General features: G+C 37.3%; 1 protein-coding gene across 1 annotated transcript; it reads right to left on the minus strand.

Annotated features, from left to right (window-relative positions):
* Positions 1-3,384: 3,384 nt before the first annotated feature.
* LOC128655422 (organic solute transporter subunit alpha-like) lies at positions 3,385-87,736 on the minus strand. Its single transcript, XM_053709055.1, has 8 exons — positions 87,645-87,736; positions 81,797-81,951; positions 81,416-81,489; positions 76,049-76,207; positions 73,185-73,296; positions 62,530-62,676; positions 5,494-5,599; positions 3,385-3,515 (listed from the first exon to the last, which is right to left on the minus strand). The coding sequence occupies exons 1-8, from the start codon at positions 87,709-87,711 to the stop codon at positions 3,400-3,402; spliced, it is 936 nt and encodes a 311-aa protein (XP_053565030.1). The 5' UTR covers positions 87,712-87,736; the 3' UTR covers positions 3,385-3,399.
* Between the last annotated feature and the right edge of the window lie 56,443 nt (positions 87,737-144,179).

The raw sequence follows: 144,179 nt of genomic DNA on the forward strand, positions 1-144,179 counted from the left end.
TTTTATTGCTATCTCTTCTGTTCGGAGAGTTTTGGAACTCTCTGCTTTGCAGTGTGATTCACCTTACCTTATCTTTCATGTGGATAAGGTGGTTCTTTGTACTAAATTGGGGTTTCTTCCTAAAGTGGTTTCGTATAGAAATATTAATCAGGAAATTGTTGTTCCTTCTCTCTGTCCCAATCATTCCCATAAAGAACGTCTGCTGCACAACTTGGATGTTGTGCGTGCTCTAAAATTCTACCTACAGGCGACTAGGGATTTTTGCCAGTCTTCTGCCCTGTTTGTCTTTTTCTCAGGAAAACGTAAGGGTCAGAAGGGTACTTCTACTTCTCTTTCCCTCTGGTTGAGAAGTATGATTCGTTTTGCTTATGAGACTGCTGGACAGCAGCCTCCTGAGAGAATTACAACTCTTTCCACTAGGGCTGTATTTTCTTCTTGGGCTTTCAAAGATAAAGCTTCTGTGGAACAACTTTGCAAGGCTGCAACTTGGTCCTCTCTGCATACTTTTTCCAAATTTGATACTTTTGCCTCGGCTGAGGCCTCTTTTGGGAGAAAGGTTCTTAAAGCAGTGGTGCCTTCTGTTTAGGACTGCCTGTCTTGTTCTCCCGCCCTGTTCATTCTGTGTCCTGTAGCTTGGGTAAATTTATGCTTACCTGATAAATGTATTTATTTCCGGATATGGAGAATCCACGGCCCCACCCTTTAAGACATTTATTTTTTACTAAACCTCAGGCACCTCTAGACCTTTGTGTAATTTATCAGGTAAGCATACACTTTGTTTTTCTTTTCCTTATTGTGACATTACTTATGTTGCTGGATGTTAGCTCCATAATCCATACTATGGAACTAGGCGAAGGTCTTCTACCTTACTCTCAGAGTCAGGAAACTACCAGCAGGGAGACCTACCTGAAGGAATTAATCTGGTTCCATAAACAGCACTTAACTTATAGTGATTAAGGTCATTTCAAGTAAGAAGAAGTAGTCTATGTGTGATAATTATATGAAGTCCAATATACAGTATAGCACTGTCCTATCCTCGCTCTAGTAAAAAGAACCTTATTCCTGAATTAATTTCAGTTGTAAAGATTATGTAGGATTTTTATATATTTTTTTTTAATCTGTGTTTTTTTTTTTTTGCAGACTAATACTTATTTAACGCTCCCTCTCTTGCGCTAACTTTGCTAGAAGTAAGGTTTTTGTGTGTCGGGTAGCGCTCGTATTAAAAGTTGAAAGTAAAATGTTTTCGCTTACGCACTAACCTGATGCATGTAAAAAGTCGAGCTTTGAATATCGTGATTGCATTAACATATTCCCCATAGAAGTCAATAGAGCAAAAAAAGGGGAAAAAGACCCTAACACTCTACTCGCGCGCAAACCTGACCGCATATTCTCTCAAGTGCGCTAACCTAACATGAAAATATTAATATTTCACATTCCAATTTTCTTCACATAGCAGAATATGCTCTGTTTATTAATAAATACATATTTTTACATATATTTGATGGTATTTCTGTACAATATATATCTATACCTATAATTTGTATATATATATATATATATATATATATATATATATATGATTATACATAGGTATAGATATATAAAATATATATATATGAATATCTATTTATTAAATACATGGAACATATTCTGCTATGTGCAGAACATTGGAATGTGAAATATTTACAGTAAATACACTATAACACTTTATTAAATATAAATATTGCATAAATATGATTTTTCATGTTTTCATCTACTTAACTGCTAAGGGCTCCAATGCATATATATATATATATATATATATATATATATATATATATATATATATATATATATATATATATGTATGTACATATGTATTTATGTGTTTATTTGTGTATATATGTCTGTAAATACATATATGCACATATAAATACACATGTACACATAAATATAAATACATATCCATCTTTAGACATGTATATGTAGCTATCTCTGTTAAATCTCTTTGCCTGCCTTTTTTTTTTCTAACATCTGAGACCTCATATTTTTGAGCACTTATAACTTTTTAATGCAATTTTTTTAAAATTAAGCAGAGCTCTGAGGCCGCAGTGTCATAAATTGTGATTATGCTGAAGCGTTTGTGTTTACTTTCAACTTGTAATACTAGCTCTACACGCACGCAAACACCCGCAATAAACCAATTTTTGCTTGTGCATAACTGCTAGCGTGCCACTCGTAACCTTGCCCCTAATGGTTTAATATTTTGTTGTTGTAGATACTAGTTTATATTAGTTACGTTTGCTTTTGCCAATAAAACACTATGTAAACCTGGTAGGGTTTTTTACATTTTGGAAGATCCATTAAAAATAGCAAACATCGGATTAAAGGGACAGTCTAGGCCAAAAAAAACTTTCATGATTCAGATAGAGCATGTCATTTTAAACAATTTTCCAATTTACTTTTATCACCAATTTTGCTTTGTTCTCTTGGTATTCTTAGTTGAAAGCTTAACCTAGGAGGTTCATATGCTAATTTCTTAGACCTTGAAGGCCACCTCTTTTCAGAATGCATTTTAACAGTTTTTCATCACTAGAAGGTGTTAGTTCATGTATTTCATATAGATAACACTGTGCTCGTGCAGGTGAAGTTATCTGGGAGCAGGCACTGATTGGCTAAACTGCAATTCTGTCAAAAGAACTGAAATAAAGGGGTAGTTTGCAGAGGCTTAGATACAAGATAATCACAGAGGTTAAAAGTATATTAATATAACTGTGTTGGTTATGCAAAACTGGGGAAAGGGTAATAAAGGGATTATCTATCTTTTAAAACAATAAAAATTCTGGTGTAGACTGTCCCTTTAAGTTTTATGACACTTCACTTTTCAAAAGATTTTCAAATACTGCATCTAAATGCACATTGCTCTGTTCCATTTAGCTGTAAACAATATAATAGCTCCTTCTCCATTTAGATTTTTTTATTAAACTATTTTGGCACAAAAATACAGTCAAGTGGAACAAATATTAAAAAAATTGCAAAGGTTTATTGAACAGTATTTGTTTTGCAGGATTTCTACAGAGGTATAGGTTAGACGTAGGTCTGGAAGCTAAACTCAGCTGTTGGTTTAAGGAGACCTCGAAAACAATATCTGCCCAAGCCTTTTCCTGGTAGTCAGACAATATTAATAGATTTATGAAGGGTGCTGAAGAGATTCTTGTGTATTTTGTCCTTCATTTTTTTTATTACTTGACTTTCTTTTTCCTTCATTTTACCCTGACAAAATACTTCAAGGCACCATGTTGTGTTACTTCCCTTGAAATGTGCCCTTTGACCAGATTATTTTTCTATGCCATACAGTTGATTTACATTGTTCTGAAAAACATCCCTGGCAGCACTTTAGGAGGAGCTAATCATCATTGCTTACACAGGCACTGGCTTAAAGACGTAACCTGCCTCATCGTCCCTTCTCCTGTAAGCAAGCCTGGACACAATAGTCAGGATAAAGGTCTCTATGATCAGCAAATGGTTGTTCATCACTGCAAGTAGAAACAAAGTTCAGTGTGAAAGAATGGAAAGAAGGGCAATATGGTACTGTAAAAAACTTAAAGGGACACTGAAACCAAATTTTTTCTTTTGTGATTCAGATAGAGCATGACATTTTAAGCAACTTTCTAATTTACTCCTATTATCAAATTTTCTTCATTCTCTTGGTATCTTTATTTGAAATGCAAGAATGTAAGTTTAGATGCCGGCCCATATTTGGTGAACAACCTGGGTTGTTCTTGCTGATTGGTGGATAAATTCATCCACCAATAAAAAAGTGCTGTCCAGAGTTCTGAACCCAAAAAAAAATCTTAGATACCTTCTTTTTCAAATAAAGATAGCAAGAGAACGAAGAAAACTTGATAATAGGAGTAAATTAGAAAGTTGCTTAAAACTGCATGTTCAGTGTCCCTTTAAAGGGATATTTAACCCATATTTTTTCTTTCATGATTCAGATAGGGCATGCAATTTTAAGAAACTTTCTAATTTACGCCTTCTATAATTTTTTCTTCATTCTCTTGCTATCTTTATGTGAAAAAGCCGGAATCTAAGCTTAGGAGCCAGATCATTTTTGGTTCAGCACCCTGGGTATGGCTTGCTAATTGTTGCTACATTTCAAATGAGAAGTAGATTTTTTTTATGATAAATTATTAATTTTGCTTCCTTTTCCTGCCTCCTGTATCATGTGACAGCCATCAGCCAATCACAGACTCCTATATGTACCATATAAACTTTTAAACATGCTCAGTAGGAACTTCTGTTTCAAAAATTAACATAATTTGATAATGGAAGTACATTTGAAAGTTATTTTTGTTTATTTTTGTTTTTTGCTTTTTTTATTTAATTTTTTTTAATTTAAAAGCTTTATCTAAAATTTTGACTTTAATGTTCCTTTAATAAATACATATTATTAAATAAATTAGTTCTACTCTAATCTAAGTTGTATCACTTTATAATTACACAGTACCTTTAAAAATAAATTTAAGTTCAGTGATTAACTGGTATCACGTTTTAATGTGTTTCAATTAAATTAGACTTAAATTTGTTAATGTACATTAGTATGTTTCATTCAGTATAACCCCAGCAAAGGCGTTAAACACATAGGGATTGATCACAATTCTATAGACAAACGTATCAAGTGACATGGACTTTAATGATGGTTTTCTGCCAATAGATATATTTTTCTAAGAGGAGCGATGCATTACCGCTGGGAGCTAGCTGAACTCATTTAGTGAGCCAATAATTTGAGGCATATGTGTGTAGCCGCCAATATCACCAGCTAGCTCCCAGCAGTGCTTTCTGGTGATGAGCCTATAAAATATATATTAAATAAAATATACCTGGATAACAAAGTAAATTTGAGAACAGAATACAATTAAAAAGTCTCTTAAAATTTCAAGCTCTGTCTGAATTGTGAATCTTTAACTTTGACTTTCATGTCCCTACAATAAGTTTATAACAATCAGTAAAAATAATTGGTGAAAATGAAGAAATAAAGATTAAACACATAAATATAAACACTATATACAATCTACACATAAATATAAACACTATATACAATCTACACATAAATATAAACACTATATGCAAGCTAAGGTAGATTTGTGGATTAAAAAGTCCACAGAATAAAATAATGTCCTTTCTTCTTTCATTTAGCAGTTTAAATCAATTTAATTGCTGCAACAGATTAGGTCCAATATACATTTTTCACATTTGGATTTCTACAGACCTGTTGAAGCAATATTTAACTTGTTTACAATACATTCTTAATTGTGTGGACTTTTTTATTGTGAAAAATCTGCATCTGTGGTATCTATCTTCTTTATTGGAGATGAGCTAAATTTCTAATCTTGTTCAGTCTATTAACCCACTTGCAAGTCCCGCCCCTTACACATACAATTTCTAATTCTAAAGTATTGATTTCAATGTGGTGCATCAAACAGCATAAGCTAGAAATGTTCTTAAACTTACTCTGCGATCTAGCTTTGGCTGCGTATGGTGGAACACATGGTGTTTGTCCAGTATTGGCCAATATACTGAAGACAGAGTGTTGCACTGTGGTCAAGATTAGTAAGAGCTGTAAAAAAAAAAGTAATAATAAAACTGTTTTTTTTTCAACAAGGGCACAGCAACACCTCTTATTAATTCTATCATTTGTTTAACAACATAAACAATCTGACATGTGTTTAAATTAAAGGGACATTGTTTATACCTGGAAAATTGTGAAGACAAAAGGTCACACTTTTTTTTTTTTTTTAATAATTTTTATTGAGGTTTTTTGTCAAAATAAACATTTGGTAATTATCAATATGCAATAAAAAAGAAATCAGAAGAGTATTACAAAGTAAGCTGCAAACATATGACAAATAGGTAAACCAAATGATTGAAAGACAAGTACTTTTTCACATTATACAGTAAACACCAAGGTAGCTGAAGACCTACTACATGAACCAAACAGTCACTTTCAGGCTATATGGGGTTACTGTAAATAGAACAAAGAGTGAATGAACATAAATTGGAAAGAGCCACTCATGGACCCCTATTGAAAAACCTCATTTTTTGTTTTCTAGGATAATATAATGTCAAGCTCCCTTACTGGTAAATGGGTTTATGTTGAAACATTGGAACACCTCCATAAAATTAGCTAACAGCTGAGTTAAAATAGCATGCGTAGGTGACACATATTAGCGATCAGACCTGCTGATCTAGACAGGGCATATAAACGCATTCCTATTGAGTTATGAAGGGTTAGATACTAAGGGAGCATTTAAGAGCTGTGATACAGGAGCGGTATAGACGAGATAAACCGCCTTGTTAGTCCCCCTAAAATAGGGGATACATTATTGTAGGGAGGGGGGGGAGGAGGTGGTGTTTTTCATGTTTTCAGAATTATCTCACCATTTAGGAGCATTAAAACGAAATAAAATGCACTTAGAACTATCTTCACTATATAAAACATGAACAGGGAGAGTTTAAACACGCAATAGTAAGCTAAGCAAATACAATATAAGGAGATATGCTACATTATATATGCTAGTAATGTAATAGCTATACCTGAAACTATGTAGCAGGGCATATTAAGAAATGTGATGGGAAAGGAGGAGTTAAATTTAAATGAGCGGAATCAAGGACAAGGATTCCCATTCTATCTGACATTAGCAAGTAGGACCAGTCGTGATAAGTATATACAGTGTTAGGCCAGGTTTGATATATACCCCATTATCTACGGGAAATACTGTCCCTAAAGTAACAGGTGGGAGTCTACAGTTACATTGCAGTCATGTATGCCAAGTTAGAGATAGACTTCCCAGTTGCTGCTTTTCACTTTAAGTGTAGGAGTAGGGACTCAGGAAAAGGTATACAGGATTGCTCATATTGCATAAAATATTAGCATTAATGAGTCAAGCATGCAGTAATAGGCCAAGTAACAGAGACACAGAGGGTAGTGAAATAATGTTTAGCCTCTCAATAAGATGGCTATATTTAAGCTATAGAACATATTACGCTGGAAATTGTTAGAAAGTGTAAGCTGCCCAACCTTCCTATACATATATGTTATTTTTAGGGTCTTAAAGATCCTGTTAGACTCTAGTAAGAGATGCCTACCTCTTGATATAATTAGGGAGCTGCAAGTTTAATTGTAATGCCTTCCTCACTTACCAATATAGCTATATATGAGTGTCTACAGCAATTGAATCCTCTACTAACAAGTTAAAATGCCTACCTAGTTATAAAAAGATAAAAATAACTCCAGCATTTTAGGCATGATGATCAATTAGGCATTCTAGTATAAACAGAGAGTAAGATTTAGGTTTTTCCACACACTTAGAAACCTTGTTGTCAAGACACGGGCCCTATGCCCAAACAACAAGCAAAACACTCAACTTTCCCTCAATTATCTATATAACATTTTACAATGCCTATTGTATTAAGTGAGGAATCTGAGTTAAGAGGACCTAAGCTGAAAGACAGTCTAATAAGGCATACCAATGGGCTGTAGGTATGTATATATGTAGGCATCAAACATGTAAAATATATCATGAACATCAACAACGTAAAACAGGATTAACATAAGGCTAATAAACAGATTTTAAGATGAGAGAAGCAAAATTTGTCAGTGAGACATTTAACAAGCGTATAGCGATCTAAACTTATGTCCCAATGTACAATCAGCTGGATAGAAATCGCTTAGTATGGGCAGCTTAGTCAATACCCTGCTTGTCTCTAGCTTACCCTAAGACAAATTTCCGCAGAAGGTTATACAATACAGTAGAATGGACCAGAGACAAGGAGGCAATTATGCTTTTAATCACTTAGCCAATACCCATTTTAAGGCCTCTCTGTGCCCAAGTTGTTAGGCGTCCATGACCCCCTGTATCTCTCTGTGACCAGAAGGAATGATGCAGGTAACACTGTCTCCTTGTGAGAGAAAACTGTTGCGATGCTGTCCGCATACTTAGGCTCACTAGAGAAATACTATGAGTGATAGGGTGGCAGTTAGTGCTAATGGCGTCAAGGCCCTTTATACTTGCTTGGAATCTCAGACTTTCTTTCTCAGCCAAGACGTCCATGCGGGTAAGATCCTCAGTTATGAGGTGCTGTATGGCCGCGTTGGTAACTGAGGGCTCAGAATTGATCTCCTCTGCCTCACGGAAGATCTCGGATGTAGCTGATGCAAAGCTTGTGGGGAAAGCCGGGCCCCCAGAGCTTCCCTCCAGGTAGTGTTCGCCTCGTCTGGGCTCGAAAAAATCGCTGTCTGGGTTTTGCACAACTCCGCCGACTCAACATCTCCAGCAAGAGCGGCAGCTAGCTTATTGTGGTGTCGGATTAGGAGTTTGTTAAGCTCCACAAGTAACTGGCAGGTATCGGCCATAATAGCTGCTTGTTTACAAAAGTGGTAAGATGGCCGCCGTCTTTAGAAAGGCAGAGTAGGTTTATTAAAGGGACACTCAATCAAAATTAAACTTTCATTGTTCAGATAGAGCATGCCATTTTAAACAACTTTCCAGTTTACTTCCATTAACAAATTGTGCACATTCTTTTTATATTTAAACGTTTTGAGTCACCAGCTCCTACTGAGCATGTGCAAGAATAAGTGTGTATGCATTTGTGAATGGCTGATGGCTGTCACATGGTACGTGTATGCAATTGTGAATGGCTGATGGCTGTCACATGGTACAGGGGGAGTGTAAAAAGACATAACTTTTAAAATTGTCAGAAAAAAATCTACTACTCATTTGAGGTTCAGACTAAGTGCTATTGCATTGTCTTGTTATCTTGCATTTGTTGATTATGCAAATCTACTGTGTTGACTGGTCCTTTAAGTTTGAACCACATCCGGCAGTGAAATTACAGAGGTAAGCGACCTCCAAACAGCAATTAAAAGATTGTAGAAAGCGACTCACAATAGCAAAGGTTCCCTTTGTATACCAAAACAAGCGGTTTTAGATGCCGCGTGGTTAGGGGTAACAGTCATGGCCGCTATCTATGAGCTGTATTCAAGCTCCTAGACTCACTTTTAAGTTGTTGCGCTGACAGGGAGATGCGATCCTCTCATTGTTCTGTAGTCAGGTAATTAACCCATAGCTTCTCAAACCTTAATTTACACTTTGATTGCTATTCTGGTGTAGTTTTTGTGCATTTAGAGCCGGAGCTCCATAATCATGCGACTGCTCCTCTAGGCTGCTGGCTCCACCCCCAAAAGGTCACACTTTAATACCAGAGGAAAAGAGATTTAATTTCCACCTATGGAAAGTAATTCAGCTTTTGTAAAGACTTCCAATACATTTCAATACAGACATAAAGAAAAAAAGACATATAAGTGAAACTTATTTAAGTGATTTCATTAAAGGGACAGTCAAGTCAAAAATAAACTTTCATGATTCAGATAGGGCATGCAATTTTAAACAACTTTCCAATTTACTGTTATCATCAAATGTGCTTTGTTCTTTTGGTATTCTTATTTGAAAGCTAAACCTAGAAAGGCTCATATCTATGATCATTTCTAAGCCCTTGAAGGCCGCCTCTTATCACATGCTTTTCACAACAGAGGAGAGCTAGTTCATGTGAGCAATATAGATAACACTGTGATCACGCCCGTAAGCTTGTGGCAGACACTGCACTAATTGGCTAAAATGCAAGTCAATAGATAATAAATAAAATGTCATGTGATCAGGGGGCTGTCAGAAGATGCTTAGATACAAATTAAAGGGATAGTCTACACCAGAATATTTATTGTTTTAAAAGATAGATAATCCCTTTATTACCCATTCCCTAGTTTTGCATAACCAACACAGTTATATTAATATACTTTTTACCTCTGTGATTATCTTGTATCTAAGCCTCTGCAAACTACCCCTTATTTCAGTTCTTTTGACAGACTTGCAATTTAACCAATCAGAGCCTGGCTCCTAGGAACTCCACATTCATGAGCACAGTGTTATCTATATGAAACACATGAAGTAACACCCTCTTGTGGTGAAAAACTGTGATAATGCCCTGAGCTAAGAGGCGGCCTTCAAGGGCTTAGAAATTAGCATATAAACCTCCTAGATTTAGCTTTCAACTAAGAATACCAAGAGAACAAAGCAAAATTGGTGATCTTTTTAAACAATAAAAATTCAGGTGTAGACTGTCCCTTTAAGTGATGATTAGCACATGATTGTTTGGGTTCATTTTTTCAGATAGAGCAACTTTCAAAATTACTCCTATTATTATTTTTTCTTCTTTCTCTTGTTATCTTTATTTAAAAAGCAAGAATTTAAAGCTTAGGAGCCGGCCCATTTTAGGTTCAGCACCCTGGATAGCGCTTACTTATTGGTGACTTCATTCAGCCAACCAATAAGCAAGTGTAACCCAGGTTCTGAACCAAAAATGTTCCGGCTCCTAAGCTTTACATTCCTGCTTTTGAAATAAAGATAGCAAGAGAAAGAAGAAAAAATAATAATAGGAGTAATTTTGAAAGTTCCTTAAAATTGCTGCTCTTATCTGAATGATGAAACAACAACAAAATTGGATTTAGTATCCCTTTAATTTATTGGCGTTTATAACTTCAGTATCTAACCCCTACATACACAAAAAAAAGGTGAATTTGATACATATCTTTTTTTTTTTTTTTATTTAACACAGAAAAAAATGTGAATCAGATTACATGTCTGCAAAAGGAGGTACCCTATGCCCACAGTCTGTGAGATGGTCTGACCCCCTATTACTGTATATAGTGACACTGTTTAACCTACCAGTACTGTATATAGTGAGTTAGTGACACTGTAATCTGCCGGTGAGATGGCTGGCCTGACCCTACCCACCCCAGTACTTTATAGAGTGACCACAGAAGTCTGTGACATGGTCCAGCCCCCCGTACTGTATATAGTGGTACTGTATAGTGACACTGTTTACACCCGCCAGCCATGCTGGTTCCACAAACATACACACATGCACACACACATGCATAAATACACACACAGTCACATACATACTGTACATACATACACACATACACACACACACCAATGGGTAAAACAGAAACACTAACCCCAGTAGTCAGAGACACTAGTGAGGCATCATGTCACACTCACATGATATCAGTGCAGGCAGTGGCAGGTCAACGTTTTTTTTTATTGGGGGTGGGTTTAAATTTTTTTTTTTTAAGCTGGGCCCCCACCCTCAGGGTCCCAGTCGCAGTTGGGACCTCTGCACCCCCTGTAGTTTTGTCCCTGAATATATGTATCCCAAATGACTCTCATTTGAATAAAAGCAGGTTATTTTTTATGCTTATTACTAGTTGATACGCCTGCCCAGAGGGAAGTCTATGAGTTTTAAATACAACCCCCCAAGCTACAAAAAAATAAAAAATAGAAATACAGAAAAAAATAATCACATTATCCAAAATAAAAAAATTAAAACTAATCCCTAGGAAAATAAAAAAAGCCCCCCAAAATAAAGCCCCCCTAATCTAATGTTAAACTACAAATAGCCCTTAAAATGGCTTTTTTTGTAGGGTATTGCCCTAAGTTTAACAGCTCTTTTACATTAAAAATAAACTAAGTCCCCCCTAACAGTAAAAACCCCCCAAAATAAAAAAACCTAAAACTAATAAACCTAATCTACCCATTGCCCTGTAAAGGGCATTTGTATGAAAATTGCCCTTAAAAGGGCCTTCAGCTCTTTTTCACTGCCTTTAAAAGGGCATTCAGCTCTTTTGAGATTTGACCCGCCAGAAAAAAATAATCACATTATCCAAAATAAAAAAATTAAAACTAATCCCTAGGAAAATAAAAAAAGCCCCCCTAATCTAATGTTAAACTACAAATAGCCCTTAAAATGGCTTTTTTTGTAGGGTATTGCCCTAAGTTTAACAGCTCTTTTACATTAAAAATAAACTAAGTCCCCCCTAACAGTAAAAACCCCCCAAAATAAAAAAACCTAAAACTAATAAACCTAATCTACCCATTGCCCTGTAAAGGGCATTTGTATGAAAATTGCCCTTAAAAGGGCCTTCAGCTCTTTTTCACTGCCTTTAAAAGGGCATTCAGCTCTTTTGAGATTTGCCCCAAAAAAACCCTAGTCTAAAAAAACAAAACCCCCAAAAGATTTTTAAAAAAAACTAACACTAAAGCCCCAAATAGGTACTCACGGTTTCAGAAGTCCGGCGGAGAAGGTCTTTTTCCAGGCGGGTCCATCATCTTCATCCACAGCAAAGGCGGTCCGGAGCGGTCTTCCCAGATGTGGCGATTCTCGGTGGTGGTGGCGTTCCTCGACAGCGGCGGTCCTCGGTGACATGGAGGCTCCTCTTCATCCGATGTCTGTGGTATACTGAATATTGAATGCAAGGTACCGCAATCAATTTGGGGTACCTTGCATTCCTATTGGCTGAATTTTTCAAAACAGCCAATAGGATTAGAACTACTGAAATCCTATTGGCTGTTCAAATCAGCCTATAAGATTTCAGTAGCTCTCATCCTACTGGCTGTTTTTGAAAATTTCAGCCAATAGGAATTCAAGGTACCCCAATAAATATGGGGTACCTTGAATTCTTTCTTCAGTGTGTGGTGGACAATCACATGAAGAGGAACCTCTACGCCTTCACTGAGGACTGCCGCCAAGGAGGAGCGCCACCGATGACTGCCCCAGAGGATCGCCACTTCTGGGAAGACCGTTCCCGACCTCCGCTCCGTACCACCTTCGCTGTGGATGAAGATGATGGACCTGCCTGGAAGAAGACCTTCTCCGCCGGACTTCTGAAACTGTGAGTACCAATTTTGGGATTTAGTGTTAGGTTTTATTAAAAAAAAATGTATATATATTTTATAACTTAGGTTTTTTGGGGGGACTTTGAAAAAGAGCTGAATGCCCTTTTAAGGTCAATGCCCATACAAATGCCTTTTTCAGGGCAATGGGTAGATAAGGTTTATAAATGTTAGGTTTATTTTATTTTGGGGGGGTTTGGTGGGTGGGGGTTTTTACTGTTAGGGGGGACTTTGTTTATTTTTATTGTAAAAGAGCTGTTTAACTTAGGGCAATGCCCTACAAGAAGCCCTTTTAAGAGCTATTGGTAGTTTAGCATTAGATTAAGGGGTGTTTTTATTTGGGGGGGGACTTTTTAATTTTCATAGGGACTAGATTTAATTTTTTTATTTGGATTATTTTTTATTATTTTTTATTTTTTGTAATGTTAGCCTTTTTTATTTTTTTGTAATTAGATAATCTAATCTGTAATTTTATTTGTATTTTTTATTGTAATGTAGTTTAATTTTTATTGTATATTAAGGGGTTACTTTAGGGGGTGTTAGGTTATGCTAGGGGGCATAGTCATTAAATTAGTTTTTTACATTGTGGGGGTTGGTGGTATAGGAGTTAGTTGGTAAATTAGGTTTAATGCGTTGTGGGGGGTTGGCGGTTTAGGGGTTAATAGATGTATTAGGTAGTTTGCGATGTTGGAGTTTGCGGATTTTGGGATTAATAATTTTATTAGGTAGTTGTTGTTTTTTTACTTAAAGGGCCATAATACCCAAATGTTTAAACACTTGAAAGTGATGCAGCATAGCTGTAAAAAAATGACTAGAAAATATCTCCTGAACATCTCTATGTAAAAAAGAAAGATTTTTTACCTCAAAAGTTCCTCAGTAGCCACCTCCCATTGTAAAGGATTTCTAAGCAGCATTTTAGTGTGTGTGTCCTAGGACAGCTGAAAGGATGAGCCTCGTGAACTCTCATATTATTTCACCAATCAGGTAAAGGAAGCTTACTATGAAATCTCATGAGAGTTAAGTCAAATCTCATGAGATCACAGTAAGAGTTCATGACCTCAGCACTGCTGATGCTGATTGGCTGCTGTTCATTTCTTCATTTTTTTTTATTTTTACCTGCAGCTGGGAGAAGCTGAGTATAACTTTTTACACAGAACTTACTCTGCTGAGCTGAGGAGATTGTGAGGTAAAATATCTTCCTTTTTTATATAGAGATGCTCAGGTGATATTTTCCTGTCAGCTTTTTACAGTTATACTGCATCAGTTTCAAGTGATTTAGCATATGAGTATTATGTCCCTTTAATACTTCATGCGGGCGGTTAGTTTATTTTTTTCTTAATACTTTACTTCGTACGGGCAGTTAGTTTTTTTTTTAAACACTTATTGCGGCGCTTAGGGTTTTTTTTTTAATACTTATTGCGGGCGGTAATTTTTTTTTTAATACTTATTGCATGCGGTTAGGTGTTTTTTCATACTTATTGCGGGCATTTTTTTTTTTTTTTTTTTGTAATGCTCTGTTTGCCTTTGCTGCATCCCGGTGGATTCCGAAAATGGCAGGGTGGTGAAAGAATCCCCATCCACCTGCGGTGGATTCTTTCACCACACTGCCATTTTCGGAATTCACCTGGTGAATTCTTTTGGCTGCGCACGCAGCCAACATTCCTTTGAGGATGTGTGTGCAACTGCTGATGGCGACGAACATTACAAAAGCAATTATAGTATAGATAATAATACTAGTCCTAAACGCCGTGTCTATGGGCCAAAATCCCCATCCACTTGGATCCCCTCTCCCTTCCTACTTTCCCTTCCCTGCCACTCTCAACTTTTTTTTTTCTCTGTAGTACAGCGGTCTAGCCCCCGTGCCCCCCCTCGCGCCCCCTGCTCTCGTCCCCTCCCCTCGCGCCCCCCCCCCTGATCCTCACTGACTGATCCTTCCTTATGGGCAGGCATGTTTGTCCTTGCGCAGTCTCTACTGCGCATGACTGCATCAGACAAACATACTTGGCCTTTTATAAAATAGGATGATGAAATTTGTATAACCATTGCACAACTGTCTGTATATATATTTTTTTTTTACAATATTTTGCCATAAGGAATTTCATACTGTTGCTCGTACTAAAAAAACGACTTACTTTTATGGGAAAGGAGCTTGCTAGGAGCCCTATTAATTAACCATAAACAGGGGTCAACTGGTAGAAGAATTTCAAGCATCTTTGGTGTCTCATCAGCTACATTTTCCCACATATTTCGAATAACAGCACACTGCAGAATATATATGTGACATGTCCATGGGAATGTCCGCATCTCCAGCACTTATCACCGCAGTTTTAAAATATTTTTTTTAATTCTAGTGGACGAGATACCATCTCTGTATTTTTTCTGATTTAGTTCTATTAATCTACCAGATACCGCCACCTTAGAGATGTGTGAAAAAACTTGGTTCGCTTCTGCACATCACCTATGGAAAGTTGCTTCTTTTACTGTATGAGCAATCAGTGAACTATTTGCCTAAGGAGGTAGTGACTGCCAGTACCATCAATAGCTTTAAATAGGGTAAGGCCTGTGTTACATTGACTGGTGTTTTATGCTATACGTGCCTTTGGCAGTTTGTTTGTTTTATATAAAAAACAGGGGTCAAATAATATTTGTCAAGTTTAAACTTGATGCATTTGTATTTCAAACTCTACTGATTTGACACCTAGGGTGCTGAATATTTTTGTGAGGTGGATAGTCACACTCCAAATAAGTGAAAAATAATAATTTTAATATAGAAAGAAATAAGCACTTTAAAGGGATATGAAACCCAAATTTTTTATTTCAGATAGACCATACAATTTTAAACAACTTTCCAATTTACTTACATTAGCAAATTTTCTTCATTTTTTTGATATTCTTTGTTGAAGAAGCAGTAATGCACAAATAAGAGTTAGCAGTATACATTGGGTGAACCAATGACAAGCGTCATATATGTGCAGCCACCAATCAGCGGCTAGTTACCAGTAGTGTATTGCTGCTCCTGAGCCTAATAGGTATTATTTTCAACAAAGGATACCAAGAGAATGAAGCTAATTTGATAACAGAAGTACATTGGAAAGTTGTTTACAAATGTATGCTCTATCTGAATCATGAAATAAACATGCTGGATTTAATGTCCCTTTAAAGGGCCATTATAGTTGAAAAAAATGACATGCTCTAAATGTTTAAACCCGCAGAGCACTGCTGGTCCGGCTATACTACCACTTATCCAGTAAACAGTTATAGTGACACAGCTAGTGTGTGCGACTAGGGCTGCTTTGTGATGTTAGAAGCAGGCTGAGATATCACAGTGACTTAGCTTACTAATACCCGCAGCAGCATGCTAGATCTATCTCCCCCTCACAGATGCTTCAAGTTCCACTGCACCACACCGTTATTCAGATCTCAGCCTACCCTTCAGTTTGATTACAGGAATCTAGAATAGCCTCACAACTCTGTAGTATAAAAGTTTAATGAAAACACTAATAAAAAATACAATCCATTTTAAACTGAGCACTGTGCGATGCTCTGTAATTTGTTGTTGTGTGGTACCAATGAGCCAGTGTGATCTCTCAGCCTGTATCTAACACCACAATGGAGTGCTGCTACTTTTGTTCCTGGTGATTGTTCTGTAAAAATAAACTTTCTTTCTTTCCTAAGATATGGTGAGTCCACGGAATCAATTACTAGTGGGAATATCACTCCTGGCCAGCAGGAGGAGGCAAAGAGCACTACAGCAAAGCTGCTTTATATGTCACTTCAATTACCCATAATCCCCAGTCATTCTCTTTGCCTGTGGTGCAGGTGGAGGTGAAGTTTTGGTGTCTGAGCTACAATCAAGATTTTTTTTATTTTAAAAACAGAGTAGGTTTGCTCTGATCTTTCTAAAGGGTCTAGCCTTATCCCATGTCAGTCTCTTCAGTAGGGCAGTGGTGGTTTTTGAGCAATTGGGAACATGTGGGGTACAATCCTCACTGCGTTTTCCCAAAACATTTTGCTGCTCTATTTAGATAACCTGAGTAAGTTTACTCAGTCTTTTTGTATTTCCACAGGTCCATGTGAGGGATGGCATCCTCTCAAACCAGGTGAGCTGTCCTACTGCCGGACAGATAAATATTAAGGTAAGTGCCAGTTTTATTTTTCTATGTAAACAGGGAAAAATTTGGCACTTATTCAGCTGAAACGCTGAAGGGGACGTTTTTTATTATTCCTGTCAGGGTGCAGGTTTTTATGGCAGTTTTTGCAGGCACTGTTAGTGTGAGGAGTTATTTATTTTATTGATGGCTCAGTGAGGATCCGTTCTTAGTAATGGATTATGTACTTTTATTGGGGGTTTAAATGTTTGTTTTTAAGCCTGTTTTCAAGAAAATAGTTTTTTTTTTTTTTTTAAATTGCTTTTTTGTCAGCTGTAGGCCTGCTACTTTTAGGGAGGTTCTAATTCTTTGATGTCAGAGCTTTTTTGGCACTTTTCTTTACTTCCTGTAAGAGTGAGGTGCACATATTTCAGATAGCTCTGCTGTTTAGAAGGCTTCTTGCTGTTTTTGCTTCTCTGGAATCTGGATTTTATTACAAGACCAGAGACATCATTCACATAAAGAGTTAAAATAAAACAGAGAAAAAAAAGCCTACATAACTAGCTAATGATAATGCTAGGTTGGAGACTAGGGTAAAAATGGACCAATCAGAAGAACCATATTGACCATAAATGGACCAATGTGCACCCCATCTTCCTCTTTCTTTTGCTGCTCAGCAACAAAATAAGTGTGCATTTTGTTCTCTGTGATATAATTATATTAAAATGCATTGTTATTTGATTTATTGTATTCATCATTATTATCTCATTATTATCTAATTATTGTCTCTTATTTTTTCCTGTTCTCCTTTTTATATACATTACTGTTAATTTTTCTCTCTCTTATTTTTGTTTTTTCCCCCTCATTTCGTTTTTTCATTTCGGTGGTTACCTCTTTTAGACAATCCCCAGTGCTTTTTTCTTCCGTTCAGCAGTTTTTGTTTATTATACCACTCCGTTTTCCCTCCTACTCGCCTGGCATCTTTGCGGCTCCATTTTCCTTTCTGGTTACGATGACTGCCGCCATTTTGTGGGCGTTCGTTTGTAACGTCACAGCCCGCCCTCTTATTCACCTCAGAAAGCCTCAGTGACTTTCGGCGCCTCCTCCTTCATCGTGTGAAGTAATCATTTTGGTTACTTTTTAGTTCTTCTGTTATTCACGTATAAAAATTGTTTCACAGCCATTGATTTTGTTTCTTCTTTTTATTGCAGGTATTTTCTGCCCTCCGGTGGTTATCTTTACACACTGTTTAACACACTTTGTTCTGTCAGAGAAATTTACTGTATAAATTACATTTAATTTGTATCTGTTATTTTATTGTTTCAATATTTTATTGTTGTTTAAGTATATTTTGCCCTTCAAGTCTTTCACTTTATTTTAGTATATATATATATATATATATATATATTTATATATATATATATATATATATATATATATATATATATATATATATATATATATATACAGGTAGCCCTCGATTTACGCCGGGGTTAGGTTCCAGAAGGAATGGTTGTAAATTGAAACCGTTGTAAATTGAAACCCAGTTTATAATGTAAGTCAATGGGAAGCGAGGGAGTTAGGTTCCAGGCCCCTCTCAAAATTGGCATAAGTAACACCTAATACATTATTTTTAAAGCTTTGAAATGAAGTCTTTAAATGCTAAACAGCATTATAAACCTAATAAAATAATCACACAACACAGAATATATAATTAAACTAAGTTAAATGAACAAAAACATTTGCTAAACAGCATTATAAACCTAATAAAATAATCACACAACACAGACTTTACTTGCATTTTTCTGCAAACCGTTTTTTTCTATGCATTCCAATCTGGACTGATTTATAGACAGGAAGATCTTGTTCCTTTGCAAGCTGCTCGATAGCTCAGGTCTGGTTAAACTGATTAATTTGCTTGACTTGCATATCTTTGCTGCAACACAAGCGGACAGCTCCACCTACTGGTTATTTTAATCAATGCACTGCTTCTCAATGCTTTTCAATAGCAGTCACATGACTGGAAAAAAAGGTTGTTATTCTGAAACGGTGGAAATTGAACCATTATAAACCGAGGGTCACCTGTATATATATATATTTTTTTTATATATATATTTTTTTTTTTTTGTAAAATGTCACAGATAATTCTGCTAATAACCCCCTGACTGAACAATCTGTTCAGAAAATGATTGATAACTCTTTAGGCAAATTAATGTTCCACATGATATCTTTAATGGCAAAATCCTCTGCTAAAAAAGCAATTAAAAGAAAAGCACCTTCTAGCGCTGTGAAAGCAAGTAAAAAACTTGTTTCTAAATCAAAACATTTGTTTTCAGAAACCAATATTCCTTGCGGCAAAGGAAGTAAAACATCCGCAAAACGACCTCTTACTCCCAAGGGGCATAAAAAGGGAGTTTTAAAACAAAAACCAAGAGTTATTTCTAAAGAAGAGGTTTCAGATTACTCTACCTCTTTTAATTCTGACAATTTCTCTGAGGACTCAGATAATTCTACTTCTAATAATTATGAATCAGATTCCTCCTCTGATTCTCAACCAAAATGCAAAAAATGTAAGAAACATTCTAAAATATCAAAACTTATGGATGAGGATGAAGGTAATTTTGCAGATGCCTTAGGTAATCCTCGCTTTAATGCAGATACTTTGCATCACCCTCGGTCTGAGTGGTTTCCCCCCATGGAAATTGCAACTTTTTGTGGATTTCCTATTTAAGAAAACCCTTAAGAAAAGGTCTAGAAATAATATGAGGGCTGAATGCCCTAGGCCATTACTCCCCAAAAACAGTAACGTTACCCCTGACATTGATCCAAAAATTCTTAAGTTTATTGGATCTCCTGGGTATAAAATAAAGAAAGGTTTAGATAAAGCCTGGATAAATTGTTAAGATAAACTTCTTGATAATATTGGCACAATTACTAAACTTTTGGAATTATCTGTAGAAGCAGTTTTAAAGGAATTCTCTATGGATCCATCTCTTGTTAGAGAATGGGTCCAACGTATTTTATCCTTTGTTGGAAACACCAATAAATGAATTACATTCTGACAAAGATGGCTTACTTTTTGGGGATGCCTTTTTGAAAGACTTGAACCTATATGCAAACACTTTCTCAACTCTTAATAAAGTCAAAACATCCATGAGAAAAATTATTTACTCTCAGAATTTCTCTGACAGGGCCGTTAAAGGAAGAGGTTGCTTTCCCTCCCGTACCTCACATTTATCCAGACCTCACATTCAACAAAACTATACTCCTCAATTCCATTCTCCCAGATATGTTAATGAAGCCAACACCTCATACAGCTTTTCCCCGTCACATGCCAGACCATGGTATCAAAGAGGACAATGCATCAGAACACAATCATGCCCTCCTGCAGGTAAAATGTCCTATGTTCCTCCTTCTCCTTCTTTCCCACTAAAAGTTGGAGGAAGAATAGCCCTGTTTGCTCACAACTGGAACCTAATAACTTTAGATCCTTGGATTTTGCAAACAGTTCAGGGAGTCCGAATAGATTTCATATCTCCTCCTGTTCAAATTTCACTTCCAAATCCTATCCATTTCTCTCAAAAAGACAGAGTTCTGGTTCAAAAAGAAATAGAAAATTTGTATCTAAAAGAAGCTATTTCTCACAATTTAGATCCTCATCTGGCCAGTTCAGACCTGTTATAGATTTGAGATCCCTAAATTCTTATGTTGTTTACAATCACTTCAAACTGGAAGGTATTCATCTTCTAAGAAACTGTCTTTTAGACAACGACTGGCTTGTTGTCAGGTTAGATCTTTCAGATGCTTATCTCACTTTTCCTATAGCTCCGGAACATTGGAAATATCTAACTTTTTCCTGGGAAGACAACATTTGTAATTTAACTTGTCTCCCTTTTGGCCTGTCCTCTGCCCCATGGATATTTACAAAACTTCTCAAACCCGTAGTCTCTTTTCTGAGAATTATTATTTATGTATTATTTATTTGGACGACATTCTTCTGATGAATCAGAATTTTCTCTCTCTCCAATCTCAATTAAACATGACTATAAATCTCTTGGAAAATTTGGGTTTTCTTATAAACAAAGAGAAATAATTTCTGATTCCTTCAAAATCTCTAGTTTTTCTCTGATTCCTAATAGATACATCGAAAGCCACTTTAAGTTTGCCTTTAACCAAGATAAAGAATATCAAGAAAGAAATTTCCGAAACTCTAACCAATTTGTCTCAGTCAGACAGATAGCCAGAATAGTTGGGTTACTTTCATCCTCTATTCAGGCTATCTTTCCTGCCCCTCTTCATTATCGCGAACTCCAAAGATTAAAAATCTCTTATCTTCATAAAGGTTTTTCATACTCTCATATCATTCCGTTATCTTTGGAAACCAAGGAGAAACTTTCATGGTGGCTTTCTCACATGGAAGCTTGGAATGGGAGAGCTATTTTTGGGAAGACTCCAGACTTAATTTTAGAGTCTGATGCAAGTCTATCAGGTTGGGGAGCTCGTTGCGGTCCGTCCATTACCGGAGGGAAGTGGTCCGCAGAAGAAAAGGATTTGCATATAAACTGTTTGGAACTTTTGGCCGGATCCTTTGGGGTAAAAAACTTTGTAAAATCTCTAGCTCCTGCTTCCATTCTTCTCCGGATGGACAATATCTTGGCAGTCAGATATCTCAATCGATTGGGTGGCACAAAATCGAGGAGTCTGTCCAATATAACCAAGGATTTTATTCATCTTTGTCTAGACAGGAATATCTCTATCAAGGCAAAATATATTCCAGGTCTTTCCAACTCAGCTGCAGACTGGGGTTCTCATTTTCTCAGGGACTCCAGCGATTGGAGAATTCACAGGAGAATTTTCCTTTCAATTCAATCTCTTCTTGGTCCTTTTTCTTTAGACATTTTTGCTTCTCGTCTCAATCGCCAACTCCCTCTTTACTTCAGTTGGCGCCCAGATCCAGATGCATTGGCAATAGATGCCTTTCTTCAACCCTGGCCGAATGAAGGAGCTTATGCTCTCCCTCCTTTTTCTCTGATAGCTCGGACGATTTCTGTGGTCCACAGGAATCTTCTATCTCTATCTCTAATAACTCCCCTTTGGCCAACTCAAGCTTGGTATCCTTCTCTTCTTGAAATGTCCTTCAGACCTCCTCTCCTCCTTCCTGTTCTTCCAGACCTCCTCCTAGACCCCAAAGGCAATCCGCACAACCTCATTCTCAACCAATCCCTCAGGATGATAATTTGGTCGATTACAGGGAACTCAGAAATCTCCATGAACTTTCAGACTCAGCTAAAGCTCTCATGTGGGAATCATGGGCTCCTGGAACCCACAAATCTTACCTTTCCGCATTGACCAGATAGTCTAGCTGGTACATGCCTACGAGTCTGGATCCCTTTTCAGCCCCTTTAACTCAAATTCTTAATTATCTTTCTCATCTCTTTGACCTTGGTCTAGCTTATCAGACTATTAATCTATCTAGATTTGCTATTTCTGCTAGACATGACTTTATTACTAACCTAAATCATAACCATAAAATAAAAGGGGAAACCAAACGTGGACTCCTTGCTCAGTGTGCTTAGAGGAATATGGCTACACCTCACTGATGAGGCCCAATAAAGGCTGAAACAATCATCTGGGGTTGCTGTATTCCTTGTTCAGAGAGGATTGCCTGGTATTTCCGCGCTGGACTGACCGTAATAGGCGGGATCAGACTGATATACTACAGGAAAGTTCTTCTCTGTGAAAAGCATTACTGGGCTAAAAGAAGCTGCACCCAGGTGGTAAATCACCATAGAACAGGCTAACAATGGTATTGAGCCAGTTGTTCGTTCCTGTGAGTGTGCGTCTATCTATGTGTATTTAGTCTCTCTATGGGAATAAGGGGAAACCAGACGTGGACTCCTTGCTCAGTCTGCTTAGAGGAATATGGCTACACCTCACTGACGAGGCCCAATGAAGGCTGAAACGATCATCTGGGGTTGCTGTGTTCCTTGTTCAGAGAGGAATTGCCTGGTATTTTGGTGCTGGACTGACCGTAATAGGCGGGATCAGACTGATATACTACAGGAAAGTTCTTCTCTGTGAAAAGCATTACTGGGCTAAAAGAAGCTGCACCCAGGTGGTAAATCGCCATAGAACAGGCTAACAATAGTATTGAGCCAGTTGTTCGTTCCTGTGAGTGTGCGTCTCTCTATGTGTATTTAGTCTCCCTATGGGAAAAAGGGGAAACCAGACGTGGACTCCTTGCTCAGTGTGCTTAGAGGAATATGGCTACACCTCACTGACGAGGCCCAATGAAGGCTGAAACGATCGTCTGGGGTTGCTGTGTTCCTTGTTCAGAGAGGAATTGCCTGGTAAATCGTCATAGAACAGGCTAACAATAGTATTGAGCCAGTTGTTCGTTCTTGTGAGTGTGCGTCTCTCTATGTGTATTTATTAATAACCTGCCTGTTGGGAAGGATCCTTTAGTTTGTCGTCTTCTCAAAACTATTACGTTTAAAAGGCCTTCTACTCCTAAACATAATTCCTTTTGGGATGTAGATTTAATTTTTTCCCACTTTAAATTGTGGCAATCTAAATACTCTCTATCCTTAAAACAGATTTCAGCTAAATTGGCTACCCTTCTTCGTCTTATCTCCTTTTGCAGGGTTTCTGACGTTTGGGCTCTTGATTTCAATTCTAAATCTTTTTCTTCTGAAGGTGTCACTTTTCTAATTTCTCATAGAACTAAAACTTTATCATCTTCTATCTTTTATCCCTATTTTCCAGCTGAACCTTCTCTCTGTGTTGTGTCCTGTCTTAAAGTTTATGAGTCTAAAACTTCATCCTTTAGAGATTCTACGAACAATCAACTCTTGATGTCCTTTTTTCCTCCTCATGCTCCTGTCTCTCCTTCTTCTATTGCGAGGTGGATTAAATGGGTTATGTCTGAGGCTGGAATTGATCTTTCATTCACAGCTCATTCAGTTAGATGATCAGCCGCTTCAAAAGCCCTTTTAAAATCTTTCTTATATAATAGGGGGCGCCCTAAATGATAACGATATATCAAACCTAGTGAGGTGTGTAGTGAACAATAGATAAATTAAATTAATAATTTAAATCAGAGGTTATACTAAATATCACACATAAATAAAAACAATAGGTAATGTTTCGATAATACCAAAAATACAAATAAAAAGTCTCTGAGGAGTAGATATAGAGGGTGGTCTTTGGGCAGCAATCTGTAGAGAACCCGGCCTGGATCCTATAGGGATGATCTACAATAAAGAAAGAGACAGATGCGCCACATGGCCCAATATTGTTTGTTCAACACAATAATTATGGTCTAGTCGTGCTAGTATAAACTCACAATTTGGAAAGCACTTCAGTTAGTGCAATAGAAGCAGTCTGGGATCAATCACAGTCACCCAGCAGACCGACCTCTAGGGTAGATAGGATTAATCTGTAGTGGAAATATAAAGAGACACAGGGGTGCCTATATGGCCTAGTACAGTTTGGTCCCAAGATATATTACTCTATTTAGGTAATATACTCACAATTGGTAAAGCATCTCCAGTGATGCAAATCAGGCAGGATGGGGTCAATACAGTCACCCAACAGACTATGACAGGGTTCCCTCAGGAGGCAAACAGCAAAGGTCCCAATGAAGGCCAAGGTTTGGTCCAAATAATGCACAGGAGCAAGTGTTTTTATATAAAAAGTAATATTTACTATATAAAAACAAGTAAAAACAAGCGACGCGTTTCTCAGCACACAGGCTGTTTCATCAGGCTTACAACATATAACTAAAACACTTGCTACTTATAGCCAAACTATGTATCAGCTTTAATTGGACACACCTGTTAGGGGGGTGGCATGAAGAAATTTCTTTTTAGATTACCCTATCAGCATTCGCTATAGTGGATGACAAGTGTAACTCACATTATAGATCATAACATTGTAGTGGATGATATATACCAACAATAGTATTTGTTTGTTTATTTAGTTTCCCCACTATGTATTCTCATATATGTTTATCCATCCAAAAAATCCTGTTAGGCACCACTGACAAGTGAACTCATATGCGTGATATAGTTGTACAAATTCCCCGTATTAATGTCTCTGCAGTATTAGAAATGCATTAGCTTACTTGAGATTAGTATTAATATATACTCGCCTTACTTGAAGTTGATATTGTTATATCGTGTGGCGATGTGTCGATAGAGAGTAAACTTTCATATTGGCATTTCCTACGGCGTTCTCTACTTGTTACTGCGCATGCGTGTGATGTCATCTGTCAGTCTCTGTCTTACAGATGCGCATGCGTGTATCCCATAAGTATCGTAGCGATATTCTGATGCTGATCAATTTATTTAGAGGGGTTCTGATACTAAAAATATATCATGGTGTGCTGGGATAGTTGTTAGGATATACCAATATTATTTACCAACTTTCCTGTGAATAGAGTTAGGGCAAAATCCCATTACGGTTATAGATATTATCTTCCTCGTCACAGACTAACTATCTATGTTCTCAATCTGAAGATACCTTTTCCGCAACATTAGTGTAATAGTGATAACTGTGTAATGATGAATAAAATGGAGATAATTTGATAAACTCCTAATCTATGTTGTATTATCGGAACTAGTTATCAACAGAAGTTATAGATATTCATAAAGCATAAGATAATCTTTCAGTGTAGTCTTACAACCAATTTCCGTAAACTAAATATAGTGTGTCTAATATATAGATAGATTGGGATAAATGTATATAATATGTCTATCTAAAGTGTCTTATGTGTTGTTATATGTAAACTATATCAACATCAGCCCAGTCATAATAATGACATCTCCCAATAAGGACTTCTATGTTCGCGCGTGTCTATTTATATGGGAATATATATATTACATTATCATCAAACTAAATGGACAAGTGCAATATTGTAGTGATTAGGTGGGATACGCGAGTATGACTAATGTAAGAGAAACCATTATTGGCTAAATTACAGCCCCATACAGTGTATATTGTGACTATTAATGCGACAAATATTTGTATGTGGTATAATCTACATATGTACACCCTAATTATGTGTAGATAAATTCTAGATGATTTATAAGTGTATATGTGACTGTCTATATATGTGACTAATATGATGATACATAGTATAATTATTATAATAACCGTATATATATATATATATATATATATGCCTTAGAGGATTGTGTTAGTGTGTGTTAGTGTGTTATATACCTAATCTAATTGATGGTATATTAATAGAAACACCATTAGTGTCAAAGGCCTATCATATCCTTTGTATGTATTTTATAAAGGAGTATGTGAAGGTGGGAGGGTATGTGTGATATTTGGAGAAGTGAGTAAAAATATATATAGACTTGCATCATTATGATAGAGATATGGATATATAATTTACATCATTTAAGATAGAGGTATAGATCTATAACCCCATTTTCGTGATGACAGACAGTGGTAAGATAATATAACTATATGCCTAACCTAAGAGCCCTCAAATCACTCTTTAAACCAATATAATGAGTGCTGAAGAGGAGAGCAGAAATTGGATAAGTATAGCCAATCAGATGTCAAAAGCGGCTAAATCCACACATTCATTGAGACCGTCTGGTACCAGGGTGTGAAGTTTGTGTATCCAGTAGGTCTCCCTACGACGCAAGTTGAGAAAAGCATTATTACTGTTTCGAGATATTTGCTCAATAGGTAGTATTGACAGCGTTTTTGTGCTTCCTTTATGTGCAAAGGCACAATGTCTTGACAGACTATGTTTGAGGTAATTCCTCTTAATGTTGTAAGTGTGTTCACTCCAACGTTTCTTTATAGCACGACTAGTGCGTCCTACATATTGGGCTCCACATGAACAGTTTACTAAATAGATCACATAGGTCGACTCACAGGATAACCTCTTGCTGATTTTAAACTCTTCTCCTGTTTGATTAGAGGAGAAAGTATTGGTACCTCTTTTAATGACTCTGCACATGTTGCATTTTCTCTTCAAACATTTGTACACTCCAGTTGGGGGAACAAAATTGCCCAGGAAGGTCCTTTTTTGGCATGGTCTATGATCCGAACAAATGACCCTATCCCTTACAATTTTGCTAGGGGCCAGTCTGTTCTTCAGAGTCGGCGCTCTTCTATATACAATCCTTGGTTTAGATGGGATTAGTTTTTTAAGGTGTGGATCATCGCCAATAATGGGCCAATGTTTTAATATGATTTTTTGGATCTCACGATAGTTACTATTGTATCCAGTAATGAATAATGGTGTTTTATTGTAATTTTCAATTGTTTGTTCTTTTTTAGTCTTTTTTTGGGTCTTATCGGATGTTAAATAAGTGTTCCTGTCATCCTGTAAGGCTCTAATATATCCTTTTTGGATCAAGTCCAAAGGATATCCCTTTTCCAAAAATCTATCCTTCAAAACTAGAGATTGTTTCTTATAACTTTCGATAGTACTACAGTTGCGTCTTATTCGCCTAAACTGTCCGTAGGGCACATTTTTCTTCCAGCTGATATAGTGGTTACTGTTGAAATTTAAGAAACTATTGCAATCAACTTTTTTGAAAAAAGTTTCAGATATAATTGTCCCACTCGTAGAAAAGGATAGAGATAGGTCCAAAAATTCAATAGTGTTGGATTGAATATTGGAGGTGAATTCCAGATCAAATTCATTGATGTTAAGTGAGGAGGTAAAGATAGTGGCCTCCTCTGCAGTGCCCCTAAACAGAATCAGGAGGTCATCTATATACCGGCCATAGAACACCAGACTCGCACCCATAGTAGACCCATATATGTGGGTCTCCTCAAATTTGCCCATATATAAATTGGCAAAACTGGGTGCGAATCTGGTGCCCATGGCCGTACCTTTTACCTGGAGGTAGTAAGATCCCTGATAAAGAAAATAATTATGGTGTAATATAAAATAGATAATTTCACTGATGAATTGCTGTTGTCTCAATGGCATATAAATATCGGTTGCCAAGTAGGATTGAATAACCGACAATCCTTTGTCGTGTGGGATATTAGAATAGAGCGAGCTCACATCGCTGGTAATCCACCACAGTTCATCATCAGTTTTTTTGATGTCCAACCTATTTAATTTGTTGAGGAGATCTGTGGAATCCCTAATGAAAGAGGGTAGATTGATTACGTGTTTCTGTAAGAAAGAATCTATATAAGCTGAAAGATGGTCAGTCAGGCTGTCAATGCCTGCCACAATCGGACGACCGGGGGGAAGAGATATATTTTTGTGAATCTTAGGCAAATGGTAGTAGAATGCCACATTAGGGTTTTTAGGATAGAGATATTCCTTTTCTTTTTTGGATATAATGCCCTCATCAAATCCTTCTTTGAGTAATGAATAGAGTTGTTTCTGATAGATGGGGGTAGGGTCTTTAGCTAGTAATTTATAATAGCTATCATCTTTTAAGATCCTATCGGCCTCTAGAATATAATCTGACCTGTTTTGAAGAACAATGCCCCCTCCTTTGTCCGCCTGGCGTATTACAATGTTCTTATTTGCACTGAGTGATTCAAGGGCTTGACGTTCGCCTGGACTTAAATTATGCCTATATTTAGCTTTTTTTGTAAGTTTTTCAAAATCCTTTAATACCATCGATTGAAAAATACTGATGTGTGAATTTTTCACACGGGGAGGATTAAAATTAGATTTGGGCTTAAAGTCAGTTTGGATATATTTATCATTAAGTTGTTGCAATAGTGTGTCTGGTTCAAATGTAATGATACCATCTTTTAGATGTTTATCCATGGAGTTCCCCCCGGTCGTCCGATTGTGGCAGGCATTGACAGCCTGACTGACCATCTTTCAGCTTATATAGATTCTTTCTTACAGAAACACGTAATCAATCTATCCTCTTTCATTAGGGATTCCACAGATCTCCTCAACAAATTAAATAGGTTGGACATCAAAAAAACTGATGATGAACTGTGGTGGATTACCAGCGATGTGAGCTCGCTCTATTCTAATATCCCACACGACAAAGGATTGTCGGTTATTCAATCCTACCTGGCAACCGATATTTATATGCCATTGAGACAACAGCAATTCATCAGTGAAATTATCTATTTTATATTACACCATAATTATTTTCTTTATCAGGGATCTTACTACCTCCAGGTAAAAGGTACGGCCATGGGCACCAGATTCGCACCCAGTTTTGCCAATTTATATATGGGCAAATTTGAGGAGACCCACATATATGGGTCTACTATGGGTGCGAGTCTGGTGTTCTATGGCCGGTATATAGATGACCTCCTGATTCTGTTTAGGGGCACTGCAGAGGAGGCCACTATCTTTACCTCCTCACTTAACATCAATGAATTTGATCTGGAATTCACCTCCAATATTCAATCCAACACTATTGAATTTTTGGACCTATCTCTATCCTTTTCTACGAGTGGGACAATTATATCTGAAACTTTTTTCAAAAAAGTTGATTGCAATAGTTTCTTAAATTTCAACAGTAACCACTATATCAGCTGGAAGAAAAATGTGCCCTACGGACAGTTTAGGCGAATAAGACGCAACTGTAGTACTATCGAAAGTTATAAGAAACAATCTCTAGTTTTGAAGGATAGATTTTTGGAAAAGGGATATCCTTTGGACTTGATCCAAAAAGGATATATTAGAGCCTTACAGGATGACAGGAACACTTATTTAACATCCGATAAGACCCAAAAAAAGACTAAAAAAGAACAAACAATTGAAAATTACAATAAAACACCATTATTCATTACTGGATACAATAGTAACTATCGTGAGATCCAAAAAATCATATTAAAACATTGGCCCATTATTGGCGATGATCCACACCTTAAAAAACTAATCCCATCTAAACCAAGGATTGTATATAGAAGAGCGCCGACTCTGAAGAACAGACTGGCCCCTAGCAAAATTGTAAGGGATAGGGTCATTTGTTCGGATCATAGACCATGCCAAAAAAGGACCTTCCTGGGCAATTTTGTTCCCCCAACTGGAGTGTACAAATGTTTGAAGAGAAAATGCAACATGTGCAGAGTCATTAAAAGAGGTACCAATACTTTCTCCTCTAATCAAACAGGAGAAGAGTTTAAAATCAGCAAGAGGTTATCCTGTGAGTCGACCTATGTGATCTATTTAGTAAACTGTTCATGTGGAGCCCAATATGTAGGACGCACTAGTCGTGCTATAAAGAAACGTTGGAGTGAACACACTTACAACATTAAGAGGAATTACCTCAAACATAGTCTGTCAAGACATTGTGCCTTTGCACATAAAGGAAGCACAAAAACGCTGTCAATACTACCTATTGAGCAAATATCTCGAAACAGTAATAATGCCTTTCTCAACTTGCGTCGTAGGGAGACCTACTGGATACACAAACTTCACACCCTGGTACCAGACGGTCTCAATGAATGTGTGGATTTAGCCGCTTTTGACATCTGATTGGCTATACTTATCCAATTTCTGCTCTCCTCTTCAGCACTCATTATATTGGTTTAATGAGTGATTTGAGGGCTCTTAGGTTAGGCATATAGTTATATTATCTTACCACTGTCTGTCATCACGAAAATGGGGTTATAGATCTATACCTCTATCTTAAATGATGTAAATTATATATCCATATCTCTATCATAATGATGCAAGTCTATATATATTTTTACTCACTTCTCCAAATATCACACATACCCTCCCACCTTCACATACTCCTTTATAAAATACATACAAAGGATATGATAGGCCTTTGACACTAATGGTGTTTCTATTAATATACCATCAATTAGATTAGGTATATAACACACTAACACACACTAACACAATCCTCTAAGGCATATATATATATATACGGTTATTATAATAATTATACTATGTATCATCATATTAGTCACATATATAGACAGTCACATATACACTTATAAATCATCTAGAATTTATCTACACATAATTAGGGTGTACATATGTAGATTATACCACATACAAATATTTGTCGCATTAATAGTCACAATATACACTGTATGGGGCTGTAATTTAGCCAATAATGGTTTCTCTGACATTAGTCATACTCGCGTATCCCACCTAATCACTACAATATTGCACTTGTCCATTTAGTTTGATGATAATGTAATATATATATTCCCATATAAATAGACACGCGCGAACATAGAAGTCCTTATTGGGAGATGTCATTATTATGACTGGGCTGATGTTGATATAGTTTACATATAACAACACATAAGACACTTTAGATAGACATATTATATACATTTATCCCAATCTATCTATATATTAGACACACTATATTTAGTTTACGGAAATTGGTTGTAAGACTACACTGAAAGATTATCTTATGCTTTATGAATATCTATAACTTCTGTTGATAACTAGTTCCGATAATACAACATAGATTAGGAGTTTATCAAATTATCTCCATTTTATTCATCATTACACAGTTATCACTATTACACTAATGTTGCGGAAAAGGTATCTTCAGATTGAGAACATAGATAGTTAGTCTGTGACGAGGAAGATAATATCTATAACCGTAATGGGATTTTGCCCTAACTCTATTCACAGGAAAGTTGGTAAATAATATTGGTATATCCTAACAACTATCCCAGCACACCATGATATATTTTTAGTATCAGAACCCCTCTAAATAAATTGATCAGCATCAGAATATCGCTACGATACTTAGGGGATACACGCATGCGCATCTGTAAGACAGAGACTGACAGATGACATCACACGCATGCGCAGTAACAAGTAGAGAACGCCGTAGGAAATGCCAATATGAAAGTTTACTCTCTATCGACACATCGCCACACGATATAACAATATCAACTTCAAGTAAGGCGAGTATATATTAATACTAATCTCAAGTAAGCTAATGCATTTCTAATACTGCAGAGACATTAATACGGGGAATTTGTACAACTATATCACGCATATGAGTTCACTTGTCAGTGGTGCCTAACAGGATTTTTTGGATGGATAAACATATATGAGAATACATAGTGGGGAAACTAAATAAACAAACAAATACTATTGTTGGTATATATCATCCACTACAATGTTATGATCTATAATGTGAGTTACACTTGTCATCCACTATAGCGAATGCTGATAGGGTAATCTAAAAAGAAATTTCTTCATGCCACCCCCCTAACAGGTGTGTCCAATTAAAGCTGATACATAGTTTGGCTATAAGTAGCAAGTGTTTTAGTTATATGTTGTAAGCCTGATGAAACAGCCTGTGTGCTGAGAAACGCGTCGCTTGTTTTTACTTGTTTTTATATAGTAAATATTACTTTTTTATAAAAACACTTGCTCCTGTGCATTATTTGGACCAAACCTTGGCCTTCATTGGGACCTTTGCTGTTTGCCTCCTGAGGGAACCCTGTCATAGTCTGTTGGGTGACTGTATTGACCCCATCCTGCCTGATTTGCATCACTGGAGATGCTTTACCAATTGTGAGTATATTACCTAAATAGAGTAATATATCTTGGGACCAAACTGTACTAGGCCATATAGGCACCCCTGTGTCTCTTTATATTTCCACTACAGATTAATCCTATCTACCCTAGAGGTCGGTCTGCTGGGTGACTGGGATTGATCCCAGACTGCTTCTATTGCACTAACTGAAGTGCTTTCCAAATTGTGAGTTTATACTAGCACGACTAGACCATAATTATTGTGTTGAACAAACAATATTGGGCCATGTGGCGCATCTGTCTCTTTCTTTATTGTAGATCATCCCTATAGGATCCAGGCCGGGTTCTCTACAGATTGCTGCCCAAAGACCAACCTCTATATCTACTCCTCAGAGACTTTTTATTTGTATTTTTGGTATTATCGAAACATTACCTATTGTTTTTATTTATGTGTGATATTTAGTATAACCTCTGATTTAAATTATTAATTTAATTTATCTATTGTTCACTACACACCTCACTAGGTTTGATATATCGTTATCATTTAGGGCGCCCCCTATTATATAAGAATCCTTTTCAAACACACCTAGGTGTGTTTAAGCTTTTTGGCCATCTAGGGGTAGTCGACCTTATTAATCATGTTATCTGCTCTAGAAAGATCCAATAAAAGGATTAATACTAATAGTTTGGGCACCACTGAACACCACACTGAGAATGTATCTGATCCCTCCATGTACACTTTATTTACTAAACTAGAGAACTCACTTAAGTCTGAACATAGGCATTGGTGGGATTTTGAGACACTACAAAAATATAAAAACAAAAAATTGATACCCAGAGGTTTTAGAGTTTTTAAAAACTGCTCTTTCAAAGACAACAACGTTATTCTTAAGGAATGGGAAGATGCCCTCAGTGTTTGTGCTAATACTTTTATAGACATATTGATTAAACATAGAAAACAAATGTATAATGAAGTCGGTATAGAAATAGATAAAATACAACAGAATCTAGAAAAATTCGTTAACCACACTGAATTTGAGGGTTTAAGAAAATCAGCATATGACCGAGCTGATGAGTACCAGAGTGAAATAGTTAAGAGGAAAAATAAAAAATTAATAAGAGATGAGGGCGATTATGCCAAAGGGGAAATATACACCTATAATCGGAATAATGGGAGAAATATTAACAACTCCTATAATCCCATTAAAAATACATCTAGCTTCACTCCTAGAAGACATGATGTTAATACTAGACTGACCCAGAATCAAGGTGACAGATACCCAGATTCGTACATGAATAGACAACATAAACACAGAGACTCAAGACATAACATGGTAAGGGAGAATTTATATCACTATCCTGACAACCAATTTAAGAATTATGAACAATCTTACCCACAGGGAAACTATAGACAACATCAGCCCCATAGTGATACCCACTCTTACCATGACAACTATCGCGAAAACAAACACCAACATTACCAACAAAATAACTCCTATCCAGATAAATCTTGGGATAAACCAAATCAATACAACAAAACACATAAACAGAATGATGGTTTTTACTATAGACCCAATGATAACATGGGATACTTATCTCATAGATCTAGAGATCATAACTACACTGGTAGACCATGTAATACTACTGTTGACACACATAAAGAAACACCTCCAATACAAGAAAGAGTTTCTACTAATGATCATAGGCTCCCTGATACTTCAAACCACTTTAGACCTATGAATAGATCATTTGAATCAACAAATAGATTTCAGCCTCTCAATTCTGATAATATCCAATCTCCCATTAATCCTACTACCTCTTATACTAATGAACAGAATAGGACTCCTTTTTTAGAGATGGGCCCAGACCACCGTGTAGAACACTGGTCCATGTCCCCCCGGCCACCTCGACAAAAAAGAATCCACACAAACGAGGAAACAGAGGAAAATCCTCAACCGCCAAAAAGGAAAAACTATTAAAATACAAAAAGGGAATATTCAATTTGTCAGACCACATATTATCTGACGATGAAATCAGAGTATTGGGTAGAGGTCTATCCTTTAGCCCCACTAATGGCCCTAATATGTTTCAATTGTTTGTGGATACAAACAGCTTCACTAGGAAACTTTCACTACAGAAATACTTCGCAGAGAAACGTCTGAAAAATACTGACTGTATACCCATTGTTTTGAACTCCATGGATAAACATTTAAAAGATGGTATCATTACATTTGAACCAGACACACTATTGCAACAACTTAATGATAAATATATCCAAACTGACTTTAAGCCCAAATCTAATTTTAATCCTCCCCGTGTGAAAAATTCACACATCAGTATTTTTCAATCGATGGTATTAAAGGATTTTGAAAAACTTACAAAAAAAGCTAAATATAGGCATAATTTAAGTCCAGGCGAACGTCAAGCCCTTGAATCACTCAGTGCAAATAAGAACATTGTAATACGCCAGGCGGACAAAGGAGGGGGCATTGTTCTTCAAAACAGGTCAGATTATATTCTAGAGGCCGATAGGATCTTAAAAGATGATAGCTATTATAAATTACTAGCTAAAGACCCTACCCCCATCTATCAGAAACAACTCTATTCATTACTCAAAGAAGGATTTGATGAGGGCATTATATCCAAAAAAGAAAAGGAATATCTCTATCCTAAAAACCCTAATGTGGCATTCTACTACCATTTGCCTAAGATTCACAAAAATATATCTCTTCCCCCCGGTCGTCCGATTGTGGCAGGCATTGACAGCCTGACTGACCATCTTTCAGCTTATATAGATTCTTTCTTACAGAAACACGTAATCAATCTACCCTCTTTCATTAGGGATTCCACAGATCTCCTCAACAAATTAAATAGGTTGGACATCAAAAAAACTGATGATGAACTGTGGTGGATTAACAGCGATGTGAGCTCGCTCTATTCTAATATCCCACACGACAAAGGATTGTCGGTTATTCAATCCTACCTGGCAACCGATATTTATATGCCATTGAGAAAACAGCAATTCATCAGTGAAATTATCTATTTTATATTACACCATAATTATTTTCTTTATCAGGGATCTTACTACCTCCAGGTAAAAGGTACGGCCATGGGCACCAGATTCGCACCCAGTTTTGCCAATTTATATATGGGCAAATTTGAGGAGACCCACATATATGGGTCTACTATGGGTGCGAGTCTGGTGTTCTATGGCCGGTATATAGATGACCTCCTGATTCTGTTTAGGGGCACTGCAGAGGAGGCCACTATCTTTACCTCCTCACTTAACATCAATGAATTTGATCTGGAATTCACCTCCAATATTCAATCCAACACTATTGAATTTTTGGACCTATCTCTATCCTTTTCTACGAGTGGGACAATTATATCTGAAACTTTTTTCAAAAAAGTTGTTTGCAATAGTTTCTTAAATTTCAACAGTAACCACTATATCAGCTGGAAGAAAAATGTGCCCTACGGACAGTTTAGGCGAATAAGACGCAACTGTAGTACTATCGAAAGTTATAAGAAACAATCTCTAGTTTTGAAGGATAGATTTTTGGAAAAGGGATATCCTTTGGACTTGATCCAAAAAGGATATATTAGAGCCTTACAGGATGACAGGAACACTTATTTAACATCCGATAAGACCCAAAAAAAGACTAAAAAAGAACAAACAATTGAAAATTACAATAAAACACCATTATTCATTACTGGATACAATAGTAACTATCGTGAGATCCAAAAAATCATATTAAAACATTGGCCCATTATTGGCGATGATCCACACCTTAAAAAACTAATCCCATCTAAACCAAGGATTGTATATAGAAGAGCGCCGACTCTGAAGAACAGACTGGCCCCTAGCAAAATTGTAAGGGATAGGGTCATTTGTTCGGATCATAGACCATGCCAAAAAAGGACCTTCCTGGGCAATTTTGTTCCCCCAACTGGAGTGTACAAATGTTTGAAGAGAAAATGCAACATGTGCAGAGTCATTAAAAGAGGTACCAATACTTTCTCCTCTAATCAAACAGGAGAAGAGTTTAAAATCAGCAAGAGGTTATCCTGTGAGTCGACCTATGTGATCTAATTAGTAAACTGTTCATGTGGAGCCCAATATGTAGGACGCACTAGTCGTGCTATAAAGAAACGTTGGAGTGAACACACTTACAACATTAAGAGGAATTACCTCAAACATAGTCTGTCAAGACATTGTGCCTTTGCACATAAAGGAAGCACAAAAACACTGTCAATACTACCTATTGAGCAAATATCTCGAAACAGTAATAATGCCTTTCTCAACTTGCGTCGTAGGGAGACCTACTGGATACACAAACTTCACACCCTGGTACCAGACGGTCTCAATGAATGTGTGGATTTAGCCGCTTTTGACATCTGATTGGCTATACTTATCCAATTTCTGCTCTCCTCTTCAGCACTCATTATATTGGTTTAATGAGTGATTTGAGGGCTCTTAGGTTAGGCATATAGTTATATTATCTTACCACTGTCTGTCATCACGAAAATGGGGTTATAGATCTATACCTCTATCTTAAATGATGTAAATTATATATCCATATCTCTATCATAATGATGCAAGTCTATATATATTTTTACTCACTTCTCCAAATATCACACATACCCTCCCACCTTCACATACTCCTTTATAAAATACATACAAAGGATATGATAGGCCTTTGACACTAATGGTGTTTCTATTAATATACCATCAATTAGATTAGGTATATAACACACTAACACACACTAACACAATCCTCTAAGGCATATATATATATATACGGTTATTATAATAATTATACTATGTATCATCATATTAGTCACATATATAGACAGTCACATATACACTTATAAATCATCTAGAATTTATCTACACATAATTAGGGTGTACATATGTAGATTATACCACATACAAATATTTGTCGCATTAATAGTCACAATATACACTGTATGGGGCTGTAATTTAGCCAATAATGGTTTCTCTGACATTAGTCATACTCGCGTATCCCACCTAATCACTACAATATTGCACTTGTCCATTTAGTTTGATGATAATGTAATATATATATTCCCATATAAATAGACACGCGCGAACATAGAAGTCCTTATTGGGAGATGTCATTATTATGACTGGGCTGATGTTGATATAGTTTACATATAACAACACATAAGACACTTTAGATAGACATATTATATACATTTATCCCAATCTATCTATATATTAGACACACTATATTTAGTTTACGGAAATTGGTTGTAAGACTACACTGAAAGATTATCTTATGCTTTATGAATATCTATAACTTCTGTTGATAACTAGTTCCGATAATACAACATAGATTAGGAGTTTATCAAATTATCTCCATTTTATTCATCATTACACAGTTATCACTATTACACTAATGTTGCGGAAAAGGTATCTTCAGATTGAGAACATAGATAGTTAGTCTGTGACGAGGAAGATAATATCTATAACCGTAATGGGATTTTGCCCTAACTCTATTCACAGGAAAGTTGGTAAATAATATTGGTATATCCTAACAACTATCCCAGCACACCATGATATATTTTTAGTATCAGAACCCCTCTAAATAAATTGATCAGCATCAGAATATCGCTACGATACTTAGGGGATACACGCATGCGCATCTGTAAGACAGAGACTGACAGATGACATCACACGCATGCGCAGTAACAAGTAGAGAACGCCGTAGGAAATGCCAATATGAAAGTTTACTCTCTATCGACACATCGCCACACGATATAACAATATCAACTTCAAGTAAGGCGAGTATATATTAATACTAATCTCAAGTAAGCTAATGCATTTCTAATACTGCAGAGACATTAATACGGGGAATTTGTACAACTATATCACGCATATGAGTTCACTTGTCAGTGGTGCCTAACAGGATTTTTTGGATGGATAAACATATATGAGAATACATAGTGGGGAAACTAAATAAACAAACAAATACTATTGTTGGTATATATCATCCACTACAATGTTATGATCTATAATGTGAGTTACACTTGTCATCCACTATAGCGAATGCTGATAGGGTAATCTAAAAAGAAATTTCTTCATGCCACCCCCCTAACAGGTGTGTCCAATTAAAGCTGATACATAGTTTGGCTATAAGTAGCAAGTGTTTTAGTTATATGTTGTAAGCCTGATGAAACAGCCTGTGTGCTGAGAAACGCGTCGCTTGTTTTTACTTGTTTTTATATAGTAAATATTACTTTTTTATAAAAACACTTGCTCCTGTGCATTATTTGGACCAAACCTTGGCCTTCATTGGGACCTTTGCTGTTTGCCTCCTGAGGGAACCCTGTCATAGTCTGTTGGGTGACTGTATTGACCCCATCCTGCCTGATTTGCATCACTGGAGATGCTTTACCAATTGTGAGTATATTACCTAAATAGAGTAATATATCTTGGGACCAAACTGTACTAGGCCATATAGGCACCCCTGTGTCTCTTTATATTTCCACTACAGATTAATCCTATCTACCCTAGAGGTCGGTCTGCTGGGTGACTGTGATTGATCCCAGACTGCTCCTTTTAAAATCTGCTCCTTTGCAATAAATTCTGAAGGCTGCAGACTGGTCCTCTGATTCTACTTTCAAACATTTTTACTTTAAACCCATTCAACACGCCTCTCTAAATATTTTTCAATGAATGCTTTAAACTTGCAAAATATGAAGTCTCTGGTCTTGTAATAAAATCCTGATTATCCTAGTTTTATGAAGGAATAATCTAGATTTTATTAAAGACACAGAGACGGATATTTTCCCACCTCTACTTTCTGTCTTCTTCCCAACCCATAATTTTATTTGTTATGCTAATGTTTTATATTTTATTTTAGTTACCAACTACTCAAACATCACTAACTAAAGCTAGATTTGTCCCTACAATCAAATCCTCTGCTACGTCATGGAAACAAAGATGGATCTTCGGATTATTGTCCTCATTTCCTGAGTGCTCTTCGAGTTAAAATTATCTCAAACTTTTTCAAGTTTTTTGGTTCTGTTTTGTTCTATGTTTGTTAATTGGACTGTTGGGACTTTTCTGTTTCTACGGTAGATTCTTTGTTATGAGCATCAAGCAAGAAAGAGGAAGATGGGGTGCACATTGGTCCGTTTATGGTCAATATGGTTCTTCTGACTGGTCCATTTTTACCCTAGTCTCCAACCTAGCATTCTCATTGGCTAGTTATGTAGGCTCTTTTTTCTCTGTTTTATTTTAACTCTTTATGTGAATGATGTACTTTTAAGGCTGCACACGAATAGTAAAAGAAAGTAATGCAAAATATTCGTCTTTGTGTCTTTAATAAAATCTAGATTATTCCTTCACAAAGCTAGGATAATTCGGAATTCTAAACGGGATTGTTTTTTTCCTCAGTTTGCTGTGGGTTGCAGGACAGGTAGGGCACCTCAGTAATTCTGCTGAGGTGTAGTGTTGCCTTGGGTATGTTTTCCTTGATTTGGTAAATTTAAAAGGAACCTTTATTTATGAACTTTTTTTGTTCTGTATTGTATCCTTTGTTAAAAGATAAAATAAAAAAATAGACGGCGAGATTATGAGTTGTGCGTTAAGGTAAAAAAGCAGCGTTGAGGTCCTAATGCTTCTTTTTTATGCCCGCTGGTATTACAAGTCTTGAAGGTTTAGGGTCACAGCACACTTCTTTGGCCTTACCGCAAAACGACTTACGTAAACTTCGTAAAGTCTTTTTTCTATGGGACTTCCATAGCGCCGGTATTACGAGTCTGTCCTGGGAGGCCAAAAAGTGAGCAGTACACCCTACCCGGTCAAGAGTCCTAACTCATTTAAAAGTCAGTAGTTAAGAGTTCTATGGTACAATGCGTAACATAAAACTCATAACTAAAGTGCTAAAAAGTACACTAACACCCATAAACTACCTATTAACCCCTAAACCGAGGCCCTCCCGCATCGCAAACACTATAATACAATTTTTAACCCCTAATCTGCCGCTCCGGACACCACCGCCACCTACATTATATTTATGAACCCCTAATCTGCTGCCCCCGACATCGCTGACACCTACATTATATTTATTAACCCCTAATCTGCCGCCCCCAATGTCGCCATCACCTACCTACACTTATTAACCCCTAATCTGACGCCCCCAACATCATCGCCACTATAATAAACATATTAACCCCTAAACCGCCGCACTCCCGCCTTGCAAACATTAGTTAAATATTATTAACCCCTAATCTGCTGTCCCTAACATCACCGCCACCTACCTATATTTATTAACCCTAAATCTGCCACCCCCAATGTCGCCGCCACTATACTAAATGTATTAACCCCTAAACCTAAGTCTAACCCTAACCCTAACACCCCCTAATTGAAATATAATTAAAATAAATCTAAATAAAATTTCTATAATTAACTACATTATTCCTATTTAAAACTAAATGCTTACCTATAAAATAAACCCTAAGCTAGATACAATATAACTAATAGTTACATTGTAGCTAGCTTATGGTTTATTTAATTTTACAGGCAAGTTTGTATTTATTTTAACTAGGTACAATAGTTATTATATAGTTATTAACTATATAATAACTACCTAGCTAAAATAAATACAAAAGTACCTGTAAAATAAAACCTAACCTAAGTTACAATAACACCTAACACTACACTATAATTAAATACATTAACTAAATTAAATACAATTAAACAAATTAAATTAAATTAGCTAAAGTACAAAAAAAACCCACTAAATTACAGAAAATAATAAACAAATTACAGATATTTAAACTAATTACACCTAATCTAATAGCCCTATCAAAATAAAAAAGCCCCCCCAAAATAAAAAAAACCCTAGCCTAAACTAAACTATCAATAGCTCTTAAAAGGGCCTATTGCGGGGCATTGCCCCAAAGTAATCAGCTCTTTTACCTGTAAAAAAAAAAATACAAACAACTCCCCCAACAGTAAAACCCACCACCCACACAAACAACCCCCCAAATTAAATACTATCTAAAAAAAACCTAAGCTCCCCATTGCCCTGAAAAGGGCATTTGGATAGGCATTGCCCTTAAAAGGACAGTTAGCTCTTTTGCAGGCCCAAAGCCTAACCTAAAAATAAAACCCACCCAATACACCCTTAAAAAAACCTAACACTAACCCCCTGAAGATCGACTTACAGTTCTGAAGACCGGACATCCATCCTCAAGAAAGCGGCAGAAGTCTTCATCCAACAGGGCCAAGTGGTCCTCCAGATGGGCAGAAGTCTTCATCCAGACGGCATCTTCTATCTTCATCCATCCGACGCGGAGCGGATCCATCTTCAAGACAACCGACGCAGAGTATCCTCTTCATCCAAATGACTGATTGGATCAGCCAATAGCATTGAAGTTCAATGCTATTTGCTGATTGCATCAGCCAATAGGATTTTTTCTACCTTAATTCCGATTGGCCAATCAGAATCTAAGGGACGCCATCTTGGATGACGTCACTTAAAGGTACCTTCATTCAGTAAGATGACTCCGGGTGAAGAGGATGCTCCGCGTCGGATGACTTGAAGATGGACCCGCTCCGCGTCAGATGAAGATAGAAGATGCCGTCTGGATGAAGACTTCTGCCCGTCTGGAGGACCACTTCGCCTGGCTTGGATGAAGACTTCTCCTGGCTTTGTTGAGGACTTTGGCCCGGTTGGATGAAGACTTCTGCCGCTTCCTTGACGATGGATGTCCTGTCTTCAGAACTGTAAGTTGATCTTCAGGGGGTTAGTGTTAGGTTTTTTTTTAAGTGTGTATTGGGTGGGTTTTATTTTTAGGTTAGGGTTTGGGCCTGTAAAAGAGCTAACTGCCCTTTTAAGAGCAATGCCCATCCAAATGCCCTTTTCAGGGCAATGGGGCGCTTAGGTTTTTTTAGATAGTATTTTATTTGGGGGGTTGTTTGTGTGGGTGGTGGGTTTTACTGTTGGGGGGGTTGTTTGTATTTTTTTTTACAGATATAAGAGCTGATTACTTTGGGGCAATGCCCCGCAAAAGGCCCTTTTATTTATTAACTATTGTACCTAGTTAAAATAAATACAAACTTGCCTGTAAACTAAAAATAAACCCTAAGATAGCTACAATGTAACTATTAGTTATATTGTAGCTAGTTTAGGGTTTATTTTATAGGTAAGTATTTAGTTTTAAATAGGAATAATGTAGTTAATTATAGTAATTTTATTTAGATTTATTTTATTTATATTTAAGTTAGGGGGTGTTAGGGTTAGGGTTAGACTTAGGTTTAGGGGTTAATACATTTAGTATAGTGGCAGCGACGTTGGGGGCGGCAGATTAGGGGTTAATAAGTGTAGTCAGGTGGCGGCGACATTGGGGCGGCAGATTAGGGGTTAATAAATATAATGTAAGTGGCGGCGATGTTGGGGGCAGCAGAGTAGGGGTTCATAAGTATAATGTAGGTGGTGGCGGTGTCCGGAGCGGCAGATTAGGGGTTAATAAATATAATGCAGGTGTTGGCGATGTCAGGGGCGGCAGATTAGGGGTCAATAAGTGTAAGATTAGGGGTGTTTAGACTCGAGGTTCATGTTAGGGTGTTAGGTGTAGACATAAAATGTGTTTCCCCTCAGCAATCAATGGGGCTGCGTTACTGAGTTTTACGCTGCTTTTTTGCAGGTGTTAGACTTTTTCTCAGCCGGCTCTCCCCGTTGATTCCTATGGGGAAATCGTGCACGAGCACGTACGACCAGCTCACCGCTGACTTAAGCAGCGCTGGTATTGGAGTGCGGTAATGAGCAAAACTTTGCTCAATGCTCGCTTCTTGCCTTTTAACGCCGGGTTTGTAAAAACCCGTAATACCAGCACTGTAGGTAAGTGAGTGGTGATGGAAAACTGCTCGTTAGCACCGCATAGCCTCTAACGCAAAACTCGTAATCTAGCCGAGATTTTTTTGTTTGCTTCTTTTTTGTGTATTATGGATCAAGAGGCTGTGCAGGATGTTACCTGTAGCTTATGTTGCCCAGGTGAAACCCCCAGTACCTTTTTGTTCTTCATGTATTGAAAGAACTTTAGCTTATAGAAATAGACTTTTTGACCCCAAGCCATCATTAGCTAAGGCGGATGCAGTTCAGGATCCTCCTGTTTCAGATGTGCCGTAGCTGTCTCCTAAAGCGTCCCAATCCTATTCATCTGCACATGCAGTGCCCTGCGTTTCCTCTCATGCTCTGCCTGGGGTTACTTTGCAAGATATTGCTGCCCAGGTATCATCTGAGGTATCTGAGGCATTGTCGGCTTTTCCCATGCTGCAGGGAAAACGCAAAAGGAAATTTAAGAAACAGTAACTAAGGTTTCTGATCCTGAAGTGGTTAATCAAAGTATTTCCTCTCAGAAGTCTGAGGATGAAGATTCTGCAGGTGCATCTGAGGGTGAAATCTCGGATTCAGGCAGTATAATTCCTTCTCCTGATGCTGAAGTTGTGTCCTTCAGATTTAAGCTGGAACACCTCACTTGTTACTTAAGGAGGTTGTGGCTACCTTGGATGACTCTCATTGTTAACCCTTAGAAGTCTAGTAAGCTGAACAAGTATTTTGATGTTCCCTCTACGGTGGAGGTATTTCCTGTTCCAGACCGTGCTTCTGAGATTATTGCACGGGAGTGGGAGAGACCTTATATTCTATCTCCTATTTTTAAGAAAATGTTTCCTATAGCTGACTATTAAAGAGCCATGGCAAACAGTTCCTAAGGTGGAAGGAGCTATTTCCATTTTGGCTAAGAGGACCACTATGAGGATAGTTGTTCCTTTAAGGATCCAATGGATAAGAAATTGGAGGCATTATTAAAGAAAATGTAGGTTCACCAAGTTTTTCAATGGCAGCCTGTGGTGTGTATTGCTACTGTTACGAGCGCTGAAGCTTACTGGTTTGATGCCTTGTCTGATTCTATTCAGACAGATACTCCTCTTGAGGAGATCCAGGACAGGATTAAGGCTCTTAAGTTAGCCAATTCCTTTATTACGAATGCTTCCTTACAGGTCATTAAACTGGGAGCAAAAATGTCTGGTTTTGCGGTTCTAGCTTGCAGAGCCCTTTGTTTAAAATCCTTGTCTGCGGATGTTTCTTCTAAAGCTAAGTTATTAGCTATTCCCTACAAGGGTAAGACCTTGTTTGGGCCTGGTTTGATTAAATTATTTCAGCTATCACAGGAGGAAAGGGATATTTTCTTCCTCAGGATAAGAAGTATAAGCAGAAAGGGCGTCAGAGTAATTTTCATTCCTTTCGTAACTTTAGAGGTAAACCCTCTGCTTCCTCTTCCAAGCAGGAACTATCCAAGTCTTCCTAGAAGTCTGGTCAGTCTTGGAACTAGGGGAAACAGTCTAAGAAACCTACGGCTGACTCCAAGTGAGCATGAAGGGTCGGCCCCGATCCAGGAATGGATCTAGCAGGGGGCAGGCTTTCTCAATTTGCTAAGGCTTGGATATGAGATTTCCCAGACCTGTGGGATGTAAAAATTGTATCTCAGGGGTACAAGATAGATTTCAAGACGTTTCCTCCCAGAGGCAGGTTTCTTCTCTCAAGATTATCTGTAGACCAGATAAAAAGAGATGAGTTCTTAAATTGTATCAAGGATCCTTTTTCCCTGGGAATTAAAGTTCCAGTTCCTGTGCAGGAACAGGGTCTGGGATTTTATTAAAATCTGTAAATGGTTCCCAAGAAAGAGGGGAATTTCAGACCATTTTTAGACCTAATGTGTTTAAACAAGTTCCTCAGAGTACAGTCCTTCAAGATGGAGACTATACGTTCCATTCTTCCTTTGGTTCAAGAGGGTCAGTTTATGTCAACCATAGACTTAAAGGATGGGTACCTTCATGTTCCCATTTCACCGGGATCATCACAAGTTTCTAAGGTTTGCTTTCTTAGACAATCATTTTCAGTTTGTGGCTTTTCCATTCGGCCTTGCCACAGCTCCCAGAATTTTCTCAAAGGGCTCCCACGGTTGGAAGGTAAATCTGGGAAAGAGTTCTCTGATTCCAGCCACAAGAGTAGTGTTTTTAGGGACCATAATAAACTCCCTACTAATGAAGATATTTCTGACAGAGGTCAGAAAAACAAAGATCTTTGGCTCTTGTCTTGTCCTTCAGTCTTCTCCTCGGTCGTCTGTGTATATATGTATGGAGGTAATTGGTCTGATGGTAGCTACCATGGACATCATTCCATTTGCTTAGCTCCATCTCAGACCTCTGCAGTTATGCATGTTAAGGCAATGGAACGGGGACTATGCGGATCTGTCCCCGCAAATAATTCTGGATCAGGCGACAAGGGACTCTGTTCTGTGGTGGTTGTCTCAGGAACACCTCTCCCAGGGAGCTTGCTTTCGCAGACCTTCCTGGGTGATCATGACCACGGATGCCAGCCTTCTGGGTTGGGGAGCAATTTGGGAGTCATTGAAGACTCAGGGTCTTTGGACTTTTGAGGAGTCAGTTCTCCTTATAAACATTCTAGAACTGAGAGCGATTTTCTATGCTCTACTGGCCTGGCCTCAGTTAGCCTTAGCCCGGTTTATCAGGTTCCAGTCGGACAACAGAACATTGGTGGCGTACATCAACCACCAGGGGGGAACTCAGAGTTCTTTGGCCATGACATAGGTGGCCCGCATAATCCAGTGGGCAGAGTCTCACAACTGTTGTCTTTCTGTGATCCACATCCCAGGAGTGGACAATTGGGAGGCGGATTTTCTGAGCCGACAGACCTTTTATCTGGGGGAATGGGAACTCTATCCGTAAGTATTTTCCAGTTTAATCCTCAATTGGGGGCAGCCAGAACTGGATCTCATGGCTTCTCTGCTGAATACCAAGTATCTGAGGTATGGCTTGAGGTCAAGGAATCCACAGGCTTTCTTGATACATGCTCTGGCGGTCTCTTGGAATATGTCTAGCTTACATATTTCCGACGTTCGCTCACTGTCATTGCTCGGATCAAGCAGGAGAGGGCGTTGGTGATTCTCATAGTGCCGGCGTGGGCTCGCAGGATCTGGTATGCAGATCTAGTGGAAATGTCGTCTCTACCTTCCTCTGAGGAAGGACCTTCTACTTCAGGGTCCTTTTCTTCATCCAAATCTCATTTCTCTGAAGCTGACTGCTTGGAGATTGAACGCTTGATTTTATCTAAGTGTGGGTTTTCAGAGTCGGTCATTGAGACCATGATTCTGTATTGGTGTGAATCCAGAGGATACTCTTGGAGTAGAGTCAGGATTCCTAAGATTTTGTCTTTTCTCCAGGAGGGTCTGGAGAAGGGTTTGTCAGCAAGTACTCTGTAAGGTCAGATTTCTGCGTTGTCTATTTTATTGCATAAGCATTTGGCGGATGCGCCAGACGTGCATTCTTTTTGTCAGGCCTTGGTTAGGATCAGGCATGTGTTTAAGCTCATTACTCCTCCCTGGTGTCTTAACCTTGTTCTTAGAGTTTTACAGCAGGCTCCATTTGAACCTATGCATTCCTTAGATATTAAGATGTTATCTTGGAAGGTTTTGTTTCTTGTTGCTATTTCTTCTGCTCGGAGAGTTTCGGAACTCTCGGCTCTGCAGTTTGATTCTCCTTATCTTATTTTTCATTCTGATAAGGTGGTCCTACCTAAGGTTGTTTCTAACAAAAATATTAATCAGGAGATTGTGGTTCCTTTTTTTTTTTTTTTTTTTTTAAAAAGAGCTTTTTTGAATAACAAAAATACAAGCATGATGAAGCCATACAGCACTTATGGAAAATACATAGGAAAATCCAATCTTGTTAGAGGCTAAAGAAGTCATACACTTCATTTTGATATATACCCCCGTTCCAAGAACTAAGCTGGAGTGGTTCCTTTTTTGTGTCCTAATCCTTCTTCTCCTAAGGAGCGTTTGTTGCACAACCTAGATGTTGTGCGTACTTTGAAGTTTTATCTTCTGGCGAATAAGGACTTTCGTCAGTCTTCTGCTTTGTTTGTTTGTTTGTTTGTTTGTTTGTTTGTTTTTCTGGGAAGCGCAAGGATCAGAAAGCTACTGCTACTTCTCTTTCTCTTTGGCTAAGGAGTTTAATTTGTTTGGCCTATGAGACTGCTGGACAGCAACCTCCTGAGAGAATCACTGCTCATTCCACAAGGGCTGTTTCTTCTTCCTGGGCATTAAAAAATGAAGCATCTGTGGAACAGATTTGCAAGGCTGCAACTTGGTCCTCTTTGCATAATTTTTCAAAGTTTTATAAATTTGATACTTTTGCCTCGGCTGAGGCCTCTTTAGGAAGAAGGGTTCTTCAGGCAGTGGTGCCTTCTGTTTAGGTCTACCTGTCTTGTCCCTCCCTTATCATCTGTGTCCTCTAGCTTGGGTATTGTTTCCCACTAGTAATTGATGATTCCGTGGACTCATCACCATATCTTAGGAAAGAAAACATAATTTATGCTTACCTGATAAATATATCCACGGCCCACCTTTTATTTAAGACAGTTATTTTTTCTAAAAACCTCAGGCACCTCTACACTTTTGTGTTATCTTCTTTTTCCATTTTTCCTTCGGCCGAATGACTGGGGATTATGGGTAAGAGAAGTGACATATATAGCAGCTTTGCTGTAGTGCTCTTTGCCTCCTCCTGCTGGCCAGGAGTGATATTCCCACTAGTAATTGATGATTCCGTGGACTCACCATATCCAGAAAGAAAGAAATTTTGTTCAGGTAAGCATAAATTATGTTTCTATTGCATTGATACCCACAAGGAGGAGCCTCCTCTGTTTGTTTACACACACACACACACACACACACACACATATATATATATATATATATATATATATATATATATATATATATATATATATATATATATATATATAAATGAATTACACTTAAAAAAGGAAGAGTAAGTAAATGTTCAGTAATATACACCTTAGTCTACCTAACCCTTTACAATAAAACCAAAATAGATCCAAACAATACCAAGCAGATATAAATGCAAATACTATTACAGCTGTAAACCCCACATGCTAGCATGTCCCCTAGCCGGCATAAATACAGTCATATAGTTAAAAGTCCGGGCACTTTAGTGTTCAGTAACACACTCCGGTAACCATCTAGATATGGCTTGTCAGCAGGTGCTCATTCCGGGACAGTTGATACGGCAGGTTGTTAGAACAAAACGTCCATCACCTCTATAGCGGGTTAGCTGTTTGTAATACTCCTGGCATCCCACAAACACACTGCAAGACTTTAAACCACTCAGCTTACCCTTTCACCGTAGTCCTTGATTCTGGTACCACTTGGGCTTCCACTTTTATTTATTGACTTACATGTTGGTAGCTGATGCGGTGCTTCACTTGCGTCTCCTGTGTTAGGGGGGCCTACTTGATCTGCATTCAGAACCGCTTGGCAGCAATAGTGTCTTCCTTCTGAAAGTAAACTTCCAACATGACACTATTGCTGCCAAGCGGTTCTGAATGCGGATCAAGTAGGCCCCCCTAACACAGGAGTCACAAGTGAAGCACCGCATCATCCACCAGCACGTAAGTCTATAAAGGAAAGTGGAAGCCGAAGTGGTACTGGAATCAAGGACTACAGCGAAAGGGTAACCTGAGCGGTTTAAAGTCTTGCAGTGTGTTTGTGGGATGCCAGGAGTATTACAAACAGCTAACCCGCTATAGAGGTGATGGACGTTTTGTGTAATTCATTTCAATTTTGGGACTGTAGCACCTATATCATAATTAATCCACACTTCCTGACCGGGCTGTACCCTAATATTTAGAATTTGACTTTACATATATATAGTGTATGTATGTATATATATATATATATATATATAAATATATATATATATATAAATATATATATATATATTTATATATACACTCACACATACACCTGTTGTGAGCCCTTTCCAGTCAAATACCTGGCTGTCATATACCATATCTCTTTTAAAACACTTTTTAAACATTTTATTTTAATAATAAACATATTGTAATTTTAAAATGTATAAATATGAGTGTAATGCTTTATTTTAATATATTATATTACATGTGCTTTAATGTTCTTTTTATTGTAACTCTAACACTTTACTTTAGGTCTCCGGTCATACTTACTTTTTAGTGAGCGCAACACATTTGAGTGATATTTAGCATGGCTGTGTTATGCATTAAAAGTATAGGGCATGTTAAAAGAATGTCAGCCTTGCTAAATATTCTCTGCTAATTCTTTTTAATCATACAGTTCTTTACCTGATTGTACGCTTTTCATAGTGCTGGCTCACAATATTGATAGAGCACCCTGCACTATCAAAAGTGCTCCACTTGTAATCTGGGCCTTTATGGGGAGTTTATATTTAGGTTTAATGTCCCTTTAAGATACATGAAGTAAAGTAAAGTATTTTTTGAAAAATATGTTTCGTACCCATAAAAGGGTGACAGACATTTTCTTTACTGCAACATTTAAAATGTATCAAATTAATTTTAAGAAAATAACACTTTTATTAACATATATACAAACAAACAAGTTACCATAATATGGATCATTAAGGAAATGGGTATAGGACTTCCATTCCTAATTGGTCGTGATATAAATGATCCAACAGATAATTTAAAAACAAACGCCTAGATTTAGAGTTCTGCGTTAGCCGTCAAAAGCAGCGTTAAGGGCTCCTAACACTGCTTTTTACCGCCCGCTGATATTTAGAGTCAGCCAGGAAAGGGTCTAACGCTCACTTTCCAGCCGCGACTTTTCCATACCGCAGATCCCCTTACGCCAATTGCGTATCCTATCTTTTCAATGGGATCTTCCTAACGCTGGTAATTAGAGTCTTGGCTGAAGTGAATGGTAGAGCCTCTACCGACAAGACTCCAGCCGCAGAAAAAAGTCAGTAGTTAAGAGCTATATGGGCTAACGCCGGTTTATAAAGCTCTTAACTACTGTGCTCTAAAGTACACTAACACCCATAAACTACCTATGTACCCCTAAACCGAGGTCCCCCACATCGCCGCCACTCTAATAAAATTTTTTAACCCCTAATCTGCCAACCGCACACCGCCGCCACCTACATTATCCCTATGTACCCCTAATCTGCTGCCCCTAACATCGCCGACACCTACATAATATTTATTAACCCCTAATCTGCCCCCCCAACGTCGCCGCTACCTTACCTACACTTATTAACCCCTAATCTGCTGACCGGACCTCACCGTCACTATAATAAATGTATTAACCCCTAAACCGCCGCACTCCTGCCTCAAAAACCCTATAATAAATAGTATTAACCCCTAATCTGCCCTCCCTAACATCGTCGACACCTAACTTCAAGTATTAACCACTAATCTGCCGACCGGACCTCGCCGCTACTCTAATAAATGTATTAACCCCTAAAGCTAAGTCTAACCCTAACCCTAACACCCCCCTAAGTTAAATATAATTTTTTTTTTTTTTTCCAATATATCTTTTTATTGTTTTCAAACAAATTTAAGAAAAAGAAATAGAAATATGTCTTATATAGTATACAAATGCATCATTAGGCAGATATTAACAGCAAATACATTTAGATCAGGAGTGACACTTAGAATCACAGTACTTGCTAACATCGCAGATAGCTACCAGCTATAGCAGTTTTCCAGACTGGATCAACAGAAAACGTTACAGAAACAATAAGATAATGGACAGTTGGCCATTTAATTTAAATCAAAGCATGTATGTTGGATTCATGCACCCTGCTCCCAAAGGAATATCACATCAGCAATAAAATTTTGCTTACCTATGTACGTATAATGTATTTTTTCAAGTTCAAGTACATGTATCACTTCTTTAACCCACATTCCGTATGTTGGTATTTCTGCTTTTTTCCAAAACCTTGGTATCAGGCGCCTAGCGCAATTAAGCATGACATGTAGTAATTTTTTCCGATACAAACAAGCTACAACTGGGAAGTTATTTAATAGGATCAAGCTAGGGGAAAGATCCAAGGACACACCTAGTATCTTGCTAACTTGTGCGTTTATACTGTGCCAGTATGGCTTAATATGAGGGCACTTCCACCATATATGAGAGAGCGTTCCAACTCCACCACAGTGTCTCCAACACAGGGAAGAGGAGTTGGGAAAAATACTATGTAGCCTATGTGGGGTAAGGTACCACCTGGAAAGCAACTTAAAATTTGTTTCTACCAAAGTTAATGATAGGGACGACTTTTTAGTTTCAATAAAAATACGGTCCCATTGTGCATCTGTCAACGTTATATCCAGCTCCCTCTCCCACTTAGTGATATATGCAGGCCTCTTGATGGGAAAGGATCCGCCTAGTAGCTTATAAATTATAAAGATATGTGCTTTAGCCATGGAGGGGGTTATACATAAAGTTTCAAATGGGGTTAGTGCCCTGGTTAAATTCACTCTGTGTGGACTAGTATAAATGGCGTGTCTAGCCTGCAGGTATGGGAACCATAAGTTGAACGGAGAACCTAGTAATTGGCCTACCTCTGCCTGCGGGCGCATCAGGCCATTATGTATCAGCATGTGTGTTGGTACATTGGAGGGAACTCCTGCAATACGCGGTGTCCGAATGGTATGGGTTTGTAGTAGTAGGGGATTATTGAGCAGTGGAGTAAGAGGAGATATTGGCGTTGATATCAGTCTATTCTCTACCAGGGATTTGTCCCATGTACGCAACGTGGCAATTGTATAGTAATTACTCCCTATGTCGGGGGACCTCGATTTATGTGGGATCCAACACTGTTCTCCCAAGTCCAGCCTCCCCGCTAAAAAGGATTCTATCTGCACCCAGGGTTTGCTCGTCAGCGAATGTTTCCAAGCAACTATTCGTGCCAGGTGAGTCGCTTTATAGTAGTTAACCAGATTAGGGGATCCAAGACCCCCATCTACCCTATTAAGAAACAATGTGTCTCTGTTTACTCTGGGTCTTTTATGTGACCAAATAAATCGGTCAAATTTTCTCTGTTGTTTCAGCAGGTATTGTATGGGGAGATCTAGGGGAAGGACTTGAAATAAGTAAAGGAATTTGGGAAGGATATTCATTTTTAATGCATTAATGCGTCCCATCCATGAAAGATGGCCTTGTTTATGCCAGGTCTCCAATGACTTATCTGTTTCTATTTGAAGGGGGACATAGTTAAGATTGAATAATTCTGTATGAGTAGGAGAGATATCAATTCCTAAATATTTAATTTTCAAAGTTATCTGAAAAGAGGTGTGGGTGTTAATGTAGTGTGTGTCTTCTGCATTTAAGTGTACTGGGAGTATCATCGATTTTTCCATATTAATTGAAAAGTTAGAGACTCTTCTATACTCCTCCAGCTCTTCAAGGAGGGCTGATAGGGACGTACAGGGGGAGCTCAGTGTGAATATGATATCATCCGCATATAGCAGACACTTCTGATGGAGCTCTCCAAAAGTGACACCCTGTATAAGAGGGTTACTCCTTATCCTGGCGGCGAGCATCTCCACCACTAGGGCGAACAACAAAGGCGAAAGGGGGCATCCCTGCCGTGTGCCGTTATTTATAATAATCTTTTGTGAAAGGGTGTTGTTCGCGTTAACATATGCCGAGGGGTTGCTATATAGGGCTTTAATACGTGAGATCATTACTTGGGAAAATCCAAACCTTGACAGAGCGGACCAGAGAAAATCCCAGTCCACCCTGTCAAAGGCCTTCTCGGCATCTGTGGAGAGTAGGACTAGGGGTGAGTTAGAATTTGCAGCAGAGAATAGGGTATGTAAAACTCGGATGGTGTTCTCCTTAGCCTCCCTACCAGGGATAAAGCCGACCTGGTCAGCATGTACTAGGGACGGTAAATATTTACTAATTCTCGTGGCCAATAGCTTAGCATATAATTTGATGTCTACATTTATTAGGGATATAGGGCGGTAATTAGTAACCTTATCTGGGGGTTTGCCTGGTTTAGGGATTACTGAGATTGTAGCTTCCAGGAGCGTAGATGGGAGATGCGTACATTGGTCAAAGGAATTATACATTTCTAGCAAATGGGGACCCAGAAGGGATTTGAAAAAGTGGTAATATTTGGGAGTAAAGCCGTCGGGGCCAGGGGCTTTCCCCTGTGGGAGGTCTCTTATGGCTAACAGGACCTCCTGTATTGAAAATTGCGTGTCTAATGCTTCTCTATCTGAGTCTGATAATGTTGGAAGCAGGGCCTGTTCCAAGTATGTATTTATACTATTGTGCTTATTTTCCAAGTGTGTGTTCGGAAGATTGTATAGTGAGGTATAGTATGCTGCAAATTGATTAACAATTGCTGCGTTATCAGAGTGGGTAACATCTTTGGAATCTGTGATTTTAGATATGTAGGTTTTATATCTCTTCTTCTTCAAAGATCTCGCCAATAAACACCCCGATTTGTTGTTTTCAACAAAAAACTTTGATTTGGATGTAAGCGCCCTCATATGTGCATTCTTAATTAAGTAATGATTTAAGTCTTCCCTAGCCTGTTGTGATTTCTGCAGTAATAGTGATGATCTGGGGTTACTCTTTAACGCACTTTCGCAGGTCTTAAATTCAGATGAAAGAGAATCAAACATAGCTGATCGTTGCTTACGTTGTCTGTGCGTGTGGCCCATAATCACCCCCCTTATGTAACATTTATATGCTTCCCAATTGTTGATGGCTGAGGTAGCTGTGGAGTTATTAAATGAGAAGAATTCTGTGGTTTTTTTCAGGCCAGATCTGTGGTTATCAAGGGGTCTAATAAAATGTGGTCGTTTAGCTTCCAACAGTGTTGGTGTCGTGGTTTAGTGGACCACAAAAACGTGGAACAGACCATGATATGGTCTGACCAGGAAATGTGATGAAGCCTCGAGTCTATAAGCGAGGTGAGCATCCGCTGTTCACAAAAAATATAATCAAGACGAGTATAGGAGCGCTGGGGATTTGAGAAAAAAGTGAAGTCCCTGGTATTTGGGTGAGTGGTTCTCCAAGTGTCAAAGAGAGGGAGAGTGCTTATTGCTTTCCAAATGGATCTGATCTGGGAGTTCCTAATATAAGACCTGCCCAAAGATGTGTCTAACATGGGGTTAACAGGGAAATTTAGGTCTCCACTGAGGAATATTGGGCCTTTCGAGATGTCTATAGTCTGGTTAATCACTGTGCGAAAGAAGGAGGGCTTGGGGCAATTGGGAGCATATACGTTAACTAGAGTGATAAGCCTGCCAAAGTACAACCCCGTTATAATTAAAAAGCGACCCTCCTTGTCTAAATGTTTGTTTAATAACTCAAAGGAGGAACCTTTCCTAAATGATATACAGACTCCATTATGCCTTGTCGGGCCTGAACATAAAAAATGCTGGTCATAGTAGAGCCTTGAGAGGGTGGGTTCAGTAGATTTTTTTAAATGGGTCTCTTGTATCATAATAATATCGATGTTCTTTTTGTAAAAATCGTGAAAGGCTATGGAGCGCTTCTGTGGGGAGAGAAAACCCTTAACATTCTGTGTGGAGAGCTTGAACTGGCTAGGCTGGGGGTGATCTGACATAATATTATAACTTTTAGTATTTTAACAGCAAGTAACCTTAGCGGTCTAATACGATGTGTTATATCCTGTAAACTGAAAAAACAATTCAACAAGTAAAAAGCAACAAACAAAAATGAAATACTTTTAAACAGTAATCTTAACCAAATAACAATAGTAGTTGAGAATTTCCTGACGTGTAGAAAGGAAAAGAAGGAAAATCGAAAGGGAGAAGATGAAGGAAGGGTGAATCTTTACAGGTAGGTTGTGTAAAGAAAGAGAGAGGTTAAAGTAAGGTAAGAACTAGAGAAAAAAGGAGGAAAAATGTGGCCCGACAGGGCCCCCTCGGCTAACCAGGGGCAGCTAGGCCGAGGCCCAAAGATACTTTAAACAGTATATAATAGCATTTTTAGAGAGCGTCTTTCATTTGTGACTGAGAATGATCTGTAGCACACAAAGTCAGTATGAGTGGGCAGACATGTGGACCCATATACTCACGACCTCCAATGATCAGGTTCAGTTGGTTATACTTTCTGCGAGAGCCTCTTTGCTAGTAATGTCAATACAGGGCTTTTTAAGACGCTGTTTGCTGATGATTTCAGACCAGAGTCTTCTCTGTGGCTTTGGCGGGGGCGCAGTAAGTTTTGATGATTGAGGCAGTGTGGTCTCAGGAGCCGGGATGTCCAGAAGTTGGCAAAAGTCAGCAATTTCTCCTGTAGTAGAGCATTCATACCGCCTTCCATTCTTGATAATTTGTATTGATACAGGAAAACCCCATCTGTAAGGAATTTTGAGAGATCGTAGGTGGGTAGTGAAGTGAGCGAATTCCTTCCTGAGTAGTAGTGTTCTAGTAGAGAGATCTTGATAAATTTGAATTTTCGCGCCCATATATGAGAAAGTGGGCTCAGTACGTGCCATCTGGAATATTTTCTCTCTGTCTCTATAACTTGAAAAGCACACAATAATGTCCCTTGGGGGCTGATTGTCACTGGGTTTGGGCCGTAGAGATCTGTGGGCCCTCTCAATTGGTATTAAGTCTATTACTCTTTGATTGGAAATAGCCAGGGATTGGAATAAATTTTGTAGATGTTCTGTTATGTCTTCACTCTTTACTGATTCGGGGACTAGATCCGCTATCTGTGACTGCTGATCTTCCATGGTGTGTGACATGCCCGAGATTTCTTTGATAATCTCTTCTCTGTTTCCTTCTAAGGTTTCCACCCAATGACCCAGCTCATTAATATCTTTTTTCAGCTCAGCGCACTCAGTTTTGATGCAGGATTTAACCTGATTAATAAGAGCTTCCATAGCCTTTAGTGTGACTGGGCCGTCTTCTGGTTGCAGATGTGAGCCAGAGGGAGATTCTGGTGTATGCATAGTATCGGGATTATCTGATATTTCATCGTCTTCGCTATCTATCTGAGGTTGGTCTGTCTTCTTCTTTTTATTCTCTGTGCTTTTAAAAAAGGCATTGACAGAGCCAGGCCCCATGCTGGATTTTAACCATGCAGGGATGTCTTAATATGTATGGTTGGTTAACAAAATAGATTGTCCTTGCAGCAGAATGCGTAAAAAATAATGGAGGGTATATAAGTGGTGGTAATCTCTGTGTGAGAGAGGCTTTTCAGTGTACAGCAGGATGTCTCACAGCTTTTTCAATTGCCCCTTTATTTCAGTGATATACTTGCTGAAGAAGATGCCTGGGGCCTTATACACTTAATCCCTGCTTATGGCATAGTGTGTCAGATGCGCGTTATTGTGGCTGTTAAAATCATGCCCCACGCTTCATATTAATATAGCCTCTTACCGGACTTCTGGCTAACTTGTGCAGTGCTCATAGGGCCTCCGTTTTTAGGCAGATGATTGCTCTTATCCGCTGTCGGCTGTGATGCGTCACGCCGCCCCAAACTTTAGGTCCCGGCTTCAGACGCGGCCTACGCCGCGGTAGTATTAGCGGCCTCCTCCCTTTATATAACGTCTCCGGGAATGCAGTTAAAGGGCCCCCGGACCCTCCTCAAATATTCAGAGGTCGATTTCAGGCATCCCTGACTGTTTTATGTGAGCTAAGAGAGAGCCCCGCCGACGCCACTTCAGGAGCTCTAGTTAGGTGCTGCCATTCAGCACGCCCGCACGCTCCGCCTCCGTTAAATATAATTTTTATCTAACGAAATAAATTATTTCTTATTAAAAAAATTAATCCTATTTAAAGCTAAATACTTACCTGTAAAATAAACCCTAATATAGCTAGAATATAAATAATAATTACATTGTAGCTATTTTAGGATTTATATTTATTTTACAGGCAACTTTGTATTTATTTTAACTAGGTACAATAGCTATTAAATAGTTATTTACTATTTAATAGCTACCTAGTTAAAATAATTACAAAATTACCTGTAAAATAAATCCTAACCTAAGTTACAATTAAACCTAACACTACACTATAAATAAATTAATTAACTAAACTACCTACAATTACCTACAATTAAATCAACTAAACTAAATTACAAAAACAAACAAACACTAAATTACAAAAAAAAAAGATTACAAGAATTTTAAACTAATTACACCTACTCTAAGCCCCCTAATAAAATAACAAATCCCCCCAAAATAAAAAAATGCCCTACCCTATTCTAAAATAAAAAGTTAACAGCTCTATTACCTTACCAGCCCTTAAAAGGGCTTTTTGGGGGGCATGCCCCAAAGAAATCAGCTCTTTTGCCTGTAAAAAAAACCATACAATACCCCCCCAACATTACAACCCACCACCCACATACCCCTATTCTAACCCACCCAAACGCCCCTTAAAAAACCTAACACTAAGCCCCTGAAGATCTTCCTACCTTGTCTTCACCCAGCCGGGTACCATCCGATTCGTCCAGAAGAGGGTCCGAAGTCTTCATCCTATCCGGCCAGAAGAGGTCCTCCAGAGGGTCCGAAGTCTTCATCCTATCCGGCCAGAAGAGGTCCTCCAGAGGGTCCGAAGTCTTCATCCAGGCGCATCTTCTATCTTCTTCCATCCGGAGTGGAGCGGGTCCATCTTGAAGCAGCCGGCGCGGATCCATCCTCTTCTTCCGATGTCCTAAAACCGAATGAAGGTTCCTTTAAATTACGTCATCCAAGATGGCGTCCCTCGAATTCCGATTGGCTATCAGCCAATCGGAATTAAGGTAGGAAAAATCTTATTGGCTGATTGAATCAGCCAATCAGATTCATGTTCAATCGGATTGGCTGATCCAATCAGCCAATCAGATTGAGCTCGCATTCTATTGGCTGTTCTGATTAGGTTTTTTAAGGGGGGTTTGGGTGGGTTAGATTAGGGGTATGTGGGTGGTGGTTTGTAATGTTGGGGGGGGTATTGTATGTTTTTTTTTACAGGCAAAAGAGCTGATTTCTTTGGGGCATGCCCCGCAAAAAGCCCTTTTAAGGGCTGGTAAGGTAATAGAGCTGTTAACTTTTTATTTTAGAATAGGGTAGGGCATTTTTTTATTTTGGGGGGCTTTGTTATTTTTTTAGGGGGCTTAGAGTAGGTGTAATTAGTTTAAAATTCTTGTAATCTTTTTTTTTTTTTGTAATTTAGTGTGGTTTTTTTTGTAATTTAGTTTAGTTGATTTAATTGTAGGTAATTGTAGGTAGTTTAGTTAATTAATTTATTGATAGTGTAGTGTTAGGTTTAATTGTAACTTAGGTTAGGATTTATTTTACAGGTAATTTTGTAATTATTTTAACTAGGTAGCTATTAAATAGTAAATAACTATTTAATAGCTATTGTACCTAGTTAAAATAAATACAAAGTTGCCTATAAAATAAATATAAATCCTAAAATAGCTACAATGTAATTATTATTTATATTGTAGCTATATTAGGGTTTATTTTACAGGTAAGTATTTAGCTTTAAATAGGATTAATTTTTTTAATAAGAAATAATTTATTTCGTTAGATAAAAATTATATTTATCTTAGGGGGGTGTAAGGGTTAGGGTTAGACTTAGCTTTAGGGGTTAATACATTTATTAGAGTAGCGGCGAGGTCCGGTCGGCAGATTAGGGGTTAATACTTGAAGTTAGGTGTCGCAGATGTTAGGGAGGGCATGTCCCCCCTAAAACACTTCGAACATCCTAAAACAGGCAAACAATACAAATTAATTGACTTCATTAGCTGCAGAACAAAGAGAGTCATATATGTAGCCATGTGTAAATGCCCCCTGATTTATGTGGGTGAAACATCTAGGGAACTACGTACAAGAGTACTTGAACACATGGGAGATATAAATGGAATCGCAATGTACCAGTGGCTAAACATATGAACACAGTACATAAAGACAATAAATACCAAGTGTATTTCTTTGCAATCGAACAACTAAAATTAAAGGGTAGAAAGGGGGACATTAATAAAATGCTTCTGCAAAAAGAATGCAGATGGATACATGAATTACAGTAAGCATCCCCAAAAAGTTTGACTGAAGCAATCTCTTAAAAGAGTTTCCTTTAAAGTCATCATCGGTTATAACCCAAGTCTATAACATTTGTACGTCAACTGTGGACATTATACAGTATCATTTGCAATTATAATCCTAAGATATTCTTTCTATCACTACTGTATATTGTATTCTACCATTCATTTGGGAACGCGAAAGATATCTCCCTGAGTATATAGATATTAGTCACATGCTAATTTAAGTTCATATGTACTAACCTCTTAAGTTTATACAGAGTATGATAACAATATAAGTAGAATGACTTATGTTTGGAGTACATTAAAATCCTTGAAATATGAATTCAGTTTCTATGAGAATCTTGAGAAATTGCAATATAGGATTAACTCAATAGGCTTTCTACATATCTGATCAATTAATGAACAGGATTACAAAATACATATATAAAAATATACTTGGGGGAAAGAGCATGGAAAATAATTTGCATAAGGGATGCGTGGTAGATATGAAATAAATCTGAATGAGTTTTTGCAAACCAGTGATAAGGTCCGGGAGATAATACGGTCAGTACAAATTTTCTGATAGTGACTCCATAAAGGGTTAATGTTTTCTTACTTTGCATGAGTGAAAATGTCTAAAAACAATATGATCAGTATAAACGTTCTGAAAGTGACGCACTATGGATTATTGTTTCTGCCTATTTTGCATGAGTTACTGTCTTGCTAATGTTAGTAACAAACAGATAGTACCCAATAAAAACAATTTAAGAAGATTTGTCATTGACCATAAACCTGTGGATATTAATATGTAAATGCCTTACATTATTTGAATACCAATTCACAAACGTGATCGCCATAATTTGTATGCGGTTTAGCACTTCCGTATACACATGCCATTACCATGGCAACTGGAGACTATATCAGGCGGACTGAATGGCTGGGACGTCCCTATGCCCTGACAAAGTTACGCACAAGTTACGAAACGTGTTGGTGGGCGTGGTCTGCATGAGGGTTCCTTTAATGTGGGAGCTACGGCTTGCTTCTTAGCTACAATTTGAGCTTAATCCTTCCCTGGGGGGTTGTTTCTCATATAATGGACACATTGTTGTGATACCCTAAATGGACACGTTATTGTGATACCCTACTCCTATACATACATACAAGAAAGGTCCTGAGCATTTCCCCCTTACTTAGGTTGTTAAACAGTTTTTATACATTGCGATACATTGTTTCTTAAATATATCTATCTAGCAAGCCATTGAGTGAATTTAGACAGGGATTATTTCCCACACAGTTACGCCCTGTATTAGACGAATACACATAAAGAGGATTGTGATAATACTGTGTATGTGTGAATGGTGTGAAAAGTCATAGGGAAGCAGCTAGAAATCGGCTGACTGGGTTCAATTCCAGCAGTGCGCAGGCAGGAGGACGCCTTTGAGCGCATAGCTTATTTGCTCTGCTTGATTGCTTACACCACATACATCTTCTCTTTTCACCACTCTCTCACATGTTTAGGACCCTACCCAGGCCACCTAGCCCCTTTTTAGCCTCTTTGTTTTTAAATTATCTGTTGGATTATTTATATTACGACCAATTAGGAATGGAAGTCCTATACCCATTTCCTTAATGATCCATATTATGGTAACTTGTTCGTTTGTATATATGTTAATAAAAGTGTTATTTCTTAAAATGAATTTGATATATTACAGTGCCTAATTCAGCACTTGGCTTTAATGCCATAAATCCTCTAACTATCCTTAACCTCATTAACATTTAAAATGTAGAAACACAATAGCTGACTAAGACTGACAAACAGTTGTGTGGGTCTTGAACTGAGCCCTTGGTTCAGAAATAACACAAGAATACAAGTAGCTTAGAGACTGAAGTAATCACCGGAAGCAGGAACTTTATTGGGAGGGGCTGCACAGGTTATAGGGATGCTAAACCGCATTTTTTATCTTTAATGATTCAGATAGAGCAGGCAATTTTAATAAACTTTCTAATTTTCTCCTATTATCAATTTTTCTTCATTCTCTTGCTATCTTTATTTAAAAAGCTGGAATGTAAAGCTTAGGAGCTGGCCCATTTTTGGTTCAGAACCTAGGTTATGCTTGCTTATTGGTGGCTTAATGTAGCCACCAATAAACAAGCTCTATCCAGGGTGCTGAACCTAAAATGGGCCGGCTCCTAAGCTTTATATTCCTGCTTTCTAAATAAAGATAGCAAGAGAATGAAGAAAAAATGATAATATGAGTAAATTAGAAAGTTGCTTAAAATTGCATGTACTTCAGTTGTGATTAGAAGCATTTTTGCCATATCCCTTTAAATAGGAGTAGTAATGAAGTAGGTGTAAGTGAACAGAAATGTACTTGTAGTTGATATGTAGTTTACATAGGAAAGGCAATCTGTGCAGATGCAGTAGTTCACAGAGGAGAGAAGAATGGGCGTGCTAAAAACATGTGCTGAATTGTATGTTGTATGTATGTAAGGTGTTTGCCTATATTTATAAAAAGGTGTTTGCCTATATTTATAAAAAGGTGTTTGCCTATATGTCACACTGAAACTAAAACCACCCCAACCCCCGGGAGATTTACTTTGTGTGTGACATCCCTAATGACATCACACATGCTATCAATTAAATCATCATGCAGATACCACATTTCATGGCATAACATAATAATGCTATAACTGCTGATATCAAACATAACCAATGGTAAAATAATAATAATGTTAAATGTTTTATGAATATGAAATGTGTTAGGTACAGTGTTCCAAGCCTGATGAAGGGCATGAGTTAGCCCGAAACGTTGCTGTATTTTGGACCTGTGTTCTGATAATAATGGTAATTTTTAAACACAAGAAGCTGGTGGACTTTGTCTGTTTATACATTGGATTTGGGCTTTGTTATCCTCCTCCATTTGCTTCACTGATACCTGTGCTTTGTCCACACCTGCATTTGAGAGTTCCAAGCCTGGCAGATGCACACAGTGTTCCAGTGCAACATATGGATTGGTGGACACATCTGTATTCTGCTCCTGACCTTCTCATGGTCAGCAATGCATTGTGTCTTAGTGCATTACAAAATATCTGTTTAACCCCTTTGTACAGGTTAAACTCATAGTGAAAATGGGCGTTAATTTAACATTGAAATGTTCTAACAGAGTCCATTTAAGTCTGTCTGCTTTGCCTATATTGGTTGATGTTTTTATTGTTCTCAGATTTTGCCTATAGGAAAAGGACTACAGGGCATTGCTGCTCCCATTTAGCTCTTGAGAATCAGTAGAAAATAAAACAGACTATGATATTTTGATATTTAAATTCTTACCTGGAAAATAGCAAATTTAGTCCCCATGTTCTGCTCGGCCAGCTGAGCTTTTGCTTGACGGAAAAGTATTCCAATAGGCCAAAGAGCAATGATGGTGGAGAAACCAAGACTTGTATTCATCCAAAGGGCAATACTCTGAGAGGAGAGCTGAACAGCAAAGCAGATAACAGATACCGTCAGCACTTAGTTATATACTTGGGCCTAGTCTGCATTGATGTGGTAAATTGGTGCTAAAAACATTTATCTCTATTAATGTCCATGGAGATTTTTATGTTACCACCAGTTTCCACCTCAATGGAAACTAGGCCTTATTTGGTAAATAATTAGATACTGCTGGCTTTGGAAATAGTATTGGAAGTATTTAAATACTCTTTGAAGCTATTTTATTAAAGAAATTGACATTAGTATTTAGCAAAATCACATATCTATATTTTATACATTTAGAAAGAACGTTATTAAAGGAATTTTAGTTTCATGTTATATAATTATTGCAGTCTTTTTCATAGAAGCAACTAATGTTGTAACTTCTGTACTGATAGGTAGGCCCCAAAATCAAGACTAACATTCTTGCTAAAAACGTAATATTTTTAATTTAACATTTAGAGCAATGGTATTACATCAGTTATTAGTCCATATGGCAACAGTTAAAGGGACATGAAACCCAACATATTCCAATTTATTTCTGTTTATTTATATTTTCACATTTTCTTTGTTCTTTTAGTGTCTTTTGTTGAAAAGCATGTAGGTAGTCTTAAGAGCGTGCCTGTGTATGCAGCATGATGTGGTAGTTGTTTTGTAAGAATGCTTCAACAATATTATACATTTGCAAGAGCACTGGATGGCAGCAGTGTTTGCTCCCATATAGCTCTCCAGACACATGCACGCAACCTACCTTGGTATTCTAAGCAAATAGAGCCAAAAATAAGAATTTGTGGCTCAGAGAAAAGAATGCATTTGTTTAGCACTTCCAATCCCCTGTATGTGATATGATACCATGAATTGGACGGAAGTAAGAGTGGGGTGGCGTATCACTAAAATTAAAATCTAACTTTTATTTCAACACTTAAAAACACCAACTGTTGCATACAATTTAAAAACACAAATTGGCATAGAACTTCTTGGGATTGAGATTGGACTAAACAAGTAATTATACACTTGTGAGGGAGTCCACAATTGAGACAGTATTAGTGTATTGATGCTCAGATACCTAGTTGTAATTATCTCTAGATATTGGATATATATATATCTCTCCTTATCAATCGAGCAAATGTTTTACTGTATCTGGCTATATATATACATGTATTAATAGCACCTATATTCGTCTCTTGTAGAGGATTCTATGCCATCTAATTACCTTGTTTAGTATAAATACCAAGATAAAAGAATATTTGATAGTAGGTTTTATTAACACGAGAGTAGAATTTTTATATATTGTTACTCTGTAAATTTATGATAGATTGGGGTATATTATACAGATGTATTGCTCATTCTTATCTATATCTTGAGATTATGATATTAAAGAATGATAATGACTGAAATCAATTGCAAAAGTAATAAGCAATATTTAATGTAGAATAATAATAGTGGCTAAACACATATTACTATCTTACTCAGAAATGCAGAGCAGTATAAGTCTTAATTATAAGAGAGCTATTATTTAGTGTCTCTTGTCATTGATTACAATAATTCAAAGCCACTATTGAAAATTGTATACACTATATGTTTGTGTAGGTATTTTATACTCTAAGTGCTGTAGAAAGTAATGAGAGGGATGACTTATTTCTAAAGTCTTAATTACAAGACAGCTATTGTTTAGTGTTTCTTGTCATTGATCCCAGTATTCTAAAGCAATTGTCGAAAAATGTATACACTTTATGCTTGTATAGGTATTTTGTACTCTGAGTACTGTGGAGAGTACTAAGAGGGATGACTTATTTCTGAAGCACTGCTGGTATTGCGAGTAATTTTATTACAATTATTAGGAGTAATTTGAAATTATATTAGTTGATACATAAAAGAGTAATCTCAATATACCAAGGTAATATGTTTAGCTCAATTCATGTTCTGCTGCTTTTTCTGCATGTCTTATGATTAAGTATAGATATTTATTATGTGTTTTTTGGATCGCAGTCTGCAATAATATTGAATATTAGTTTCGCTTCTTTTAAGTAAAGGTTGATATTGAGGTGACTGTTGGTTTTCACCTGAGTAAATATCTTAACTTAGAGTTCCTTTCAATTTCAGTAACTATGTTTTTAAATGAATATATATAAAAATGGTAGTTCTTATTTTTTACAATGATCTTGACAATCTATACTGTTTGTTGAGTTGGTGTTATTTGTATATATATCCAATAGTTTAAGCAATATGTTTTTTTATCTTTGGATAAAGTGTTAGTTTGATATGCAATCTAAAAGCTGTTACGATTGGCTTTTATTCTTAGATATTACTGCTGACTTTGTTTTAGCGTAAAAGTCTTATGTATCAGAATCTTAACAACTTTACTAAAATGGTCTCCTTCTTGTTAAGGTTCACTTAAATTCTCAGGAACTATAGGTAAATACATTAACAAAAGAGACCATATATGTCTGGGTCTCAGTATATTAAATATAATGTATAGCGCCTGAGATAAATTGAAATTAGCTTGTGTTCTTAGTCAGTAATACTAAAGGACTGATATATTGTAGCGCAACAAACATATAAATCTTGATCTTACTCGCTTATATCAAATGTACTGAAATATAAATTAATCCAACGATAGTGATACTTAGGTTATAAACACTGTTTTGTTTGGTTCTAAAAACCCCAACCATAAATTTACAATATACTGCTGTATTGGCTGCTGAAACAGCATTGACTTCTTACTCCCCGAATTCTTAGTTAATTCCCAATCTCAATTCTTTCATTTATTTTAAATTAATATTCGTATTGAGTAATCTGAGTTCTATGTTATTTTGCAACTTAAAAACACATATTAGGTTGAAATAGACATGTCAACCTTGCCCTAACATGTTTCGCCGTTTACAATACCGGCTTTTTCAAAGGGTGACGCGCGCAAGCGTCTTCGGCAATTTATTAACTTGGCTCCACCCTTACATCGGTTGGTCACCAATCAGAATCCTTAGGTCATTGACTGACGGATATTTGAATCTCGTCATGCGCAAATTAATAGCTAGCTGGCTTCATGTTGTTTAAGTTTCTTCTTGTGATTATTATAATTTCTGGCACGCTTAATAGATGCTTATGATATGATTACATCAAAGCATAAGCCATTTCTCTCTATCTGACGGATGTCATTGTAATGAGTATGGCTGTTATCTTAGGTACATGCCGTGCTTTTTTGTTGGGAACGTATCATCAGTTCATCTAGTTTCTACTTATTATCATTTTTCATTATGCATTTTGATTATAATTATGATGAGATATGATCAATAATTATAATACAAATTATGTACATTCTTGTGCTTGATAAATCCTTATAAATTAAGGTGTCATCTGTCATTATATACCACATCAAGATTCATGCTGTTGTATAAAAAGCTGCTGTTTTACTATGTGAAGCTGTTATTAATAGTGTTTACAGTACACTTTTATTGAGCATGTCCGCTGAATTCGTCTCAATTTCTATTTATTTATATATTTCAATATATGTCACAAATAATAAAATTACTACTGTAGTGAGTATTGTGGGGAATTTTTAGTGAAGATTTTAACTATGTGACATATCGTGCAGTGATTTCTAGTGCTAGTGTCAAGAACGTTATTAGTTGGTGAACTACTTGGTAGTGATATTGAGAGGGAAGTTAGTGCTGGGCATAGTTGGTTATCATAACTGCTTGTTTAATACAACAGGACAGTTTTGGAAACGATCCTTGGAAATAAAATCTATGTTTTATCTCTATATCTAACATTACATATAATGTTGGGGTGCTAGTATCTGGAAGATTAGTTTATATGAATTACTAAAACGTAAAGCCATGTTACTCTTGGACTTTTGTGGGAAATGAAAAATAAGAACATATATTAAATTCAAAAGGTGGAAAAAAAAGGGGGGGGGCTAAAATTAGCTCTTAAATGTAGATAATACTGTGATTTTGGGATTTGCTATATTCTATAAGTGAACTAAAGTGATATTGGGAAATTCTAAAATTAGAAGATTTATGTGAATAAGGCTCAAATAAATTAAAGAATTTTTCTAAGTCGAGTAAAAGGAAAAATTAGATAGGAGCGAAAACCACTGGTGTATTGAAAGTGAATGATGTGAGACATGTGAAGAGAGTGAGTGAGTTACATTTGTTTTTTTAAAAAGATTCAAAGGGAGGTAGTGAACAAATATGTTTAATTGGATTTATTGTGATAAGTGAATTTAAAATACTTGAGTTTAAAAGAAACTGAATTTGTCATAATTAACACTCAATTATTTTACAAAACAATTCTTGATATTCTGAATAAGATTTATTGCTACAACATTATAGCATGAATCTATAAGGGAAAAAGGACACTTAGTTTCTATTTATCTGAGAATTTTTAGATACAAAGTTTATATAACAGTTTATGTAGTTTTTGTTTTATTTTTGTAATTATAAGAACATGGAGTAATTGTTTTGTTCATTTAAACCTTTTGGATGAACACAATCCATAAGGTATATCCATTTGGTTTCTATTTTTTGGAGGGCCTTCTCTAGGTCTCCTCCTCTTAATCCTAAGGATATCTTTTGGACGCCATAGCATTCCAATTCAGAGGTTTTACAGTGATGATGTTTTAGAAAGTGAGATGCTACAGACGTTAATTTTTTATCTTTTTCAACGTCTTTAGGAGCATTACGAATATTCCGAAGATGTTCCATGACTCTTGTGTGTAGCTTTCTGGTAGTCATGCCTATATAAGTATAGGGACATTTGCATTGGAGGGCATATATAAGTCCCACAGTATTGCAACTTATATATGTTTTAATTTGATGAGATTTGCCGAATCTGTCTACAATAGTTTTTTTCTTTTTCATCATATGGGAGCAGGTTGAACAGCTTCCACAAGGGAACGAGCCTTTCTCAGGGGTTCTGATTGATTTGGTTTTCTTAGTGTAATGACTATGACTTATTCTTTCTTTTAAATTTTTTGATCTTCTATAGCTGATTTCTGCTCTCTGTCCAATTATACTTTTTAGAATTGGATCTGCTTGCAATATATGCCAGTTGTTTTGGATAATTTTGATTACTTCCTGTGATTGATCATTATATGTAAGGACTAATCTTGTTTTATTATCCTGTTTTTTTGCGCGAACCTTCAATAGGTCAGATCTGGGTGTATTCTGAGCTCTTTTTTTAGCTTTTAGGATAGATCTTCTGCTGTATCCTCTTGCTTTCAACCTATTTTCCAGTTCAGCAGATCAAAAAATTTAAAAAAAATTTAAAAAAAAAAAAAAAAAAAAAAATTTAAAAGAAAGAATAAGTCATAGTCATTACACTAAGAAAACCAAATCAATCAGAACCCCTGAGAAAGGCTCGTTCCCTTGTGGAAGCTGTTCAACCTGCTCCCATATGATGAAAAAGAAAAAAACTATTGTAGACAGATTCGGCAAATCTCATCAAATTAAAACATATATAAGTTGCAATACTGTGGGACTTATATATGCCCTCCAATGCAAATGTCCCTATACTTATATAGGCATGACTACCAGAAAGCTACACACAAGAGTCATGGAACATCTTCGGAATATTCGTAATGCTCCTAAAGACGTTGAAAAAGATAAAAAATTAACGTCTGTAGCATCTCACTTTCTAAAACATCATCACTGTAAAACCTCTGAATTGGAATGCTATGGCGTCCAAAAGATATCCTTAGGATTAAGAGGAGGAGACCTAGAGAAGGCCCTCCAAAAAATAGAAACCAAATGGATATACCTTATGGATTGTGTTCATCCAAAAGGTTTAAATGAACAAAACAATTACTCCATGTTCTTATAATTACAAAAATAAAACAAAAACTACATAAACTGTTATATAAACTTTGTATCTAAAAATTCTCAGATAAATAGAAACTAAGTGTCCTTTTTCCCTTATAGATTCATGCTATAATGTTGTAGCAATAAATCTTATTCAGAATATCAAGAATTGTTTTGTAAAATAATTGAGTGTTAATTATGACAAATTCAGTTTCTTTTAAACTCAAGTATTTTAAATTCACTTATCACAATAAATCCAATTAAACATATTTGTTCACTACCTCCCTTTGAATCTTTTTAAAAAAACAAATGTAACTCACTCACTCTCTTCACATGTCTCACATCATTCACTTTCAATACACCAGTGGTTTTCGCTCCTATCTAATTTTTCCTTTTACTCGACTTAGAAAAATTCTTTAATTTATTTGAGCCTTATTCACATAAATCTTCTAATTTTAGAATTTCCCAATATCACTTTAGTTCACTTATAGAATATAGCAAATCCCAAAATCACAGTATTATCTACATTTAAGAGCTAATTTTAGCCCCCCCCCCCCTTTTTTTTCCACCTTTTGAATTTAATATATGTTCTTATTTTTCATTTCCCACAAAAGTCCAAGAGTAACATGGCTTTACGTTTTAGTAATTCATATAAACTAATCTTCCAGATACTAGCACCCCAACATTATATGTAATGTTAGATATAGAGATAAAACATAGATTTTATTTCCAAGGATCGTTTCCAAAACTGTCCTGTTGTATTAAACAAGCAGTTATGATAACCAACTATGCCCAGCACTAACTTCCCTCTCAATATCACTACCAAGTAGTTCACCAACTAATAACGTTCTTGACACTAGCACTAGAAATCACTGCACGATATGTCACATAGTTAAAATCTTCACTAAAAATTCCCCACAATACTCACTACAGTAGTAATTTTATTATTTGTGACATATATTGAAATATATAAATAAATAGAAATTGAGACAAATTCAGCGAACATGCTCAATAAAAGTGTACTGTAAACACTATTAATAACAGCTTCACATAGTAAAACAGCAGCTTTTTATACAACAGCATGAATCTTGATGTGGTATATAATGACAGATGACACCTTAATTTATAAGGATTTATCAAGCACAAGAATGTACATAATTTGTATTCTAATTATTGATCATATCTCATCATAATTATAATCAAAATGCATAATGAAAAATGATAATAAGTAGAAACTAGATGAACTGATGATACGTTCCCAACAAAAAAGCACGGCATGTACCTAAGATAACAGCCATACTCATTACAATGACATCCGTCAGATAGAGAGAAATGGCTTATGCTTTGATGTAATCATATCATAAGCATCTATTAAGCGTGCCAGAAATTATAATAATCACAAGAAGAAACTTAAACAACATGAAGCCAGCTAGCTATTAATTTGCGCATGACGAGATTCAAATATCCGTCAGTCAATGACCTAAGGATTCTGATTGGTGACCAACCGATGTAAGGGTGGAGCCAAGTTAATAAATTGCCGAAGACGCTTGCGCGCGTCACCCTTTGAAAAAGCCGGTATTGTAAACGGCGAAACATGTTAGGGCAAGGTTGACATGTCTATTTCAACCTAATATGTGTTTTTAAGTTGCAAAATAACATAGAACTCAGATTACTCAATACGAATATTAATTTAAAATAAATGAAAGAATTGAGATTGGGAATTAACTAAGAATTCGGGGAGTAAGAAGTCAATGCTGTTTCAGCAGCCAATACAGCAGTATATTGTAAATTTATGGTTGGGGTTTTTAGAACCAAACAAAACAGTGTTTATAACCTAAGTATCACTATCGTTGGATTAATTTATATTTCAGTACATTTGATATAAGCGAGTAAGATCAAGATTTATATGTTTGTTGCGCTACAATATATCAGTCCTTTAGTATTACTGACTAAGAACACAAGCTAATTTCAATTTATCTCAGGCGCTATACATTATATTTAATATACTGAGACCCAGACATATATGGTCTCTTTTGTTAATGTATTTACCTATAGTTCCTGAGAATTTAAGTGAACCTTAACAAGAAGGAGACCATTTTAGTAAAGTTGTTAAGATTCTGATACATAAGACTTTTACGCTAAAACAAAGTCAGCAGTAATATCTAAGAATAAAAGCCAATCGTAACAGCTTTTAGATTGCATATCAAACTAACACTTTATCCAAAGATAAAAAAACATATTGCTTAAACTATTGGATATATATACAAATAACACCAACTCAACAAACAGTATAGATTGTCAAGATCATTGTAAAAAATAAGAACTACCATTTTTATATATATTCATTTAAAAACATAGTTACTGAAATTGAAAGGAACTCTAAGTTAAGATATTTACTCAGGTGAAAACCAACAGTCACCTCAATATCAACCTTTACTTAAAAGAAGCGAAACTAATATTCAATATTATTGCAGACTGCGATCCAAAAAACACATAATAAATATCTATACTTAATCATAAGACATGCAGAAAAAGCAGCAGAACATGAATTGAGCTAAACATATTACCTTGGTATATTGAGATTACTCTTTTATGTATCAACTAATATAATTTCAAATTACTCCTAATAATTGTAATAAAATTACTCGCAATACCAGCAGTGCTTCAGAAATAAGTCATCCCTCTTAGTACTCTCCACAGTACTCAGAGTACAAAATACCTATACAAGCATAAAGTGTATACATTTTTCGACAATTGCTTTAGAATACTGGGATCAATGACAAGAAACACTAAACAATAGCTGTCTTGTAATTAAGACTTTAGAAATAAGTCATCCCTCTCATTACTTTCTACAGCACTTAGAGTATAAAATACCTACACAAACATATAGTGTATACAATTTTCAATAGTGGCTTTGAATTATTGTAATCAATGACAAGAGACACTAAATAATAGCTCTCTTATAATTAAGACTTATACTGCTCTGCATTTCTGAGTAAGATAGTAATATGTGTTTAGCCACTATTATTATTCTACATTAAATATTGCTTATTACTTTTGCAATTGATTTCAGTCATTATCATTCTTTAATATCATAATCTCAAGATATAGATAAGAATGAGCAATACATCTGTATAATATACCCCAATCTATCATAAATTTACAGAGTAACAATATATAAAAATTCTACTCTCGTGTTAATAAAACCTACTATCAAATATTCTTTTATCTTGGTATTTATACTAAACAAGGTAATTAGATGGCATAGAATCCTCTACAAGAGACGAATATAGGTGCTATTAATACATGTATATATATAGCCAGATACAGTAAAACATTTGCTCGATTGATAAGGAGAGATATATATATATCCAATATCTAGAGATAATTACAACTAGGTATCTGAGCATCAATACACTAATACTGTCTCAATTGTGGACTCCCTCACAAGTGTATAATTACTTGTTTAGTCCAATCTCAATCCCAAGAAGTTCTATGCCAATTTGTGTTTTTAAATTGTATGCAACAGTTGGTGTTTTTAAGTGTTGAAATAAAAGTTAGATTTTAATTTTAGTGATACGCCACCCCACTCTTACTTCCGTCCAATTCATGGTATCATATCACATACAGGGGATTGGAAGTGCTAAACAAATGCATTCTTTTCTCTGAGCCACAAATTCTTATTTTTGGCTCTATTTGCTTTGAATCGTTGATTCTTGCATAAGCACTCCAGCCGATATCCACTCATAAATTGATAGTGGGTACCCATTGGCATTCCCCATTTATTTGTGTAGTGCGGTTGCAACTCTTTGTTTTCTACCTTGGTATTCTGTTCAATAAAGAATACAATGAGAACAAAGCAACATTGATAATAGAAGTAGATTGGACACTTGTCTTTAAAATTGTATACTCTATCTGAATCACAAAAGAGAAAACAAATGGTTTCATGTCCTTTTAATAGATGAGACCAGAAAGTATATTTAATATTTGCGGATAAGTGTATCATACATGTAACGTTACATTCACAGCATTATGGTATTCATACACATATGGTGATGGTCACAAGCAAACATATAGCTCCCGAGCCTACCTAGGTATGCTTTTTAACAAAGGATACCAAAATAATGGAGCAAATGAGATAATAGAAGTAAATTGGAAAGTTGTTTAACTCGTTAATGACCACAACGTACCTTGTAAGTCGCTGGTCGTTAAGGGATTGTCTGGGTATAATAGCGTGGGTGTTTGCGGCAAGTGGCAAGCAGCAAGACCTCCCTATTAGACCCTCCATCCCTCCTGCAGGCTCGCTAAAATAGTAAGGGCATGTCACTGGTCATTAAGGGGTTAAAATTGTATGTTGTATCTGAATCATAAAAAAAAACATTTTGGGTTTCATGTCCCTTTAAGCTACCTTTTGTGGTTCAAGTTTTATGAATACAGCTTAACAACTCAGCCACCTAAATTCAAAGATGCTACTTTTGTACTAGCCTGCTTTATTTACAGATGCCCCCATCCCCTCATTTTTGTATAAACATCAAATAAGTCAGACCTACTCACCCCAGTTCAATTTCTACTCACCCAGGACTAGTGGGCGAGTGAAAATGTTGTGCCCGATAGATAGATAGATAGATAGATAGATAGATAGATAGATAGATATAGATTTGTGCAAAATAATCACATTAAAGCTTATAAAAATATAAACATAAGAAATCTCACATCTTCTGAATTATAACTCCCATCTGCCCAGAGAATCAAGCCAATGATATTGAAGAGGGGTTTCAGGAAAGCAATCTGGAACACACATATGATGAAGACATTCACTTTCCTCCTGTAAGGTGAACAATACAGTTTTAATTACCAAATAGCAATTCAAGTTCAATTTCTATTATTGTATTTACTTTCTTAGAAAAACTTTCATAAAGTCAAAATTAAACTTTCATGAATCAGATAGAGCATGCAATTTTAGGAGGCTTGTCAATGTACTTCTATTATCAAATTTGATCTTATTATCCTTTGTTGAAAAGCATATCTAGTTAGGATATTAAGTATCAATGCACAACTAGGAACTAGCTAGTGAATGGTGGCTACACACTTATATTCCTCTCGTCATTGACTTATATTGGCTCAGATGCGTTCAGCTAGTTCCCAGTAATTGCAGCTCTGGAGCTGGCTTTAAAAGGACAGTAAACTCAGATTTCATTCTCATAAAATATTTTATTATGCATAATTAAAAAACAAAACTTTGGAACGCACTTTCATTATTTATTTTGCTTACTTTTACTGTAATTTAGCACATACAAAAAAAGTACTGACTCCACTCTGTCGCAGATAGGCCGTAGAGCATTTCCTGGAATACAGAACCCTGACACTACATGCTGCATAGTGATTTATTGATATGCAGGAGTTCACTGACATCTCTCCATAACTGGCCACAGCAAAGGAAGTAAGATACACAACATTCAAAACACTTTTCAAGGGGTGTGTCCAAGCCAGCGAATCAGTGCATATTTTTCTAACAAAATGACAGTCTTAAAGGGACAGTTTACTCAAAAAATTTCTCCCCTTTAATTTGTTCCCAATGATCCACTTTACCTGCTGAAGTGTATTAAATTGTTTACAAGTAGATCCTTTACCCTTATATTGGCATTTGAAAAAGTTGATTTAGCATGTGGTATCCCCACCTATTCTGAAAGTTTGTGGCCGCAGGTCCCAGCTATAGATAAGCTTTGTAAACACAGCCAGCAGAAGAAATTATACTCCCAGTAGGATATAGCAGAGATAAGGTAATAAAATGTTGATTTTCCATTGTTCTCTCCAAGTACTGGTGATTGTTTTATGGACAGATATAAGATTAAGAAACATGTTTATGTACACAATGTGATACAGTAATGAGATCTGATTATACCCACAAGCTCAACCCATTTTATTAGGTTGTGGCTTCAAAACACAAAATCAGAGCTTTAATATTCACAAATAAACCTTAAAAAGCTAATTTTCATAGATTTTTTACTCCGCAGTTGGTAAAAAAAGCAATTGTAAACACATTAAGGGAAAACTATTTTACAGTATACTGTCCCTTTAAATGCTTTTTAAACATTCCTTTTGTATGTAGATCACTTGCAATGCAGTGAATAATCTCTGGTGCAAAAATAAAAATGTTACTTTAATGTACCTTTACTTACAGTATGTTTTCTTACTCACATAGTAATAAGCAAACGATAGTGCAATAATAACGCATTAAAGCATTTTTGTTTTGCTCTTTTATGTCTCTAAGAGTGATTACAGAAGAATAAACAGTAACAATGTGAGGTAAATAAACTTCACATAGACCTGCTGCAATCTGATTACAGTATGTGGTGTCTCAGAATGTATTTGTCAGGGAAGCTTCATACAAAATACTTTATTACTTTTTATACATTTTAGTTTTTTGTTTTGCAGTTGGACTCCTTAGGATTTACTGAAATTACAAACGGATACCAATAACTTACTTGTCTGCTCCATAAATATTATGCAGTTTGTTGCAGTAACGGTTTTTATCTTCTCTTTCTGAAATAGTTTTTTACAGTATGATGATAATTCTTATTGTATTGCACAACTTGTCTTGTGTGGTATTTTTATGATGCATTTTCAGTACAGAAGTTTTTGTTTTGTAGTTCCAGAATAATAACAATTAAAGACACGTATATATTTTTCGGATGAAATAAACTGTTGCAGTTAGCACTGCTATCACACTCCATGGGGCCGAATTATAATTGTGCAAGCGGACATGATCCGATATTGTGGATCATGTCTGCTGCACATCGATAAATGCCAACAGCATAGACGCTCTCAGCATTTATCATTGCACCAGCAGTTCTTGTGAACTGCTGGTGCAATACCGCCCCCTGCAGATTCGCAGCCAATCGACCGCTAGCAGGAGGTATTCGATTGGGTTGATTTCTGGTGATGTCTGTCCGGCGCCTCAGGGCAGGCGGACAGGTTATGGAGCAGTGGTCTTTAGACCGCTGCTTCATAACTTGTGTTTCCGGCGAGCCTGCAGGCTTGCCAGATACACGGGGCAGCAAGCTCCATACAGAGCTTGATAAATATGCCCCCATGTGTCTGCTTTTTTAAGTTAATACATCACTCATGTTAAAGTTATAATTTTATCTCTAAATATCTTGTCATTTGATATTCTGTGTGAAACTTCATTCATTTAATTAATCTTGCACATGGTTTACAAACATAAATGACTTTTCAGTCAATCAAAGGTTAAATCACTGACTGATTCACAAACTAAAGGCTTCATCACTGCATGAATTTATTTTTCCATCCTCTCACTCATGCACACTCATTTTCCTTTTCCAAAATCATCTAACATCCTGTCCCCTCTCCCTCGTCCATTTGTCTCTCCTCGTTATCTTACTTCCAGTACCACTGTCCTCTCACTCCTGAACCTTACATTTTGCACCCCCATCCTCTCTCCCTGGCACCCTCCGTTCCCTGACCCCCATCTAATCTTTTTTTGGGCACTGAGCATTAGGATTAGGTTTGGTATAAAACTGTAAGACATTTCTTTTCATTCATTTATACAATCTCACTTTGTCAGCTTGATGTGGGGCAGACAGGGACAGCAGCAGCAGCAAGGTCCAGTGTTGATGTTTAACTCTGTGTTCTCCATCTTCTTGACCAGTGCGTCCTTACCTCCATAACCTTCAATAATCACCATCAGTATTAGGTAGAAACAAACTGCAAAGTACCTGGGAGAGACATAAAAATAAGGGTAGTATGAAAATATTCTCTTTAAAGTAAACTTGTTATACATATCCAGTTAACAATAAAATTAGAATATGTATATGAAACACAATTTTGTAGCAACTGCTATTTAGTTTTTAACAATGTATATATTTAACCCCAAACCATATTATTATTTATGGTATATTATTTAGGTCTCAGATTCTCCACATCCTACCAAGGAGCGCCCAAACCCCCTTATGTTCCCATTCCCTGCCAAGGAGCGGCCAAGCCCCTCTGAACACCCAGACCCCACCCAAGAGCACCCAATTCCCTGGACACTCATACACTGCCCAGGTGCTCCCAAATCCCAACCACAGGATTATTTTTACTATGGTCCTTGACCATCAAGGATTTCCTTATAACTCCTTTACTTGCCCATCAGACTGCCCAGACTCCTCCATGAGTCACCTGGCTCAGAAATGAACACCACTGTAACCAATACTACCAAATAGTAACAGTTATGACACTTTAATGCAGTGTACTATAATTAATAGCTATATAATTACAACTTTGGCTAATCTCAAGATGCTACATTTGTATGCAGCTAGATTTAAATTACTCAAAACACAAAGGCCTAGTTTCCATTGAGATGGTAAATTGTGGAAATTGGTAATATTTTTTTTTATCTCCATTAAAGTCTATGGATATTTTTTTATGTTACCACCAGTTTCCACACGTAACCACCTCAATACTGTTGTAATCTGTGTAAACTAGTGGTAACAACAAGTATCAACATTAATGGGACAGCATATTCAAAAATTCTCAATTTTTAAAAAGATAGATAATGTCTTTACTACACATTTCCCAGCTTTGCATAACCAACATTGTTGTATTAATATATTTTATAACTGCCTCTAAGCCACTACAGACCTCCTCTTATCTCAGTGCATTTTTATAGCTTTTCACAGCAAGACATTGCTAGTTCATGTGTGCCATATAGATAACATTTCTATTCATGAGTCAGTACTAATTGGCTAAAATACAAGTCTTTAAATAGCACTGAGCTAAGAGAGCAGGCTTAGATACAAGGTAATTAGAGAGGTAAAGAGTACATTAACCCTTTGAGTGCTAACAACGGCATGGCGCTGTCGCTAAGTTTCACCCTCAGGTGCTAACGGCGGCTCCATGACATCGCAAGGACTCACTAACCTTGAGGGGGGCCTGAGGGCCCTCATCTCCCTCCACCCTTCCAATCTTGCCCTCATATTGAAGAGCAGGCTCAGGGCTTCACACGGAGCATGATGATGTCATCACACATTGACGCGATGACGTCATCACACATTGACGCAATAATGTCATCACACAACTTTATTTACAACTGTCACTTAACAGTTATGGAGAGATTGGGGCATGCTGCTTAGATGCCCATATTTTGGGCATCTAAGCAGCTGCAGACCCCCCAAGACACACCATTGAAAAGGTAATCGCCTCACCTTTCCAATGGTATACATATTTAAAGTGTAGTAAAAAAAAAAAAGTTAAAAATAAATACATTAAAAAATAATTTTAAAAAATGATAAGGGGGTCTCTAAAGGCATATAAATAAAGATCAAAATTGCCTAGAGACCCCCAAAATAGATTTCCCTAACATAAATGAGTCCAATCAATTTAAGTATATTAGCTAAATGATTACAAAAGTAACCGGAGTGATCACCTAGCTAAGAAAAATGACATTCTCTTACTATATGGATACCAATATAATATTTGTAATCAGATGAACACCTGGATCATGTGATAACAAATTAATCAATTTTAGAGAGATGCTTTTATTAACAGGCTTGCCAGAAACACAGGCCCTCAAGCTCCTCCCTGTATACAAGGTATACAGTTTTGGAAAGTACATTCCTTGGTGCGCCAAATAAGGGGCTGCATGTATTGCTAGCACAAATTTGGAGTGCGTAAGACATAAATGAACATGTCAAGTTGCTTAGAAAAAAATATTTTCTCAGCAAAGCACCATATGCCATGAATATTTGTGCAATCCACTTTTGTGCTAGAAGTACATATAGCCCCTCATTTGATGCGTCAGAAGGTGTACTTTCTACAAATGGGTACTTTATGTATCCTAATTTAACTTCCCAGGTGGCTAAAGCTGTTTAACTGCAGATATAGCAACCTTGATTATTTAGCTGTAGCCACCTGGGAATTTAAGATACAGTATACAAGGTACACAGTTTTGGAAAGTACACTCGTTGGCGCATAAAATGAGGGGCTGCATGTATTGCTAGCACAAATTTGGAGTGCGTAAGATATAAATGAAGATGTCGCTTTTATTCGCTTATTTGTTACACACTACAGATTTGTGATAGAAATACAAATAAGACTTTATTTGATGCAGCTGGGGGTATAGTTTCTAAAAAATATATAGTTTTGTTGTCATATCTTAACTTCAAAGGCAGCTGAAGCTGTTTAATTGCTGGCAACAATACTGTACATTCAATTTAAAGATGCTTTTTGTTAAGGTCTATCAAATTGACACGTCGGCAATAAAACAGTGACATGTTTTCAATTTTTGCTTATTTTAGACAGGTTACATGCTGCAAATATTTAGCAACACGGGTTTTGATGATAGAGTTAAGAAAAATAAAATTACAAACTAATTTTTATTAAATGTGGAGTAAAAAAATACACTTTTTTTCATATTTTATGCTTTATTTTAAAAAACCTGTTGAGACATACACATATAATAATGGTATATTTGGAATCTGCTAGGTCTGCTGAAAAATACAATATATAGTTTGTATAGTTTATTCAAACAAACTTTACTTCTAAAAGTGTTTAAATGTGAACTGCAAGAAAAAGCTCAAACCCAGCTTAGCACACAGGTGGGAAATGGCTTAGCAGCCAAAGGATATAACCGAGTTGGTTATACAAAACTGTAGAATGGGTAATAAAGGTATTTTTATTTATCTTTTTAAACAATAAAAATGTTGGAGTAGACTGTCCCTTTAAAGGCTTAGTTTCTATTGAGGTGGTAAAGTTTGGAAACTGATGGTAACATAAAAAATATCTAAAGATTTTAATAGAGCTAAATGTTTTTACCACCAATTCCAAATTAATGGAAACTAGGGCCTAGTTTCTATTGAGGTGGTACATTTTGGAAACCGGTTGTAAGATAAAAATTCTCCATAGACTTTAATAGATATAAATGTGTTTATCACCAGTTTCCAAAAGGAATCAAGTACTTTCCATTGAGGTGCTAAAGTTTGGCAACTGTTGGTAAAAACATTTATCTTCATTAAAGTCTATGGAGATGTTTTATGTTATCACCACTGTATCACCTCAATGGCAGCTTGGGCCTAGTTTCCATTAATGTGGTAATGTTTGGAAACTGGTGGTATTTTTTTTTTATCTCCATTAAAGTCTATGGGGCAGTTTTATGTTACCACCAGTTTCCAAAATTTACCACCTCAATGGAAACTAAGCCTAGTAGGCAAAGATTATTTTATCATCAGTTTCTACATTTTACCACATCAATGGAAACTAGGCCTAGGTTTCCTGATTCTTTGCAGCTTCTTTGCTCTCCAAGGATATAGATGTTTGTAATTAGTCTAAAGATACACAAGGTGATAATACATTTTTTATGTATTTATGGCAGGAATTAATCATTAACTACTCAGTTTGTGTAAAATATATATAAAAGATGTGGATGCAGGGGGTTTGTTGGGGCATCAGATTTCTCAATGCCTAGCGCAGCCCTAAACCTAAATACTCACCTGACACAAACACACACGCACATTCACACTTACATGCACACACACAGACATGCACACACATACACATTCACACAGACATGCACACACATACACACAGACATACACATACATACACATTCAAACATACATGCACACACATAAACATTCACACTTACATGTACACACACAGACATACACACACATACACATTCACAGACATGCACACACATACACACAGACATACACATTCAAACATACATGCACACACATAAACATTCACACTTACATGTACACACACAGACATGCACACACATACACATTCACATAGACATGCATACACATACACACAGACATACACATTCAAACATACATGCACACACACACATACACATACATACACACACACACATACACACACATACACACACATACACACACACACATACACATGCATACACACACACACATACACATACATACACACACACACATACACACACATACACACACATACACACACACACATACACATGCATACACACACACACATACACATACATACACACACACACATACACACACATACACACACACACATACACATACATACACACACACACATACACACACATACACACACATACACACACACACATACACATGCATACACACACACACATACACATACATGCACACACACACATACACACACATACACACACACACATACACACACATACACACACATACACACACACACATACACATGCATACACACACACACATACACATACATACACACACACACATACACACACATACACACACATACACACACACACATACACATGCATACACACACACACATACACATACATACACACACACACATACACACACATACACACACACACATACACATACATACACACACACACACACACACACATACACACACACACACACACACATACACATGCATACACACACACACATACACATACATGCACACACACACATACACATACATACACACACATACACACACATACACACACATACACACACATACACATACATACACACACATACACACACATACACATACATACACACACATACACACACACACACACACATACACACACATACACACACATACACACACACACATACACATGCACACACACACACATAGACATACATACACACACACACATACTGTACATATGTAAACATGGTACAAATGCCAGTCTGCACTTCTGCATAGGATTCTATCATTACTAAGGATCAAGGCAAATGTTATATGTGGCAGAAATTTATGGACACATTAAAAAAAAAAAAAAAACTATTATGTCCATGAAGAGTTTTGTTTTTGTTAGTAGCAGAAATCTAACCCTGAGTGTACCACATATCCTCTGGAGTCAACTTTTTCATTATTATATAACATTTACTGACAATTCAACTGCTACTCACGTGCTGATGCCAACATCCACAAACATGGCTGAACGTGGGATCCACAGACTGAAACAGGTAAAGACTGAAATGACCTAAAAAATACATCACTCTGAGTTATGTTATCATAAAATAAATCGCTACAGTCAGTTTTCTACAATTGACTACCAAGTAGGCTGACCATATTGCCGCTTTAAGAAGGAACACATATGAAAAATACATATGTGAGAGTTCTTATACAAAACCATTCTTTTAAACAGCCCTGAAAACAGCCCTGACATATGTATTTTTCATATGTGTCCCTTTTTAAAGCGGCAATATGGTCAGCCTACTACCAAGTAATGGACTTGCTTTTAGTGTTTGTAATGACTCTCTGAGATAACTGATTATTTTCCCACTTACCGTGGGTGCAGAACTGCTCCACAGATATGTTTTTCTCTTAGCTTGACAGCGTACTTTTTTGGTGATGTAAAAAGCATCTTCCAAGAAAATTACCACAGAGAATAAGGTGAGGAAGGTCAAAATACCAAAAACACAGAGTTGTATTGTGCCCAATTCTGGAATCAGAAAGCAAAGCTTAGAAAACAGGATGATAAATGATATCCATGTGTTATAAATACAATTGTTAGTGAAACACATTATATGAGGAGTTGCTGAAAGAAATAACTATTTAAAGGCACATGACATGTCTTTAAATATTTAAGAGAATAAATTTGTGTCTCTAGTGGGACAAATGGCACGTAAAATAAATAATACTTCATTAATTAATTAGTAGATGTTTGCGTTTGACAAATATTAGTGGCCCCATTGTGGGGGGGGGGGGGGATTAAATTATATAAACATAATATAAGTATTAAAGGGGCATGAAACTGAAAAATATTTCTGTCATGATTCAGAAAGAGCATGCTATTTTAAACATCTTTCCAATTTACTTCTACTATCAAATTTGCTTAATTTTCTTGTATCATTTGCTGAAGGAGCAGTAATGCACTACTGAGAGCTAGGTGAACATATCTAATGAGCGAATCACAAGAGAAAAAATGTGTGCAGGCACCAATCACCAGCTAGCACCCAGTAGTGTAGGATATGTACATATTCTTTTTCAACAACAGATACCAAGAGAACAAAGTACATTAGAAAATAGAAGTGAACTTAAAAGTGTCTTACAGTGATGGTAAACTCTGTGTCCAATCTTGCTGTTAACTAAATCTATGAGTCCCATGGACCTCACATACCAGTTTTTGCTTTATAAAGTGTTTGAGAAATATTTAACAATTTTACCTTTTATGTTTGACATGATTGCAAGCTTTTATGTTTGACATGATTGTGAGCCCCCTCTAAGTGCTATATTATGAGTGGAGTGCAATATTGTGCTTATGCGAGCACGATATGTGCGCTTCCCTCAGTAATACCAGCGCATGCAATTTGAACGATGCTGGGAAGCCAAGCACTCACGAGATCATGCTTCCGTAGGCTTCATTGGGAGCCTCGTTCTGATGCAGATAGACATGGCAATGATTTGTAGCGAAAAGCTAGTAATGGCTGGTTATTTAACGTGCACTCATAAATGGGCAAATTTGCCCCTTTACTGGCGCACATTAAAATAGCGCTCCATTTGTAATCGGGCCCTAAATGTATTCAAAATATGCTAATTTTTCAATAAGGGGTCGATTGCTCACTCACTCATAATGATCACTTTGCTCTGAAAACCAATTAACATTGAATCTCGTGATTCAATGTTCACTTGGCATATGTCACTGACAGCCTTGTGCATGCACTGTTTGTAAACGTGCAGAGGCTTTTGGGAACGTGCAGAGGCTTTCGCGCATAGAGTGTGTGGGACAGCAATATACGTTACTTCAGTGGGGCGAAGCAAACAAGCATTTTATGTATATGCAGAGTGGAAATAAACAATTCAATATATGCAGTGTTTACCATCACTTTAAAATGTCATGCTCTATCAGATTTATGCACGTTCATGTTAAAGACCTGAAGCTGAGTTTCCTGCTATCAGCCAGGAATAACTGGTCAGGGGAGGAAGGTGAAGTGTAGTTTTCTTGCTCTATTGAAATGGTTAATGCATTTTATGAATTTTACATTGTGAGACTTTAATGTCCAGAATTTACTGAAGTCCATAGCCAATATAGTTTATGTCCATAAAACAGAAAGAGAATATTCAGGTGCCCACTTAAAAGTGGTGGTGGGAAGGTTTAAACTAATCTTTACCTACAGGGAGTGCAGAATTATTAGGCAAGTTGTATTTTTGAGGATTAATTTTATTATTGAACAACAACCATGTTCTCAATGAACCCAAAAAACTCATTAATATCAAAGCTGAATAGTTTTGGAAGTAGTTTTTAGTTTGTTTTTAGTTATAGCTATTTTAGGGGGATATCTGTGTGTGCAGGTGACTATTACTGTGCATAATTATTAGGCAACTTAACAAAAAACAAATATATACCCATTTCAATTATTTATTTTTACCAGTGAAACCAATATAACATCTCAACATTCACAAATATACATTTCTGACATTCAAAAACAAAACAAAAACAAATCAGTGACCAATATAGCCACCTTTCTTTGCAAGGACACTCAAAAGCCTGCCATCCATGGATTCTGTCAGTGTTTTGATCTGTTCACCATCAACATTGCGTGCAGCAGCAACCTCCCAGACACTGTTCAGAGAGGTGTACTGTTTTCCCTCCTTGTAAATCTCACATTTGATGATGGACCACAGGTTCTCAATGGGGTTCAGATCAGGTGAACAAGGAGGCCATGTCATTAGATTTTCTTCTTTTATACCCTTTCTTGCCAGCCACGCTGTGGAGTACTTGGACGCGTGTGATGGAGCATTGTCCTGCATGAAAATCATGTTTTTCTTGAAGGATGCAGACTTCTTCCTGTACCACTGCTTGAAGAAGGTGTCTTCCAGAAACTGGCAGTAGGACTGGGAGTTGAGCTTGACTCCATCCTCAACCCGAAAAGGCCCCACAAGCTCATCTTTGATGATACCAGCCCAAACCAGTACTCCACCTCCACCTTGCTGGCGTCTGAGTCGGACTGGAGCTCTCTGCCCTTTACCAATCTAGCCACGGGCCCATCCATCTGGCCCATTAAGACTCACTCTCATTTCATCAGTCCATAAAACCTTAGAAAAATCAGTCTTGAGATATTTCTTGGCCCAGTCTTGACGTTTCAGCTTGTGTGTCTTGTTCAGTGGTGGTCGTCTTTCAGCCTTTCTTACCTTGGCCATGTCTCTGAGTATTGCACACCTTGTGCTTTTGGGCACTCCAGTGATGTTGCAGCTCTGAAATATGGCCAAACTGGTGGCAAGTGGCATCTTGGCAGCTGCACGCTTGACTTTTCTCAGTTCATGGGCAGTTATTTTGCGCCTTGGTTTTTCCACACGCTTCTTGCGACCCTGTTGACTATTTTGAATGAAACGCTTGATTGTTCGATGATCACGCTTCAGAAGCTTTGCAATTTTACGAGTGCTGCATCCTTCTGCAAGATATCTCACTATTTTTGACATTTCTGAGCCTGTCAAGTCCTTCTTTTGACCCATTTTGCCAAAGGAAAGGAAGTTGCCTAATAATTATGCACACCTGATATAGGGTGTTGATGTCATTAGACCACACCCCTTCTCATTACAGAGATGCACATCACCTAATATGCTTAATTGGTAGTAGGCTTTCGAGCCTATACAGCTTGGAGTAAGACAACATGCATAAAGAGGATGATGTTGTCAAAATACTCATTTGCCTAATAATTCTGCACTCCCTGTATATTGAAATAAACAACTAGAGTTCTTCGAAAACTCAATAATGGTTTCAGTTTGTTTGTTAATCACTAGCTCTAAGAAAGTATTAAGTCTTAGGACTTGAGTTGTCACTGAGCAATAACCTGTTCCCGACCACTGATCCAGCTATGCCTACCCTGACTTTCTGCTTAGTCTAAACTTATAGCCTGTACAAACTGTCCTGATCCGTAACATTTTATTCATAAGCATTCTTTTTTGCATGATCTTTGCTTTAGTACTATATGTACCTGCTGCTGGCTTCAGCATTATGGAAAAAAATGTAACAAATGTGCATTTGGATAGACCCCCACATACTCCAGATTAAATAGAGAATAACATCATCAATATGTTTGTTTATACAAGAATGCCTTTTGTAGTTTTTAAAATGTAGCCTCTGTGCCGCAGTCCTATGCCTGACTGGGAGAGAAAATAGCACACTGCCATAAGCACTGGTTATACACATTCTGCTTGAGAACAGTGTCAATACTGGAATACTTATGACTGCCAATAATGTATCCAGATTGCTAAATCTCCCCTGTAGACCTCTGGACTCCAAACCTAGTCTGCCTGGACACTGCCCCTTACCCTGGTCACATGATATATATTAAAATGTTAGCAAGTATGATATAATACAGCATTCAGTTTGCCCTGTCCCTAATGGGATTTTAGTCCAATGATGCAAAAAATTTTCCGTTCACATAAAAGGGCCAAATCTGTTTAATCGAAATCTTACAAAATTCTATTAACAAGACTTTTAAACTTGTTCTCTGATAATCTCTTCCCATAAATTGTATAATACTTAAAGGGACCCTATACTAATTTTACACATTGCGTTTTTTTTTGTTTTTTTGGGGGGGGGGTTGGCTTAAAGTGTGAGGTAAAAGCTGTTTAAAAGTATCATGAATTTAATACAGCTGTATTAGTTGTGTACTTACTGTTAAAATTAATTGGCTGAAAGGCACTGCCTGTTAATGATAACTTGCTGATAGGTACTTCCTGCTAATACTGATTTGGCTAACCATGAACACTTATATCTAGCAGCTTAAGTTAAGTTACATTATTTTCAAGCAGTAAACACTTCTGTATGGAGGATCACACTCAAGTCACGAGACACATGATGACTTCACATGCAATGTCAGAGGTTTTCTTCCTAATTTCTCTGAGAATACAGAGAGATGGCCTTTTTTCTGCCTATATCTTGGTCCTCTCACAATTTAGACGGATATGTTACCTGATTTGAAAAGGGGAATTCTGCCTTGAGAGGTAGGTTGTCCCTATAGTATGTAAGAAATAATCACCTTAAACAGTAATTTCTTGAGATCTACCTTTCCGAGACCAAGTGATCCACATAGTAATAACACCTAGCAACAACCTTTGATCTCTTTTTGTTTTGTTGTTATTGTTGATAGAGCGGACAGATAAGTGTTTCTTTAGTACTGAAAATTTGCAGGAATATATACAACAATTGATTAAATGTGAAATATATGACCTTTAATGAAAATTTATAAAGGATCTATACATCTGCCTAAGGCAGGGTTCTTCAAACCACGGGTCGGGAACCATTACTGTGTCGCAACACCATGTTTACTGAGTCGCAACTTGTTTGTGTGTGTTATTACCTTTTACAACAATTTCAAGTTCAGGAAAAAAGTGTGCACACATTTTAGTCACTTTGCCAAAAGTCGCAGCTATCTTGTTGTATATTGCTTCAGAAATTGTCAGACCAAGCATAAAAAAAAGGTTGTGAAGGTATATGGTATTATGGCACTGGGTCTTGGGAAAAAAGTTTGAAGAACCCTGATTTGAGTTCTCTTGGTAGCTATGGATATCAGGGATGCTGGAGAGTGTTACAGCACCTACAGTTATTATTGTAGCAACCAATCAATAGTCCCAAAAGTCCTAAATTTCCAACGCCAAGTATAAGTAAAGAGGGAATTTTACATCTACATATATATATAAAACAAACCAAAAAAATAAAATAAACAGGACAATGCAGCAGTAGTAAACTCCACACTGAAGGTCATCTTTGTTAGCATCCAGGGTCTGGAACAAGCCCTTTTCCGTACATATAATATATATAAATATGTAATGGGAATACAAAAGGCAAGCTACATCCAAAAATAAGCATTTCAAACCATATTAGTAAATATTCAATACATTTAAAGGACAATTACATTAAATGTGACATTTCTTTATCCTGATATTGGCACAGAAACAATTGGCGTATCGCCAGATAAACTATTATTCTCTATTTGATTGGGTGGCACAAGCTTCATTCAATCGTATCTGATGTTGGATGATATTGTGCTTTAACAAATGCAGTGGAAACTTCCCTTTGGATATTATTGAGATCATTTTTGCTTTTTGCTTTCACACAGATAGCAGTATTTTAGAGATTAATATTTTTTCAGAGATGAAGCTTACAATAAATCATATTTCATTACGTACTATATGGGAGCTGTGATGAGGGTGGAGGCTCAGAGAAGCAATCTTCTGGGATACTGTAATTGGTCATCAACAGTTTAACCAGCTGTGGAGGGAGCCTGAAAAACAAACAAATTAAGTTACGCGTTTCTTTGATGCTCCTGTATTACAGACTTCATTATCAGAGATGAAGATTAGTTCAACCGTATACAGATTTAAGGCCATATTATGAGTGGTAAGGGGTTTATCGCAGGGTTTTGTGCTCATCGGGCTTACCGCTGGCATTATGAGTTGTAAGTAAATGTGATCACTTGAACGCAATCACGATTTACGCTAGAATGATAACCGCATTCTCAGAGCTCAAAACACAGAAAACATATGTTACAAAGTACAGTTACACTAATAATAACAACACATATATTAAAAATTATTTAAAAAAAATATTGCACACAAAAGTTATAAGGGCTCAACGATATGAGATCTCAGATGTTAAAAAAAAGGCAGGAAAATGGCTTTAACATTGAGATACACACATATACATCTCTAAATATGTATGTTATGTATATACAGTATATATATATATATATATATATATATATATATATATATATATGTCTATATATGTGAACATATGTATTTATTTGTGTATATATTTATATGTCTGTAAATACATATATACACATATAAACATATGTATACATATATTGACATATATATATATATATATATATATATATATATATATATATATATATATATATATATATATATATATGCATATAGTGCATTGGAGCCCTTTGCAGTCAAGTAGATGAAAATATGAAAAAACATATTTATGCAATATTCATATTTAATAAAAAAATTTACTATGTATTTACTATAAATATTTGCACATAGCAGAATATGTTCTATGTATTTGTAAATACCTATTCCTATATATATCTGTATATATTTATACCTATATCTAATCATCTTTATATATATAGGTATTAATATATATTGCACCAAAAAACCATCATATATGTATTTATGAATAAATATAACATATATTCTCTGTGCAGAACACTGGAATGTGAAATATTCATATTTTCATGTCGTGTTAGCGCACATGAGAATATGAGATCAGGTTTGCAGGAGAGTGGCGTGTTAGTTTTTTCCCCCACTTTTGTTCTCCATTGACGCCTATGGGGGAAAACGTTAACACCAACGCAATATTCTAACTTTGTCTTTTTGCGCTCTTCAGGTTAATGCTCAAACGAAAACAGTTTGCTTTGAATTAGTAATACGAGCATACTTCTAGCGCAATTAACACTCAAGTGAAAGCTTTAATTAGCGCCCCACTTCTAATTTGGCCCTTAGTTTTCTAACAGTATATATGAGTAGTTAATTTGTATAGTATAATGTGCATCCACTAAAAGAACATATGTAGAAAATGGTTCTAATGTAAACTCATTTTTACCACACATAATTTAGCTCAGTATTTGCAGTTGTCAAAAGTGTCTGCATGAAAGGTCTGCTAAATATTTTATTCCTCAACATTGCATTAACATTAAACAGGATTTATTTATTAGATAATTCATAGGTATACAATTTGTCTTATGGAACTGGTAGACTCTTGACTCTACTTATATTTGCGCACATGTCAAGCAGGCTATAAGGAACTCGATAACTGATAAAATATTTAACTTTAAAGACCAGTATCCCTCACTTTAACATTACTGCTTTAGGTTTTTCTGATTCCTTTTCAGTTCACAGGGAGATTATGTAGATTTTAATTAATGAAATGCTTTCTTTCAAGGTGTAACTACACCCTGCTGGGTCCCAGAGCAAAGGCTGTGACGGGCCCCCTATTTTGACAGCAAATAGGAAATAGGAATATGAATGTCGTCCTTCCCCCTTAGTTAGAGGAAATACGCAGCCTTCCTGTAAACATTTGGCAGCAATTTTTTTCTGTACAGCAACACCGTAGTGTCATCTTGGCAACCCTGCCACCATATTGTATAAGCAAATGCATACGTTTTCTGTAAACTGTGAGCTTGATATGCAGGGAGAACACAAAGGAACCAGTCATGATGCAGGTGGAGTGATGCCACTAGTGACTGCAGAGTCTTGGTGGCCGACCTTGAGGGGTGGGCCCTACCTCAATTGAGACCTCTGAGACCCCTATATTTATGCCCCTGCTTACTTTATGAAATAATGATCATTGGAACAGGGGATTTATAAGCTTTGATTTACCATCTGTATTTAGATATTAAAGGGGACTGCAAAATTTAAAAGGATTTAGAAGTCAAAATTTAAATTTGTGGTTCAGACAGAGGGTAAACCTTGTAAAAACGAAAACATGTCTGTTGTCAAATTTACCACTTTGTCTTGGTATGCTTTGGCCAATCTTAGCTCTTTTCAATGAGAGCATACAGAGGTAGGCTTATGAGTGTGCATGTGTGTTAAAGGGACATTAAGCTCTAAATAAATGCTGGATGGAATAATGCATTCAAAACAAAGATTAGCCCAAGAATAAAGTGTAGATATTTTATATCATATTTGTTTAAATAAAGCAATGGGTGCTGCTATGACTGTCAAATCTTGGTTGATGAGCATTAGTTGTATAGGTATTTGCAGTAGAAATAATAAGGTTTTCATTCCAATTTACAGATCACTAATTAGTACTAATCTTGAGTATTGTGTGCAGTTCTAGCGGCTGTATCTCCAGAAGGTCTAAATGAAATGGAATATGTTCTAAGGAGGGCTACTAAATGGTTCATGGTCTAAAAAATAAAACGTATAAAGAAAGACTTGATGATCTTAATATGTATAGCTTAGATACAAGAAGGGAAAGAAGTGATATGATATTAAGGGAATCAATAAAGCTTATGTTGAAAGTATGTATTTGCAGGAAAGGCAACACCAGAACAAGTGGTTGTGTACTCAAGCTGAAGAGTAATAGGTTCAGGAGTATTTTGCTGTTACACTTCTTCACAGGAAGGGAGATTCATTTGTTAAATAAACACCGTAGAGGACCTTGAAAAGCTTAGTATAAGCATGAGGCTGTCCTACACACTAAGCTTATACTTTATGGGAAATACAGGCAAACTTTTTGGGCCTATGGATCTATTTATGTTTAATGTTTCTATAAATTAGAAAAGCCACAATTTTCAGAATTAAAGTGAAAGTCATCCATAGCGTTTTTTTGAAACGCTAGGGTTGACTGTTGAAACAAATAAAGGGCTCTTTCATTCATGAACTATTAGATTCTTCATGCAGAAAGTGCCTTTATTCGTTTTAACCATTCTCCGTACTTAGCTGCTACAACAGCCCACGGCAAAAACATATTTTGCTAAGAGGTGACGTTTTCACCTCTTAGCAAATAGCTGTGTGGTAAATCCGGCTCCCATGAGCGCCAAACCGGATTTACCGCACGGCTATTGGCTAAGAGGTGAAAACGTCACCTCTTACCAAAAAAATTTTTGCCCGTGGGCTGCATAGCAGCTTAGAACGGCGAACAGTTGAAACAAATAAAGGCAATTTTTGCATGAAGTATCTTATACTTCATGAATGAAAGTGCCATTTATTTGTTTCAACAGTAAACCCTAGCGTTTCAAAAACGCTATGGTTGACTTTCACTTTAAATTACGGGAAGAGGGTGCAAAATTAATAAAATAATTTTACTACATATAATTTAACATTTTATATTACAATCTCAAAGCGTTTAATGTCCCTTTAAGCATGTATGGCAGCAGTGTATGCAACAATATTTGCAACCATTTAATAAGTATAGTTCAAAAGACATATGCACTTTTCCTGAGCCTAGATATGCCCTTGTGAAAAAAATAAAGGGTTATTTTCCACTGAGCCGTAATTGGGTTTGAGCAAGCTCACAAAACAAAAAAAGCTGTCTATTACGGATAATAGCTGCTGAATAAAATGACATGTCCAATAGAAAATAAGTGAAGCCAAAAATCGAAAATTTTACACTCGGTTTCCATTCAAGGTGCCAATAGGTAAAACACTGGACTACTTTCCATTATTATGGTAAAGTGTAGAAACTGGAAATAAAAGAATTTATCTCCATTACAGGCCCAGTTTCCATTAAGGTGGTAAAGTTTGAAAACAGGCTATAAATGCATTTATCTCCATTAAGGCCTGTGGCCTAGTTTCCTTTTATGTGATAAATTGTGGAAACTGGTGATAAAAATATTTATATCCATTAAAGTCTATTGAGAATGTTTATGTTGCCACCATTTTCCACACTTTACCACTTCAATTGAAACTAGGCACTGTTGGGTGCTGTCGTTAAAGTCTCAGATATTACAGCATGCTCAGAGAGGTGTAAAAGGGGAAAAATATGTTTTTTGTGGCCTGTTTTTCAAAAAACATGCAAGCAGTTTTTTTAATATGTAATATTTAGTGCTGCCCTAGGCATAGGCCTAGCTGGAGTTATGTTATTAATTACATTTCAATATGTACTTACATATAAAAATATAATCAAGCACATAACTCCATCTAGGCATATGCCTGGTACAACAGTAAATATTACATATTATAATAAATGAAAGCAAAAAAAAAAATGGCTGGCCTTAATTTAAAATTAATTCTTTAAATTCGTTGATTATTTATTAGGTGACCAAATCACTCTATCAAGCTCAAAAGGAACCAAACTCCTAACACTCAAGTTTTTTTCCCTCTCGAGCCATTCACAGGTAAGGAGCACAGGGACTAAAATGAATTTTTATAATCTAAGGTCAGGTTACCATAGCAACAAATTTGTTATGTCACAATTTTTGAGAAATCCAACGTAGGATGGAAGGATTAACACTACATTTCTTTATGTATTCATGAAAAGATCGACTGCATGGATAGCACAAAATATTTTAGTGGAAACCTGGTACTAAAGGGGATCCGTAAATAACTTTAAGCTGTTGGCTGCATCGGCAGCTTATGGCTCAATTTTTACCAACTGAAGGCTCATTCCATTGAGCCGTAATAAATGGAGCCATAAGCTACCGAAGTGGCCGACAGCTGAAAGTAGTTTATGGCTCAATTTTAGTACCAAGTATCCATTAAAATATGTTGCGCATTTCGTGCAGTTGCTCTTTTCGTGTAGGTGTAAGTTAAAGCTGTGTTAACGCTTTCACCCAATTTCGGATTTCTTGAAAGAAAATCAATTAGTTGCTATGGTAACCCGACCTTTCACTATAAAATTTACGTTTAACGTCTGCGCTCCTTACCTGTGATCACCTCTAAAGAGAAACAAAGATACACTTATTTATAATACATATTTTTTAACTGTAAGCAAATATTTGGTATTAATATTTGTCATATATATTGTTGCCCTAGGCATAGGCCTAGTTTGAATTTTGTAGATATGTGCTTACAATTATATGTATAAGTAAAAACATACTGATATTTCCATAAGAACATAAGAGCAACTATTCCTATACATGGGAAACAATTTTTTTCTACATTGCATTTTAAAATTTCAATAAGACATAGGTCTTTAAAAAGCTAATTTTTTCCTCTCTTACACCTAAATGAGCTGGGTGTAATTTTTTCAATATATCAACAGCCTCAGACAGTGTACTAATGGTTTGCACTTTCATTGGAAACTTGGTATAAGTTATCACTTAACGGATTCTAATACTTTCTATGGGACATGAAAATATTTTATATTGAAGTAAAACGTGCCATCGGAAGCAGTCGATAAACAAAATTGCTTTTGACAGCATAGTTGACGGTTTGCGACTTCTCGAAAACCTAACTATGGCTCAATGGAAATGAACCCTGAATAAGGCCTAGTATCTCATGGTAAAAACAATTATCTCCACTAAAGTCTATGGAGAATTTTTATGTTACCACCAGTTTCCAAGCTTTAAAACCTCAATTGAAGATAGCCTCAAGTGGGCCTTCTTTGCTGAAAAATTTGGATACCATTGTTCTAGAGTTTACTCATATTTTTCAAAACATCTATAATAAGAATGTGTATTGTATGGCCAAACTGAATGAATAATATATATTTAAAGGAACAAAAGATCATTGGTAAATGTTAACTATAAATGTGGAGTAAGATGATACTCGTGTAATTGTACAAATTGTATTTGCCTCCTTTCACTTTATACTCAGTTTTTTGCCCACAGCTACATTATTAACATCAGAAACATGACAATTTTTTTTATTGAACAGTTGATTCTTTGCATAACATGTCACAGTACCTAACTGAAGTCATGATGTTACTAATGACAAAGTACCTGCATTCAACCACCTGTATCAAGTAATGCATAAAAACTGTGTAAGAACTGAACAGGTTGAAGGGAAGGACAAGGACCATTATTATTATTATTAGTATTATTATTTTAATAATTATACTAATAATAATACATACATTTTATTATTTCTATATTTATTTATTTATTTATTTATTTAAAAGAGGCTAAAGCTATACAAGGGTGCAATACGTTGGAAAAATAAAACATAGGTACAATATTAAGGGCAAAAAAGTAGGATTTGAAGGCACTGGAAAATCACTTTGGTGATAAGGTACCTATGATGACCAAATACTGCATGTTATATTATTATTATTATCGGTTATTTGTAGAGCGCCAACAGATTCCGCAGCGCTATAAACAAAAGGGGAGTACAACAAAACATTTATAGGGATCAAACCGGTAGCAGGCCCTGCCAAGAGTCACACTCTAGTTTCTGCACTTAACTGCGCTAAACCTAGACTACAAAAATAACTTTGCCTGGAAAAAGTGTGTAACTGGAAATCTTTAACCAAATATTGCTGACTGGTTCTCGTTTTTATTATTTTCATAATTATCTTGGTTTCATAATTGCTAATGATCACTAGCTGATTATTAATATAATTTCTAGACAGACTAAAGATCAGATTATCCTCAAAATTTGATTATTTCAATCTGACAACAAACATTTTAAATATTGAAGTCCTGCTCTTACTATTTAGAAGGGTTGCTAAGCATCCTGTATTTAAATGGAGGGGTATTTCAGTTGGATGCTCAGTGAACTGTAGGTAAAAAAATATTAACTCCTAATTGCTTAGGACATATCTGGACATTTTGGTGTGACAGGGGCTACAGGACCTTAGATTTGATATGAGGTTACATGAGGGTATGTAATTAGCTTCAGAACTATAGATCAGATCTTGTGGGTATTGCAGATATGGGTCTGATATTGGCAAATAACTGACATGGGCTGCAGGTAATTGGGTCTAATCTGAGGTTTGATGAGGTCATTGGGCTAGCAATTTGCAGGGGCATTGTATCTGATCGGAGATCTGTTCCTGATCTACTTCTTTCCCAACCAAAATTTTTCAGGACTACCACTGCCAACCCTTTTATTTACAGACCCTGAAATGTTATCTAAACTCTGACAACTCCATATTTGCTCATTGCACACTTGATCTTCCTTTTTTTACACATTTTATTCTAAAGATAAAATTTCTCTAATGGATATTAAAAGCAACACATTTATGTCATTAATTAAAATGAGACGGTTTTAATCATAATATTTTTTTTACATGAATGAGTGACCTGAAGATTACATACGTAATCAGCACATACGTGGTTTTGTAAACACAGATTTAACCACTTGCACTAAGAGGGTATCTTTATTCCATATCCAATATCTAGTTGTAAATGCTTTGTTGAACAAAATATAATAATTTTATAAAATCTAGTGAGGGGGCTCACTGGAATATCAAGTGCAACATAAACAAGGTTTTCTATACTCTACATCTTGGATCATGTAAAAAATGTATCATATTTAAAAATTATTCTTTTAACTGCAAAATAGAAAATTTTGTATTAGTGAATCAATGTGAGTACATTCAGTTCTACTGCCCGCAAATTTGCTGCTTATTGTGCTCTTGAAATATATTCTGCTATCACATTTCCTATGTAATGTTCACATAGCACTAATCAAACATATTTTGCTAATCGCTGTGTGGATTAAGAATCAGGTAGTGATTAACACACTTTTTTCTTTTTTAAATCACAGTCTTCCAGTTTCACTTAGCCTGGTCTCTCCAGTTTCATCATATCATATGCTAATCTACAAAAGCACATGTGCCATGAGTGTAGTTCTGGGGGTACATAGACTAGTGACAGGTCTAGGGTTCTGGGGGTACATAGGCTAGTGACAGGTCTAGGTGGGTTCTGGGGGTACATAGGCTAGTGACAGGTCTAGGTGGGTTCTGGGGGTACATAGGCTAGTGACAGGTCTAGGTGGGTTCTGGGTGTACATAGGCTAGTGACAGGTCTAGGTGGGTTCTGGGAGTACATAGGCTAGAGACAGGTCTAGGTGGGTTCTGGGGGTACATAGGCTAGTGACAGGTCTAGGTGGGTTCTGGGGGTACATAGGCTAGTGACAGGTCTAGGTGGGTTCTGGGGGTACATAGGCTAGAGACAGGTCTAGGTGGGTTCTGATGGTACATTTATTACTCAAAGTCTCTAAGGTGCCAGTTGCCCTTAAACCACAAGCTGTACATTTTGTACATTACAGTTATCTATAAAGAGAATGGGGGATTAAAGAAAAATAAAGGTAAGGATAGGTAGTAGAATATGAGGACCCTCTGCATGTTTTATATTTTGCTTTGTAGTCAACTTTTTGCACCTAAATTTTAATGTTCAAGAGCCCCTTCTGTAAAAGGCTCCATGGAATAACAGCAGTGGTAAGGATTGTATAAATCATTCTTGTATTAATGAATCTAGGGCAGTGAGTGTTCCCCATTATAATAATAGTAGCGTTTGAGCAAAAAATGACAAAGTGTAAGTGATAAAGCGGAGAGAGTACAAAGTTGAGTGTGAAAAAGGCTCTACCTGGGGTCTGATTTATGATCTGGGGATCCCATTTCCTTCTGAATCCTCTGACAGATCTTGCTCTACTGTCCACAGCTGCAATACGTTCTTCTCTGCTCCAGAAATGATGAACTTTGTCAAGCCCATAGTCTTGCAAAGCCTCAGCTTCTGGTGTTTGACTGACCAGGCCATGGTTTTAAGTTCATTGATCTTCATAAATAAACACATTGCATGTGGTTGGAGTTCATCTTTGAAGTCTCTAATTGAAAAATAACTAGGGCTTCTATTTTATATTTTTATTTATTATTCCTACAAACCACAGACATGTCAACCTAAACAAACTTAAAAAACGAATTTTCTGTGATTTAACAGAAGTATAAAATTAAAATAATAGTAATGAGATATATGCAAAAGAAAAGTATTGCTTTGTAATAAATTGTATAATACTGTATATGGATTTATATATATATATATATATATATATATATATATATATATATATATGTTACAGTTAAAGTGCAGAAATCAGTTAATGTGCACATTACCTAGCTAATCTGCAGATTAACTAGGGTGATCAGTTAAAGTGCAGAAAAATTGTTTAATTTCTCAAATTACCTAGGTAATCTGCACATTACCTACTAGGCACTAGTTAAAGTGCAAAAAATGCACTTTAGCGGTAACATATATATAAACTAAAGGGAGTCCCATGGTTTTTCCTATGATAATCAGTTCATATCACTTTTTTTAGAGAGCCTGGGGCACTTTCTTCTGAACATGGAGGTAAAAACAAAATCTTAAAGGACAGTGTGGCGCACTTTATGCATCATTCATTGCCCAGACACACTTCAACTTCTTAACAAGTTTATAGTAGTTTTCCCAAGGGTATAACAACTGCTCTCATTCTGTTTTTGCATTTATTAGCATCTTGGCCTCTACACTTCTAAGCATTGTATATTTCCCATTCTGCATTCTGAATTGTTACAGAATTGACTTCCCTACAACCCATTGTGGAATTATGCAATGAGCACAAATAAATGTAAGAACATCGTACTGAGAATGTGAAATATCTGCCATTCTAGCAGTAATGTATCTGTGATAATACAGTTGAAAAACAAATAATACACTTTCAAGCACTTTAGCTTTTTAGAAAAGTTTGTTTCTCTCATGTAAACTGTTTATTGAAAAAGAAGCCGAAGAATGTTCTGATTTCAGCCGAGGGCAGATACGCTCCAGAGTGCTCTGTTCTAATCAGAGCCTCGGGCGCCGCAACTGCCTCTGGGAACCTTACCATGTGTCCCAGCCCGCATGTCTTGAAATTCTCTGTCTGGGAAATGATCTATCTATCTATCTATCTATCTATCTATCTATCTATCTATTGAATCTATAATAAATAGATAGATTCAATAGGTAATTTCCCAGATAGAGAATTTCAAGATGTGTGGGCTGCGACCCATGGTAAGGTTCCCAGAAGCAGTTGCGGCGCCCTAGGCTCTGATTAGAACAGAGCACTCTGGAGCGTATCTGCCCTCGGCCGAAATCGGAACATTCTTCGGCTTCTTTTTCAATAAACAGTTTACATGAGAGAAACAAACTTTTCCAACTTTAACTACACGGAAGCCGTTAATGTGCACATTACCTAGGTGATTAGAACAGAGCACTCTGGAGCGTATCTGCCCTCGGCCGAAATCGGAACATTCTTCGGCTTCTTTTTCAATAAACAGTTTACATGAGAGAAACAAACTTTTCCAACTTTAACTACACGGAAGCAGTTAATGTGCACTTTAACTGAGCAAATCAGTTAATCTGCAGATTAGCTAGGTAATGTGCACATTAACTGTTTCTGCACTTTAACTGTAACATATATATATATATATACTCTCTCTCTCTCTCTCTCTCTCTCTCTATATATATATATATATATATATATATATATACCATGAACAGGTTTGTTGGACTCTGCAAAAATCACAACTGAACAAGTAAGCAGGCACCGCAGATTACATCAACCACCTTTATTGTGTCAAATGCTTTTTGACACAATAAAGGTGGTTAAAGTAATCTGTGGTGCCTGCTTACTTGTTGTTCAGTTGGGATTTTTACAGAGTCCAGTTCAACAAACCTATTCATGATGGATATGATTTTGGCAGAGCACACAGTGGATGGAGGTGTTGGTGAGTGCTGATCTTCTTGGATTTCTATATTTAGATATGTATATACACGTTTGTGTGTGTGTGTACAAAAACAGGTAGTTCGGGTTTTCTGTGGATGTACAGATGGGCTATGCAATGACCTAATATATATTATTATAATTAGTATATCCCCAATTGTAATAACTCTCCATGCTTCAACCAAATTATATTCAAGGGACATTAAACACTAAATAAATGCTATATTGAATGATGCATCCAAAGAAAAGATTAGTCATTAACAATCAGGATTCTTTAAAAAAAATGTTAACAGAAGGAAGCAGCAGACTTCAAGTTTATTAGCTGTTTAATGAGGTATCTAGGGCTCAGAAAAGGTTTTTAGGATCAGTGTTCAGCTTTTTATTTGGGTTTTGTAAACATAAAGGGGGTATTTAGCTGTTATGGGCCCCTCACTGGTGTAAGTGTTGCTGATAATGGGTCTAACCCTGCTGCAGGCAGCTTACCCCAAAGGTAACTCAGTAGTAAGCAATAGTAACAATAGGCATGCTGCAATATATAATCATTTTGAGGATAGATAGATGGACCTGCACCCTACACTAATAAAAGGCTCCACTGCACTAGGATTGTACACATTCTGCACACGCCTATGTATAGACTGGCTACTTAATGCCCCCAGCACTGGGCCCTGGGGAAACTGCATCTGCTGCACCAATGGTAGCTCTTCCCCTGTCTGCAGGTACTGTGGGGAAAACATCATTGTTTAAATGTATTGCTATGAAGGGCTGGTGTTGTTGATATTTATCATGGCTGGTGGTCACTAAATAATACACAAAAAATTTAGCCACTGTTAAAATGTGTTGCTGTTTGTATTTCTAGCATTCACTACAGTTTTGCATCTCATGAGATTGTAGCCCTGTGTTAAAAACAGAAGTCTTCTGTTAAACATAAACTTGTGATATTACATTACATTGTATTATAATAAAATAAGTAGACATCTTTACCTGTGAAAAAAAGGTGTGCAATATATAAATAATGTTATTTTTTTCATTTAGACATGAGAAGCGCTAAGTGTGACCACATATAAATAAACTTTTATTTTAATCTCTTTATTGTGTACATTTGTGTTGGTTCTTTTGTAATGTACTCTTTTTGTGTGTAACTATGTTTATCTATCTGTTGTGTTGCTGTGTGTGTGTAGTAGACTTGTTTTATTAGTATATCTGACAACGGAAAATGTAAATACCATAAATATACCCTTATAAATACCATTACTATAAAATTAACAAAAGTGGTCTAGAGATAATACCTTTATGACTAAAGGAAGAAACTGCATGTCTCAGGTCACTTTATGTAAACATTGCTTTCACTTAGTCAATGAAGTTATCACCTCTATACTGCTATTGTTATTTTTTTATCATAAAAGTGTTTGTGCTCCCTCTGTAGTGGGAAATTCCAGCTAGCTATCATGTTCTCATACCGTATATCAATAAATGGAGCTCTGGGACTTTAAAGGGTTAATAAGCACTGTACTTCTAACTTTTACGTCCTACCGGACACTGACCTGACACCTCAACCTTCACTGACCGGCCTGGAATGGAACACTTTCATGTTTGTCATTAATTGATATGGAACACTGAGCAAGGTCTTTCAATAAGGGCAAGAGAGGCCAGGTCTGTTTATTAAATTGAGGATATGAACAGAAAAAGGCAGTATCACACCTACACCTCCAAAATAGATAAAAAAAAATAGTTTAGGGTTTTGAAGAATGAAAAATGACCTTGTTGGCTTAGTATGCTGTGAGCAACATTACAAGTCGCGTAGCAAATTAGTTGCGAAAACTCTGCGCGCATTATGGCTTTTTCGTATTTGACATTGCGCAGCTATTAGAAGTTGCAAAATAAATTATTGTGTGTGCACGTTAAGCCGCATAATGCAAACCGCGAAATTGCGTGAGCGTTCACGTATTCCCCATTGAAGTCAATGGAGAAGGCAAAAAGAAAAAAAAGAAAAAAGGCAAAAAGAAAAAAAAACACAAAAACCCTAATATGTTGTGCAAAGCACATGACATACTCTCCTTGAAAAGTGCACATGAAAATGTGAATATTTCATATTGTGAAAATGTTTTTGCAACGGAGTATGTTCTATTTATTTCCAAATAAATATTTCTCTATATATTTGATGATATTTGCAAGATATGTATATGAATATATATATGTCTAGATATTTCGAGATCTATATGCAAATATCACATTGAAAATACATCTGAGATATTGTTTAATGTGCATAAGATTGCAATGTAAAATATTTTCATTATCCCCATAGTTAAACATATGTCTATACATATAAATCCATGTTTCTCTATGTATGTGTATGTATGTCAACGTCTGCTTTTTTTCTCAAACACCTGTGATCTTGTATCTGATCCCTTATAACTTTTTTGTGCAATATTTTTTTTAAATAATTTTTATTAGACTGTGTTAATATGAGTGTAGCTGTACTGTGTAATGTATTTTGAAGTGTTTCGTGAAACTTTTATGTTGCGCAAAACTATTAACTACAGCTCTTCGAGGGCGCAAAGGATTGTTGCATAAAATGCGAATGCATGTGCGCAATCGTGATTTTTCAAGACTTGTTATACCTGTGCAATGGAAATTGATGGTGACATTGCGCGGAAAACTCATAACGCGCTTCTTTTAATCTTAAGAAAATGTCCTAAAAGACAGAAGAGGAAGCGTCTAATGGTGTAATATCGTCAGTCATATAGACATATGAAAGTAAAATAACAGTTGTCAACTCACATAGGTATGAGCACAAACAGTGCTATCACGAGCATGCTGAGGCCTCAGAGCCCCCCGGCAGACTCACTACCAGCACAGCTACGTCAGTCACAAGGTGTAACGTCCACCAATCGGGATTAACCTCGTACGATGCGTCAGATGCAGAGTCATCTCAATCAGACTACTCACAGGAGAGGTGTGTCACACTCACGGAACAGGTCCGATAACAAATGGTGAAAACAGAGCAGGGATGTAATATAAAAAGCTTTAATAAAAACACATTTAAAAAAACCACATTGCATATTTTATTTTATAACGCACCTTTGAGCGTGGTTATACCCTTGCTTTCTACTTGTAATCTTGCTGTGTATGTGACACTTGTAGTATGCAGTTTTAATTAAAAAGAAATTAAATCTTCAGTGAATTATCCCTAAATACTTATGCTTATTGCTTTGAACCCCAAGTTTTATCACAAGTGATGCAGGGCTAGATCCTATGCATGTCTTTATAATAGAGCTGCTAGGAAAAAGTCTATTGCCATTCTCACTTTCTTCTGGCCGAAGCACATGGTCATCTTTTTGTTTTATTGTTTTGCTGTTTGTTTTTTTGCCATAATCCAACTTTATTATACCAAGATTACAAGTTTTGCGCTATACAGGGTGCTTAAATAACGCAAAAAAATTAGCGGTATCGCACCTTTCATAGCGCTGCTATTAGAAGTTACTGAAAAACCTCTCTTGTTGTGCGGTATGGTGCGATAAGCTCCTTACCGCACAAAACCCAAGGCCTTACTTTACGTGCTTGTGCACGCTTTCCCCCATAGACATCAATGGGGAGAAAGTGTCAGGAAAAAAACTATCACCTGCAATTGCGGAAGGTGATCGCCGTAACGCAACCCCATTGAAATTCTATGGGGAAAAGAAAGTTATGTTAAAACCTAACACCTAACATAAACCCCTAGTCTAAACACCCCTAATCCACCGATACCCGACATCGCTGACACTAAATAAAACTATTAACCACTAATACGTCGCCCCCAACATCGGCGACACTAAATAAACCTAAACTGCCGGCCCCTCACACGCTAATAATCAAATACACCTATTAACCCCTAAACCCCCGGCCCCCCACATCGCAACACACTAAATTAAACTTTTAACCCCTAAACCTAACACCCCCCTAATTTTAAATTAAATTTACAATATAACTATCTTTAAATAAATAAATAAAAACTGGATGAGAGCTACTGATTTTAGTAGCTCTCATCCTATTGGCTGATTTGAAAATGTCAGCCATAACGTGTGGCCCCCCACACGCTAATAATCAAATAAACCTATTAACCCCTAAACCCCCGGCCCCCACATCGCAACACACTAAATTAAACTTTTAACCCCTAAACCTAATTTTAAATTAAATTTACAATATAACTATCTTTAAATAAATAAATAAAAACTTACCTGTGAAATAAACAAAACCTACGTTTAAACTATAAAGTAACCTAACATTACTATTTTAAAACAATAAAATTAACGAAAAATAAAAAAACCTAAATTACAAATTAAAAAATTCTTAACACTACAAAAAAAAAAAAAAAATGACATTACAAAAAATAAAAACTCTAAAATTACGGAAAAATAAAAAACTCTAAGATTACAAAAAATAATAAACAAAATTATCCAAAGTAATAACAATAAACCTAATCTAATACCCCTATATAAACAAAAAGGCCCCCAAAATAAAAACACCCCCTAACCTAACAATTAACTACCAATAGCCCTTAAAAGGGCCTTTTGTAGGGCATTGCCCTGAAGCAATCAGCTCTTTTACCTTGAAAAATTACAAAGTTCCCCTTAAAAGTAAAACCCCTCACCCAACCAACCCCCAAAATAAAAAACAACTCTTAAAAAAAACTAAACTACCCATTCCCCCTAAAGGGGCATTTGTATGGGCATTGCCCTTAAAAGAGGATTCAGCTCTTTTGTGCCCAAAGCAGTAATCTAAAAAAAAAAAACACCCAAAAAAATAAAAGGCAGCGACATCTTCATCCATCGCGGGCCATCTTCTATCTTGTTTGGAGGATCCTCTTCATACGATCACCGCCGTACACTGAAGCTTGAATGCAAAGTACCCATTTAAAAATGGGGTACCTTGAATTCCTATTGGCTGACATTTTCAAATCAGCCAATAGGATGAGAGCTACTGATTTTAGTAGCTTTCATCCTATTGGCTGATTTGAAAATGTCAGCCAGTAGGAATGCAAGGTACTCCATTTTTAAATGGGTACCTTGCATTCAAGCTTCAATGTATGGCGGTGATCGTGTGAAGAGGATCCTCCAAACAAGATAGAAGATGGCCCGCGATGGATGAAGATGTCGCTGCCTGGATAAAGATGGCTGTCCGGACTTCAGGAACTGTGAGTAGATTTCCTGGGGTGTTTTTTTTTTTTAGATTAGGGCTTTGGGCACAAAAGAGCTTTTTAGGGGCAATCGGTAGGTTTTATTATTTTTGGGGGTTGGTTGGGTGGGGGGGTTTTACTTTTAGGGAGGACTTTGTAATTTTTTAAGGTAAAAGAGCTGATTGCTTCAGGGCAATGCCCTACAAAAGGCCCTTTTTTTCGTAGTGTTAGGATTTTCTTAATTTGTAATTTAGTTTTTTTTCTTTTTCGTTAATTTTATTGTTTTAAAATAGTAATGTTAGATTACTTTATAGTTTAAACGTAAGTTTTTTTTTATTTCACAGGTAAGTTTTTGTTTATTTAACGATAGTTATATTGTAAATTTAATTTAAAATTAGGGGGGTGTTAGGTTTAAGGGTTAATAGATTAATTTAGTGTGTTGCAATGTGGGGGCCGGCAGTTTAGGGGTCAATAGGTTTAGTTTAGTAGTGGTGATGTGGGGGGCCTGCAGTTTAGGAGTTAATAGGTTTATTATAGTAGTAGCGATGTGGGGGGCTGGCGGTTTAGGGGTTAATAGTATATATAGTGTTGGGTATGTGGGTGGGCTGCGGATTAGGGGTTAATAAGTTTAATATAGTATTTGTAATGCGGGAGGGTGACGGTTTAGGGGTTAATAGGTAGTTTATGGGTGTTAGTGTACTTTGTAACATTTTAGTTATGAGTTTTGTGAAACATTTTTGTTTGCAAAATGATAACTACTGGTCTCAGATCGCGGTATGGATCAGGGAGGTATAGGCTGTAACACAAGCATTTTAGCCGGACCTCACAACCTGTATTATGGCGCTATGGAAATCCCACACTCAAACACAATTTTTTGAGTGCGGAACGGATCATTGCGTTACAGGCTAAAACGCTATACCGCAGCGACTTGTAATACGGAGACCTACCATTGCACACGCAATGGCCAGTTTTTCAGCGGTATAGCCTTACCGCACCATAACGCAAAACTTGTAATCTTGCTGTTAGTTAGTAAAAAAAAAATGAACAATACAAACAGTTTATACATACAGGTATTGGAAAAAGCAGCTCCTGTCACAACTGTAAAATCTACTGGATCATGAAACTTTCCTGTTACAAAAATAAGTAACAGTTAAAAGAGAAAACAGCTGGTCCTAAATATTAGAATTAATTCAACTAAGGCACCTTGACAGGATAATCCCGCTAGAACAGCAACTCCAGGCTAGTAGAACTTTGATACTCTTATTCATAATCTGAAAGAGCTTTAAATCTGGTTTATATTTAATATTGGGCAGTTTGTTTAGTTATCAATCAGGGGGTATTAGGTACATTGTATATTTAACACCTTTTCCTTTGGTAAAGAGTAGGAATGCACTTCTGAGAACTAGCTGGACACATCTGGTGCGCCTATCAAAACAGGCATACATGTGCAGCCACCAATCAGCAGCTATCTCCCAATAGTGCATTGCTGCTCCTGAGCCTACCTAGGTATACTTAGGGACAAAGGATATCAAGAGAATGAAGCAAATAAAACTGGAAAGTTGATTAGAATTGCATGCTCCATCTGAATCATGAACGTTTCATTTTGACTTTTCTCTCTCCCTTTAGGAGTGGGCCATTGCAAAATCTGTGATATTAACATCTTATGAGTATAAAATGTCTTGCCAATATAAAATCTAGATTTTAGTACACTATAGTCATTGAGGCCGAATGATCAAAGGTCTTGCGGACCTGATCCGACAGTGCAGATCAGGTCCGCAAGACATCGGTGAATGTGGAGAGCAATACGCTCTCCGTATTCAGCATTGCACCAGCAGCTCACAGCTCACAGCTGCTGGTGCAACGCCGCCCTCTGCAGACTCGTGGCCAATCAGCCACCAGTAGGGGGTGTCAATCAACCCGATCGTACTCGATCGGGTTGAATTCCGATGATTCCTGTCCACCTGCTCAGAGCAGGTGGACAGGGTTATGGAGCAGCGGTCTTTGTGACAGCTGCTTCATAACTGCTGTTTCTGGCGAGTCTGAAGACCAGGGCCGCCACTAGAAATTTTGGGGCCCCTGACTTAACCATTGATCAGGGCCACCCCCCCTTTGACATGTGCAATTTTTGACCAAGTGACTAAAACGTATATGCACTTTATTCTTAAGTGTCTATTTAAACTTGGAAATGTTGTAAAGGTAGTAACATACAAACACACACACACACTCACACATAAGGATTCACATATAGACATTCTAGCAGACATGCAAAGAAACACACTCAGACACCCAAACAGACACTCAGCACTTGTTTACATTGACCTGACAAGTAATGAGGTAAACTACAGCTTTGTAAAAAAAAGAGATTTAGAAAGCAAAATATGGAGTTCTGATTATCTTTTTGTAAAGGAAGATGCCAACTAAATGATGACAACAGCATGCAGTGGCTGAATGGAAGGGCCCTGAACTGCCTAAACAATAATTTAAATGTTAAATGGTGGATTAGGTGACTTCCGGAAAGGTATCAAAGTCTGTAGAAAGATGTGAATAATCAGTAGTAAGGTCAAAATGTCCTAAAAAGGAACAGACAATGGACACACACACACAAACTCAAACACAAACTTGCACATACACCCAAGGAAACACCGACAGAGACAGCCTCAGAAAACACACAAAGAGATACATTTACACACCCTCACTGAGACATCCACAGAAAACACACAAAGACATACACACACCCTCACAGAGACATCCACAGAAAACAGACATCCACACCCACCCTCACAGAGACACCCATAGAAAAAGCTCAAAGACATATGCACACACCCTCACAGACATCCACAGAAAATGCACAGACATACACACCCGCCCTCACAGAGAGACCCACAGAATAAAAATGCATACACACTCATAGAGACACAAACCAAAGCTCAAAGATATAAACACAGACACCCACAGAAACACTCACAGGAGGAAACATTTATGCACCTTGTATCCCCTAAATCAACAGTGTGTGACTTGCATGATAAAAAAAAATGCAGAAATTAAGAGATCACTTTTTAAAGAATCATATTTGTAAATGTGCAAACAAAAATAATTCTGTGAATTCAAAATAGTACATTCATGATCTGGGTAGATGGCTAGATGAAGAAAAGTACTTTTATAAGGTTGACAGTTTGTTTTTTCCCCAAACAAGAGCACTACTTCAAATATAGTGTACAAGTGTTCCCATCTGTCAGCTGTACTTATGGATTTTGAAAATGCTGTACTCTATATGGTCTTGGTGGAACCATAAGCTGTGGTACTCATACCATTAGATCTGGTTAAATGCAGGATTTAGGCTTGTTGGTATGTATTTCAAAATTATGTCAGCTGTAGTGTAAACTGAACAGTTTTGAGTTAACCTGTCTCATTTCAAATTAAAAAAAATACATATCTGCCTAAAGGGCACCTACTGTTTGTGTATTGAGGAGGAAACATTTCTGCATGGTTTTAAATATAGAATTTCTACAGCATTGTCAAATAATCATACATACACTGCTGCTAAAAAATTTGTTTTTATGGACCCCAGGCCCCACCATACAACTACTACCACACTGAAGTTACAATCCGAAATTGCACAAAGAAATAAAAAACATTTGCTAAGTAAGTCCTACCTCCTCTGCAAATGAAAGTGATCTGCCGTCTGACTCAGGCACACACTGTACAAACAAAGCGCCAAGTCTGTTTCACACTGTGCATAGTGGTTTAGTGCACACTCAGAAATCCTCTCAAATGCTAATACTTTACTAACATTTCCCATGCTCAATTAGCACTCTGCTGTAGTACCCACTGGTGGCTGCCAAATTTAGTTCTTTAGTTCTTGACAAAATGGGGCCCCCCTGACCCATTGGGCCCCTGACAGGAGTCACCCCTGTCACCCCCTGATGGCGGCCCTGGCTATAATTTTCTTCAAATAGATGCTCACTATTTTTTACTTATCAAGCATAACTGAGAAAGAGACACCTTTTTACATAGTGTTGAGTCACACATTAAAACCTGATAGCAGACAATAAATAATACCATAAGTACACTAAATGGCATCAGATTTCTCTTAGGATTGGTGACTACATCAGTGCAGTACATTAATACAGTGTCAGTATTATTTGATATAAGCTGGGGGAGCACATGGGAGTTACAAAATAAAGACTTTAATTATGCAGCAAACATTGGCAGAGGTCACAGCACTGTGTATGGTATTGACATATCTCATAAAGGGCTTACAGTCTCAACATTAGGCTTATTTAGCAAAGGTAAAACACATTTTGCTTATTTTTCTAACAGTAAATTATTCTTCAACACACACAAGTACTGATGCAGTTAACCCTTAATTTGTCTTCCAATATTTCAACTGGCCAAAGTAGGAGACATTATTTTGTAGACAGTTTAATTATCATAGTATTCTAAAAAGGCTGCTCTCCAAAAAATAATATCAACGTTGCTAACAGGGACTTGGAGGCTGCCCTCTCTTAGATCCATTTGTTTGTTTTTTTATGTTTTCTTTGTGGAATTAAAATTCTCCTGAATTAGGGAAATCTTAATAGGCAGTATATACAGTATATTCTATGATATGCTTTAAAGTTAAAATGTGACTTTTGTGCAAAACCATTACTATTCATTAATAAAATATAACGGACCAAGGAAAAAGACACTGTAAACATTATTAATGAGAGCATTTACATTCAGAAATTCTGCTGTGATATTTAAGTAAAAAAAAATCCTACCCAGAGTTGAAAATAACACAATAGATAAACTATGGCCTAGATCATAGTTAAACGAACATGAAACCCAAAAAAAATATTTCATGATTCAGATAATACAATTTTAAACAACTTTCTAATTTACTTCTATTATCTTATTTGTTTAATTCTCTTGGTATAATTTGTTGAAGGAGCAGCAATGCACTACTGGTTTCTAACTGAAAACATGGGTGAGCCAATGACAATCAGTATATACAGTGGGGCCTATCTATCAAGCTCCGAAAGGAGCTTGACGGCCCGTGTTTCTGGCGAGTCTTCAGACTCACCAGAAACAGCCGTTATGAAGCAGCGGTCACAAAGACCGCTGCTCCATAACCTGTCCGCCTGCTCTAAGCAGGCGTACAGACATCGCCGGAAATCAACCCGATCGAGTGCGATCGGGTTGATTGACACCCCCCTGCTGAAGTCCCATTGGCCGCGAGTCTGCAGGGGGCGGAGTTGCACCAGCAGCTCTTGTGAGCTGCTGGTGCAATGCTGAATACGGAGAGCGTATTGCTCTCCGCATTCAGCGAGGTCTGGTGCACCTGATCCGCACTGTCGGATCAGGTCCGCCAGACCTTGTTAAATAGAGTCCAGTATATGCAGCCACCATTCAGCAGCTAGAACCTAGGTTATTTGCTGCTCCTGAGCTTGCCTAGATAAACCTTTCAGCAAAGGATAACATGAGAAGGAAGCAAATTAAACAATAGAAGTAAATTGGAAAACGGTTTAAAATTGTATTTTCTATCTGAATCATGAAACAAAAATTTTGGGTTGCATGTCCCTTTAAGCTCCTAATGATAGTAAATACATATTTTCCAGTATAGCTACATTCCTCTTGAGTGGCTCATGTGGTATAGTAGCTCTCAGCGCTAGTGGCAGCTATTACTTTCTATGGCAGTCATTAAAACAGTGTCCTATGATGGTTGTTATTATGTATGGCAGCTCCCAAAGCTCACACTGACCTATTTATAACAGTATTTCCTAAAAGCAATTGTACCGATGCTTTTAGCTGTCATACAACTGGTTTTAGTTATGTAAAACTCAATGTCGCTCACTCAATCCCCCCAGTGTAAATGAACCCTACCTGTAGCCTCCCCCACTACAAATAATCCAAATGATTGAGCCACTACCATTAACTTTAGCAATAACCTCCCCACTGTAAATAAAAAAAACATAATTTATGTAAGAACTTACCTGATAAATTCATTTCTTTCATATTAGCAAGAGTCCATGAGCTAGGGACGTATGGGATATACATTCCTACCAGGAGGGGCAAAGTTTCCCAAACCTTAAAATGCCTATAAATACATCCCTCACCACACCCACAATTCAGTTTAACGAATAGCCAAGAAGTGGGGTGATAAGAAAAAAGTGTGAAAGCATATAAAATAAGGAATTGGAATAATTGTGCTTTATACAAAAAAATCATAACCACCACAAAAAAGGGCGGGCCTCATGGACTCTTGCTAATATGAAAGAAATGAATTTATCAGGTAAGTTCTTACATAAATTATGTTTTCTTTCATGTAATTAGCAAGAGTCCATGAGCTAGTGACGTATGGGATAATGACTACCCAAGATGTGGATCTTTCCACGCAAGAGTCACTAGAGAGGGAGGGATAAAATAAAGACAGCCAATTCCTGCTGAAAATAATCCACACCCAAAATAAAGTTTAATGAAAAACATAAACAGAAGATTCAAACTGAAACCACTGCCTGAAGTACTTTTCTACCAAAAACTGCTTCAGAAGAAGAAAATACATCAAAATGGTAGAATTTAGAAAAAGTATGCAAAGAGGACCAAGTTGCTGCTTTGCAAATCTGATCAACCGAAGCTTCATTCCTAAACGCCCAGGAAGTAGAAACTGACCTAGTAGAATGAGCTGTAATCCTTCGAGGCGGAATTTTACCCGACTCGACATAGGCATGATGAAATAAAGATTTCAACCAAGATGCCAAAGAAATGGCAGAAGCTTTCTGGCCTTTTCTAGAACCGGAAAAGATGACAAATAGACTAGAAGTCTTTCGGAAAGACTTAGTAGCTTCAACATAATAATACAAAGCTCTAACAACATCCAAGAATGCAATGATTTCTCCTTAGAATTCATAGGATTAGGACAAAATGAAGGAACCACAATTTCTCTACTAATGTTGTTAGAATTCACAACCTTAGGTAAAAAATTCAAAAGAAGTTTGCAGCACCGCCTTATCCTGATGAAAAATCAGAAAAGGAGACTCACAAGAAAGAGCAGATAATTCAGAGACTCTTCTGGTAGAAGAGATGGCCAAAAGAAACAAAACTTTCCAAGAAAGTAATTTAATGACCAAAGAATACATGGGTTCAAAAGGAGGAGCTTGAAGAGCCCCCAGAACCAAATTCAAACTCCAGGGAGGAGAAATTGACTTAAAGACAGGTTTTATACGAACCAAAGCTTGTACAAAACAATGAATATCAGGAAGATTAGCAAACTTTCTGTGAAAAAGAACAGAAAGAGCAGAGATTTGTCCATTCAAGGAACTTGCGGACAAACCGTTATCTAAACCATCCTGAAGAAACTGTAAAATTCTCGGTATTCAAAAAGAATGCCAAGAAAAATGATGAGAAAGACACTAAAAAATATAAGTCTTCCAGACTCTATAATATATCTCTCTAGATACAGATTTACGAGCCTGTCACATAGTATTAATCACAGAGTCAGAGAAACCTCTTTGACCAAGAATCAAGCGTTCAAACTCCATACCTTAAAATTTAAGGATTTGAGATCCTGATGGAAGAAAGGACCTTGCGACAGAAAGTCTGGTCTTAACGGAAGAGTCCACAGCTGGCAAGAGGCCATCCGGACAAGATCCACATACCAAAACCTGTGAGGCCATGCTGGAGCTACCAGCAGGACAAACGAGCATTCCTGTAGAATCTTGGAGAATACTTTTGGAAGAAGAACTAGAGGCGGAAAGATATAGGCAGGATGATACTTCCAAGGAAGTGATAATGCATCCACTGCCTCCGCCCGAGGATCCCGGGATCTGGACAGATACCAGGGAAGTTTCTTGTTTAGATGAGAAGCCATCAGATCTATTTCTGGGAGTTCCCACATTTGAACAATCTGAAGAAATACCTCTGGGTGAAGAGACCATTCGCCCGGATGCAACGTTTGGCGACTGAGATAATCCGCTTCCCAATTGTCTATACCTGGGATATGAACCGCAGAGATTAGACAGGAGCTGGATTCCGCCCAAACCAAAATTTGAGATACTTCTTTCATAGCCAGAGGACTGTGAGTCCCTCCTTGATGATTGATGTATGCCACAGTTGTGACATTGTCTATCTGAAAACAAATGAACAACTCTCTCTTCAGAAGAGGCCAAGACTGAAGAGCTCTGAAAATTGCACGGAGTTCCAAATATTGATCAGTAATCTCACCTCCTGAGATTCCCAAACCCCTTGTGCCGTCAGAGACCCCCACACAGCTCCCCAACCTGTAAGACTTGCATCTGTTGAGATTATAGTCCAGGTCGGAAGAACAAAGAAGCCCCCTGAACTAAACGATGGTGATCTGTCCACCACGTCAGAGAGTGTCGTATAATCGGTTTAAAGATATTAATTGAGATATCTTTGTGTAATCCCTGCACCATTGGTTCAGCATACAGAGCTGAAGAGATCGCATGTGAAAACGAGCAAAGGAGATCGCATCCGATGCGGCAGTCCTAAGACCTAAAATTTCCATGCATAAGGCTACCAAAGGGAAAGATTGTGACTGAAGGTTTTGACAAGCTGATATCAATGTTAAACTTCTCTTGTCTGACAAGGACAGAGTCATAGACACTGAATCTATCTACCCTTGTCTGAGGAATCAATGAACTTTTTGGTAAATTGATCCTCCAACCATGATCTTGAAGAAACAACACAAGTCGATTCGTATGAGATTCTGCGAAAATGTGAAGACTGAGCAAGTACCAAGATATCGTCCAAATAAGGAAATACCAAAACCCTGTTTTCTGATTACAGACAGAAGGGCACTGAGAACCTTTGAAAAAATTCTTGGAGCTGATGCTAGGCCAAACGGTAGAGCCACAAAACTGGTAATGCTTGTCTAAAAAGAGAATCTCAGAAACTAAAAGTGATCTGGATGAATCGGAATATGCAGATATGCATCCTGTAAATCTATTGTAGACATATAATGCCCTTGCTAAACAAAAGGCAGGATAGTCCTACAGTTACCATCTTGAATGTTGGTATCCTTACATAACGATTCAATAGTGATAGATCCGGAACTGGTCTGAAGGAATTGACCTTCTTTGGTACAACGAAGAGATAGAATAAAACCCCAGCCCCTGTTCCAGAACTGGAACTGGCATAATTACTCCAGCCAACTCTAGATCTGAAACACATTTCAGAAATGCTGAGCCTTTGCTGTGTTTACTGGGACACGGGAAAGAAAAAAATCTCTTTGCAGGAGGCCTTAACTTGAAGCCAATTCTGTACCTTTCTGAAACAATGTTCTGAAACCAGAGATTGTGAACGGAATTGATCCAAATTTCTTTGAAGAAAACGTAATCTGCCCCATACCAGCTGAGCTGGAATGAGGGCCGCACCTTCATGGGAACTTAGGACCTGGCTTTAGGTTTCTATAAGGCTTGGATATATTCCAAACTGGAAATGGTTTCCAAACTGATACCGCTCCTGAGGATGAAGGATCAGGCTTTTGTTCCTTGTTGTGAGGAAAGGAACGAAAACGATTATTAGACCTAAATTTACCTTAGATTTTTTATCCTTTGGTAAAAAAGTTCCCTTCCCAGTTAACAGTTGAGATAATAGAATCCAACTGAGAACCGAATAATTTATTACCCTGGAAAGAAAGGGAAAGCAAAGTTGACTTAGAAGACATATCAGCATTCCAAGTTTTAAGCCATAAAGCTTTTCTAGCTAAAATAGCTAGAGACATATACCTGACATCAACTCTAATGATATCAAAAGATGGTATCACAAATAAAATTATTAGCATGTTATAGAATAATAATGCTATAAAATTATGATCTGTTACTTGTTGCGCTAAAGCTTCTAACCAAAAAGTTGAAGCTGCAGCAACATCCGCTAAAAATATAGCAGGTCTAAGAAGATTACCTGAACATAAGTAAGCTTTTCTTAGAAAGGATTCAATTTTCCTATCTAAAGGATCCTTAAATGAAGTACTATCTGCCGTAGGAATAGTAGTACGTTTAGCAGGAGTAGAGACAGCCCCATTAACCTTAGGGATTTTGTCCCAAAAAACTCTAATCTGTCAGATGGCACAGGATATAATTGCTTAAACGTTTTAGAAGGAGTAAATGAATTACCCAAATTATTCCATTCCCTGGAAATTACTTCAGAAATAGCATCAGGGAGAGAAAACACTTCTGGAATAACTACAGGAGATTTAAAACCCTTATTTAAACGTTTAGATTTAGTATCAAGAGGACCAGAATCCTCTATTTCTAATGCAATTAATACTTCTTTAAGTAAAGAACAAATAAATTCCATCTTGAACAAATACAAAGATTTATCAGCATCAACCTCTGAGACAGAAACCTCTGAACCAGAAGAACCATTATCAGTATCAGAATGATGATGTTCATTTAAAAATTCATCTGAAAAAAGAGAAGTTTTAAAAGACTTTTATGTATACTAGAAGGAGAAATAACAGACATAGCCTTCTTAATGGATTTAAAAAATAAAATCTCTTATGTTATCAGGAACACTCTGAAAATTAGATGTTGACGAAACAGCAACAGGTAATGTAACAGTACTAAAGGAAATTTTATCTGCATTAATAAGTTTGTCATGACATGCAATACAAACAACAGCTGGAGAAACAGATACCAAAAGTTTATAGCAGATACACTTAGCTTGGTAGCTCCAGCACCGGGCAGCGATTTTCCTGAATTATCTTCTGACTCAGTTGCAACGTGGAACATCTTGCAATATGTAATAGAAAAAACAACATATAAAGCAAAATTGATCAAATTCCTTAAATGACAGTTTCAGGAATGGGAAAAAAATGCCAGTGAACAAGCTTCTAGCAACCAGAAGCAATAAATAATGAGACTTAAATAATGTGGAGACAAAAATGACGCCCATATTTTTTAGCGCCAAATAAGACGCCCACATTATTTGGCGCCTAAATGCTTTTGGCGCCAAAAATGACGCCACATCCGGAACGCCGACACTTTTGACGCAAAAAAACGTCAAAAAATGACGCAACTTCCGGCGACACGTATGACGCCGGAAACAGAAAAAAAATTTTGCGCCAAAAAAGTCCGCGCCAAAAATGACGCAATAAAATGAAGCATTTTCAGCCCCCGCGAGCCTAACAGCCCACAGGGAAAAAGTCAAATTTTTTTAAGGTAAGAAAAAATGATTGATTCAAATGCATTATCCCAAGTATGAAACTGACTGTCTGAAAATAAGGAATGTTGAACATCCTGAGTCAAGGCAAATAAATGTTTGAATACATATATTTAGAACTTTATAAAAAAGTGCCTAACCATAGCTTAGAGTGTCACAGAAAATAAGCTTACTTACTTACCCCAGGACACTCATCTACATGTTGTAGAAAGCCAAACCAGTACTGAAACGAAAATCAGCAGAGGTAATGGTATATAGATAAGAGTATATCGTCGATCTGAAAAGGGAGGTAAGAGATGAATCTCTACGACCGATAACAGAGAACCTATTAAATAGACCCCGTAGAAGGAGATCATTGCATTCAAATAGGCAATACTCTCCTCACATCCCTCTGACATTCACTGCACGCTGAGAGGAAAACCGGGCTCCAACCTGCTGCGGAGCGCATATCAACGTAGAATCTAGCACAAACTTACTTCACCACCTCCATAGGATGCAAAGTTTGTAAAACTGAATTGTGGGTGTGGTGAGGGGTGCATTTATAGGCATTTTAAGGTTTGGGAAACTTTGCCCCTCCTGGTAGGAATGTATATCCCATACGTCACTAGCTCATGGAATCTTGCTAATTACATGAAAAAATCACTGGTTCCACCTTATTGTGATCTAATCCCCCATTGAAACTTCCAGCATACAACCTCCCACTGTAAAACACCTTCTACACAGTCACCTTTGCAAATACCCAACACTAGAACAAGCCCTGTCCATTTTGTCTATTAGAGTCCTCCTTCTATGTGATCCAGTACCATAGCAAAAGAACCCCCAATGTACACAAAATAAAATACATGATAAATAATAGATCCACAAATTTACCATTTTTGTAATTGGGGTTAAGATTTTTTTGCTTCTTCCAGCTGGCAGAAACTTGTTTCTTGATTTTGATCCTTGCATTTTTGTGCAATAAAGAAATTATCTAGTCTATAACAACATTTTCTTATTGCACGATTGCTTGTCTGTGTTTAACCCATGCGAAAACTCCTAAACTGAACATTGCATTACTAATTAAGATCTTAAAAGGATATTAAACACTTCTTGCTTTTGTGTAAATATTGTGCTTTGTCCCACGCTACATAGATAAGCCAACAAGAAAAATCTGTAACCTAGGTTTTCAAAATGCTGCAACCAGCTATTATTGCAGCATTTACAAATTACCAAATGTGCTTGTTGTCCTCTATAAGGAGTGTGGTAGAAGCACAATTTGTATTCAAAACAAAGAGGTGATTAATGTTCTTTTAGCTATGTGTTTAAGTCCTCTGCAGGCAAGTAATTGTATTGAAAGAAATTGCTCCAGTGGGATAGCTGTAAATTGAGCTTATCCAACACTCTGATTAATTAAATCAAAGATCGCAATAAAGAAAACCTGTTGCAATCAAAAAGAATTTCATGGTTAGAGAGAATAATTGTTGTTAAAATTAACCTATTATGTACTCCATGTACATTATGTACTCCAGACCCTTCCTATTCCTATCCCTCCTTCATACTTATATATATATATATTTATTTTATTTTTTTCATTTAAGTGGCAAGAGTCCATGAGCTAGTGACGTATGGGATATACATTCCTACCAGGAGGGGGCAAAGTTTGCCTCCTTCTGGAGGTGGTGAAGCAAGAGGTGCTTGATTTTCTTCTGTGAAACGTGCTTCTAAGCATATTGAAGCCCAGTTCCTCTGTAAATGCAGTGTTTGTCTGAGGAATGTGAAGGGAGTATTGCCAGACAACACCATGTTTTTTCCTATGGGAAATCTATTCTAAGGCTCTCTGTAAATCGGTCGCAGGGATTCATCTGCTTCCTCCCTTTACAGATTGACATTATACTCCTCTACCATTACCTCTGCTGATATGTTTCAGTACTAGTTTGGCTGTCTGCTATATGTGGATGGGTGTCTTACACGGTAAGTATATACTTTTATTATATAAGACACTGTCAGCTATGGATTGGGCACTTTTTAAGTAAAGTTGTTATAACTTGTTGGTATACATGCCTTGAGTCAGTAATTCACTGCTCTTTTTTAGCGACGTTATTTGTGGCTAAACATTTGTCAAGGTTGGTAGAGTCTGTGAAACATACAGTTTTTTTAGAGCTAGTAATTTATTTATAAATTAGGATGCTAAGTATTATGTTAGCCTCATGGAATGTTGATAATCACATTTTATGCAGCTATAATAGAAGTATCCATTAGGCTTTATTTTGGTACAATTTTTTTGTATATACAATCAAACTTCTTACCTTTTCTTATCCTCTTCAGCTTTGCATGTTGCGCATGTGATGATGCTATTTATGTCATAGGGTGACATGTCATCATTGTGTGCCATTTTTTTGGCGCAAAAATATTTCCCGCCAAAATTGCCATTATAAGCTCTGCCCCCAGCTCATTCAGTGTTATCAGTAAACACTTAGAGAGCTTTCATGAAGAATTTTATGAATCAGTTCTCTTTTTTATAAAAAAAATTCGCTCTGTTTCCCATTCTCTCAAGCCTGTTATATATTTATCATATATAGTAGTATGGATATAAATTTGCAGAATTAATTTATATTTTTTTTTTTTCTAATTTAGTTTGTTTGCAATTGTGTCTCAAACTGAACCTGCTTCTGATGGTACCATAGTAGTTGAGCTGACTAAACAGGTTTTTAACAAAGCTAAGTATGCATGTTGTAATTAAGCTGATCTAAATTATTCAGCTCTATTATGTGGCTCTTTTTTTAACCAATTGTTAAATATATCTATGAGTAAAAATACACACACTGTTATTTTATCTCAGTCTAAATGTACATAGCATTACTGCAGAAATGTAAGATTTTATTGCTACAGCTACAGAGAAGGCAATTACTGCTATTTTGCCTTCAAATAAATGTATAAGGATTTTTCAACATTTTCCTAAACTTAGTGAATAAAGTTCTGACCTTCAGCATACTGACGTATCCTCTACTGATGGGGTCTCCTCTGATTCAGAGGATGCCACGTTAGAGACTGATATAGACAAATCATTTTTATTAAAGTTATAATATATATTTGTTCTCTCTTAAAGGAAGTTTTGTTTACTTTGGGTATTGAGGAGTCTAAATCTTCTGATGATAAAGCTAGTAATGGTCTAAATTCTGTATGTAAGACTACTGTTATTACTCCTGAAGTATTTCCTATTCCTGACACTATCTCTTATGTGATTGCTAAAGAATGGTCTAAGCCTGGTTCCTCTTTTAACCTTTCTTCTAGGTTTAAGAAATTGTATCCTTTACCTGTAGCCAAGGATCCTTTAGATAGGAAGCTTGAATCTTATCCAAGAAGGGCATATTTACATTCTGGCTATATTGTTAGACCTGTTATTTTTATGGCTGATGTTGCTGCTGCTGCTTCTTTTTGATTGGACAGTTTAGAACAGCAGTTGTCTTTAGATTCTGAATTATCTAACATTATTGTTTTACTTCAACATGTAAATCATTTTATTTATGATGCTATATTTGATGTTAGGAAGATCAATGTCAAATCCATGTCTTTAGCCATTCTAACTAGAAGAGCATTATGGCTTAAATCTTAGAATGCTGACATGGTCTATAAAACTAGATTATTATCTCTCTCTTTTCAAGGTAAAGACCTTTTTGGTTCACAATTGGGTTTTATTATCTCCACTGTTACTGGGGGTTAGGGAGTTTTTCTGCCCCAAGACAAGAAATCTAAGGGTAAATTTAAATATCCCAATCGTTTTCGTTCCTTTCATCAGAATAGAGAACAGAAAACCACTCCTTCCCCTAAGGCCTCTGGCTCTAATTGGAGACCATCTCCGAATTGGAATAAATCCAAGCCTTATAAGAAACCAAATCCTGCCTCTAAACCTATATGATGGTGCGGCCCTCAAGCCAGCTCTTCTTGTAGGGGGCAGACTAAAGCTATTTCAAAGAGTTTGGACAGACTCTGTCCAAAATCAGTGGATTCAGAATATAATTTCTTAGGGGTGTCGAACATTATTCAAAATAAGACTTCCTTTGGGAAGATTCTTTCTTACCCATGTAACAAAAAACCCCAGTAAAAGCTCAAGTCTTTCTGATATGTGTAGGGGTAATTTTTCCTAGTTTCACAGCATGAACAAGGATTGGGGTTTTTTTTTTTCAAATCTATTCATTGCACTTATGAAGGAAAATTCTTTCAGACCTATTTCGGATCTTAAAACTTTAAATGGTTTTGTAAGAGTCCCAACTTTCAAGATGGTGACTATAAGGACTATTCTGCCTTTTGTTCAGCAAGGTCAGTATCATGTCCACAATAGACTTACAGGACACTTACCTTCACAATCCGATTCATCCAGATAACTATCGTTTTCTGAGATTCTCTTTTCTAAACAAGCACTACCAATTTGTCACTCTTCTGATTGGCCTTGCAACAGCACCAAGAATATTCTTAATAGTTTTAGGTGCCCTTCTATCTGTAATTAGAGAGCAGGGTATTGCAGTGTTTCCTTATTTGGACGATATCATTTAGTAGAATCTCACATGAAACAACTAGTGAGAGACAAATGAAGTTGGTTTTAGCTTGTCTAAACCTGCAGTCTCTATCATTCCCTTCAGTGGCTATGTGCATGGAAGTTTTAGGTCTCATAACTGCAGCATCAGACGCGATTCCCTTTGCGCATTTTCATATGAGGCCTCTACAGCTTTACATGTTGCACCAATGGTGCAGGGACTATACTCTGATATCAAAACTGATATACTTAAATCCCAACACTCAACTCTCTCTGACTTGGTGGTTAGACCATAACCTTATTGTTCAAGGGGCCTCCTTTGTTTGTCTTTCCTGGAATGTGATTTCAACAGATGCAAGTCTCTCAGGTTGGGGAGCTGTCTGGGGACTCTGACAGCACAAGGTGTTTGGAATCCTCAAGAGGCGAGGTTACCAATTAATATTTTAGAACTCTGTGCTATTTTCAGAGCTCTTCAGGCGTGGCCTCTATTGCAGAGGGAACTTTTCATTAGTTTTCAAACAGACAATATCACAACAGTGGCATATGTCAATCATCAAGGAGGGACTCGCAGTCCTTCAGCAATGAAGGAAGTATCTTGGATACTTTCTTGGGCAGAATCCAACTCTTGTCAAATTTCTGCGATTCATATCCCAGGTGTAGACAATTGCGAATCGGATTATCTTAGCTATCAGACTTTACATCCGGGGGAGTGGTCTCTCCATCCAGATGTGTTTTTTCATCTTGTACAGTTGTGGGGTCTTCCAGAAATAAATCTGATGGCCTCTCATCTAAACAAGAAGCTTCCCAGATACCTTTCCAGGTCCAGGGATTGTCAGGGGGAGATGGTGGATGCATTAGCAGTTTCTTGGTTTTACCAACCTGCTTATATTTTTCTGAATCTGGTTCTTCTTCCAAGGGTGATCCCCAATATTATAATGGAATAATATCATGTGTTTCTGATAGCACCAGCATGGCTTCACAGGTTTTGGTATGCGGATCTTGTCCGGATGTCCAGTTGCCAGCCTTGGCCACTTCCTTTAAGGCCAGACCTTCTGGGGCCTATTTATCAAGCCGTCAACCGCAAATATGCTGGAATTCCACAGCGTAATTGTGGAGAGCTTAATTCGCCTTAGTTATCAAAGGCTACAAACCGGCAAAAGTAGAATTTTGTGACGTAACATACGGTCCGCCGGTCTCAGTCAGACACAGATCGATGCTTACCTCACTACAGATGTTCTGAATGCAAATTCTGCACTATCTGACTACTTTTGCTAGTCATCAAATAACTAGCAGGTACGCTCACCACTATTCCGGCCCAGCGTACCTGGTTTTCAATGCGCTGCCCGTGGATGCCATAGGAATCAATGGGAGTCTGAAAGCAACAAAAGCTTATGTTTGCTGCTACCTGATATCCCATTGATTCATATGGGAGAATAAAAGTTACGTTTACACCTAACACCCTAACATGTACCCCGAGTCTAAACACCCCTAATCTGCTGCCCGACATCGTTGCCACCTAAATAATGTTATTAACCCCTAATCTGCCACCCTGACACCGCCACCGCCTACATTATACTTATTAACCCCTAATCTGCCACCCCTTATACTGCCACCACCTACATAAAGTTATTTAAAGGAACCTTCATTCGTCGGTAGTCGTCGGAAGAGGATGCTCCACGTCGGATGTCTTGAAGATGGAGCCGCTCTGCGCCGGATGGATGAAGATGAAAGATGCCGTCTGGGTGAAGACTTCTACGGGCTTGGATGAAGACTTCGACCACTTCGTTGAGGACTTCTCCCGGATTCTTGGAGGATGGATGTCGGATCTTAAAAACTCTAAGTAAATCTTCTTGGGTTAGTGTTAGGATTTCTTTTACAAAGATATGACGAGTCCACAGATTTCATCCTTACTTGTGGGATATTAACCTCCTGCTAACAGGAAGTGGCAAAGAGCACCACAGCAGAGCTGTATATATAGCGCCTCCCCTTCCCCTCCACCCCCAGTCATTCTCTTTGCCTGTATTATACTAGGAAGACATGGTAAAGTGAGGTGTTAGTTTTAGTTTCTTCCATCAAGAAGTTTTTTATTTTAAATGGTACCGGTGTGTACTATTTTCCTCAGGGGGATATGGAAGAAGAGTTCTGCCCTGAGGTTTGATGATCTTAGCATTTGTAACTAAGATCCACGCTGGTTCCCACAAGACTTCTGACGGTAACCATGAGACATCTTCAGTGTGGAGACTGGTTTCATGCTACAAGCAGCATTAACGTATGTGCAGCCTTTTTTTCTGAGGAGACTTGATGTATCAGGATTGGCTGGCATTATTTCCCTGTATGGGAATGGGGTAAGCAGTAAAACCTATTTTAATAAGAGGGGTGTTACTGGAGTCCCTATTTTATATTTATCATTAGTTGATATTTGGGCATTATGTGACATGGGAGACAATATAAAAAACGATGTTTTTATTTTTGGCACTTAAAACTTATTGGTTTTATGCTTGAAGGTTATATTGTGTGTGTATTTTTACTTTAGTGAAAAACTGCATTTCCATGTGGTGTTGTTTGGGCCTACTCTGACTTTTGACCTTAAGGGGCGGAGTCTATTTTGGCGCAATTTCTTCAGGCTTAGCAGCAGCAAACAGTAACTCTGTGGCTCCTGGACTGTGTAGCTGGTCTGAAGGGTTGGAAACTTGATTCAAAGTACCCTGGGAGCAGGTAGGAGCCACAGCAGAGCTGTGGCTAGGTGCAGAGTGTATTTTTATCTATCTTTTGACTACATGTTGATATAAGTACTTCTAAAGCCTTATTTCTGCCCTTGCTTCTGGGTGCAGTAATTTTTGGATTAACCAACCATATTAAGTTAAATTTGGGAATAATTTAATGTTTTTTGTGCATTTTGGAAAAATTATTCACTTTTTCTTTTCTTAAAGGCACAGTACACGTTTTTTCTAATGTTTATTTTATGCTATAAATAAGTGTTTAAACGACTTTTGTGGTATTACTAGTCTGTTCAACATGTCTGAAATTGATGTTTCTCATTGTTCTATGTGTTTAGAAGCTATTGTGCAACCCCCTCTAACATTGTGTAACTTTTGTACTGAAAGGGCTATACAATGTAAAAAGCATATTTTAAATAAAGTAAGTGTGCCTAGGGATGATTCTCAGTCTGAAGAGAATCAGGATATGCCATCCAATTCTCCCCAAGTGTCACAACCTTTTATGCCCACACAAGCGACGCCTAGTACTTCTAGTGTGTCTAATTCTTTTACTCTGCAGGAGATGTCTGCAGTTATGTCAACTACCCTTACAGAGGTATTGTCTAAATTACCAGTGTTGTAGGGTAAACGCAGTAAGTCAAGTATTAATGTTAATACTGAATCCTCTGATGCTTTATTAGCTATTTCCGATGTTCCCTCACAGTGCTCTGAGTTGGGGATCAGGGAATTACTGTCTGAGGGTGAAATTTCAGATTCAGGGAATGTTTTGCCTCAGACAGATTCAGATGCTATGTCATTTAAATTTAAGCTTGAACACCTCCGCCTGTTGCTTAGGGAGGTTTTAGCTACTCTGGATGATTGTGATCCTATTGTGATTCCTCCAGAGAAATTGTGTAAAATGGATAAACATTTGGAAGTTTTTACTTACACTGATGTTTTTTCAGTTCCTAAGAGAATTTCGGAATTTATTAGAAAGGAATGGAATAGACCAGGTATACCGTTTTCTCCCTCTCCTAATTTTAAGAAAATGTTTCCTATATCAGATACCATTCGGGACTCATGGCAAATGGTCCCTAAAGTAGAGGGAGCTATATATTCCCTAGCTAAGCGTACTACTATACCCATTGAGGATAGTTGTGCTTTCAAGGATCCTATGGATAAGAAATAAGAGGGTCTACTAAAGAAATTATTTGTTAATCAGGGATTTCTTTTACAACCTACGGCTTGCATTGTTCCAATAACTACTGCAGCAGCTTTTTGGTTTGAGGCTCTAGAAGAGTCTCTTAAGGTTGAGACTCCATTAGATGACATTCTAGATAGAATTAAGGCTCTTAAGCTAGCTAATTCTTTTATTACTGATGCCGCTTTTCAAATTGCTAAATGCAGGATTTGCTATTGTAGCACATAGAGCATAGTGGCTCAAATCTTGGTCTGCTGCTGTGTCATCAAAACATAAGCTTTTAGCTATTCCCTTTAAAGGTAAGACCCTTTTTGGGCCAGAATTTAAGGAGATCATTTCTGATATTACAGGAGGTAAGGGCCATGCCCTACCTCAGGATAGGTCGGTTAAAATGAGGGGTAAACAGAATAATTTTCGTTTCTTTCTGAACTTTAAAGGAGGACCCCCGCTTCTTCTTCCACAAAGCAGCATGAAGGGGTAGCCCCAGATTCAGGACCGGATCTTGTAGGGGGCAGACTTTCTTTCTTTGCTCAGGCTTGGGCAAGAGATGTTCAGGATTCCTGGGCACTAGAAATAGTGACCCACGGTTATCAATTGGAATTCAAGGATTTTCTCCCAAGAGGGAGATTACATCTTTCAAAATTATCTGCAAACCAGATAATTGGAACAGGGATAGGGGTTTTACTCAAACCTATTTGTGGTCCCCAAAAAAGAGGAAAATGAGTTCCATCATTCAAGATGGAGACAATTCGAACGATTTTGCCAATGATCCAGGAGGGTCAATATATGACTACTGTGGATTTGAAGGATGCTTACCTTCATATTCCAATCCACAAAGATCATCATCGGTTTCTAAGGTTTGCCTTCTTGGACAAACATTATCAGTTCATGGCTCTTCCTTTTGGGTTGGCCACAGCACCCAGAATCTTCACAAAGGTTCTAGGGTCTCTTTTGGCGGTTCTCAGACCGCAAGGGATAGCGGTGGTGCCTTATCTGGACGATATTCTGATTCAGGCGTCAACATATCATCTGACAAAATCTCACACGGACACAGTGTTGTCTTTTCTGAGAACTCACGGCTGGAAGGTGAACATAGAGAAGAGTTCACTTGTTCCACAGACAAGGGTTCCTTTCTTGGGAACTCTGATAGACTCGGTAGCCATGAAAGTATTTCTGACGGAGGTCAGAAAATCAAAGATTTTGAATGCTTGCCGAGCACTTCTGTCCATTCCTCGGCCATCAGTGGCTCAGTGTATGGAGGTAATCGGATTAATGGTAGCAGCAATGGACATTGTTCCGCTTGCTTGCTTTCATCTCAGACCACTGCAACTGTGCATGCTCGGTCAGTGGAATGGGGATTATGCGGATTTATCCCAAAGATAATTCTGGATCAAGAGACCAGAAACTCTCTTCTTTGGTGGTTGTCGCCAGATCATCTGTCCCAGAGGACTTGTTTCCGTAGACCCTCGTGGGTGATAGTGACAACAGATGCCAGCCTTCTGGGCTGGGGTACAGTTTGGAACTCCCTGAAGGTTCAGGGTGTTTGGACTCAGGTGGAGTCTCTACTTCCAATCAATATTCTGGAACTGCGAGCAATATTCAATGCGCTTCAGGTGTGGCCTCAGTTGGCTTCAGCCAAATTCATCAGATTTCAGTCGGACAACATAATGACTGTGGCATATGTCAATCATCAGGGGGGAACAAGGAGTTCCTTAGCGATGATAGAAGTATCCAAGATAATCAGTTGGGCAGAGGCCCACTCTTGGCATCTGTCAGCGATCTACATCCCAGGAGTAGAGAACTGGGAAGAAGATTTTCTAAGTCGACAGACTTGTCATCCGGGGGAGTGGGAACTTCACCCAGAGGTATTTGCCTCATTGATTCTCACATGGGGCAGACCGGAATTGGATTTGATGGTATCTCGTCAGAATGCCAAGCTTCCAAGATACGGATCCCGGTCAAGGGATCCTCAGGCCGAACTGATAGATGCCTTGGCAGTACCTTGGTCATTCAGCCTAGCTTATGTGTTTCCGCCGTTTCCTCTCCTCCCACGCGTGATTGCTCAAATCAAACAGGAGAGAGCTTCAGTGATCCTGATAGCGCCTGCATGGCCACGCCATATGTGGATCTAGTGGATATGTCCTCTCTGCCACCGTGGAAACTTCCGTTGAGACAGGACCTTCTCATTCAATGTCCTTTCCAACATCCAAATCTAATTTCTCTGCAACTGACTGCGTGGAGATGACTGCGTGGAGATTGAACGCTTGATTTTATCAAAGCGAGGATTCTCTGATTCAGTTATCAATACTTTGATACAGGCTAGAAAGCCTGTCACTAGAAAGATCTATCATAAGATATGGCGTAAATATCTTTATTGGTGTGAATCCAAGGGTTACTCATGGAGTAAAGTTAGGATTCCTAGGATTTTGTCTTTTCTCCAAGAAGGATTGGAGAAAGGGTTATCAGCAAGTTCCTTAAAGGGACAAATTTCAGCTTTGTCAATTCTGTTTCAGAAACGTTTGGCAAATGTCTTTTTGTCAGGCTCTATCTAGAATTAAGCCTGTATTTAGACCTATTACTCCTCCCTGGAGTTTGAATTTAGTTCTTCGAGTTCTGCAAGGGGTTCTGTTTGAACCTATGCATTCCATAGATATTAAACTATTATCTTGGAAAGTTCTGTTTTTGGTTGCTATTTCTTCTGCTCAAAGAGTTTCTGAGCTTTCAGCATTACAGTGTGATTCACCTTATCTCATATTTCATTCTGATAAGGTGGTTTTACGTACCAAACCTGGGTTCCTTCCTAAGGTTGTTTCGAATAAGAATATTAATCAGGAAATTGTTGTTCCTTCCTTGTGTCCTAATCCTTCTTCTAAGAAGGAGCGTCTGTTACATAACTTGCACACGGTCCATGCCTTAAAGATTTACTTACAGGCAACTAAGGATTTCCGTCAATATCTTCATTATTCATTGTTTATTCTGGAAAGCGTAGGGGTCAGAAAGCTACGGCTACCTCTCTTTCTTTTTGGCTGAGAAGTATCATCCGCCTGGCATATGAGACTGCTGGACAGCAGCCTCCTGAAAGAATTACGGCTCATTCTACTAGGGCTGTGGCTTCCACCTGGGCTTTTGAAAACGATTCATCTGTGGAACAGATTTGTAAGGCTGCGAGTCGTCCCTTCACACTTTTTCCAAATTTTCCAAATTTGATACTTTTGCTTCTTCTGAGGCTATCTTTGGGTGAAAGGTTCTTCAAGCAGTGGTGCCTTCTGTTTAGGTTCCTGTCTTGTCCCTCCCTTTCATCCGTGTCCTATTGCTTTGGTATTGGTTTCCCACAAGTAAGGATGAAATCCGTGGACTCGTCATATCTTTGTAAAAGAAAACTAAATTTATGCTTACCTGATAAATTACTTTCTTTTACGATATGACGAGTTTACGGCCCACCCTGTTCTTTTTAAGACAGTTTTTCTTTATATTTTTTGTAAACTTCAGTCACCTCTGCACCTTTTAGCCTTTCCTTTTTCTCTTCCTATACCTTCGGCCGAATGACTGAGGGTGGTGGGGAAGGGGAGGGGCTATATATACAGCTCTGCTGTGGTGCTCTTTGCCACTTCCTGTTAGCAGGAGGTTAATATCCCACAAGTAAGGATGAAATCCGTGGACTCGTCATATCGTAAAAGAAAGTAATTTATCAGGTAAGCATAAATTTAGCTTTTTTTTAAGGGTTTATTGGATGAGTTTTAGTTTTAGATTAGGACTTGGGCTGCAATAGAGCTAAATGCCCTTTTAAGGGCAATGCCCATGGGAGCTTAGGTTTTTTTAGATACTATTTTATTTGGGGGGTTGGTTGTGTGGGAGGTGGGTTTTACTGTTGGGGGGGTGTTTGTATTTTTTTTACAGGTAAAAGAGCTCATTACTTTGGGGCAATGCCCCGCAAAAGGCCCTTTTAAGGACTATTTGTAGTTTATTGTAGGCTAGGGGTTTTTTTTACTTGGGGGGGGGGGGGTATTTTCATAGGGCCCTTAGATTAGGTGTAATTAGTTTAAAGCTTTGATAATTTCTTTTTTCTTTTTTGTAACTTAGTGTTTATTTTTTTGTGTAACAGTGTTTGTTATTTTTTGTAACAGTTAGTTTTTTGTAACTTTGTAATTTTTTAGTGTAGAATTAAATTATTTGAGTAGGGTTAGGTGTTTAAATATATGATAGATTTAATTTAATTTGTAGTTTAATGTAATTTTAGTATAATAGTTAGGGTAGGTTAATTAATAGTTTAATATAGTTTCATTTAAATCTAAAGGTAAGTTTAAATTTATTATAAGATAGGAATGAGTTAATATTTAATGTAAAGTTAGCGGGTTGTCAGGTTTAGGGGTTAATAGTTTAATTTAGTTTATGGCGATGGGGGTAAATAACTTTATGTAGGTGGCGGCGGTATAGGGGGTGGCAGATTAGGGGTTAATAAGTATAATGTAGGTGGCGGTGGGCTCCGGGAGCGGCGGTTTAGGGGTTAATAACTTTAGTTGCGGCGGGGTCCGGGATCAGTGGCTTAGGGGTTAAACAGTTTAGTATAGTGTGGGTGCTTAATGACAGTATACAAATAAAGCTGGGAAAAAGCCTAATAGCAGCGAGATTGATGACTGTTAGTTATCAACAGTCTGCTGCTCATCGCCCCGTACTTGGTGCGCAGCTTTTTGACAGCTTTTTTGTTAAATATGAAGAACATATTACGGGCCGCAGCAGCCATGTTAGGCGATGTTAGGTGAGCGTATTGGTGCTGGCGAATGCAGCACAGTTGACGCTTTGATAAATGGGCCCCTCTGTCTCAAGGGCCATTTTTCCATCAGGATCTCAAATCTCTAAATTTGAAGGCATGGAAATTGAATGCTTAGTGCTTAGTCATAGAGGTTTCTCTGACTCAGTGATTAGCACTATGATACAGACTCGTAAGTCTGTTTCAAGGAAAATGTATCTTCAGGTTTGGAAAACCTATATTTTATGGTGTTCTACTCATAATTATTCTTGGCATTCTTTCAGAATTCCTAGGATTTTAAAGTTTCTTCAGGATGGTTTAGAGAAGGGTTTGTCTGCAAATACTTTTAAAGGACAAATTTCTGCTCTTTCTGTCTTATTTCATAGAAAGATTGTTAAACTTCCTGATATTCACTGTTTTGTTCCGGCTTTGATTCATATCAAACCTGTTATTAAATCTATTTCTCCTCCTTGGACTATTAATTTGGTTCTTAATTTCTTAATTTGTTCTTAATTTGAGTCTCCTTATCTGATCAAGATAAAGATGTTTTGCGGACTTTATTAAAATTTTTGCCTAAAGTTGTGAATTCTAACAACATTTATAGGGAAATTGTTGTTTCTTCCTTGTGTGCTAATCCTAAGAATACTCTTGAAAAGTCTTTACATTCTTTGGATGTGGTAAGAGCTTTGAAATATTATGTTGAGGCTACTAAAGATTTCATAAAGACTTCTAGTCTATTTGTTATTTTTTCTGGCTCCAGGAAAGGTCAGAAAGCCTCTGCCATTTCTTTGGCATCTTGGCTAAAACTTTTGATTCACAAAGCTTATTTGGAGGTGGGGCAGTCTCCGCCTCAGAGAATTACAGCTCATTCTACTAGATCAGTTGCCACTTCTTGGGCTTTAAAGAATGAGGCTTCAGTTGATCAAATTTGCAATGCAGCAACTAGGTCTTCTTTGCAAACTTTTACTAAATTTTACCATTTTGATGTATTTGCTTCTTCTGAAGCAGCCTTTGGTAGAAAGGTTCTCCAGGCAGTTGTCTCATTTAAATTCTAGGGGTCGATCCGATATAAATCGTCGCCCGCAAAAGTCGGCGACGCCAATATTTGCGCGGATTTGGTATCCTATATACGGCGTAACCTAGAAGTTGCGCGCGTATATTTCTGCCGTCGCCCGTAGTTTTTTGGGCCATAGGCAGGTATACCAAACCCGCGCAGTTTGGTATCCAATATGCAGCGTAAGGACTTACGTGGCAAAAATGGAGAAAACTTACTCCATTTTCACCTCGCCACAAAAAGCAGCCGTAAGAAGCCTTACGCTGACTATTGGAGCCCCGTAACTCCCTAAACTAACTAGAAAATAAACCTAACACCTAACGCATGCGCAATGTCTATCTCCCTGTCAACCGCGATCTGCTAAAATAAACCTAACACCTAACGCATGCGCAATGTCTATCTCCCTGTCAACCGCGATCTGCTAAAATAAACCTAACACCTAACGCATGCGCAATGTCTATCTCCCTGTCAACCGCGATCCCCCCCGAAATCCCTAATAAAGTTATTACCCCCTAAACCGCCGCTCCCGGACCCCGCCGCCATCTACATAAACTAACCCCCTACTGTGAGCCTCTAAAACCGCCGCCATCTACCTTATCTATCCCCTAATCTGACCCCTTACACCGCCACCACCTATATAAAAATTATTAACCCCTAATGTAAGCCCCTTACACCGCCGCCATCTCTATTAAAATGATTAACCCCTAATTTAATCTACCTACCCCGCCGCCAGCTATATTATCTATATTAACCCTAAGTATATTATAGTTAATATAGGTATTACATTATATATATTAACTATATTAACCCTAATTATATTAGGGTTAATATAGTTAATATAGTTACTATAGTATTTATATTAACTATATTAACTCTATCTAACCCTAACTAAATTTATATTAAATTAATCTAATTCATTCATAAACTAAAATATTCCTATTTAAATCTAAATACTTACCTATAAAATAAACCCTAAGATAGCTACAATATAATTAATAATTACATTGTAGCTATGTTAGGGTTAATATTTATTTTACAGGTAAATTGTTAATTATTTTAACTAGGTATAATAGATATTAAATAGTTATTAACTATTTAATATCTACCTAGTTAAAATAATTACCCAATTACCTGTAAAATAAATCCTAACCTAAGTTACAAATACACCTACACTATCAATAAATTTAATAAACTACAAACATCTATCTAAAAATACAATTAAATTAACTAAACTAAATTACAAAAAAAAACAAACACTAAATTACAAAAAATAAAAAAAAGATTACAAGATATTTAAGCTAATTACACCTATTCTAAGCCCCCTAATAAAATAATAAACCCCCAAAATAAAAAAAATTCCCTGCCCTATTCTAAATTAAACAAATTTCAAAGCTCTTTACCTTACCAGCCCTTAAAAGGGCCTTTTGTGGGGGCATGCCCCAAAGAATTCAGCTCTTTTGCATACAACAAATACAATACCCCCCCCCCCCATTACAACCCACCACCCACATACCCCTATTCTAAACCCACCCAAACCCCCCTTAAAAAAGCCTAACACTACCCCCCTGAAGATCTCCCTACCTTGTCTTCACCACACCGGGCCGAACTCCTGATCCGATCCGGGCGATGTCTTCCTCCAAGCGGCAAAGAAGAATTCTTCCTCCGGCGATGTCTTCCTCCAAGCGGCAAAGAAGAATTCTTCCTCCGGCGACGTCTTCCTCCAAGCGGCAGCAAAGTCTTCATTCTTCCGGCGGCATCTTCAATCTTCTTTCTTCGCTCCGCCGCCGCGGAGCATCCATCCCGGCCGACTGCTGAACTACGAATGAGGTACCTTTAAATGACGTCATCCAAGATGGCGTCCGCCGAATTCCGATTGGCTGATAGGATTCTATCAGCCAATCGGAATTAAGTTAAAAAAATCTGATTGGCTGATTGAATCAGCCAATCAGATTCAAGTTCAATCCGATTGGCTGATCCAATCAGCCAATCAGATTGAGCTCGCATTCTATTGGCTGTTCCGATCAGCCAATAGAATGCGAGCTCAATCTGATTGGCTGATTGGATCAGCCAATCGGATTGAACTTGAATCTGATTGGCTGATTCAATCAGCCAATCAGATTTTTTTAACTTAATTCCGATTGGCTGATAGAATCCTATCAGCCAATCGGAATTCGGCGGACGCCATCTTGGATGACGTCATTTAAAGGTACCTCATTCCAAGTTCAGCAGTCGGCCGGGATGGATGCTCCGCGGCGGCGGAGCGAAGAAAGAAGATTGAAGATGCCGCCGGAAGAATGAAGACTTTGCTGCCGCTTGGAGGAAGACGTCGCCGGAGGAAGAATTCTTCTTTGCCGCTTGGAGGAAGACATCGCCCGGATCGGATCAGGAGTTCGGCCCGGTGTGGTGAAGACAAGGTAGGGAGATCTTCATGGGGGTAGTGTTAGGCTTTTTTAAGGGGGGTTTGGGTGGGTTTAGAATAGGGGTATGTGGGTGGTGGGTTGTAATGGGGGGGGGGTATTGTATTTGTTGTATGCAAAAGAGCTAAATTCTTTGGGGCATGCCCCCACAAAAGGCCCTTTTAAGGGCTGGTAAGGTAAAGAGCTTTGAAATTTGTTGAATTTAGAATAGGGCAGGGAATTTTTTTTATTTTGAGGGTTTATTATTTTATTAGGGGGCTTAGAATAGGTGTAATTAGCTTAAATATCTTGTAATCTTTTTTTTATTTTTTGTAATTTAGTGTTTGTTTGTTTTTGTAATTTAGTTTAGTTAATTTAATTGTATTTTTAGATAGATGTTTGTAGTTTATTAAATTTATTGATAGTGTAGGTGTATTTGTAACTTAGGTTAGGATTTATTTTACAGGTAATTGGGTAATTATTTTAACTAGGTAGATATTAAATAGTTAATAACTATTTAATATCTATTATACCTAGTTAAAATAATTAACAATTTACCTGTAAAATAAATATTAACCCTAACATAGCTACAATGTAATTATTAATTATATTGTAGCTATCTTAGGGTTTATTTTATAGGTAAGTATTTAGATTTAAATAGGAATATTTTAGTTTATAAATGAATTAGATTAATTTAATATAAATTTAGTTAGGGTTAGATAGAGTTAATATAGTTAATATAAATACTATAGTAACTATATTAACTATATTAACCCTAATATAATTAGGGTTAATATAGTTAATATATATAATGTAATACCTATATTAACTATAATATACTTAGGGTTAATATAGATAATATAGCTGGCGGCGGGGTAGGTAGATTAAATTAGGGGTTAATCATTTTAATAGAGATGGCGGCGGTGTAAGGGGCTTACATTAGGGGTTAATAATTTTAATATAGATGGCGGCGGTGTTAGGGGCTCACTTTAGGGGGTTATAGATATAATATAGCTGGCGGCGGGGTACGGGAGCGGCGGTTTAGGGGTTAATAACTTTATTAGGTTGCGGCGGGGTAAAGGAGCGGCGGTTTAGGGGTTAATAGCATTTTTATTGTTAGGCTAGTGAGGGGGGATAGCGGATAGAGGGTTAGACGTGTCGGGCTATGTTAGGGAGGCGTGTTAGACAGTGCGGGCTATGTTAGGGAGGCGTGTTAGACAGTGCGGGCTATGTTAGGGAGGCGTGTTAGACAGTGCGGGTGTTTTAAACTTTAGTCAGGTTTTATAGGCGCCGGCAGTTTCTAACGTGGCGCAAGTCACTGGCGACGCCAGAAATTTGTACTTACGCAGATTTCTGGACATCGCTGGTTTGTGGGACTTACGGCACGTTAGCATCTGACGGCGACCTATATGGGATAGCTCGAGTTGCGAGCTGAAACTGCGGGCGACGCCGGTTCCCTCGCTTGCGCCGCAAACTGCGATCGATATCGGATCGCGCCCCTAGTGCCTTTGATTTGAGTTTTTTTTTATATTTTTAAGAAAACTTAATTCATTTTTTTGGATTTAATTTCTCAGTGGATTTAGCTGTTGTTATTTTATCCCTCCCTTTCTAGTGACTTGTGGATTTCCACATCTTGGGTATTATATCCCATACGTCACTAGCTCATGGACTCTTGCCACTTACATGAAATAAAACATAATTTATGTAAGAACTTACCTGATAAATTCATTTTTTTCATAGTGGCAAGAGTCCATGAGACCCATCCTAATTTCTGTGGTTATGATTTTTTGTATAAAGCACTTTATTTTTTCCAGTTCCTCTTTTTGTATGCTTTTTACTCCTTCTTTTACACCTCACTTCTTGGCTAAACTAAGGTATGAGTGAGGTGGGAGGTGTATTTATAGGCATTTTAAGGTTTGGGAAACTTTGTCCCCTCCGTCACTAGCTCATGGACTCTTGCCACTATGAAAGAAATGAATTTATCAGGTAAGTTCTTACATAAATTATGTTTTTATATATATATATATATATATATATATATATATATATATATATATAAAACTGATTTAGGACTTACCATTCTGTCTCTGTTAGAACAGACAGTTAATAAATACAATTGAGTCTTCTATATCAGCACTGATGTTAGAGATTAGCTACTAGACATGTGCGTTTCGTTTCGTTCCGAATCAAAATTCGTACGAATTTGTCAAATTCGAAGCTTCGGATCGATTCGAATTTCCGAATTACCGTAGCATCGAAACTAACGAATAATTCCGATTTAGTTCGGATTTATTCGTTACATTCGGATGGCCATGGACTAATCACAATTACACTAGTATTGTACAGTATATTAGGTTATATCGCTCTGCTATGGGTTACACCTATTATTACAGTACATAATACTAATCTAATACACAGTACATCCCACCTAACACATACCGAACTTCCGAATTTACGAATCGAATCCGAACCGAATCCATCCGAATCTATTTGAATCCGAATGATTACAAAACGAATATATTCGAATGTATCCGAATTTGAATCGATCCGAAAACGAAATTCGAAAACATCCGACTCGATCCGAAACGAAACAAAACAAATTTTTCCACCACACACTAGTCTATTAGCTACAACATTTTACTTAGATGGTACTTCACACCATAAAAATTACATAAATTATTTCCTCAGAGATCAAACAAATATTGACGATGTGGCCATAATAAAAGAATGAAGAAAATTTGATGAGAAGTAAATTGGAAAGCTGTTAAAAATTATATATTCTATCTGAATCATTAAAGAAAAATTTTGAGATTCATGTCCCTTTAAAATTGTATGCTCTGTCTCAGTGATGGCGTATCTTGGTACTCCAAATGCTTCAGACCTACATTTCCCATGATGCTCGACTGGAATTCAGAGTGCCCAAGCATCATGGGAAATGTAGTTCTGAAACATGTGGCGTGCCAAGGTTCGCCACCACTGCTCTATCTGAATCATGAAATTAAATTGTTAAGTTTTTTGAGCCTTTATTGAAAAGCAAAAAGGTTATTTTATTTATTTATTTTCAACAGGAAATAATGAGAGTGGTCTTGTCTTCACAGCGGTGAAATAATCAGACAAAGTGTTGTTGCTTACTTCTAGCCTAGAGATAAACTAAATGTAACATTTTTAGGAAATTAAGAGGCGACAAAAAGAGTACTTATTATAACAGTTTACTTAAATGTCGCTCGTAATCTACTTTCTGCAGAGCTGCTCAGTAGCAAAGTATATCGATCAGACTTAATGGAAGGCTCTGGGCATAAAAGTGAGTTTAATAGCTGCTATAATTTAGATTCCCCTCAGCAGTTTATATAGTTGTCTGTTTTAAGGCAATGAAATACATTACATTAAAAATTCAAAGCTTCCTATGCTCAGTTAGTCGGAGTTTCAGGGAAATTCCACATAATTAAACTGCTCTGTTTCAATCCAGCTTATCATTCTATTAATTTGTGTTCATTTGACACACAGCAGGACATGCTATAGCTGCTGGTAGCATACGTTTGTCAGAAAGCGCAGCTTTTCTTTTCTGGAATTCTTTCTTTAAATCATTTTAAATATTCTTAACTCGACTTCTAAAAGGGTAATATGTAAAAAAAATTGCTGTGACAATATTATCAATATATATATATATATATATATATATATATATATATATATATACACATAATGCTTAAACAGGAAGTTGTATTTTTTTCCTCATTATTATCAGTTAAATATGCAAACACATTATTTAACAAGGAAATAATTGAATTAAAAGCTGTCTGAATTTAAGTGAAACTAGCAAGAATTGCATGTCTGTGTAAAACTGATCCTTAGATATGTATACTGCTTATCTGCTGATATGGAAAACTCCCACATACATTGTTGAAATGCTGTGATATATTTTAGAACATTTATTTATTGAACAACTTTTCAAATACCATAAACAAAAATCAAAAACTAAGTGGCATAGTGATAAAATGCAGTGAATATCATATAGCAGAATCAAAGGTAATTATAAAAATTAAAAAATATATATTAAAATATAAAAACAGGATACCCCGTTACTTTAAAGGCCAAACTTTTGCCATTATATATGCAAGCACCACACAGGTTCAAATATGCAGGTAGTAAACTATAATCAACAGATACAAAATAGTTTATTGTTTAAAGAAAAACAAGCTAATGTCACCAGCAGGAATTGACAAAAAGGGAGCCCACAGCACCACCACAAAGAAAACATACGGCTAGATTACGAGTTTTGCAGTAAGAGCTGCTCAGTACTAACTTGCAAGTTATTGTCACCGCTCACTTACCTACAGAGCTGGTATTACAGGTTTTCATAAACCCGGCGTTAACAGGCAAGAAGTGAGCGTAGAGCAAAATTGTGCTCCATACCGCACTCCAATACCAGCGCTGCTTAAGTCAGCAGTGAGCTAGTTTTTACGTGCTCGTGCACGACTTCCCCATAGACATCAATGGGGAGAGCCGGCTGAAAAAAAGCCTTACACCTGCAATAAAGCAGCGTAAAGCTCAGTAATGCAGCCCCATTGATTCCTATGGGGAAACAAAATTTATGTTTACACCTAACATCCTAACATGAACCCCCGAGTCTAAACACCCCTAATCTTACACTTATTAACCCCTACCTAATCTGCTGCTCCCGACATCGCCGACACCTACATTATACTTATTAACCCCTAATCTGCACCCCTAACATCGCCGCCACCTATATTATACTTATTAACCCCTAATCTGCCACTCCGGACATCGCCGCCACTATAATAAACATATTAACCCCTAAACCGCAGCACTCCCGCATCGCAAACACTAGTTAAATATTATTAACCCCTAATCTGCCGCCTCTAACATTTTTTACAGGTAAAAGAGCTGATTTCTTTAGGGCAATGCCCTGCAAAAGGTCCTTTTAAGGGCTATTGGTAGTTTAGTTTAGGCTAGGGTTTTTTTTTTTATTTGGGGGGGGGGGCTTTTTTATTTTGATAGGGCTATTAGATTAGGTGTAATTAGTTTAAATATCTGATAATTTCTTTTTTTTTATTTTGTATAATTTAGTGTTTGTTTTTTTGTAATTTAGGTAATTGTATTTAATTTATTTTACAGGTAAATGTGTATTTATTTTAGCTAGGTAGCTAGTAAATAGTTAATAACTATTTAGTAACTATTCTACCTAGTTAAAATAAATACAAACTTGCCTATAAAATAAAAATAAAACCTAAGATAGATACAATGGGGCATATGTATCAAGCTCCGTAGATGCCCTGTGTTTCTGGCGAGCCTGCAGGCTCAGCAGAAACAGCAGTTATGAAGCAGCGGTCACAAAGACCGCTGCTCCATAACCTGTCCGCCTGCTCTGAGTAGGCGGACAGACATCGCCACAATACACAACCCGATCTAGTACGATCAGGTTGATTGACACCCCCTGCTGGCGGCCCATTGGCCGCGAGTCTGCAGGGGGCGGCGTTGCACCAGCAGCTCTTGTGAGCTCCTGGTACAATGCTGAATACGGCAATCGTATTGCTCGCCGTATTCAGCGAAGTCTGGCGGACCTGATCCGCACTGTCGGATCAGGTCCGCCAGACTTTGATAACTAGAGGCCAATGTAGCTATTAGTTATATTGTAGCTAGCTTAGGGTTTATTTAACTAATGTTTGCGAGGCGGGAGTATGGCGGTTTAGGGGTTAATATGTTTATTATAGTGGCGGCGATGTCGGGAGCGGCAGATTAGGGGTTAATAAATATAATGTAGGTGTCGGCGATGTCGGGGCGGCAGATTAGGGGTTAATAAATTTCTTTCTTTCATGTAATTAGCAAGAGCCCATGAGCTATTGACGTATGGGATATACATTCCTACCAGGAGGGGCAAAGTTTCCCAAACCTCAAAATGCCTACAAATACACCCCTCACCACACCCACAATTCAGTTTTACAAACTTTGCCTCCCTTGGAGGTGGTGAAGTAAGTTTGTGCTAGATTCTACGTTGATATGCGCTTCGCAGCAGGCTGGAGCCCGGTTTTCCTCTCAGAGTGCAGTGAATGTCAGAGGGATGTGAAAAGAGTATTGCCTATTTGAATTCAATGGTCTCCTTCTACGGGATCTATTTCATAGGTTCTCTGTTATCGGTCGTAGAGATTCATCTCTTACCTCCCTTTTCAGATCGACGATATACTCTTATGTACCATTACCTCTACTGATTCTCGTTTCAGTACTGGTTTGGCTGTCTACTATATGTAGATGAGTGTCCTGGGGTAAGTAAGTCTTATTTTCTGTGACACTCTAAGCTATGGTTGGGCACTTTATTTATAAAGTTCTAAATATATGTCTTTAAACTTATATTTGCCTTGATTCAGGATGATCAATATTCCTTATTTCAGACAGTCAGTTTCATTATTTGGGATAATGCATATGATTAATCAATTTTTTTCTTACCTTAAAATTGTTTCAAATTGACTTTTTTCCCTGTGGGCTGTTAGGCTCGCGGGGGCTGAAAATGCTTCAATTTATTGCGTCATTCTTGGCGCGGACTTTTTTTGCGCAAAAAATTCTGTTTGTCATTTCCGGCGTCAAACTTGACGCCGGAAGTTGTTCTGTTTGCGTCATATTTTTGACGTTTTTGCACCAAAGATGTCGGCGTCACCGAATGTGGCGTCATTCTTGGTGCCAAAAATTTTAAGGCGCCAATAATGTGGGCGTCTTTTTTGGCGATAAAAAATGTGGGCGTCATTCTTTTCTCCACCTTTTTTTCACATTATTTCAGTCTCATTCTTCATTGCTTCTGGTTGCTAGAGGCTTGTTCATTGGCATTTTTCCCATTCCTGAAACTGTCATTTAAGGAATTTGATAAATTTTGCTTTATATGTTGTTTTTTCTTTTACATATTGCAAGATGTCTCACATTGACCCTGGATCAGAATCTACTTCTGGAAAGACGCTGCCTGATGCTGGTTCTACCAAAGTTAAGTGCATTTGCTGTAAACTTGTGGTAACTGTTCCTCCGGCTGTAGTTTGTGATGAATGTCATGATAAGCTTGCTAATGCAGATAGTATTTCCATTAGTAATATACCTTTACCTGTTGTTGTTCCTTCAACATCTAATACTCAGGATGTTCCTGTTAATATAAAAGAATTTGTTTCTAAATCTATTAGGAAGGCTATGTCTGTTATTCCTCCTTCCAGTAAACGTAAAAGGTCTTTTAAAACTTCTCATTTTTCAGATGAATTTTTAAATGACCGTCATCATTCTGATTTGTCTGTTTCTGATTTCTGATGGCGATATTTCTGGTTCAGAGGATTCTGTCTCAGATATTGACACTGATAAATCTTCATATTTATTTAAAATGGAATTTATTCGCTCTTTACTTAAAGAAGTTTTAATCGCTTTAGAAATGGAGGATTCTATTCCTCTTGATACTAAATCTACTAAGCGTTTAAATTCGGTTTTTAAACCTCCTATAGTTATTCCAGAAGTTTTTCCTGTCCCTGATGCTATTTCTGAAGTAATTTCTAGGGAATGGAATAATCTGGGTACTTCTTTTACTCCTTCTCAAAGGTTTAAGAAACTGTACCCTGTGCCATCTGAGAGATTAGAGTTTTGGGACAAAATCCCTAAAATTGATGGGGCTATCTCTACTCTTGCTAAACGTACTACTATTCCTACAGCAGATAGTACTTCCTTTAAGGATCCTTTAGATAGGAAGATTGAATCCTTTCTAAGGAAAGCTTATTTATGTTCAGGTAATCTTCTTAGGCCTGCTATTTCTTTGGCTGATGTTGCTGCCGCTTCCACTTTTTGGTTGGAGGCTTTAGCACAACAAGTATCAGACCATAATACTCATAGCATTGTTAAACTTCTTCAACATGCTAATAACTTTATTTGTGACGCCATCTTTGATATCATTAGAGTTGATGTCAGGTATATGTCTTTAGCTATTTTAGCTAGAAGAGCTTTATGGCTTAAAACTTGGAATGCAGATATGTCTTCTAAGTCAACTTTGCTTTCTCTTTCCTTTCAAGGTAATAAATTATTTGGTTCCCAGTTGGATTCTATTATTTCAACTGTTACCGGGGGGAAAGGAACTTTTTTGCCTCAGGACAAAAAATCTAAAGGTAAATATAGGGCTGCTAATCATTTTCGTTCCTTTCGTCAGAATAAGGAACAGAAACCTGACCCTTCCCCTAAAGGAACGGTTTCTGTTTGGAAACCTTCTCCAATCTGGAATAAATCCAAGCCTTTTAGAAAGTCAAAACCAGCTCCCAAGTCCACATGAAGGTGCAGCCCTCATTCCAGCACAGCTGGTAGGGGGCAGGTTACGATTTTTCAAAGACATTTGGATCGATTCGATTCACAGAGCATTGTTTCTCAAGGGTACAGAATAGGTTTCAAGGTAAGGCCTCCTGCAAGGAGATTTTTTCTCTCTCGCATTCCAATAAACCCAATGAAGGCTCAGGCATTTCTGAAATGTGTTTCAGATCTCGAGTTGGCTGGAGTAATTGTGCCAGTTCCAGTTCTGGAACAGGGTCTGGGGTTTTACTCAAATCTATTCATTGTACCAAAGAAGGAGAATTCCTTCAGACCAGTTCTGGATTTAAAGATATTGAATCGTTATGTAAGGATACCAACTTTCAAAATGGTAACTATAAGGACTATGCTGCCTTTTGTTCAGCAAGGGCATTATATGTCCACAATAGATTTACAGGATGCATATTTTCATATTCCGATTCATCCAGATCACTTTCAGTTTCTGAGATTCTCTTTTCTAGACAAGCATTACCAGTTTGTGGCCCTTCCGTTTGGCTTAGCAACAGCTCCAAGGATCTTTTCAAAGGTTCTCGGTGCCCTTCTCTCTGTAATCAGAGAACAGGGTATTGCGGTATTTCCTTATTTGGACGATATCTTGGTACTTGCTCAGTCTTCACATTCTGCAGAATCTCATACGAATCAACTTGTGTTGTTTCTTCAAAGACATGGTTGGAGGATCAATTTACCAAAGAGTTCGTTGATTCCTCAGACAAAGGTAACTTTTTTGGGTTTTCAAATAGATTCAGTGTCCATGACCTTGTCTCTAACAGAAAAGAGACGTCTGAAATTGGTTTCAGCCTGCCGAAACCTTCAGTCTCAATCATTCCCTTCGGTAGCTTTATGCATGGAAATTCTAGGTCTCATGACTGCTGCATCGGACGCGATCCCCTTTGCTCGTTTTCACATGCGACCTCTTCAGCTTTGTATGCTGAACCAATGGTGCAGGGATTATACAAAGATATCACAATTAATATCCTTAAATCTTAATGTACGACACTCTCTGATGTGGTGGATAGATCACCATCGTTTAGTCCAAGGGGCTTCTTTCGTTCGTCCAACCTGGACTGTGATCTCAACAGATGCGAGTCTGTCAGGTTGGGGAGCTGTATGGAGATCTCTGACAGCGCAGGGGGTTTGGGAATCTCAGGAGGCGAGATTACCAATCAACATTTTAGAACTCCGTGCGATTTTCAGGGCTCTTCAGTTCTGGCCTCTTCTGAAGAGAGAATCGTTTATCTGTTTTTCAGACAGACAATGTCACAACCGTGGCATATGTCAATCATCAGGGTGGGACTCACAGTCCTCAGGCTATGAAAGAAGTATCTCGGATACTTGTATGGGCGGAATCCAGTTCCAGTCTAATCTCTGCGGTTCACATCCCAGGTGTAGGCAATTGGGAAGCGGATTATCTCAGTCGCCAGACGTTACATCCAGGCGAATGGTCTCTTCACCCAGAGGTGTTTCTTCAGATTGTTCAAATCTGGGGACTTCCAGAAATAGATCTGATGGCCTCTCCTCTAAACAAAAAACTTCCCAGGTATCTGTCCAGATCCAGGGATCCTCAGGCGGAGGCAGTGGACGCGTTGTCACTTCCTTGGAATTATCATCCTGCCTATATCTTTCCGCCTCTAGTTCTTCTTCCAAAAGTGATTTCCAAAATTCTAATGGAACATTCATTTGTTCTGCTGGTGGCTCCAGCATGGCCTCACAGATTTTGGTATGCGGATCTCATTCGGATGGCCAGTTGCCAACCTTGGACTCTTCAGTTAAGACCAGACCTTCTATCTCAAGACCCTTTTTTCCATCAGGATCTCAAATCATTAAGTTTGAAGGTATGGAAATTGAACGCTTGATTCTTAGTCATAGAGGTTTCTCTGACTCAGTAATTAATACTATGTTACAGGCTCGTAAATCTGTGTCTAGGAAGATTTATTATCAAGTCTGGAAGACTTACATTTCTTGGTGTTCTTCTCATAAATTCTCCTGGCATTCTTTTAGAATTCCTAGAATTTTACAGTTTCTTCAGGATGGTTTGGATAAAGGTTTGTCTGCAAGTTCCTTAAAAGGACAAATCTCTGCTCTTTTTGTTCTTTTTCACAGAAAGATTGCTAATCTTCCTGATATTCATTGTTTTGTACAGGCTTTGGTTCGTATCAAACCTGTCATTAAATCAATCTCTCCTCCTTGGAGTCTTAATTTGGTTCTGAGGGCTTTACAAGCCCCTCCGTTTGAACCTATGCATTCTCTGGACATTAAATTACTTTCTTGGAAAGTTCTGTTCCTTTTGGCCATCTCTTCTGCTAGAAGAGTTTCTGAGTTATCTGCTCTTTCTTGTGAATCTCCTTTTCTGATTTTTCATCAGGATAAGGCAGTGTTGCGGACTTCATTTCAATTTTTACCTAAGGTTGTGAATTCTAACAACATTAGTAGAGAAATTGTTGTTCCTTCATTGTGTCCTAAACCTACGAATTCAAAGGAGAGATCTTTACATTCTTTGGATGTAGTAAGAGCTTTGAAATATTATGTTGAAGCTACTAAAGATTTTAGAAAGACTTCTAGTCTATTTGTTATCTTTTCTGTGTCCAGAAAAGGTCAGAAGGCCTCCGCCATTTCTTTGGCGTCTTGGTTAAAGTCTTTGATTCATCATGCTTATGTGGAGTCGGGTAAATCCCCGCCTCAAAGAATTACGGCTCATTCTACTAGGTCAGTTTCTACTTCCTGGGCGTTTAGGAATGAAGCTTCTGTTGATCAGATTTGCAAAGCAGCAACTTGGTCTTCTTTGCATACTTTTACTAAATTCTACCATTTTGATGTATTTTCTTCTTCTGAAGCAGTTTTTGGTAGAAAAGTACTTCAGGCAGCTGTTTCAGTTTGATTCTTCTGCTTATAATTTCAGTTTTTTTCATTATTAAGATTAAAACTTTTGTTTTGGGTTGTGGATTATTATTTTTCAGCGGAATTGGCTGTCTTTATTTTATCCCTCCCTCTCTAGTGACTCTTGCTTGGAAGTTCCACATCTTGGGTATTTATTATCCCATACGTCACTAGCTCATGGACTCTTGCTAATTACATGAAAGAAAACATAATTTATGTAAGAACTTACCTGATAAATTCATTTCTTTCATATTAGCAAGAGTCCATGAGGCCCACCCTTTTTTTGTGGTGGTTATGATTTTTTTGTATAAAGCACAATTATTCCAATTCCTTATTTTGATGCTTTCGCTCCTTTCTTATCACCCCACTTCTTGGCTATTCGTTAAACTGAATTGTGGGTGTGGTGAGGGGTGTATTTGTAGGCATTTTGAGGTTTGGGAAACTTTGCCCCTCCTGGTAGGAATGTATATCCCATACGTCACTAGCTCATGGACTCTTGCTAATATGAAAGAAATGAATTTATCAGGTAAGTTCTTACATAAATTATGTTTTTAGTGTTTGCGATGCAGGAGGGCCTCGGTTTAGGGGTTAATAGGTAGTTTATGGGTGTTAGTGTACTTTTTAGCACTTTAGTTATGAGTTTTATGTTACGGCGTTGTAGCATAAAACTCATAACTACTGACTTTCAGTTTACGGTATTGATCTTGGCGGTATAGGGTGTACCATTCACTTTTTGGCCTCCCATGCAGACTCGTAATACCGGCGCTGTGGAAGTCCCATTGAAAAAAGACTTTAGGCAAATTGTGTAAGTTAATTTGCGTTAAGGCCAAAAAAGTGTGCGGTGCCCCTAAACTTGCAAGACTCGTAATACCAGCGGTAGTGAAAAAGCAGCGTTATAAAGCTTAACGCTGCTTTTTCACTCATACCGCAAAACTCGTAATCTAGCCGATAGTTTTTATAACTGCCTGGGATAGGAAAAGTTTATCTCTCTTAAAAGGGTAAATATGTCCAGTATTGCTCTAACATCTCAGCATGTTCTAGTTTTCTGCAAATAGAAGAACACAGAGGCGCCACCATGGCCCAGTACCACCAAAACAAAGAAATAAATATATAGAAGGCACTATATATACTCACAAACGTCAAGCACCCAGGTGGTGCTAGTGGGGCAGGCTGAAACTTCACAGTAGTTCAGCTCACTGATATACCTCCAAATAGATCCAGTCGGTGTTCCTTGAGAGCCTAAGATCCTATGCCTAGAAAAGAGAGAGGCAAACCAACATGGCCTAGTATTGTTTGAGCCCAGGGAGAATATAGCCCTAATGGGTATACTCACAGGAAACAAAGCACCTCCAGGTGCAATATCAGCAAGCTGGAACCATAAGTCGCCCAGTAGACAAACCACGGCAAGTGATCCTCCGCTTCCAGTAGTATAACGGTGGATAGGAGAGGGGTGTATGAAAC

This window comes from Bombina bombina, chromosome 4 (genome assembly GCF_027579735.1).
Source record: "Bombina bombina isolate aBomBom1 chromosome 4, aBomBom1.pri, whole genome shotgun sequence".
NCBI classification, from domain to species: Eukaryota; Metazoa; Chordata; class Amphibia; order Anura; family Bombinatoridae; genus Bombina; species Bombina bombina.

What these genes read in the sequence shown, in the direction of transcription:
- LOC128655422 (XM_053709055.1), bottom strand. Translation starts at nt 87,711, where the DNA reads ATGACCAATTACAGTATCCCAGAAGATTGCTTCTCTGAGCCTCCACCC. An exon ending in CCCCACATCAAGCTGACAAA is followed by an intron (nt 73,297 to 76,048) that starts GTGAGATTGTAT and finishes TTCACCTTACAG; the next exon opens with GAGGAAAGTGAATGTCTTCA. An exon ending in AGCCAAAGCTAGATCGCAGA is followed by an intron (nt 3,516 to 5,493) that starts GTAAGTTTAAGA and finishes TTCTACTTGCAG; the next exon opens with TGATGAACAACCATTTGCTG.